This window comes from Gorilla gorilla, chromosome 23, assembly GCF_029281585.2.
Source record: "Gorilla gorilla gorilla isolate KB3781 chromosome 23, NHGRI_mGorGor1-v2.1_pri, whole genome shotgun sequence".
Taxonomy (NCBI): Eukaryota; Metazoa; Chordata; class Mammalia; order Primates; family Hominidae; genus Gorilla; species Gorilla gorilla.
In genome coordinates, this window is record NC_086018.1 from 33,101,852 (window position 1) to 33,246,030 (window position 144,179).

General features: G+C 45.5%; 1 long non-coding RNA gene and 1 pseudogene across 1 annotated transcript; one reads left to right on the forward strand and one right to left on the reverse strand.

Moving 5' to 3' along the window:
• Positions 1 to 22,917: 22,917 nt before the first annotated feature.
• Positions 22,918 to 98,710, reverse strand: LOC109024555 (uncharacterized). The gene is made up of 5 exons (XR_002004047.4): positions 98,548 to 98,710; positions 74,905 to 75,026; positions 73,998 to 74,168; positions 23,107 to 23,161; positions 22,918 to 22,998 (listed from the first exon to the last, which is right to left on the reverse strand). It is a non-coding gene; the product is annotated as an uncharacterized lncRNA (long non-coding RNA).
• Positions 66,724 to 67,855, forward strand: LOC101125352 (protein BEX3-like; annotated as a pseudogene).
• Positions 98,711 to 144,179: the final 45,469 nt, after the last annotated feature.

Consider the following 144,179-nt stretch of genomic DNA (forward strand, 5'->3'; position numbering starts at 1 on the left):
GTCTGAGGCTCAGTCATGTCTCTAGGCTCAGTCCCCATCTCTCCACTCTGCTTTTCCTTCCACCAGCCAGCCGCTCAGGCTCACATCTTCCCAGCCTCATGCCAAAGGAAAGAGACTGTTTCCAAGGGTCACCACAAAGGTCCTAGATTGTGTGCCACTGGCCATCCCCGAGGTACACGTCATCCCTCTATCTATCTGTCCCTAAGGCTGGGGAGGCAGGAGGGAGCTAAGTTCTGACTAAGGCCGGGTTGCAGATCCCTCCTGGGGTACAGCAAGAGGTAGAGTCAGCTCCACCAAAACCATGTGGATTGAGAGTGGAGAAATACAGATCCCTGGGAAAACTATGATGCTGATATCGAAGACAGGGAAATGGATGCTGGGTTGATGAACAACAGGCTTTTATTACAGAACTCAAAATGTTACCTATTTGTACAACTTAGGAGTGTTTTCAGCTGCAGGAAACAGAAGACCAAACCAACAGTGGCTTACACAAATATAGCTTTAAATTTCTCAAATAACAAGGAACTAGAAGTAGGGTCAGCCTATCTATGATTCTCTTGTCCTGTCCCTTATGGTCACATAGTAATTGCTTCATCTCCAGCCATCACATCTGCATTCAAGTTAGGAAGAAGCGAGAAAGGGAGTGTCAGCTACATCTGTCTCTTCTATCAGGAAGAACAAAGCTCTCCCAAAAATCCCCCAGTGGATTTCCACTTAGGACTCTTTATCCAGGACTTGGTCACAAAGCCACACCTAGATACAAGGGAAGCTGAGAAAGCAAGTACTTAGATTTTCCAAACCTCTATAGTAGATGCTGGCAATGGAGAAGGAGGTTGGGAATGGGTATCGGGTAAACCAAAACAACTGTGTCTGCCACACTCTCTGGGCCCTTTGATGACCTTACAGGTAGAGTGGCACAGTGGAAAAGTCACTGGACTGGGAGTCAGAATTGCTGAGTTCTAATCTGAGCCAAACCACAAGGTGTTTGACTTTGGACAGTTGCTTTACCTCTCTGGACCTTGGATATCTAATGGACTCTTGGAGAACACTAGAAACAGATATTGCGAACTATCGATATTCATTCAATTCTCATCTATTAAGCACCCTGAATATCACCAGACATGCTACCAAAGGCTGCAAGAGATAGAAAAGTAAGAGAAAGGGTATCCCTTCTTGCATGGATCCTATATGTCTTATGCTTTGAGCTGCAGATAACAAAAAACACAGCTTGAGTTGGTTTAAATAGCAAGGGAAACCATTATTTCACTGAAGTCCAGATTTAGAGTAGGCTGCAGGGTTGGTTGATTCGGAAGCTCCACAATATCACCAGGAATTCACTCCTTAGGGTTAGGCTGCTCTACCAGCCTCAGGGCTGGCCTCATCCTCAGCAGTTTTAGGTGTGTCCAGGCATGGCAATGTCCAGAGGAGGAGAGAGCAATAACTGATCTGGAAATGAAGAAACCTTCCCCAAAAGCCCCTCGGTAGACTTCCCCTCACATTATTGGTCAAAGCAGTGTCACAACCCAATCCTGCTCAATTATTAGCAAAGAGAAGAGGATGGCATGATTAACTTAGACACATTCTTACGGAGGGAATGAATGTTGGAAAATCAGCCATAATGTTCATTACATTAGCAATAATGACAATAACAACAATAATAACAGCAAATGTTTGTTTATTGATTGATTGATTGATTTTGAGACGGAGTTTTGTTCTTGTTGCCGAGGCTGGAGTGCAATGGCATGATCTCAGCTCACTGCAACTTCTGCCTCCTGGGTTCAAGCGATTCTCCTGCCTCAGCCTCCCTAGTAGCTGGGATTACAGGCATCCGCCACCACGCCTGGCAAATTTTTGTATTTTTGGTAGAGACGGGGTTTCATCATGTTGGCCAGGCTGGTCTCAAACCCCTGACCTCAGGTGATCCACCCGCCTCAGCCTCCCAAAGTGCTGGGATTACAGGCATGAGCCACCGTGCCCAGCTCAGCAAATGTTTATTGAGTACTTAATGCCAGGCACTTAACATGTATTATTTTGTTTATTGCTCCCAGCAACATTTTTTTTTTGGACAGGGTCTCACTCTGTTGCCCAAGCTGGAGTGCAGTGGTGCAATCATGGCTCACTGCAGCTCTGAACTCCTGGGTTCAAGCCATCTTCCCACCTCAGCCCCCCAAGTAGCTGGGACTACAGGAATGTGCCACCGCACCTGGCTAATTTCTTTTACTTTTTGTAGAGGTAGAGTCTCATTATGTTTCCCAGGGTCTAGCAACTTATCTCCATTTGAGATTCAAACTCAGATCCATGTGGCTCCAAAGCCTAGGGTCTGAGCCCTCAGGCCATACACATAGTACTTTACACCATGCCGTGTTGAAATACACCAGGGACCTCATCATCTGGCCCCCATGAGTGACCCTCCCACCCTCTAGTCTTTGTTTCTGCTGTTCACACCAAGTCCATCTTATCACCACCTACACAAATCAGAGCCCACCTCCAGTTCCAGCCCCATTTCCTGCTTCCCCCCTCCCAGGGCCCTAGTCAGACTTAACCTCTTCCACACGGGTCTTTAGGCACTCTTTGTTCAGACATTCATGATATAAAGTAAACTTCTGGCCTGGGATTCGGGAAGCCTGAGCTCTGGTCACATCCCCATCCTGCATGGCAGGCAGTGACCAATTCGCCACCTACTCTCAGCAACTCGGTTTCCTCATCTGTCCAATAAGACTGATCAGTATGACTTCTGAGGTATCTTCCAGTTCTGATATTCTGGAACTCTCTCCAGTTTGCAGAAAGCCAGATTCTGAGCCCAGACTCCTTGCCTGAGTTCCCAGGAGATGTCGAGTCACTTCCTTACTATGCCCCAGGATCCCAGTCAGAAACTGGCTCAAATAGCACTGACTCCTTTCTCCCCGAAAGGTGGAGGCCAGGACTAATGAGCATGGTTTGCCATGAGCCTCAGGGTCTGCAGAGAAAGGTTCCCAATGGAAGCTATTACTAATCTTTCTCTGGGGCCATGGCTAACAAAATAGTCCCCTGTGGGCTGAGTCACTCAAATTAATTGTTTGGTTTCTTTTTTTATGATTGACACATAATAATTATACATAATAATGGGATACAATATGATGTTTTGATACATGTATACATTGTGTACTGATCAAATCAGGGTAATTAACATATCCATCACCTCAAACATCTATCTGGAGCTAAACACAAAGGAAGAGCAGAAGGGGCTGGAGTCATGGGGGAGGTCAGGGAAAACTGTGAACAATGGGCAAAACAGATGATTGGGTGTCAGGACCAGCTGCAAGCTTCACAGGGCCCAGTGCAAATGAAATCAAGAACCCCACTTTAGAAGAGGATTAAGAATTACAAGACTGCAACAGCAGAGCATTAAACTAAGTGTGTGCTCCTCTTAAGAACAGAGTCCTGGGTAACAACACAAGTCACATATTGAGGCTGGCCCTGCTGGGTGTCCTTCCCATGGAGAGCTGGGCATTGCCTAGCAGACCCCAGAGGCAAGCAGACTCTGCAGGGTCGGCACCTAGGGCTGTCTTCGCTGGACTCTTCTGCAGCTCTGTATAGATAGAAGTTAACGTGCAGAGGGCTCCCAATGATCCAGATGTTTCCCATTCATAACACTGCATGGGGTTCCTGTCCATGGTAGCCCAAATGAATTTTGTCCAATAGAGAATATAGCTCTCCCTGAAGTCCAATTTTCATTGAAACATTTGTAACATCTTACTGGCTCCCTCATTAATTAATGAGTTAAATAAAATCTCTGCCAGGTGTTCGTTTTATATTTCTAAGAGAATTACAATTTCAATATTGAAAACTATCCTTTAACAGGAGAAACAAGTTCAGATAGTCATAACCAGGATGGCCAGATAATTTAGCATCCCAACCAGGACACCCTTGAGAACAAAAAGGAAAGCCTGTTAATAGTCACAGTAGGACAACTAGGTATAAACCAGGACTGCCCAAACAAACTGGGACCTTAGTCACACTGACTACAACAGACAAATGGGTGTTGTTGAAGCATTTGACGAAGACTTTTACTGTCATGGAGAAATACTGGCTTGATGCAAGTCCAAGTGGATAAGTTAAAGAGACTAAAGGACATATACAAAAGGCACACTCCTGCCTCAGGGTCTTGGCCCTGGTTGTTCCCACTGCTTAAAACACTCTTTCCCCACAATCCCACATGACCCCTCCTGCACCTTCCTTAAGCCTTTATTCCAACACCACCTTCCCAGGGAGGCCTTCCCTGACCAGAGGGCTTACCGTGAACCCTCGCACTCCCACCTCCCCGTAACCATAGCCCTTTGTCTGCTTTCTTGTCCTCCATAGTACCTGATATACCCTATGATTTACTTTTCTTTCAGTTTGCTCCTTATCTCCCCTATAGCATGCAAGCTTCAGATTCCTGACTGCTTTGTGCACTGACGGGTCCCAGGTGTCTAGAACAGTGCCTGGCACACAGTAAAGACTCAATAAATATTTGTGAAATGACTGCACTAATTACCAGATTGCTATCAGCCCTAAGAAATATTCAACACTTCCACTAACTGCTTGGATAATGATACAGACGGTACGATTAGAACACTGGAGGAGAACCAGAATCTTAGAGTAGATTCATTCATCCATACAACCAATAATATCAAGTCCCTATGTGCCAGGCCTTGTTCCAAGTGCTAGGATTCAGTGGTGAACAAGACAGACCAAAGCCCTACCCTGGTAGGGATTACCCACGTGTGTGTGTGTGTGTGTGTGTGTGTGTGTGTGTGTGTGTGTGTGTGTGTGTTCAGAAGCCTCATAAGGGGCTTACCCTTCAGCAGAGAAAGACAGAACCAAAATAAACACAATAAAGAAGTAAACTGTATAGGATACCAAAATATAATAAGTTTTTGACATCTTCGCTCTCTCTCCCAGGATGGAGTGCAGTGGCGCAATCTCGGCTCACTGCAACCTCCGCCTCCCGGGTTCAAGAGATTCTCCTGCCCCAGCCTGCTGAGTAGCTGGGATTACAGGCACACACCACCATGCCTGGCTAATTTTTGTATTTTTAGTAGAGATGGGGTTTCACCATGTTGGTCAGGCTGGTCTCGAACTCCTGACCTCGTGATCCACCTGCCTCAGCCTCCCAAAGTGCTGAGACTACAGGCAAAAATCATAATGTTTTAAGAAAGTGTACGAATTTTTGTTGGGTGGCATTCAAAGCCATCCTGGGCCGTATGTGGCCTGCGGGTCATGGATTTGACAAGCTTGCTTTAACCCATAATTTGATTTTTTAATGTTCCTCTGATGCACGTGAAAATCTTATAAGAAAAAAGACACAATGTTTTGGCCCTGCTTTAAAATACTCCAAAACACACACACACACACACACACACACACACACACACACACACACACACACAAGAGGGTTGGAGAGATTTTAAAAAACGACTGGCATAATGTTACTAGATGTTGCAACTTGCTGGTGGGCAAATGGGTGTTCATTAAGCTATCTTCTCTACCTTTGTATATGCTAGAAATTTTCCATAATAAAAAAGTTAACCCAGAAATTATTTATTTATTTTTTAATAAAAGAAGACCAGAACAGAAAAAAATTATCTGGAAGGCACAGGTTCTCCAAACCAGGTCTCCTGAGGGTCACATGAAGGAACCAGGGTGCTTGGGAGGCAGCTGGGGGCCTCCGAGATACACCCCAATGGTCAAATGTCTGAACAGCTTGTCTGGCATAAGAGGGGAGACTTGCTCTGCACCGCTCCACCAGGCAAAACCAGGACCAAAATGCAAAAATCTAGAAAGCCAAGTTCAAGTTTAATATGAAAACCAGAAGAGGAAGTTGCCTGAACTCCCCTTCTCCCTCCACCTCTGCAACCCCTCCTCCACCACAGCCCTGCAGGAACCCTGCCTCCCAACCACTCTGAATCATCTGAGGCTCCAGGAACATTCCTAGCTCTCAGGCACATTCCTAGCGCACACCCTTCCCCTGTGCTGTCCTTGGTCAGAAATATCCTCTCCTCTCTTCAGCTATTGTAACTCTACTCAAACTTCAAGGCCCTACTCAAACAGCTGCCCTCCTCCCACCCCTCACAGCCCTCACTCCCTCCTTTAAAATAAGAACACCCTTTGTATATAACACAAGTGCTTAGAATGAGCTGGGTGGCTATTACATGCATATGACTTTGCAGCTTAGAAAAAGTGTTATATTATCTTTATAGATAGATATCATAGATCAGTTATATATTATCTTTTATAGTGATTCTTCCTTTTCACTCCCACAATATTTTGTACCTTTATTGAGATTATAGAGGTCCCATATACTGAGGTCCTACCACGTGCCAAATGCTTTATTCTTATACCAATCCCATGACACAGGCATCATAAGTGTCAGAGAGGGGAGGCAACTTACTCAGTGTTACACGGCAGGGGTCTCATTTGAATTCAGGCTTGTGTAATGTCAAAGCCTCTATAAATGTGCACATGATGTGTGTGTGTACGTATGCCTAATCCGTGCGAGTATACACTGTGTATATACACACAGCCTCCCCTTCTGCACTGTGTTTGTTCTCTTTTCTAGCAGTGTCTAGCATATGGTAAATGCTCAATAAATGTTAGATGAATGAATAAATCCTGCATTATGACTACTTAGCTTTGTGCCTACAATAACCCCCACTACTATAAACTTGTGAACGCTGAAATAAATACATGGATTTAGGCTCCAGGATTCCAAGTGGGACAGAGAAGCAGTCCTCGAAGATGAGTGTCAAGACTCAGACAGAGAGTGACAGGGGCCTGCCAAGGTCACCAGGAGGTCGATAGAGGGCTGGAGGGAGGAGAGGGGCTGAGGGGGCCTCCATTGTGGTCACTTTCACCAGCCCGGGCTGCTCCCAGACATTCTCAGGGTTTGGGAAAAAGAAGGCCTCTCACCTCTTCCCCAGCAGCCTGGGCCCTGACCGCTGTGTGACCCCTGGGAATAGGGACCTGTACTCCCCAGGGAGGAAGGTTACAGCCAGGAGGCAATAAAGTCATTTCATGGTAATTAGAATCGTAACCAATTTAAGTCATTTACAACTCTCAAACAATTACAGGGTGGTTCTTATCGCCCCAAGAATCCCGAGATGTTATTTGAAGGGGGCCATAAACTGGGAACCTGGTTGGGGGTGGGGAGTAGACAGGGAAGACGAGAGAAGGAAAGATGGCTGCTCATGGCAATGAGAGAAGATGAGGCTTTTTAAAGTTCTATGGCGGGCTGCTCTCTACAGCAGATGTGGGTGGGACAGGCCCCTTGCTGTGGATTTAGTGGGAGAAACATGTCCCATCCCTAGAAGTTTCCTCTCCAGAATCACAAAATATCAGAGCTAGAAAGCCTGAAGAAACATCTAGTCCAGCATTTCCCAAATAGAAACCCTGGATATCTTGTGATTCCTGACATGTTTGTAGGTATTTGATGAAAAGCTTCCTAGGACGAATGGGTTTGGGAAATTTGTAAAGCGTGGCTCCCTCGTACAGAATCTCGGAGCTCACTGCATGTCCAAGGTTCTGGGAAGATCTACGGGGAAGAAACCAGGTTCCGCAGGAAAGTGTAACTGTGTGGAACCCAGTGCGTCTCAGACTTTGACCACGAGGCTTTTTAACCCCCATCGAAATCTATTAATAACACAACAAAGCTCAGGAAATCTGCACCTGCGTCTCTCGTTTCCTTCCCACTCTGGGGCTGAAGCTAGAATGAGTGGCTTTCTGTTCCACGACAACACACGCCCTTGGTTGGGGCAGGTATTTGCACCCAAAACAGTGGGCAGTCAGCCTTCTGGGGGTACTTTTGGAAGATAACGGGGGTGGTAGAAATAACATACAGAGATCCCAAATATCCTTTACCCAGTTTTCTCCAATAGTAAGATCTGGCAAAACACTATCACAACTAGGATATTGACATTGACACAGTCAAGATACATAAAATTTCCAAAAACACAAGATTCCTCATGTTGCCCTTTATAACCATACTCACACCCCTCCCACCTTCACTTTGTCTTTAATCCCTGGCAAACACTAATCCGTTCTGCATTTCTATCGTTTTATCCTTTCAATCGTTTATATAAGTGGAATCATGCAGTTTGTAACCTTTAGTGATTGGCTTTGTTTACTCAGCATAACTCTCCTGGGATCCATTCAAGTTGCTTCATGTGCCAATGGTCCATTGCTTTTTACCACTGAGAACTATGCCATGGTGTGGATGCACCACACAGTTTGTTTGATCATTATTCACCCCCTGAAAAACAGCTGAGTTCCTTCCAGAGTGTGGCTATTGTGAATAATGATGCCTTAAATATTTGAATACAGGTTTTCATGCGAACACATCTTCATTTCTCTGAGATAAATTATTGGGAATGTCATGGCCATATTGCATGTTTAGTTTTTAAAGAAACTGCCAAGCTGTTTGCCAGAGTGACTGTGCCATTTTACATTCCCACCAGCAACAATGAGTGATCTAGTTTCTCTGCATCCTCATCAACATTTAGTGTTAACAGGACTTTTAAGTTTAGCCTTAATGATAGATAGATAGTGATATCTCATTGTGGTTTTAATTTGCATTTCTCTAGTTGCTAATGACATTGAATATCATTTTATGTGCTTATTTGCCACCCATATATCTTCTTCAGTGAAATTTCTTCATATCTTTTGACTATGTTCTCACCGAATGGTTTGCTTTTTAGTACTGAGTTTTGAGAGTCATTTAAATATTATAAGTACTATCATTTTACAGACATGCAAATTGGAAATATTTTCTCCTACACAGTAGCTTGTCCTTTTACTCCCTTAACAGGATTTTCATAGAGCAATAGTTATTAATTTTGATAAAGCCCAATTTATTGTTATTCTCTTATGGATCTTGCTTTGAGTGGCAAGTCTAAGATTCTTTGCCTAGCCAGACAGCCCAAAGATTTTCTTCTATTTTCTTCCTAGAAGTTTCTTCATTTTGCATTTTAAGTCTATTATTCATTTGAAGTTAATTTTTATCTAAGGTGTGAGACATAGGTTGGGGTTTCCATTTTGCCTATGGGTGCCCAATTGTCCTAGCACCACTCATTAAAAAGGCTATCTTTCATCAACTCGATTGCTTTTGCACCTTCATCGAAAATGGTTGAACATATTTGTGTTCAGTTATTTCTGGGTTCTACATTCTGTTCCACCTATGTGTCCATTGCTTCAGCAACACTACTTGGTCTTCATTACCATAGCTGTATAGTAAGTCTTGAAAGTGGGTAGACTGACTCCTTCCTCATTATTCTTGTTTTACAAAATGATTTTACCTTACCTTCTAGTTCCTTTGTCTTTGCACATAAATTTTAGAATCTTGTCTGTATGTACAAAAACAATCTTGTTGGTATTTTGATAGGAATTGTGTTAAATATGTATATGAATTTGAGAAGAACTGACAGATGTACTATGTTGAGTCTTCTGGTTCGTAACACGGCATGTGTCTCCATTTATCCAGCTCTCCTTCTATTGCTTTCATCAACGTTGTGTAGTTTTTAGAATGCAAATCCTTTACAAGTTTTATTAGGTTTACACCTATGTGTTTCTCTTTTTTGTTAAGAAATGCACATGATATTGCACTTTTAACATTGGTGGCCATATGTTTCTTGCTGTACGTATAAATACAACTGATTTTGGTAAGTTCTTTTTGTGTCTTGTGAACTTACTAATTCACTTGTTAATTCTAGGAGTTTTTCATAGATTCCTTGGAATTTTTTATATAGATAATCATGTAATCCAAAAATAGGGACAATTTTATTTCTTCCTTTATGATTTGCATGCCTTTTCTTTTCTTGCCTTATTGCATTAGTCAGAATTTCCAGCACAAGGTTGAATAAAAGTGGTAGGAACTGTGAGTGCAGACATTCTCACCTTATTCTTGATCTTAGGGGAAAAGCATTCATTCTTTCACCATTAAGTGTAATGTTAGCTTTAGATTTTTTTTTTGAAGATGTTCTTTATCAAGATGAGGAAGTTCTCCCCATTTTTATTTTTCTGAGAATTTTTGCATGAATAGGTACTGAATTTTTAAAATGCTTTTCCTGAATTAAATGACATGATCACGTAATTTTTCTTTTTCAGGCTGTGAATATGGTAAATTATACTGGTTGATTTTTTGAATGTTAAACCAACTTTGCATCCCTGGAATAAACCTCATTTGATCATAGTGTATAATTATTTTTATATATTACTGCATTCTATTTGCTCATATTTTGTTAAGGACTTTTGCATCTGTATTCACAAGAAAAATTGGTTTGTAATTTACTTTTTTGTACTATCTTTTAAATCCACTCTACCAGTCTCTGTTTTTAATTGGTATGTTTTAATTAATATAATTATTAATATGTTAGGGCTTGAGTCTATCATCTAATTTTTTTGTTTGTTCTCTGTGTTTTGGCTTCTCTGTTGTATTTTTGTGGCATATTTGAACATATTTTCCATTTTTAATTATCTATAGTATTTCTGAGTGTATACCTTTTTATTGGTTGCTCTAGGTATTACATTATATATACCTATGACTTACCATAGTCCACTGGTGTCATCATTTTATCAGTTCAAGTAAAATATGGAAGCTTGCCTCCCTACATGTTCCTTTATTCTCTCCCATTTATAATGTCTTAAATGTTTCCTCTATCTACATTTAGAACCACATCAGGCAGTGTTATAATTTTTGCTTTAGCGATCAAGCAATTTATAAAGCTCACAAGGAGAAAGGAAGTGCCTTTTCAGTCCTATCTTTTTCCTCCTTTCCTTCTGGGACTCCGATGACACACATGTTTGAACTTTTGTTATAGTGTCCCAGGGCCCTGAGGCTCTGTTCATTTTTTTTCCAATCTATTTTCTGTCTGTTGTTCAGATATCTGTTATTCTATCTTCAGGTTCACTGAATCTTTGCTCTGTCTCCTCCATTCTGATGTTGAGCCTAACCACATAGGTTTTATTTTTTTCTATTATTGTATTTCCCCGTTCCAAAATTTTCATTTGGTTTTTATCTCTTCTATTTCTTTCCTGAGACTTTCTATGTTTTCATTTGTGTCAAGTGTGTTCTTTATTGCTTGTTGAAGCATTTTTATTGCAACTTCTTTAAAATATTTGAGATAATCCTGACATCTCTGTCCTCTTAGCTTTGGCACCTATTAACCATCTTTTTTCATTCACTTTGACAGCCTCTTAGTTCTTCTTATGATGGGTGATTTTCTAGTGAAACATGAACATTTTTATATTATATTTTGAGATTCAATCTTATTTGAACCTTCTGTTTTTGCCATATGTCTCTAACACCATTCCACTCTGGTCGGGGAAAGAAGGGTACCAGCTCATTACTGTTAAGTAGAGGTAGAAGTCCAGATTCCCCCCACACTGACACCCAAGGTAGGGGGAAGGGCTTCTCATTACCACTGGAGGGGGTGGGGTTAGCTCTCCATCTGATCGTCATTGGCACTGCAATGAGTAGGTGGCCTCATTAACTACGGGCAATAATGAAAGCCCTGACTCTCTATAAGGCCTCCTCTGATCACTCCAATAGGGAGAGAGAGAGGACTGCTGCCTGGCAGAGTGAAGTCCAGACTCTGCTCATGGTCTTCTCTGATGCCACAAGGTAGGGGCTAGTCCCTAACCAGTGGGGATAAAATCCTCAGATCCTTACTCACCCTTCTGAGACACCACCCCAGCAAGGGATTTGGAGAGCCTCGTTATAACCTCATTAGTGTGGAAGTAGAGGCCAGTCCCCACTCGGCCTCTGCTGGCCTGGGTGGGGATCGGGCTGTATTTTTTCCTACAGAGTTTGAGTGGAATAGAGCAGTTATTAATCAAAAGATTTCTGTCTTGCTAGGATGCCACTTTTCTGGCCCTTTGGCTAAAGAAAGCAGGCTTTAGGGGGACAAAATTGTCCATTTCCAGGTTGCCAGCTTCTTCAACCCCAATTCGGGAAATGTAAGGAAAAAAAAAAAACAGGGAACTCACCATGCCATTCCTTGGATCCCAAGTTCCCTAGCTAGTCTATGTCTTCTCTCCACCTCTTAGAGTCTTCCTGTGTTTATTTCCTAACCAATGTCCATGGTTTTTAGTTGCACTTAGTGGAGAACTCTGGGAAAGTACATCTACTCTATCTTCCCAGACGGAGACGTCTAGATTATGCTTTTCACATCTTTGCACCTTTGCGTATGCTGTTCCTTCTGTCAAGAATAATCCCTCTCCTCTACCAAGAAGCTGTCGCCAGCCCCACAGACTGGTTAGGTGACCCACAGCATCCGCTGTGCCTGGACCACAGTAGTGATCAGACAGGGGTATCTTCTTTTTGCCTGTCTCACACTCTAAACCATCAGCTTCTTGAAAGAAGGATGAAGTCCTGGCTGATTTTGCCTCCAGCTCACAGCACAGTGTCTGATGCATGGTAGATACTTGATGAATGTTTGCTGAATGAATGAATGATATTCACCGCAGGATTCCCTTCTGCCCTCGGGCAGTGCACAGCATATAAATGAGGAAAACTGCACTGTATGCCAACTCTTCCTAGACTTTCTTGGTGACCTTGGAAAAATAACCTGAACTGACATCAGTTTCTTCCATGTTGACTAATGAGCAAGAAAATGGGAAAAATGATTATTACCAAAACTAAATATTTTCAGCAATTAGTATGTGCCAGGCACTGTGCAAATTGCTTTATCTTCATTATCTTATTTAATTCTAAAAATACCCCCAATGCGATGAGTTCTGTTATCTCCATGGCACAAATAAACAGACCAAGGTTCCATGAGGTTGTATAAATTACTCATGGTTGCAGAGTCGATGTAAGGTAAATGTAGGGCAAAAGTCAAACCCAGATATCTCTGCCTCCATCACCCCATGTCAGGTGGAATTCCACAAGACATTCCTCCTGGGCCTAACTTGGATCAATTCACAAAAATTATGGGACGTCCACCATACTCTAGGAGTTGAAGATTTTTTTGAATCCCAAAATATATAAAGGTTACAATCAAAATCAGATAAAGATTTTAGAGGAACTTAAAGCATTAAAGGGGGGGGATGGGAAGGAGAATAACACGTATTAGACGTTCTTGGGCAGCCAGGGACTGTGGGCACCGCCTCACATATAACATCCCCCCTAGTCCTCTCAATGGTCCTAGAGGGTTGCTACTGTCAATTGCACTCAAGGTCAAAGGACAGTAAACATTGAAGCCATGCCTAGAACCAGGACCATCTGTCTCCAAGGTTCTCACTCTTTCCAATATATACATTCCCATATAAGGCCTTAGTCCAAGAAATGAAGAAACCAATGTTGGGAGGGGGGGCCTCATCTCACCAGTCCCTATAGGGTTTGAGCCCACTGAGTGTGATGAGTTGAATGTCCAGGCTCTGGAAGTCCTCGGCTTGTGTCCCAACTCTGCCAGCACTGCCCAGCTATGCAAGCTTGAGCTATAAACGCCAATGTCTCCATCTGTAAAACGGGATTGACAAGAGTACTGTATACCTACAGCCCAAGGAATGAGATGCTTTAGGCAACTTATCATAGCACTGGCACATGGCAAACGTTCAATTGCTGGTACTGAGAATCACTGTGCTAAGCTCCAGCATGTTCAATCCTATGCCACATGCTGAGATTAGAAGATGTGGCACATGGCCTTTAGGAAATGTGGCATCTGGCTGGGGAAATGGACAATTAAATGGTTAAACCTCAAGGGAAGAGCCCAAAGATGTGGCAAAAGTAATTGCTTTGAAGAGTCTGAAAAGGTGTCACGAAAATGTGGTAGATTTCTAACCACTGAAAAAGTCAGAAGAAAGAACAAGACAGGCCGGGTGCAGTGGCTCACACCTGTAATCCCAGCACTTTGGGAGGCCAAGGTGGGCAGATCACTTAAGGTCAGGAGTTTGAGCCCAGCCTGGCCAACATGCTGAAACCCTGTCTCTACTAAAAATACAAATAAATTAGCCAGGTGTGGTGGCACATGCCTGTAATCCCAGCTACTCAGGAGGCTGAGACAGGAGAATTGCTACTCAGGAGGCTGAGACAGGAGAATTGCTTGAACTTGGGAGGCAGAGGTTGCAGTGAGCCAAGATCACGCCACTGCACCCCAGTCCAACCTGGGTGACAGAGTGAGACTTCATCGAAGGGAAGGGAAGAGAAGGGGAGGGGAGAGGAGGGGAGGGGAAGGGAGGGAAGGAAGAGACAGAGAGAAGTGGAGGGCTGGCTTTTCAGGACAGGAACAGCACGAACAAAAACTCCAGAGACAGGAAGAGAAGGCTGGTGGGAAGGGAGCAGTGGGCCTCAACTGGAACATAGTCAGGGAGGATGGGGGTGTAAGAGCCCGAGAAACCTGATTCTCCATCCTGGGATCCTGCCTCGAGTTTTTCATAATGATGCAATCAAGCCCAGGACAAAGTTGTTTTCTTATCCAGCTTGTGATCTCTGAAATCGCATTAATGGCCCTAAAGCAAAGTTCAGTTTCTACTTTCAAATGACCCTCAGGACTGAGATGTTCATCCTTTTGGCAGCACTCATTGAGAACCTACTGTGTGCCAGGCACCGCCCTGGTGCTAAAAATTCACCAGCAAACACGACAGACACACCTGCTGTGATCTCCAAGCTTGCTTCCGTAGAGGGGAGTTGGAGAGTAAGCAACTTCTTGCAAGATTCTATTTATTCCTTAGCTGTCACTGTGCTGTGTTCACAAAGGTTAGTATGCAATGAGGTGGTTGATATGTCCTGGGGCTCAGGGAAATAGGATGGGGTGTGAAACCTCTGGCATAACCAGGGCAGAAATCACAGCCAGGAACCCACTTACAGCCCAAGTTGCCGAATGCCTGGCAGACCAACATTTTTAAGGGGCAAAGAGAGGCCTATAAGACAGTCTTCATATGTCCATGGGCCATCATCTGTCATAGAAACCAGTGACAAAAGGCAGGGACTGGGATGACTGTACAGTTTACAAATTCAGGCTCCCTCGGCAATGACAGGGTATTGGAGAGGAAAGCTCACTGCTCCAGAAGTCTCTGAGAGGGTCTGGGTTTCAGGGTGAGGTGGGCCATCACATTGAGCAAGTTCCAAGAGGTGGGATCTATCATAGACAGATGTTTCTAGAGTATGTTCTGTTGAACTTAGAACCGCCTTGTAATATCCGAATAGGGGCTCCATTTAAAAACAAAACAAAACAAACTTCTTCAGATTTTTTTTTTTTGCAGGACTTCTCTGAGCCTTAAATGTGCTGATATGCATTGTGGTTTCCTGAGATGGACCAACACTTTCCAATCTTGTTTGACCTAGAACATTTTTTTCTAGGGATTCATATTAATATTTTTCCCTATGCAGATAGAAAATCACCCCCTTAGGGTTAACCTCCCCGGCTGGACAAGCCAATGAGCCCTGACAAACAGGCCTATATATTTTTTTTTTGAGACAGAGTCTTGCTCTGTCACCTAGTCTAGAGTGCAGTGGCAAGATCTCAGCTCACTGCAACCTCCGCCTCCCAGGTTCAAGCGATTCTCCTGCCTCAGCCTCCCAAGCAGTTCAAATTACAGTCACCTGCCACCATGCCCAGATAATTTTTGTATTTTTAGTAGAGATGGGGTTTCACCATGTTGGCCAGGCTGGTCTCGAACTCCTGACCGCAGGTGATCCACCCAACTTGGCCTCCCAAAGTGCTAGGATTATAGGCATCCACCACCATGCCTGGCTAATTTTTGTATTTTTAGTAGAGACAGGGTTTCGCCATATTGGTCAGGCTGGTCTCGAACTCCTGACCTCAGGTGATCCACCTACCTCACCCTCCCAAAGTGCTAGGATTACAGGCGTGAGCCACGGCGCCCAGCCCCTATTTTCAAACTGGAAGGTATGCTGAGTGTGAATAATACAGCTTCGCATCAGTAATGGATTTCCTCCATTCCATCCCTGGGAAGCAATCCCTGGGCCCCTGCTTGAACACCTCCAGCCACAAGACATTCATGACCTGTTAAGGAAGCCCACTCCCACTGTTGAAGGTGAGATTCCATCTGGAGCCCTTCCTTGGGCTGAGCTGAAATTCACCTCCCTGATTCTTTCATCATCAATAACAGTAATGTTTATCCTACTATCATTTATTTAACATCTTTTATAGGCCAGGTTCTGTGCTGAGTATTTTTCATGTGTGATCTCAGTGAAACTCTTCAAGTACTCTATGAGTTCAGAGTGTGCCTCTCCTACAGCTGAGGAATCGAAGGTTTGGAGGAGTTTCATTACTCTCCTAGCTCACCCAGCTAACAAGAAGCAGATAGATGACTCAAGTCTGACCCAAAGGCCAAGAACTTGGATGTACCTAACCACTCCACTCTCCTGCCCTTCCTCACAAAGCTCCTCCCTCTTGAGCCCTCTAGAATGAAAACACCCACATCTGTGGCCCGCCTCACACGCCAGGCTTCATTCTCATGGACTAACATATCTGAGTCTTACAGCAGTCTGTGAGGTGGGGTCGGTGATTATTCCCAGTCTCCAGGGGAGACACTGACCAATGACTTGCCCTGAATCGCACAGGTCCCAGGTGGCAGATCCTTGGTGCCCAAGCCATCTGGCTCCAGAGCCCACCGTTTAGCCACTGTTATGAATGCATAATGCAGGAGGGAATCCCAGTTGTGTATTTTAGAGGAATTATTGAAAGTCCCATTGCTTCTCCATCAGGGTCAGAGCCTTCCCCCTGGTGCCACTGAGCACCAGCCATCCCTATGGTGCCGCTGAGCACACCTTGGGTGGAGACGTGCCCCCTCACTGTGTCTACAGCCTTGTCCATGTGCCCACCCATGTTCTGGCTGAAGGGACTGTGTCCCCTGTGAGCCTCATCTTTCCCAGCTCCATGGCCCCTGGTCCTTCTGTGCTTCCTCCCAAGCCAGGGTCTCTAGGCCCTCTCTATCCTTGCCTCTCTCCTGTGGGCCCATCCCAGGATTCTGTGCAAATAGTCAGGCCATTTTTATGGCCCCAGGGAGGAAAAAAGTCAGGAACCCAGGACTGAGGACAAGAACATGGATAGGAATCAAAGAAGCTGTCCAGTGGGGACTTGCTAAGCCTAGACTCTTTGGGGGAATTATTTCATTTAACTCATACGGCAGCTGCTGACATCTGGAAGAAGCCCCAGGACATATTCGTTGAATGAATCAGGCAGCCCTCACTTTCCTCATTTTACAGATAGGGAAAGAGATGTCCTGAGGATCTTAGAACAGGCTCAACATCACACAGCTATGACAAATTCAGGATTCAAAGCCAGCTCCTCCTGGCTCCCTCATTTTTGCTCTTTCTTCCGCCCCCATATTACAATGCTTGGTCCACATTTGGAGTCCAAAGAAATGGATCCTCACTCCAGCTGTGTCTTGGACTCCTTTGTTGACCTTGAGCCAGGCTCTCTGGAAAAGGCATCCAGAAGGTCTCCAAGGAACCTTTAGGAAGAGGAACTTCCTGGGTTTGGTGACCATGAAAGGAGGAAAGAGAGAATCCACCAGCTGAAGCTCCACGTGCACGCAGCCAGCTCTCGCTGTGCAACATCTTTGACAACAGGAAGACACATGCTCTCAAGTGGCTCACTCAAGTGTCTTTAAAGAGTTCCGTAAAACTCTGCATTTCAGTGCACGACCAGTAAGTGTATAAAGCAAATGTGGTGTGCTGGGCATACAGAACAAACGGAAGAATCTCAGGCAGAGAGCCCCACGTGAGTAATCAGAGACAGGCTGGGGTCCAGATCTCTGCCCGCCTCCACCCAAGATGTGCTCAGCGGAACCACAGGGATGGCTGGTGCTCAGTGGCACCACGGGGAAGGCTCTGAGCCTGATGGAGAAGCCATGGGACTTTCAACAATTCCTCTAAAATACACAACTGGGATTCCCTCCTGTGTTATCCATTCAGCACTTACTGACAAGTACGTGCCTAGGAGAGTTGCTATGAGAATTGAGGAAACACACAGGGGATTGGAAGATGCTTCAACTGCAGAGCATTTCATGCATGGGAGGGAGAGCTGTGGGGGCCCATGGTACATTCCCACCACCATTGCCTCTCCTCTCTGGTGTGACCCTGGGTGAGGACAGTGCAAATTAGCCATGCTGTAACCTGATGCTAGAAGCTATCTAGGTGTCCTGTGGCTTCAGGTCACTGTCTACCACACAATGAGGCAGTGAGCAGGTAGCTGCCCCTCGGCTTCTAGAAAAGGAAGGTGGTGGCTGGGCGTGGTGGCTCACGCCTGTGAGCCAGCACTTTGGGAGGCCGAGGCGGGCGGATCACAAGGTCAGGAGATCGAGACCATCCTGGCTAACACGGTGATACCCCGTCTCTATTAAACAAAATACAAAAAATTAGCCAGGCGAGGTGGCAGGCACCTGTAGTCCCAGTTACTTGAGAGGCTGAGGCAGGAGAATGGCATGAACCTGGGAGGCGGAGCTGGCAGTGAGCCCAGATCGCACTGCACTCCAGCCTGGGCGACAGAGCAAGACTCCGTCTCAGAAAAAGAAAAAAGAAAAGGAAGGTGGACAGTGGATTCGAGCATAGATCCCAGCCCCAGATCCCACAGCTGCTAGGGAAGCGCACAAATGTTTTCTATGAAGGGCCAGATAGTAAATACTTTAAGCTTTACGGGCCTTAGGATCCCTGTTGCAATTACTTAACTCTGCAGCTGTAGCTCAAAAGTAGCCAGAGACAACACATCGGAGAACGGCCATGGCTATGTTCTAATAAAACTTTATTCACAAAAATCAGTCAGTGGGTTGGATTTGTCCCGCAGGCCATCATTGGCCCTCAATAATCCCAAAATATTGCTGGCCTCCCATGGTGTTAAAGAGGATTTGAATACAAAGTTGCTGTGACTGGCCATTTTTCTCACCACCCCACAAAATCTGCCTTGCCATTGACACTCAATTCTATCCTTGAAAGCCTGAGAAATCCCAGTTAGAAGATGCAACAGCCCCTTCCTTCTTCAGACCAAGCTCCCAGCTGGGTGACATTGGGAAAGTCCTCCCACCTCTCTAGGCCTCATTCTCCCCTCAGTAAATGCACTTATTGAAAGCCTCCCCTAGGACAAGGCACAGTGACCAGGTGCAGCAGGGTGTCCAGAGAACAGCCCCAGAACATTGGCAACAAAATCTGCTTTCTATGGTGGTAGAAATTGGGACTCAGGGAGGTTAAGCAACTTGCCTGAGATCACAGAGCTAAGAAGTGTTCCTGCGGGAACTAGAACCTAATGCTTTGGGCTCCAGAGGCCAGAGCTCCTACCTCTGCCCCTCTCAGGCTAGGATGACTCCGAGGTCCCGTCGGGTCCACATCTCTGAGTGCTGGGAAGGTGCAAAGTCCAGCAGGAGAGAGCATGAGGATGACAGAGGAAGACCAGGGAGCCGCCTCTGTTATCCACCAACTGCGTGCCAGGATATAAGCTCAGTTATGGGAGGTGTTATCCTCCCCCAGGAACAGGTGTGGAAACAGGCCCAGAGAGGTAGAGGGCCTTGCCCAAGGCCACAGAGCCAGTGGTGAGTCAGGACATGAACCCAGGCCGAGGAACCCCACATGGCCAAGCTTAGCTGACTTCCCTGGCCACACTCTGCCCCTCCCTTTATGTTCCCAGAATGAGACAGGAGCCTGGGAAAACCTCCTCCCCAGGTGGCATAGAAGTGAGAGCCCAAAAAGGTGCACCCTACCCCCAGTGCCCTCACTTGGGGACACCACTCAAGCCTACAGGTGTTCATCAGTCCAAGCTGAGAACCATCAACAATGGCCCCCTTCACTCAGACCCTGAGAAGCCCCAGGACTGGGGCACAGCCGGGTTCAGCACCAGGAGGATTATCAGCCACCCAGGAAATGCCTGGAGGTCTTGAACTTCTGAACTCCTCGCTCACCTCCACCTGAACCCAGCAAAATGGCCTCTTTCCTGTTATTACTTTATAGCCTTGACTGTAAATTCTTCCCTGATCCCACTTTATGGCTGCAGGATAAAAACATGTGCCCCGGGCATAGCTTTCGAGGAGAGCGCCTGGTTTATAAAGTGGTGCTGTCATAGCACAGAGAAGGGGTGCAGCTCAGCCGGCCAAGGGAGTGCAGCCCGGGGCTCACTGCTGGCATCCGGGAAGGGCAGGCTGACCAGACCCTGCCAGGGCACCAAGCCAGGCACACTGCAGAGCCCTGGAAGCCAGGCAGCAGTTCCCACCCTTACCAGGGATGGCAGCGTGCCTTTCTTCACTGCATCCTCGGGGTAATCCTGAGAAACAGGCCAGGTTCTATGGCTACCTTCATATTACAAGTGAGGGGGCTGACGCTGGGAGAGGTGGCATGTACAGGGCCACACAGCCAGGACGAGAACTCAGACCCGGAGCTCCTTCACCACCTGCTCTCTCAGAATAAACCCTCAATTGTCTACAAGACAGCTCATCTCAACAGAATTGCTTCAGCCTCATTGAATCCTCAGCCGTCCTGGGAGCATGAGTATTACCCTCCCCACTTTGCAGACCCTCTTACTACACAGGTGTTTCTGAAGCATCCTCTGCCTGCCCTCAGCACCCTACTCCTGGCGCTGCTGCCCTCATACCTGTGGACTGACAAGGAGGAGAAGCGGGGCCCCTGTAACGCTGTCCTTTCTTCTTCCCTCTCTCTTAGGAGCCAGATGCTCAGATAGAGGACCTGAACCCTTGGCCCTCTATAGGGATCCCTGTCCATAGATTGATTCAGGGAAGGGCGGGGGGCTGTGCCCACCCAGCTGGTACCCCGGGTGGGCTGTCAGACCCTGGCCTCCAGATTTAAGCCCCATTCTCCATGCCAGTACCCCGGGTGGGCTGTCAGACCCTGGCCTCCAGATTTAAGCCCCATTCTCCATGCCAGTACCCCGGGTGGGCTGTCAGACCCTGGCCTCCAGATTTAAGCCCCATTCGCCATGCCAGGCACTATCGATAATGAAGGTGCTATTTGGGCTGCCTTTCTCCATCATCTTACTTCCAGATGCAGGCCAAAGCTGAAAGGTGGCAAGTGCTAGTGTGTCTGGGGGATGGTCAGATCCAACGGAAGTGAAGACCCTCTCTCTCACCACAACGACAGTCCCTCTCAGTACTCCTTCTGCTGTAACTTCCACAATTCCTTGGTCCTGAGGTGTTTGGAGGCCCCGACTTGTGATATAATCAAGGCTGGCCAGAAGAAAGTGGCCCATGGGAGGACAAGGCCATAAGAGTGGGGACCAGGGAGAAACCAGAGCTGCCCAGGAAAGGGATGGCAAGGCTCACATTCAAGGCCGTGGCTGCAGAGCTAAGTGGTACGAGAAAAAGCCCCACACCAGAGCCAGGAGATCCACTTCTAGGCCCCACCCATGCTCAACACGCCCTTCACATGCCACCTCAGCTTCCTGGGCCTCAGGTTCCTCACTCACCTGTGAAATGGGCAAAGCCAGGGCATGGAACCAGAAGATCTCAGGAGATTGTTCTAGAACGAGGATTCTGCACCTTTTCCTTCAGCCGTGACTCTCAGCCCAGGCCACACACTAGAACCTCATGGGGAAGCTTTTACAAACATCAATGCCCAGGTCTTCTGACTACTGTGCTATAAAGATACGCAACCTCAAACTGGGATACGTTGACTTTAAAGCCAAGAACAGAGGCTGGAAGGACTGTGAAGAGGTGATACTAGGAGATGTCCAAGCGTAAGAAACAAAGTTGAAATAAATATCAGCGTAGTAGGTGAGAGTTGGGTTTTGGAGTCAGACTTGAATACCACGTCTTGCTTCCTTACTCACCAAGAAAGCCCACTCAGGAAAGCTATGCCTTCATTACCAGTAGCACCTGGCATGGAGAATGGGTCTTAAATCTGGAGGCCAGGGTCTGACAGCCCACCCGGGATACTGGCTGGGTGGGCACAGCCCCTCGTCCTTCCCTGAATCCATCCATGGACAGGGATCCCTATGGAGGGCCAAGAGTCTTCAGTGTCAGATGGCCTAAGCTCAGTAGTGAATCTGCCCCATGAGTTGGCTTGGGTACTTGACTCATTTTTCAGTCCTGCCTGCTTTGCAGCATTGAGAAAAGGGATATGAAAGCACTTTGTAGACATGGAATACTTTGCTACGCACCTCCTGGTTTTGAATGTTTTATCTATAAAATGGGCACGATAACACCTTTTGCCTATGACTGTCCTAGGGATTACATAAAAGGGCCATGTGCATGGCATACAGCACCCATTCAGAAAATGAGCTTTATCATTAATAATGCACTGTGCATGCCCCATTTCCAGGGCAGGTGGGCATGCATCACTCTTAAGCAGGTGGGCTCTGGAGCTGTCATACCGGAATCAAGCTCTGCTTCACTCACCTGCTAGCTGTGTATCCTTGGGTCAGCCAGCTCTCTCCTCTGCACTATAGCAAAGATGATGATAATGTTAGCTTTGTGGCAGGGTTAAATTAAGGAGTAAGTGGAAATATCTAACACAATATGAAGCTATTGTAGGTTTTCAGTACGTGCTTCCTTTCCATCTCCTTTTCCTCCAGCCGTGGTCCCAGGATGCTAGCTATGTTGGTGACAAGGATCCTCCAGTCCAGGAAGCACCTGGGGTTCCCCCTAGCCCTGGCCTTCAGTGTCAGGTAGCCTAAGCTCAGTAGTGAATCTGCCCCATGACTGGGCCTGGGCACTTGACTCATTTTCCAGTCCTGCTTGCTGAGCAGCATTGAGAAAAGGGATACAAAAACACTTTGTAGACATGGAATACTTTGCAAAGGCACAGACCAAGACTGGAAAGAGACCAGAGTGGCTGGAGAATCTAATCTGGCTCTGATCCCCACCCCCAGTGTGCTGAGCAAAGGTCACAAACTCTCAGCACCAGGTTTGACATCAGAAACTTCCTCTTCAAGGTAGAGCCTGAAGAGCCCCTCTTTCCATCAGTCTCAGAATCCAGGAGGAGAAAGAGAAGTGATCTTGGAGTCAGACAGCCCTGGGCTTATGTGTCCTGGTCCCACCACTGATAAGGGATGTCCTTCTTGTGGGCCTCATTTTCCCCACCTGTAAAAAGAGAACACGTCCCTAGCCCCAGACGTTCATTTTAAAGATCAACTGAGAGCAAGTCTGTGCAAAACCTTCCAGAAATCCTGAGAAAAAGCTTGTTCTTACTAGCTATGGGACCTTAGGAAAATGACTTCATCTCCCACGACCTCAGTTTCTCAATCTGTAAGACAGGGATAATGGTATTCACCTCATAGGGCTGTTATTCAAATTAATATGATAACGGGAGTCAACACCTAGGTCACTGGCACATGGTAAGTGCTCAATTCACAGCAGCCAGCGTTACTGTCACTGTGGCACCTTCTTCCATCCCACGGCACCTTCTTCTCCCGGACCCAGCCCCTGGAGGGCAAGCATGGCTGTCTCCTCTCTGCAGTTGAAAAAAGCTTTTGGTCCAGAAGATCCAAGGCCTTCTGGGGGCTCCAGCCTCCCAGAAGCCCCCCGCAGGCATCACCCCTTGCACCTGGGAATGAAGCCACTCTCAGGTTGCAGGCTCACTCGTTGTTCAGCCTGACTGGACATAAGAAGCTCTACGTGGAGTTATTTTAATCTTTCCTCACAAATCAATAACTGCTTACCTTGAAGCAGTTTTAATTAGTTAAGGCCTGCTGAGTGCTCTGCTGATAAACTAGCCTGCTATTAATGCTAAGTATCTGCCGTGTAGTTGCGATTTTTATTATTGTTGTTCTTATGAAATCCTCATTTCCTGAGCCACACAGCTGGGACTATTATTTAAAAATCACCTTAGGCTTGAGCCTCCTTCCCTGAAACCTGGGGAAAGGGCCCTTTCCTCACAGCTCAGCTCACCCCTTCCCACGCCTACCACGTGCAATACCCTTAACACACCATTATATTAATAGAAAGATGCTTCCTTCAACAACAGAAAACAACCTCCACAACTTTTGATATCTGACTTCTGTAGTAACAGAGCCCCCTAAGCTCTATGAGCCCCAAGGTGAGGATCACCTCACCCGCTTAAATCAGCTACCAGTGAGGAAAGCAGAAGGAGGGAACATTTATTAAGTGCTTACTGTGTACCAGCAATGGTGCAATGTGCTTACTACTGGGACCTCATCTAGTCTTCGGAGTATCCAGAGGTGCTAACACAAGCCCTGTTTTGTCAGTGAAGTAACTGGGGCTCAGAGAGGTTAGTGCATTTGCTCAAGGTCATAGCATCAGCAAGTAGGGAAATGTGGAGCTAAACTTTTGTCTGTCATTCTGGTTCCCACTGGGGTAGGCCCCTGGGGGACCTCTCCTGGCCTTGGCTGATTTCTCCCACTCTTTTTTTATTATTATTTTTGAGACAGGGTCTCACTCTTGTCGCCCACGCTGGAGTGCAGTGGCACAATCTCGGCTCACTACAACCTCCGCCTCCCAGGTTCAAGTGATTCTCCCAACTCAGACTCCTGAGTAGCTGGGACTACAGGTGCACCCCCACCACACCCAGCTAATTTTAGCATTTTGGGGTAGAGATGGGGTTTCACCATGTTGGCCAGGCTGGTCTCAAACTCCTGACCTCAAGTGATCTGCCTGCCTCGGCCTCCCAAAGTGTTGGGATTACAGGCGCAAGCCACCAGCGCCTGGCCCTCTCCCACTCTTTATACCTCTTTATCGTAGGCTCTAGAACCCCAGCCTGCCTATTTGTGTTGCTCTCTTTCACGCTGCCTCCTCCTACTCCATCTCTTGGTTTTATGGCTGGTGGGGGAGGACGGGGCCATGGGGCATGGTCTCTCTAAGTCAAAGACCAGCTTCATAAACCTTTGTAATCATTGTTCCGGTAAAGAGACAAAGGAGACAAATAAAAACAACAACAACAAAAATCCATCTTGGAAGGAGAACCAATATCTGGGCAATGTGACAAAGTGGTTTTGAACCTGGGCAGGGGGAGAAGCCAGGGTTCAAATCCCACATGTGCCTCTTTTTTTTTTTTTTTTTTTTTTTTGAGATAGAGTCTTGCTCTGTCTCCCTGGCTGGAGTGCAGTGGCGCCATCTTGGCTCACTACAAGCTCCACCTCCCGGGTTCACACCATTCTCCTGTCTCAGCCTCGTGAGTAGCTGGGACTACAGGCACCCGCCACGACACCTGGCTAATTTTTTGTATTTTCAGTAGAGATAGGGTTTCACCATGTTAGCCAGTATGGTCTCGATCTCCTGACCTCGTGATCCACCTGCCTCGGCCTCCCAAAGTGCATGTGCCTCTTATTAGCTGTGTGACCTTGGAAAACTTGCTAAAGCTCCCATTTTCTCATCTGAAAATGGCCTTTCTGGTAGCATCTGCCTCCCAGGGCTATTATAAGGATTAAGTGAGAGAAGCTATGTTAAGGGTTTGATGTGCTACCCAATGCAAAGTAGCACTTTTTTTTTTTTTTCTGAGATTGAGTCTCGCTCTGTTGCCCAGGCTGGAGTGCAGTGTCGCGACCTCAGCTCACTGCAACCTCTGCCTCCCGGGTTCAAGCAATTCTCCTGCCTCAGCCTCCTGAGTAGCTGGGACTACATGCACATGCCATCACGCCCGGTTAATTTTTTGTATTTTTAGTAGAGACAGGGTTTCACTGCGTTAGCCAGGATGGTCTCAGTTTCCTGACCTCGTGATCCTCCTGCCTCGGCCTCCCAAAGTGCTGGGATTACAAGCATGGGCCACCGTACCTGGCCGCAAAGTAGTTCTTTTTATTGTTAGTAGTAATTATTGCTAACATATAACAAGTGGTTACCATGTGTCAGATGCTGTTCTGAGTAACTGTCTTGTTTCATTTTATTTATTTACAGCAACACTCTGTGGCATTCCCATTTTACATTTGGGAATCTTTGTATCATCTCCATTTCACAGATGGTAAAACCTAAGGCTGAAAGATGTGAGTAACTTGCCTGAAGTCATGCATTTTTTAACTAAATTTTTTATTTTGAGATAATCGGAGCTTTATATGCAGCTGTAAGAAAGAATACAGAGAAATCCCCCAGTGGTAACATCTTGCAGAACTACCACAACCAGGATATTGACTGATATAATCAACATACAGAACATTTCATTCACCACAAAGATCCCTCTTGTTGCATGTTGCCCTTTTATATCAATCCACTTCCCTCTAATCCCTACTGCACCTTAAACACTGTTTAGAGAATTTCTTCTGTCCATTCTTTTTTTTTTTTTTTTTTTTTTTGAGACAGAGCCTTGCTCTGTCACCCAGGCTGGAGTGCAATGGTGCAATCTTGGCTCACTGCAACCTCTGCCTCCCGGGTTCAAGCGATTCTCCTGCCCCAGCCTCCTGAGTAGCTGAGATTACAGCTGCCTGCCACCATGCATGGATAATTTTCATATTTTCAGTAGAGATGGGGTTTCACCATATTGGCTAGGCTGGTCTGGAACTCCTGACCTCAGGTGATCCACCCACCTCGGCCTCCCAAAGTGCTGGGATTACAGGTGTGAGCTGCCGTGCCCGGCCCTTCCGTCCATTCTTTTAGGACAGGTCCATTAGCGGCAAATTCTTATTTTCCTTTATCTGAGAATGGCTTGATTTCCCCTTCATTCCTGAAGGATATTTTCACTGGGTATAGGAATCTGGATTGACATTTCCTAGAAACTCATCACCCGATTTTTCCTCAGATCCCAAAGTCCCTAGCCAGTCTGCCGCCTTCTCCACATTTTAGAGTCTTACGTTTATTTTGTATTTCATGTCCAGGGTTGTTAGTGGCACACAGCAAGAGAAGTAAGGAAAAGTATGTCTGTCCTATCTTCCCAGAAGCAGACATTGCCCACACACATTTTAATAAGTGATTGAGTCTGGATTCAACCCTGAGCAGTCTCAGAGCCCATGATCATAACCACTAGGCTATACTTCCCCAGGCCACCTGAGTTTATTCAGGTGTGCTCCTCTGGAGACATAGGCCAAAATCTCTTCTCAAGAATATCAGTGGAAAGTCCTGTTGGTTCAGCACAGAGATCTTTGTAGAATGTGGACAGACACCCCTCAGACGTCCCACACTCACATTGCACTAGCATGTGAGCTAAGCCATTTAAATATACATGTGAGACTCTCTTACGAAAGGCCAGGGACTTACTCTTTTCTTTCCTTCATCCATTATTTATTGAAGGCATGTAACCAGGGATACAAAATCATAACTGCCTTTTAAATTGTTCTCTTATTTTGTACAAGAAACTTTGCAAAAGACTTCACATACTGGCCACTCCTTGGACATCACATCAAATCTCATCAGCTTCATCTCTTATTCCAGCCACTGTTGTGAAGAGCAGAACTGTGCAGGTTTAGACCAATTTCATGAGTGTTAAACCTGACTGTGCCTTATCTCAGGCCCCTACTATGCATTTCTCACCTCCTGACCCCAGGTACCTGGGAAAAATCCACTCAACACTCACTAACATGCAAACTGGAAGTGCAGGGCAGCTGACCCTCTTCAGACAATTCTTGACCAGTAGGGGACAGACACCCCCTTTCTTTCCTCCAGTAGGTGGTTCTGAAACCTAACCCAGAAGGCTTTTAGAAGGAACTCTGGGCTGGGTGCGGTGGCGCACACCTGTAATCCCACCACTTTGGGAGGGCGAGGTGGGCGGATCACCTGAGGTCAGGAGTTTGAGACCAGCCTGACGAACACAGTGAAACCCTGTCTCTACTTAAAATACAAAAATTAGCTGAGTGTGGTGGCTTGTGCCTGTAGTTCCAGTTACTTGGGAGGCTGAGGCAGGAGAATCGCTTGAACCTGGGAAGTGGAGGTTGCAGTGAGCCGAGATCTTGCCACCGCACTCCAGCCTAGGTGACAGAGTGAGACTCCGTCTCAAAAAAAAAAAAAAGGAACTCTGAAATTGAATAAGTAGTCCTCTTTAGAGGTGGCCAAACTCATCAAAAGGATAGCAGGTCTTTGTACTGGATTTACTTCTTTCCTGTTTTTATTCCCCACTATCCTCGCTCCTCCTTCCTGGGATCACATTTCCAAATAAACTATCTTCACATAAACTTTTGGGGAAACCCAGGCAAAGACATTGAGTACTGGGAGTGGCCCTGGAAAGCAATCCTGAAAGCTAACATTCTGCAGCTATTAATAACCCCTGAAATTCTGCAGCATCACAACCACTCAGGCCTCCATCTGTGGTTGAACAGAATAAGGTACAGCTGGATAGTGAAATTCTGAATTGTGTAGTGACTGTGGCACTTTACCAGCCTAAGGGTAAGAGTAATTATGAAGATTGTGCAGTGAGCCAGCTTTTCTTAACTGCTTGAGAAACATTAAAAACGACAAATGACAGGCTCAGATAAGCCAACCTGTCAATTCAAGGCAGAGTTGTGCTCCATCTATAGCACTATTTAAGGATACTCTCATCTCCTGAAGCTACCTGGCAAAACGTGCTGAGAATCCGGTCTGGATCTGACTATAAGAGTGGAAGAATTACAGAGGAACCTAAATGCACAGCCACAAGACTCCTGTGATCATCAGAGGTCTCAGAGGAAATGAATGGGACCCTAAAATTCAGAATGAGGACAGTTAGGTAAACTAGCCTGAGAATATTGGACCCCCACATGCTGTGAACATATCAGGCCGATAGAAACATCCTCTTCCAGCTGGGCATGGTGGTTCATGCCTGTAATCCCAGCACTTTGGGAGGCCGAGGCGGGTGGATCACCTGAGGTCAGGAGTTCAAGACCAGCCTGGCCAACATGGTGAAACCCCGTCTCTACTAAAAATACAAAAATTAGCTGAGAGTGGTGGCACATGCCTGTAATCCCAGCTACTCAGGAGGCTGAGGCAGGAGAACCACTTGAACTCGGGAGGCAGAGGTTGCAGTGAGCCGAGATTGCACCATTGCACTCCAGCCTGGGCGACAGAGCAAGACTCTGTCTCAAAAAAAAAAAAAAGAAAAGAAAAGAAAAAAGAAAGAAACATTCTCCTCCCCTGTACAGAGCAGTGCTATGTTTCCTTGCCTAGAGAGCCTGCAGAGACTGAGGCTGGTATCTCACAAACTGATGCTTGTCCTCCTCAAGATCTACCCCTACAGTCCCTCATTACTTTCAGGATGATAAACAGAATAAAGTCTAGGTACAGCCCAAGCAGTAACACACAAGTGCAGCTCTGGGTTGGGGTAGTTTTCACACTGAAGGAGTTGCAAGACCCAGCTAAAAAGACTCTCACGGGTTAGGGTAGAAGTACTGACACAAGGACACTCAATTGTGACCTGTTTTAACAAGGATACTGGGGGCCATCCTAACACTCTGTTGGGACAGCTCCTTGTAGCTGGAGCACAGTGATTTATTTGTTGAAGTTTTTTTGTTTGTTATGTTTTGTTTTGTTTTGGAGATAGAGTCTCACTCTGTCACCCAGGCTGGAGTGCAGTGTTGTGATCTCGGCTCACCGCAACCTCTGCCTCCCAGGCTCAAGCAATTCTGCCTCAGCCTCCCGAGTAGCTGGGATTACAGGTGCATGCCACTACCGCCCAGCTAATTTTTGTACTTTTAGTAGAGTCTGGGTTTCATCATGTTGGCCAGGTGGTCTTGAACTCCTGACCTCAAATGATCCACCTGCTTCAGCCTCCCAAAGTATAATTAGATGAAGTGAAGATGCTAGAACTGCTCTGGCACAATATTGAGAAAGAGACCAGAAGGCTTAGGGAGGCGGGACAGCTAGCTATATTTATTATGTGAGATGGGCAAACCCACCCTCCACTGAGGCAATAAGCCACATGCTGTTGGGAGGGAGGCAGGCCAGGGTGTAGGGAGAGTAAACCAGCATCTCTGAGAAGCCTGGGGCAGCCACCTCTGCAGGCGTCAGTTCCAAAATGTCATTTGGAGGATTGCTTTCAAGGGACACTTTCAGTTCCCTATGTTTATCCTGGATTCCCCCAAAAGTTTATGTGGATAGTTTATTTGGGAATGTGATCCCAGAATGAAGGCGTGAGGATCGGGGGAATAAAAATAGGAAAGAAGGGGAGCTAATACCATGACCTCTTATCCTTTTGATAAGAGTGGTAGATGTTGCCAGGGAACTGGTATGTCCAGTGTTGGTGGACATGGTGAATTCCAGTCAAATGGCAGCTGTTCATCTTCAGTGGCCAAGTGGATGAATTTACTGAGATAGCAAGGTTGAGTGGCAACGAGGGGGTTCCCTTATTATCCTTTGACCCAGGCTCTCCTTTGGGGGAAACCCAGATTTATCTGGCTGGGAACATTATCTAATTTTAGTATCACTGAATCCCACTAAGCTGAGATAGCCCCTGTCCTTTTTACAGGTGAGGAAACCGAAACTCTGAGAGGTTGCCTAAGCGGGGGATGAAAACCAGCGCTCTGACCACAACCTGGCCTTCGTCACCATGGGATTCCGAGGGACAAGCCCAGGGGAGTTGCAGCATCCTCTGTCTACCCTATGTACGTGACCCCACTTTGTGGTTTTTAAACCCCACTGCTTGCTGACAGATTTGTCACCTGTTATAAGGGCAGAATCCATTATTATTATCAATAGTAGTGATGGATACTTAAACAATAAATGCACTAATCTCATTAAGCCACTTATTTAATTAATCTATTTTAATTCATGTAATTAGTTAATATGATAATGCTTCCTTTCATCCAAAGACAGCCTGCAGGCTCTCCAAGCATGGTGTATTATGATTAATGGATTTTCACATGTTGAGAAGGAAGGAGTTTGGGGAAATGCTCAAAGTCAGAGTTGCCTGGTGGGGGTCGCTTAGCCCATGGAGAAGCCCACTGCTCTCTATCTGATGACTGCTCTCCCACCCACAGGCACTAAGCTCTCACTAGCTTTCTTGACTTTGCACTTACCTGGAAAGTCCTCTCCTTTTCTCCCTGTGTAGCAATACCACCCATCCTTCAAGACTCAGCTTAGGAGTCACCTCCAGCAGGAAGCCACCTGACCTTTCCCAGCTGGATTAGACAGCTCTCCTGAGATACTCTGTGTAGCGCATGTCAGAACTATGGAATGTCCCCTGCTTAAAAACAAATCCTTTGAGAGAAAGAGCTGGGCTATGACTACAGCATCAGCAACCACAAACACAGCAACCACCATCATTCATTGAGCATCTATTCTGCACCAAGCATCTTCCCAAGCACATTGCAAAGATAGTCTCTTTCCGTCTTCGCCCAACATCAAACTGGTAATTGTTTCCTCATTTCTTTTGGAATAAGGAAACAGAAACTTCAAGCAGTTAGATAACTTGCCCAGAGCCACCCACCAGAACCAGGATTCAAACTCAGGTTCAGATGGTCCCAAAGCCTGAATCCTTAACTACCATGCCAGATGTCTTACTTGTCTTTGCAGCCTCCACCCCTAGCACAGGGCCTGCTTACTCAATACTTGTATAATGAATGAATGCCCCAAATGCTTTCTTAACAAATTTGGATCTCATAGTGAAAGAAACAAGAAGACCTTGTGGCTGAAAGGGGAGTGATCATCAGCTTAGAGGAATTCCGTTATTATGTTGATCTTTCATGGTAATGTTTAAGGACATTAAAATTTTCAATACCGTTGATGGAATTACATTTTACTCTAAGGCCTAAAACCACAAACAAACAAAAATAGTAATTCCATTAGTGGTTGAAAATGGTAATAATCCTGGTGAGTATGAATTTTATTGCTATAGCAACTGGAAAGCCCAGAAATGATAAATAAAAAGTTCTTGCATGCTGTGAGGAGTACATTTTTGTTGCCAATACTCCATCAAACATTTTAATTCCATTAGTAGTTAAAAATTGTAATAATACCCTTGACAATAATTTTTATTGTTATACCTGTAAAACACAAAGATAAGAAATAATTTTGTCAACTGGAACATGGTGATCATAACTCAGTGGTATTAGTGAGAAGCCTGTGATTCAGTTTCAGTGTGACTAGCATCTCGATTTGGAGCCTTAACACCTGAAAATGTGACTCAAAAGCTATTTCAAACTTAAGCCATTTCCCTCTTTCATTTCTAGTGTTCTCATGGCAAAGAAAGAACACACTTAGAAGTAGGTTGACAGTGGCTCTGCCACTATCTTGTGACCTACCCTGGCTCTCAGTCTTCTAATCTGTTAAATGGGACCACATAGGCTCTATTTTAGTTTAGTCTAATACCTGGGGATACAGTCATGTATTATGTAGATGGTGACCCTGACCACAAGGAGCTTATGGTTTTGGGGGAAGATCGACATTATTTATTATCAGCAGCATTGAAGGGAGTGATTTTCAGGAGCTCACCCAGAGGCCACCAAGAAGCTCCTCCACCTGTGACCCTGATGTAGGTGACTCTCAAGAAGCTCCCCTGGAAGCTTCCAGGCTCAAGCCTGTACACCTCCCTGGCTGCTATGCCTCTGGCAAAACCTTCTTCCTCTTCCATGGCTTATACTTCCCATGAGCACTTCCACTGGCCGACTCTACCCCAGAACAATCTTAGGAATGGCATTCTAGGAAGGCTTCTCAGAGGAAGTAACATTTAACTTAAAAACCAAAGGATGAGGGGAGGCCGAGGCGGGCGGATCACAAGGTCAGGAGATCGAGACCATCCTCGCTAACATGATGAAATCCCATCTCTACTAAAAATACAAAACAAAATTAGCTGGACATGGTGGCAGGCACCTGTAGTCCCAGCTACTCAGGAGGCTGAAGCAGGAGAATGGCATGGACCCAGGAGGTGGAGCTTGCAGTGAGCTGAGATAGTGCCACTGCACTCCAGCCTGGGCAACAGAGTGAGACTCCATCTCAAAAAAAAAATAAAAAAACAAAGGATGAGTAACACTTGGTCAGGGGAAAAGAATAGAGAGGAGCTGGGAAGGGAGAGGAGAAGGAAAAATAATCCCAGGTAGTGGGAACAGCATGTGCAAAGTAGAGCTTTGCTGTCACTAGCCACCTCTGGGGATCTCCTGCAGCTCAGTGAAATTCCCCACTGGTGGACTGGGAGTAGGGTAGGGGATGTCACAGCGGTTTCTCAAATGTGGTGATGGAGTTTACTCCAACAGTTTCATCAAGTGCTATCATCAGTAGATTTCATCATGGTGCTTATAATTTTTTTTTTTTTTTTTGAGACAGAGTCTCTGTCGCCCAGGCTGGAGTGCAGTGGCGTAACCTCGGCTCACTGCAACATTTGCCTCCCAGGTTCAAGCGATTCTCGTGCCTCAGCCTCCCAAGTAGCTATGATTACAGACGTGAGCCACCACGCCCAGCTAATTTTTGTATTCTTAGTAGAGATGGGTTTTCGCCATGTTGGCCAGGCTGGTCTCGAACTCCCGACCTCAGGTGACCCACTTGCCTCAACCTCCCAAAGTGCTGGGATTACAAGCGTGAGCCACCGCACCCAGCCGCTTATAATTTTTTATGAAAAGTTCACCATGAGTATTGCATCTCTGAGTGAACAGAATGGTGACTCATGTTTTGCAACTTATGTTTCTCATCTAATTTATTTTTGACAGTCCTGTCATATTTTTGACAATTAAATAACTTTTTCCTCTCCTTGGGAGTTAAGGTCATGCAGCCTCCACGACTCCTCCCACCTATATTGCCTCAATATTCTCCCATATCAGCTAGCTCGTGATTATAAAAATATTTAGAAGAAAGAATAAACAGAACCAGGTCTTTAGGGGTGGTGTGGAGAAGGAGAACAAGGAGATCATGGGTTCAGTTTTGAATATGTGGATTTTGTGATACACTGGAGACATCCAAGTAGGGATGACAAGGGACAATTTATATATTGGTCTGGAACCCAGCAGAGAGAGCAGATATAAATTCTGAAGACAGGGGATGCAGGTGGCAACTGAAAGCATGGCGGCAGATGAGAAGGTAGTGAGGAAGAGCAGAGGAGGCAGGATGGAGCTTTGAGGAACATCAACATTCAGTGCCTGGTAAAGGATGCTCAACTATAATGGAGAAGACAGAGGACAAGAATCCAGAGAACTAGGAGCTGAGCCAGGATACTTTGTATCAAGTAAGCCAAGGGGGAGCTGATTCAAGGAGATAGGTCTGAAAGTGTCCAGGACTTTAGCAATGTGGAGAATGTCCATGATGCCCTCCCTGAGAGCTGTTTGTTGGAGACAATGGGGAAGAATCCAAATAGGGGTGGGTTGAGGAGGGAGAGGATGGAGAGAATGAACAGGGACCAAGAGTACAGGCAACCTTTGAAGAAGTGTGGCAGCCAAGGGGAGGGGGCAGGCAAAGGCAGCCACAAGGGAGCATGGGGCCGAGGTTGTTGTGATGGTGGTTGTGTTTCAAAACACAGGTGGAATTTAAGCATATTTTAAAGATCCAAGACTGCAAAATGCAGGGTGAGGGGAAAGGCAACTAAAGCAAGGCCAAGCTAAGGCAGGTCCATGGGGAGTAGGGGGAGGGGGCGGTGGCAAAACTTAAGGAGACGCTCATTCCTTAAACGGCAGGGCCAGCGTTTGCCCAATGCTGAGAGCACGTGCCTCCTTAATTTTACATCCTAGAAGCCTGACTGGCTTCACCCTGGCCAGAGCCCAGAACTGAGATCTTAGAGTCCTTGAGGTGACAGCTCCAGAGCACAAGGGTGACTCTCAGAGTGTTACCCTTTTCCAAAAAAAAAAAAAAAAAAAAAAAAAGCTTGACAAGGAAAGTTATAATAAAACTTGCAGGACTTGAAAGAACTCTAGAGGCCACCTCCTTCTGTGGCTTTTCAGGATGTCTTTAGCTGTGAACACTTCCTTTAATCTCATGTGGAGGCCCAATAAGTAAAACAGGAAACGCAGATGGCTCTAGTGGAAGCTGGGAGCCAGAAGCCTTGAGCTCTGGTCAGGTCCACAGAAAGCTTAAGCTGCACGGATCACAGTTTGCAAATCTCTGGGCTGGTTCAAGATTTCCATGTATTCATTTGTGAATTCATTCCAGCTTTCAGTGCAGCCTCTGAGGCTGTGGGGGAGGCTCAGCAAAGGGAAGCCCGATAACACCCTTGCATCTGCAGAATCATCTCAGTTTCATAGGTGGACTTTGCTTCTACTAACCTGACACATTTAAATTAAATTTTTTTATCTCTGCCCTGCCTTGTTCCCCAAAGGATTTAAGGTAGTGTACCAAGATATACGTGAGACACAAGATAAAGCACCTAATGACATAGACAAGGAGATAGCAAAATAAGCAAAGGGAAGTTAAAGGAAGAGAGGCTTAGATCTGGGATTTGCTCAGAGTCCCAGCCACTTGCTGCAAAGTGGTCACAGATTTGACTCTAAGCTTTCTAACAATTAAAGCAAACAATGCATCTAGCAGACGAAGGCCAGATAATTGAGGATTCATTTGCCTATTAAAAAACAACACCATCAAGAAGATTTGAGTTAGAGCCACAAAAATAGAATTTGATTTGCAAAATTTTAATTTACTCCTGACATTCTAAGAGTGTTCCCAAGGTGTAAAGAAAGGTATTCTGTCATAGACCAGATGTTGACAAGTCAAAGCTACCTTGTGTTAAAAGAGCTAGTTAGTCTCAAAAAAAAAAAAGCTAGTTAGTGCCTACTAACTCCTCTCTTCCAGAATGTTCTGGGTCCTTGAGATATGAGTGTGGAGGCCATGACAAGAACAGAAAGTGCAGTTCAAGACAGTTGTTCCTGGGGTGCTGAGAGACTGGGGGTCTGTGGGTGACAGGAGCACCTTGCCGACTCTAAAGTCTCAGCTAACCTTTTTCTGACTCCAGGAATTCACCCAGGAGGGCTGGCTCTTAATACAGTCTCCTATGTCCACTTTCTCCTATGAAGCAATATTTTCCGCTATATTTATTCATGAATTATTTTATTCATCAAACATTAATGTCTACCATATGTCATTTATTTTCACATCCGATATCTCACTCAATCCTCAGACAACCTTGTGGGGAAAGTATTCATGAGTCTTCCCATTTTATAGATGGGAAAGTTGAGGCTTAAAGAAGTTAAAGTAACTAATCCAGGGTTTCACAGCTAGTAAGTGGTAGAGCTTAGTTTTGAGCCAAATCTCCTGACCCCCAGCCTGGTGCCTTTTGCATTGTATCATGGAACCACCTGAACTGAACACATCAAGGCTGAGGATCAGAGATTGCTAGTGGCTCCCAACCCAGCTGATATCCGGGAACCAGGAAAACCAAACCAGGGGACCAAGAGGCTTGTTGGAATGAAAGGGAAGTCTGCTGTCTTGAGATGGTGGGATCAGAATTGGTATCCTTGTGTGCAAGATTCAAGCAATTATCCCTCCTTGGTAGGTTTGATATTGTTTAGAGCCACCATGTACATGTGTGCAGGTCGTGCACTGCACAGCTCTAGAGGGTATCATTCATAGCAGCAGCAGCATGGATTTGTATTTTACTATTACTGTCTTCAAGCAGGTAGCAAGAAAAAGTACCAATGAGTAGGCATCTTTTCCTAATTTGCACGTAGATGCCCAGTGTCAGCAGGAGCGCTGGTGTGTGCCTCACAGGTGTGTGTTTAGTGACTGGCACAGAGAAAGCCCTTGATAAAGGCTAGTTTCCCATATCTCCTTCTGTAATATGAGAACCATCAAACTTGCTCAGCCTGCCTTACAGTGCAGTTCTGAAGATCAGAATGAAATAATAGAATTGAAAGTGTTTTCACAGACACACTGGGCCACTGTTGAGTACAAGTACAGGGAATTAACGGTTTGGCTACGGAAGTCGAGGGGAGGCTCTGCCACCAAGGCACTGAGACACCAAGGCTAGGTCCCAGTCCATTCAGGGAACAGGTTATGTGCTTCCCATGGAGTCCGCTGCCAGCTTGGGCTTCTGCAGTCGAGTTGGGGGCAGGGCCCCTGTGCCAAGCAGAGGGAGCTCTGATGCTCACTGGCAGAGGAGAGAGGGAGAAGCAGAGGCTTCCTGGACCCTCATGTCAAAGCAGTTTGCAGGGAGAAAGGAAGAGAAGGGGAAGCATAATATCCACCGAGCAGGCAGCGGGAGATGCAAAAAGCAGACAGAGACTGAAAGAGAAATGAGAGGGAGACGGTGAGGAAAGAGAGCAAGGGAGAGGCTGAGAGGGATGGAGCAGGGCAGCCAGAAAACAGAGTGAGAGCAAGATGAGATGGAGACAAGGGAGGAGGAAGGAGAGAGAGGTGACCTGAGAAAGACCCAGGAAAGAGGTGAGCGAATGTGCGTGTGTGTGCATGCGTGTGTGTGCGCCTGTGCGCAGGTGGGGGGGGGGAGGAAAGGAGAGGAAAGAGGAGGGGAGAGGAGGGCCCTGAAGGAAAGGGGAGGGAAAAGGAGAGACTGGAGTTCAAATCCCAGCTCTTCTCTTCGCTGTCTCTGGAAGGTCCCTTAACATTCCTAGTCTCAGTTTCCTCAACCATGAAGTGTGGATAATAATCTTTACTTCTCCCTGCCCTCCCTCCACCCTTCCCAGTCCCACCCACTCCTTGGACTGCTGCAGGCACCAGGAGATGACAGATGTCAGTCTTTGGAGTTTGGCTGATGGAGGGAATGCCAGTATGTTCCTGAGAAACGTGAGTTTTTCTACTCAGCCTGGAGGGCTTTGTGCAGCCCCTTGCTTTGGCTGGGCTTGGGGAAGTCGCAGTGCCTGTTATAGGGCCTGGCAAGAGGACCATCAAGATGAGGGCTTTGTCTGGATCTAGGGGAGCTAGATTCCTTTCACCGCTTCCTTTCACCAAATGGAAAAGCCAGTTTTGGGATGTTTTCTCACAACTACCCTGAAACTCTCAGACAGCCCTCAGGTGCCTTCCCTATGTGGGCTCCCCCACACCAGGGTTTTGGGACTCAGGAGTGGTTGACAAGGAGGTAACTGTGGAATAGAAGCCTCAGAAATCAGATGGAGGTGGCTGGCATTTCTCCTCTTTTTTCTGAGTGTGAAGAGGCCATAAAACAATTAGAGCTCCATGTTGTTCTCCCAACAGAGCAGGGCGGGTGTCTCTGCCTTGTTAGTGTAATCAGCACCGTGATAAGGGTTCCCCTGCAACTGTAGGAGAAGATAGGCTGCCCCATAAACCTGGGTCACCAGCAGGGCACGGGGGTGAAAAGGTAAAGGGAGGAGCCGTGGCACCTCGTGCTGTCCCAGGGAAAGCCTCCAGCTGGAATTCTGACCTGATAGGGGAGGGCCGCAGGCCCCTCAGCCTGAGTACCTTCTTCCACCGTGGCACTTGTCCCAGACTTGGGGAAGGTGCCTGGTGGGTGGGCATCAGAGGTTAATCCACTTCTCACCAACAGCCAGGGTTGACTGTAAGTCTGGAGGCACAGGGACAGGCAGACCATTTGTCATTGAACCATTTCTGTTCTGAGCCTCTGCCACCCTGCCCCTCCCCCAGGGCCAACTAGACCACCATTACCTTCCCCCGCCCCCCTTCATTCAGCCTCAGGAGCCACAGGGGGGCTCTAGGACTCTGCTCTAGCTATCGCCTGCATCAGCCCTGCTTGGACAGTGCCCAGGTCCTGCTGGTGGTTAAATATTCTGAATGCCTCCCCTGCCAACAACCCTGATTTCCTGAGTGTGAAGATCTTAGAGAAGAATGGCTCCATCTGTATTTGAAAGCAGGAGGCCAGGGAGAGGACAGAAGAAGGAATAGCCCTTTTGCCTGCCCCTGGGGAGTGACTGTGCCTTTCATCAAATGCTTTCTTTCATTTAATCCTAACCACAGGGAAGTGGCACTGCTCTTTGAGAGTAACAAGAAAGAGAAAGTAATTTACCAAATTTCCTTCTGTGTGTCTTAAGAAGAGACTTTGGCAAACTGAGGGTGAAGGGTGAAAGCCCAAACTCTCAGCCACCCTGAGAAGGAAAGGAACTCCAGATTGAACATCAGGGCCTGGTCACAGCCTAGATGTTGTTACCATTTGGATAGGGTTCCAGAGACCGGCGGGCAAGCGCTGAGGCCAAAACCCTTTGAGGGTGAGATGCAAACAGGGTCGGGAGGCCAGTGAGTTGACAGTTTCTCTTCATGACTCAAGATGTGTCCCTGGCTGTAACTTCCACCTCCTGGTTGTCAATATCCTCATCTATAAAATGAGAGGCTTGGATTTAATAATACAAATTCTATCTCCTCCTTCTCTGATTCTATAATTCTCATCCAACCACTTATCCACTGGATGGAAGGAATGTCTGTGAAGGAGGCAAAAGAGGAGGTGATTCTATCTGGCTGCAAGAAGGCCCAGTGTGTCTTGAAGAGCACAGGATTAGGAGACAGACCTGGACAGGGCTGCCATGTATGTTTGTTGAAGTTCCACACTGCACAATGGTGCTCAGCTGAGGGGGCCACGGGGGTTGCAATACAGCCTGGGCTCTGCTCAGCAAGCTGTGCACACTGGTATGGGGTTTCATCCACCTGAGGAAATGCACTGTCTTCTAATGTGTGCAAATGTGCCACATAGGCTGGTGGCAACTCTGACCTTAGGAGAAGATGCAGAAACCAATAGGGAGAGGAAGCTCATTAAATCCAAGGTTTGAGACTTTTTAGCTCTGTGATCTCAGCTGGTTTAAAGAATCTGAACTTCGCTGGGCGAAGTGGCTCATGCCTGTAATCCCAGGACTTTGGGAGGCCGAGGTGGGTGGATCACCTGAAATCAGGAGTTTGAGACCAGCCTGACCAACATGGTGAAACCCCATCTCTACTAAAAATACAAAATTAGTCGGGCGTGGTGGTGGACACCTGTAATTTCAGCTACTTGGGAGACTGAGGCAGGAGAATCACTTGAACCCAGGAGGCAAAGGTTGCAGTCAGCCAAGATTGCACCATTGCACTCCAGCCTGGGCAAAAAGAGCGAAATTCTGTCTCAAAAAAAAAAAAAGAACCTGAACTTCAGTGTTGTGATAAAAACTGGGTTTGTTGTCACTTCCTGGCAGAAATGTTGTGAGGCTGAGCCCAGAAAATAAATCTCCAGCATGAAGCACGGAACCTGAACCATAACAGGTACTCAGTTGAAAGAGCTTTCTTCCAGCCTCCTCCCTACCTGGGTTTCTCTTGGGAAAATGTTCATCAGTGTTTTGGCATTGGAAATGGCTTCCTTTGCTTGGAAATTCGGCCCTGAGAGTCCATCTGCTGGTGGGAGCCTCCCGTTACGACCTGCCCTCACCTCTCAATGGCATTGCCCTAGCATTCCATTTCCATCTTAGAATGCTCACCAGGGTAAGACATGAAGCCTCCCTACAGCAAGAAAGTCGAGACCAGGAGGAAGTCTGGTGAAGGTGTCACACAATAATTGTGGGATTGGATTTTCATTTTTGCATGTGAACCCAAGCGCTTTCAACAGGTAACACCCTCTCTCTAGTGGTTTCTGCATCTTCTCTCCCCTCTCCCCACTTGAGAAACAAAGAAACTAAAAGGTGTGCATGGATCGTGAATGTTCAAGCTGGAAGGCCTCAGAGAGGTCATCTGGTTCCATCTATCCACCAAGGACACTTTAAAGCATCATCAGGCATTATCCAATTATCACACTCTCTTGAACTCACCCGCTGACTGTTTCCCACTGTGCTGAGCACAAGTTGCTAACAGCTTTCTCAGTGGGCATAATTACCCAATTTTAGGGCTGGAGCAGCACTGAAAGGTGCCAATGGGGATGCACTTAGCGGTACTGTCCCCAGCTACAATCTCCCGCTGTGTTCCAGGTTACTCATTCTTGATCAAGTCTTGCCTTCAAGACTTTACCACCACAGTACTTTTTGCCTCTTAGAATTTAAAGAATAGGAATAACTTCCAGAAAAATCTGAAACAGTGCTTTGTATACACTGGGCCCTGCTCCCAAGCCTTCAGTGGCTCTCTATTGCCCACAGGATTAATCTCAGTTCATTTAACTGGCCGTTTGTTCTATATTATGGAAAAACAGAAACAAATGGCACTCGGTTTATCCTCTTAAGGAGTCCAAGTTCTGCTGAGAGTGATGGGTACAAGTCAGTCAGGAGTGAATAAGACAGCAACCACAATAATTTCTGCCAGTGGACATGGAGGATGGAGGAATGGCATGTGTGTGGGGACTTGTGGGCCTTTGACGGTGGAAAGTATTTATTCATTTTACAGGCACAGCATGAGACCAGAGAGGAAAAATGAGTTATCTCAGGTTGCACAGTGAGACAGAGGCAGAGCCAGAACTAGAACCCAGGACTCCTGGGTTCTCTTTGTTCTGTTTCAGTGTTTCTTTTCTATGGTTCTTAATTGTTGAGTTCCCTCCTTTCTAGAGCACAGCTACAGCCTGGCACTGTGAAAAGAGTGCCAGGATACTGGGTGAGGGGTCTGGAGTCTCAAGTGTGAGTCCTGGCTGGCTCTCTGCCATGTGACACTTTGGGGAGACACTTAAGCTCTCTGAATCTTCTTTTTCTGATCTGTTGTTCATCTACCAGAATTCAGCTCCATTAGGGCAAGGAAAACATCTCATTCATCTTCCCCAGGATAGGTCTGGGGGACTTTGAGAAAGACAATAACAGATCACAAACAGGGATATTCAGCAGTCTGGGGCTTGGGAGACAAAACTGTGGGGAAAATAAAGGTTTGGAAGGGGCCAGCATATTGAAGACTTGGCAATGGATGAATGGAAGACAGGGAGAGGAGAATGTGAGGGGGGAAGAAGGGTCTCTCACACTGTTGACTCCCCCTCCAACACCGAGTAAATATTGAGAAAACACCTATTAAAAGGTGAAGGTTGGCCAAGGGTATAGGCAGCTCACTGCTCAGGCCTCTCCCAACTACAGAACCAGAGAGATGCTGGGACCTTTGCTCTCAGCACCTGAGAAGGAAAAGCTTGGCGGATTCCACTCAGTCTCTGCCTTTGCTGACAGCATCACCATGGACAAGCCACCACAATGCTACAAGCCTGTTTGCTCACCTGTGAAATGGGGGTGGTACTGACTCAGAGGCTATGGGAAGGGTTCCACGTATAGACAATCTGGGACAGAAAGGCATGGTTGGCATTGCTCCAGGCACATTGCAGTTATCAACGCATCCTAGTCCAGGCCCCCGAATCACATCTGATGAGCTGTGGTGATCACCAATGCCGGAGTTGCCTGCAATGAGTGCACTGCCACAGCAATTGGCCCTTGTAAGGCCATTTGTCTCGTTTTCTTCCCATCTCCCAACAGGTGGCGAGGTTGAATGCACCACATTCAGAATGCACAGAAAACCCAGAATGGGATTGCTTAGGAGTCAGGCTGTGCTGGCTAATTAAAACAGGAGCATTTGTAGACAGGAATGTGGCTCTCTTGAAAGTCCAGGAATTCTGGGTAATCAACACTCAACCATCAACAAACACTCTATATTCCAGGCACTGGGAGCACCCAAAAAAAATAAATACATAAGTCAAAATTTTGCCTCCAGAGGCCCCATGAGGCCCTCATCTACTGGGGAAGAAGACAGGCAAGTAAATTGGAACATCACAGCCCACAGCAATATGTGTCAGAAGACCAGGAATGCCAGGATCCACGAGAGTGCAGGGGAAGCATGCTAAGATGTAGAGGAGGTGACACCTGGGCTGAGTGTTGAAGGTTGAATAGGAGTGTGCCACCCAGGGAAATTGCATTCCAAGCAGAGGAGATGGCCCACATCAGGTCTGAGAGAGGGGGGCTAGGAGAGAGAAAATAAGTCCCCCTCAGTCCTGCCATGAGGAGGGCCAAGGGGGCTCACCATCAATGATGTCAAGCAACAACCAGGCCACCAAGCCAACTCAGGCCCCTTCCTGGAAGAGCAGCCCAGTGGCCAACTGGATCATCCAGTTGGCTCCAGATATTTTATACTAGACCTCGGGCACCTCCCAGCCCAACTCCCTCACACCCCAATCTGCCAAACACCTGCCCTTCCTTCAAGGCAAGTCCAAGGGACACCTCCTCTGCAAAGTTTTTCCTGATTCTGCCAGAAGACCTCTGTTATGGAACTCGGGTGTATTAGCGTCAACTGTCTGCTTCTGCACTCAGCTGTGAGCTCCTTGAGGGCAGGGGCTGTGCTTCATTATAATAGCACAGTGTGTAGAACCCAGAAAGTACATAATTAATATTAATAACAGCCACGATGACTGTAATGACTAACAGTCATTGAACACTAGTGCCAGACATCAGGCTTAGAGATAGGCTCTAAGTATCATCATCATCCTCATTAGCTCATTGAATCCTCGCAAAAGCCCTATGAGATAGCACTATTGCTATCCCCATTCTACAGATGAAAAAACTGAGGCTCAGAGAGAGGACGTGGCTTGCCCAAGGTCAGACAGCTAGTACATTTCCGGGCCAGAATTCAAACTGACCCCAAAGGCTGGGTCTTATCCACTGAGTATCATGCTTTGTTATGTGATAAATTTGATTGAACTGAATTGATGCCATAATAAAAGGGGGGAACCAGCCAAGCACAGTGACTCACACCTATAATCCCAGTGCTTTGGGAGGCCATCGCAGAAGGATGGCTTGAGGCCAGGAGTTCGAGAACAGCCTAAGCAACATAGCGAGATCTCATCTCTACTTAAAAAAAAAAAAAAAAAGTTTTTAATTGGGGAGCAAAGTTATTCAAACGAGAAGAAAAAACTGTAGGAAATGACGTTTGAACTGGGCGAGGAGCATTGCCAGGAAGGTTATTCCAAGAAGAGGAAATAACAGGAGCCCAAGGTTAGAAACTGCTGCTTGAGGAATGTGTTCGACATGTGCTCGGCAGTAGCTAACTGCTCATTATATGTGTTTTAAAATTCAAATTGAGGCTGGGCATGGTGGCTCACACGTGTAATCCCAGCACTTTGGGAGGCTGAGGTGGGCAGATCACCTAAGGTCAGGAGTTCGAAACCAGCCTGACCAACATGGTGAAATCCCATCTCTACTAAAAATACAAAAAATTAGGCAGGCGTCGTGGCACATGCCTGTAATCCCAGCTACTCAGGAAGCTGAGGCAGGAGAATCACTTGAACCCGGGAGGCGGAGGTTGCAGTGAGCCAAGATAGCACCATTGCACTCCAGCCTGGGCAATAAGAGCAAAACTCCGTCTCAAAAAAAAAAAAAATCAAATTGAATTGGAATTTGTGAATCATCATGGGTAATAGCGTGTAAATTGCTCGGAAGAGAGTAGCAGGAGGAAGGTCTGGAAAGACACATGGGGCCAGCTCAGGAAAGGCTGGGAATGCCAGGCTAAGGGCTTGGCTCTGACCTGAGGCTTTTAAGAAAAGATCTTCATTGGGAAAGGAGACTTTGGGTTTCAGGGCTGGCTCACAGGGAACGGAAATTTCACTCTTAATGAGAGAGATTATGGGGGAGAGAGCGCCCCCACATGGGAGAGCCGGCTGCTCCCCTGAGTAATTCAAGGCTGTGATGTCTTGGGCCACATGGCACAAGGGGGTGGATCAGCTCCATGTCTGACATTTGTGGGGCCTAGAGTGAGAGTTTAAATAGAGCCGATATGGCATCCCCAGTACTGCCCCTAGACCACTGCATGTTCCAGGGGCCCCTCGCTGTACCCTGCCTTCCTCAAACACTCTACATCCTCCGCCAGGGCCTATGACCACCCATGGCCAGCAGTGCCAACCTAGGGGTGCAATCCAGGCCCAAGCTGGGTCCCACGTGGGCTGCAGTCCCCATTTCTCCCCTGTGGGGCACTCTCTGACCCTCTCCCTTCCCCCAGCCTCCCTCCTCTGGCCCAAGGCCAGACTCCTGCTCCGGAAAGGAGCCAGCAAGCAGATGGCTCCCACTGGCCGGTTTTTCTTGCATGAGATGACCTGTGATTGTGCCAGTAGACTGGCACCAACACTTATTCGGGGTGACAAATTGTTTATATAAACAGGGACATTAAAATATTTGCCCCAGGCCAGGTGCGGTGACTCATGCCTGTAATCCCAGCACTTTGAGAGGCCAAGGTGGGCAGATCATTTGAGGTCAGGAGTTCAAGACCAGCCTGGCCAACATGACGAAACTGCATCTCTACTAAAAATACAAAAATTAGCCAGGAATAGTGGTGGGTGCCTATAATCCCAGCTACTCTGGAGGCTGAGGCAGGAGAATTGTTTGAACCTGGGAGGCAGAGGTTGCATTGAGCCAAGATCGCCCCACTGTACTCCAGCCTGGGCAACAGAGTGAGACTCTGTCTCAAAAAAAAAAAAAAAAAAATTGCCCCAGCTCCTACACACCCTATAAAAATTTGCCCTAGCTCCCACACCCAAGAAGCAGCCCTGACCGTACACTTAAATATTTAAAAGTTATCACCAGACAGAGCAACTGTGCCTTAAAGGCAGGTCCCAAGAACCAGCCTTCTGTCGTTACCTGGACCCATGCAAAAGAGGGTCTCCTCCTTCTCATGCTTTCTAGAAGAGTTCCCATCTCTCAACATCCCCACCACCAAAGCAGGCTCTAGGGCCTTCTACACATGGCTGATTGGGTGACAGGATGGAAGACTGCTCACTTAGCTGCAGAGGAAAGAAATGGGACCTGAACCTGTCCTCCCACATGGCTTACCAGAAAAGTCCTACATTTAGGATGGAAGTTGGGGGCTCATTTGTCAGGTATTTGCCTAGCCATTGAAATTTCTATACATTTCCCATCTGGCTATTATTTCACTACAGGGCCTACCACAGGTGGAAGACATTTAAATTAGTCAATTGCAGTACCAAAACTCCAGCCCTGACTATCCTATCTAAAACGTTTGTGCGAGACTGAAGTCCTGTTAGAAAGACATGGTAGAATTTGTTAGCACTCCTCTGTATTTTATGCGGGAATCTCCCTATATTTTCCAGTCTTCCTTGAAGCTGGCTGGCCATGTGATTGATTCAGGGCAATGCAATGGAGTGGGAAGTATGTAAGTCATCTCCAAGGCAAGGTGGTAAGGTACCTGGCGTGCCTTCGCCTCATGCACACAATTGGAAGAGAAGGACTCCAAGATGGTCTAGTGATGGGTGAAAGGGGCTTGGATCCCTGAGTCACCACTCGGAGGAGGGAAGCCTAAGAGAGCTGCCCAACCCTCACCAACTTGTTACATGAGCAAGAAATTAACTTTTACTTTGTTAAACCACTGAACTTGGTGATTGTTACCACAGCTAATGAGTGTTACTCTATGTAATATGGAAGCTGTCAGATTAGTCAGGGTGAGACTTGGCAATGTTAAGGCAATAGCAGGATGGGGTGGATATGAGAAATATGAGGGAGAGGTGCTCAGGAGTGAGGGAAAGGGCAAACCATGTTCCTGCATGAGTCTAACCCAAGGTGGACGATGACAAGAGCCAAACAGGAGGTCCACACGTGGGGCTGTGGGCTGTAAGGAGGACAAGCAGATGACACAGAGAGATCACAGAGGCGATCGGTGGAAGAGAAACAAGAAAATTAAGAACATTTCTCAGTCTGATAACTCCCCAGCTACAATGCGCTGGTCGCTTCTTCCAGAGTGGTGCGCCCTGCTGGGACATGGACAAGTGGCCATTCCTGCATCCCCCAGGAAAGGGCTCCTCTTTTCCATGGACACACACAGAGCCAGCCAGCCTGGTTCAATCAAGGAGCAGATGCCCTTGGGGTCTAGCCCCAGGTCTGTCCATCCTGGATATGAGTCATGGGCCGGTCAGCCCCCTTCTCTGGGCCTCAGTTTCTCCTATGTAAAATGAGGAGGTGGGTTTGATCTAATTACCTAATAATGACATTGACGGTGAAAGGAACTAAGCAGAAACAAAGGTGAGGGGATTTATGGCTCTTCTAACAGAACCATGATGATGAAGGCGGGGTGAAGGGACATCCCCTCAAGAGAGGCCAACTCAGGAGCTGAAACACATCTTTGTGTCTCCCCCATCACCTTCATCTTCTCCCACTGCAGATGAGCTTTCTCTGTGTGAAGAGCACGTGGGCCCAGGATGCTCCAGGTCCCCTAACACAACTGTCTGAGGAGGAAGGATTCAGACAGGTCCAGGCTAGATCTCATGCCCCCACTGTGGAGGGGGTGGTGGGGGTGTTACCAGGAGAAACAGTCACAGAACAGATGTGGGCTACTGCGGGATCTCTGTGGATCCCCAGATTCATGTCTGCTGTCCTCCCCACATGCCTCCTGCCCTGATCCTAGGTGATGCGACCTCCTCAGCCCAGCAGACTCTTCCGCCTGCACTCACCTGGTGGTTACTCCTGGACAGTGCCTGGCAAAAGTGCCAGGACACTTTGGGTTACTCCTGGACAGTGCCAGCTCCTCTGAGAGGTGATCTCCCCTTCCAAGGAGGCGGGGATGATTTTCTCACCAGTTTGCAGGCGGAGCCATCAGGCCTGAGGAGGTTAAATAGCTCAGCTGTGAGAGGTCACCATGAAAATTGGAGGAACCTGGGTACGCGCACGCCTTCTCTAATGGCAGTTTGTTCAGGGCTTGGCCCGCTGTGCTAGTTCAATGGGCTTGAGGAGGCCTTTTGCCTTCTTGGAACTTCCTGAGGAAAATGATGTCCAGTTGGCATGATGCTCAAACAGGCGGATGAGTGGTGGGAGCCACGAAGACCCTCACACCCATCTCAGCTCCATCTGCCCTTCCCAGGCACCCACCTGGCAGAAGGGAAGATGGAGGAGGAAGAACACACTGTCCTCAAGCTCCTGCTGGGTGCCACATTCCTACACCCTTCATCTCACACTTTAAATGTGTTTAAGGTGGCATTAAATTACACCAATAATACAACAGCCTTCTAATAAAAAAGGTAAAACATTATGGATAAGTCCGTAAGTCACTTAGATCACTGTAACCTCCCCTGAACTCTCCTCCAGGAACCACTGTGACCATTTAGCCAACATCATCCTGTCTTTTCTCATGCATTTACTTTCAAACATGTATGTTAAATTTTTCTGGGGTTCATAACATAAATAGTATCAATTGTACCAATTTTGCATGCAGACCATAATGCAAACATGTTTTTCCTTTTTTTTTTTTTTTTTTTTTTGAGATGCAGTCTTGCTCTGTCGCCCAGGCTGGAGTGTAGTGTCACGATCTCAGCTCACTGCAACCTCCGCCTCCCGGGTTCAAGCAATTCTCCCGCCTCAGCCTCCCGAGTAGCTGGGATTATAGGCACACACCACCAAACCCGGCTAATTTTTGTAGAGATGGGGTTTCACCACGTTGGCCAGGCTGCTCTTGAACTCCTGACCTCAGGTGATCTGCCTGCCTTGGCCTCCCAAAGTGCTGGGATTACAGGCATGAGCCACTGCGCCCACACTGGACATGTTTTATGTAAGTGGCAGCCGAAGCTTCAGCAGGCTACTTGACCTCTGTGTGTCTCAGTATCCTCTCCTAGAAAGTGGGGATAATAATAGCACCCTACTCCTGGGGTTGTTGTGAGACCCACACAATCAGGGGCATTGCCTGGCATGCACACACACACACACACACACACACACACACACACACACACACATATGCATGTACACATAGCAATAAAAGGGCTATGTAAGCATCAGCCATTCAGGTTGCTTTTCTGTCATTAGTGTTGTGCAAATATGTTTCTTCACTCACTTAGATGTCTTAGAAATCTTTCCAGGTTAGTACTATAGGTTTGCCTCAGTCTTTTTACCTGCTGTATACTGCTCCATAGCATTGATTTCTATCCTTTATTTAGCCATTCCCCTTTTGATAGACATTTAGGTTATTTCCAAATTTTAACTTGTGTGAATAATGCTGCATTAAACATCCTGGCATGGACATGCCATTATTTCATTAAATACTCACAACAACTTGTGACGCAGGTTATTATGTGCCAGCTTTTGAAGAAGGGAAATTGAAGTGGGCACAGTCAAGGGGCTGAGCCAGGATTCAGCCCAAGCTGGTGTGGAGCTCATGCTTTTTCCCCTACACCAGGCTGCTGCCCCTGCCCTACCAACAGCCCCCACCTCTGAGCACCCCTTAAGTCACAACAAATGCCCTTTCTTCCACGTCACTTAAGTATGAATAGATCCTTGTCCTAAAAACATTGTGGGGCTCCTTATCTACCCCCTGGCTACTGAGGTCCTCTTTTCAAAGAAAGAAAAGGGAGAGGCAGGTTTTGGAAAACGCAAAATCATTTGAAAACCACACTGAATTGTGTGTTTCCAACTCAGCATCCCCCACTCTCTCCCCAGTTAGGAACCTACAAATCACATTTTCCAGCATCTCTTTGTCCATGTGGTTCTGGGTTTGAGTCTGTCACTGAGGGGAACTGGCACAAGATTTGAAAGGCGGAAGTGAAGGAGAAGCCATCATTCTCAAAGAGTAGCTACTTGGGAACCGCTGGTTTTGCTGCTTCCAACCAAAGCACTTGGAAGGAGCTTCTAGAGATCCTTGAGCGTTGCAGCAACTTCCTGCAGGCTTGTGAGAACCACCAGCTTCAATACTTCAGGCCCAGGTTCCTGGCCGTGTCAATGTCCCTGGATTTTGGCAGCAGCTCCTCTAACCTCTGACACCCCGGATCTTCCAGCCATTCTGTCAGCCCCTGTTTCCGGCAGTCCCGTAAGCCCCTATAACTTTCATGCCTGGAATGCAGAGAGGTTCCTGTTTTTCTGACCAAACTCTGACCGATATAAAAGTTAATGCCAAAAAGAACACTGACTTTTGACTAGACTATTGATTTATGAAAAGTGTTGAAACTTTAGAAAGAGGTTTCTTTATGTTCTATTAATTCCCCAGAAGGGCCATGATCCAGAAATGAGCTGAATTCATAACGCGTGTCAAAAAGGGAGCTGAGCTTTGGGGACAAACTTGCAAGTGACCGTGACTGGCAGGCGAATGGTGACCCAGACTGGGCCCCCCCAACCAGAACTGTCTCTGGACCATTTTGTCTTTGGAATCCCATTGTAGGAAAATTGAGGGATGCACAACATAGCTCTTCTTCAGAGGGTGCAGGAGAAGCAGGGAGAGGGATGAAGGCAGGGAAGGAAGACAAGACCCACTCCGACCACACAGCTGACCTCCACCCAGACTGCCCCCAGCTCTCATGCTGGATTGGCCTAGGAAGCCCTAACGATAGGCTATGTCTCCCGCCAGCAGCTTGGCCTCCCAAGAATGACTCACTCCACCCCTATTAGGTGTGGCAGGCTGGAAAATGGCCCCCAGAAGATACCAAATCCCTGGAACTTGTAGATGCACCTTATTTGAAAATAGGGGTTGTGCAGATGTTATTAAGTAGAGGATCTTGAGAAGAGGAGATTATCCTGGATTATCCTGGTGGGCCCCAAATCTAAAGATTTCAGACAGACACACAGAAGAGAAGACAATACGAAGACGGAGGCAGAGATTGAAATGTTGCGGCCACTAGTCCAGAAGCATCAAAGTCTGCCAGCAGCCACCAGAAACTAGGAGAGAGGCACAGAATGCTGTCTCCCCAGAGCCTCCGGAGGGAGCACAACCCTGCCGGCACCTTGATTTCAGACTCTGGCCTCCAAAGCTATGAGAAAATAAATTTCTGTTGTTTTAAGCCACCAAGTTTTGAGTGGCATAGGAAGCTAATACAGGAGTATATACTGGAGGGACTTGAAGACCCTCTGGTCAATAATCTTTTGTTTGTTTGTTTGTTTGTTTTTGAGACAGAGTTTCGCTCTTTCACCCAGGCTGGAGTGAAGTGGCACAAACTCGGCTCACTGGCACAAACTCGGCTCACTGCAGCCTCCCCACCATGCCCCATGGGTTCAAGCGATTCTCCTGCCTCAGCCTGGAGAATTGCCTGGCTAATTTTTGTATTTTTAGTAGAGTCAGGTTTTACCATGTTGGCCAGGCTGGTCTCGAACTCCTGACCTCAGGTGATCCACCCGCCTTGGCCTCCCAAAGTGCTAGGATTACAGGCGTGAGCCACCGCACCCAGCCTGGTCAATAATCTTTAAACCCTGCTCCTCAGAGGGCCTTTGGGGGCATCTTCAGGCAGGAGTACATAGGACAAGTAGGTCAGACTCCAGGACAGCCATCCCTCATGGAGACGAGCAGCTCCCCTGCAATCTCCTCTACACATTGGGCAGTGAAGTAAGATTAAGTAAGAACAAGTGATGGGGAACTGCGGGGAAGCAATTGTGGAGGGGCTGCAGGTGAGTTTTCAAGCCAAATATCCAACTGGTCCCTTCAGTTTTCCGTTTTCTCAGACAGACGGAGTGACTTGCCACTGGTCATACAAGTTAGTAACAGAGCAGCAATCAGAACCTGGGTCTCCAGTCTTTACACTGCAGCACACAAGCCCACACTGAACAATTGCACAGCGCCAAGGACTGGGATTGGAAGGGACTGCAGGAGGATACGTTATCTGTCTCCTGCCCTCTGATTAGATGGTGGGAAGGTTTTAACTTAGGTAACTTTGCTGAAAAGGAGCTGCGGCATCTGCTGACCAGCTGTCGTGGCTTCTCCTAAGCAAGGTCTCTTCCCTTGGCTGCCTGTGCAGGCAGTTGATCAGCTTCTCTCAAAGGTCTGTGAACAGGAAGCCTGGAAACCCAGGTGACCCAGGTCATTGACATGCAGGAATCAGCTTGCTTCTTGGATTGGGCTCACTAGAAACTGACCCTGAGATGGAGATGTGAATGTAGGCAGAGCTGATAGCACCGGCCCCACTGCAGGAAGCCAGACCTGCTGGGGCAAGCCAGGGGCTTCCCACCCGGTCGCTGGTACAAACCCAGGACCCCAGTTCAGAAGCAGCAGAGTGGTACAAGCAGCCCTGTCCTGAATGTCTAGAGTCCTGGGTTGGAGGGGACTCGGTGGGTGCAGTGGGTGTCCTGGGGCTTGTCACTTGTCAGCTCTGGGCACCCCCCCATTTGTGGAACAGAGGGGCTCTGCCCCCTGCCCCCTAACCCCCTTCCAGCTGGCATTCTGCAAGGGGGCTGCCAAGCTACCACATCTGGCTGTAATCTCCAGCTGTCATAGAGGAATAAAAATAGCAGCATGACAGACGATGACAGCTTTGGATGTTTCCCCTGCCTTTTTTGTGCATGTCAATTTCTTTTCTCCCAAATTAGGGAAAGATTCCTTGATACAATCAGGATTACCTGATAATGTTTAATGAAGGGCCTCCTGGTGCCTCGGCCACAGATTACTTTAAGCTCTTGCTAACCCGCTGAAAGGATGATAGAAATCGGCACTGGTACAAACCACCCCCTCCTCGTGCAGGGCCGTCAGAGCAGGGCATGCGAGGACTTCAGTAGAGCCAGTAGGCCTACTGCTATGGCCTTGTGTGGTGAGGCAGATGTTCAAAAAGAGGATGGAGCTGAGTCTCTGCTGCTTACTCACGTATCCAGTGAGACAGGCATTGTCACAAAGAACACTGGGGGTCCCATCCCAGTTCGGTCTCATTCCAGAACTGACCGTGTGCTGGGGAATAAGCAACTCCTCTAAGCAGGGCCTCCTCTGGAAAATGAGGGAGTAAGTTTTCTCCTGCAGGTCAGTGTTGTTTGACTGGCTGCCTGAAGGTCATGCTGAGAAGGGTTTGGAGGCTACACGGGACTCTTCAGAGAATGGCTGTGCTCAACTGGGGATGTCTGCTATGGCCAAGACTTGGACGGTGGCCATATACATGCCACTAGACCTCTCTGGACTATATGAACTCTAAGGCTCATCCCAACTCTGATATCTTATTAAATCTTATAGATATTCATCCTATGATCAAAACAGCCATAATATTCTCCTTACTGTGGCTTCTTGCCAAGTGCTTCAAATCATCTTTTTCTATCAAAGGTGGCGAATGTATGTAGTGGACACTCTTGCATGCTACCCAGCTCTCTCCTTTAGGATTGGGGTTCTCTCTTCTTTCCCCCAGCTGCCAGGATTGGGGATGGCTCATGACCCCTTTCCTGGAATTGCACTGGGTTGAAGGGAGTGGCTTTGTCTTAGGGCATGCCTGCCCCCTTCCCCAAGGGGATATCTGTATCCAGTGACTGGTCTATTTAGGAATACAATGTGGGACAACTTTCTCCCAAGTTTTGACAGTTAAAGTCTGTCCCAACTCCATAGCAACTAGAAACTCCACACTGCACAATTTCACAGCACCAAGGACTAGGGCTGGAAGGGACTGCAGGAGGTTATGTCATCTGTCCCCTGCCCTCTGATTCGATGGTGGGAAGGTGGTAACTTACGTAACAGGCGAGAAGGAACAGTGGCATGTATTGACCAGCTGTCGTGGCTTCCCATAAGCAAAGTCTCTTCCCTTGGTAGAACTGAGCTTCTCTTTATTACATCATTAATTGCATCGCAGCTCATCTTTTCCCTTTCCCCAGTCCTGTATCTTTCACTCTCTTATAAATGCTCACAAGTGACAAGCCTCAGGACACCCGCTGCACCCACGGAGTCCCCTCCAACCCAGGACTCTAGACATTCAGGACAGGGCTGCTTGTACCACTCTGCTGCCTCTGAACTGGGGTCCTGGATTTGTGCCAGCGACCGGGTGGGAAGCCCCTGGCTTGCCCCAGCAGGTCTGGCTTCCTGCAGTGGGGCCAGTACTATGAGCTCTGGCTCCCCCTGGTGGCAAGATTAGAAACGAGCTCAGCGTGACTGTCCAGTGTCAAAGACTGTGGGAGGAAGTAGAGGAGAAACCAGAGGAGGAAGAAGACGCCACCATCACTGTCCCCAGCCACGCAGCCTAAAAGTCACTATCCCTTCCTCTCTTAGAGTCTTTTGGTCCAGTTTCCGCCCCCATCATAGTAACAGAAGGGGCCTTGGGCCCAGTTGCAGCTAAATTTTGTCCCCGTGAAAGTTCGTATGTTGAAGCCCTAAATCCCAGTACCTCGGAATGCGACTGTATTTGAAGATAGCGCCTTCAAAGGGGTAGTTAAGGTAGAGTGAGGTAATGACAGTGGGCACTAACCAACGTGCCTGGTATCCTTATTAGAAGAGGAGATTAGAACACAGACACGCACAGGAGGGAGACCACATGGGGACCCAGGGAGAAGACAGCCTTCTACAGCCAAGAGAGGTCTCAGAAGAAAGCTGCCCTGATGATCTTCCAGAACTGTGAGAAGTGAATTTCTATTCTTTAAGCCGCCTAGTGTGCGGTACTCTGTTTTGGTTGCCCCAGCTGATTCATCGACCCCTAGTCCTTTCCCTTCCTGGCCTCCTGGCCCGCTTCTCCCCTCCCTCTCCTCTGCCTCACTCCCTCTTTCTCTCCATATCTGAAGATACCTCCTTTGCTCATTTATTCTCCAGATATTTACTGAGCCCGACGATGGACTCGTTCTTAGAGACAGAGAAATGAATAAGAACTTTTATTCACCAGTAAATATTTACTGAGCATCTACTAAGTACCAGGCTCTGCTGTAGGCACTGGGTTATGATGACACAAGGCAGGCATGATCCTCAAGGTGCAGTCGGTATGGATGGGGTTGGGGGGACTGACATGCACGTGTCCAGCCTGTCTTCCACTGAGCACTGGGTGCAAACCCCATACGGAATAAGGCAGAACCCAACTCCCACAGAGTGGGGAAAAAAAGAACCCAGGAAGCCAGTAAATAGAGGTGAAGTTTGTGCTAAGCTTTGAAGTATGAGGAGGAGTTCTCTCTCTCCCTCTTGTTCTCCATAAAAGTCTATCACTAAGCAATGCTCAGTGAATGTATGCTGACCACACGAGCAGAGAAATAGGATTAGTGACATGGCTCTGATGAGTGGAGGAACACCAGGGCTCTTCGTCTCGAGTCAAATTAGATAAAACGACATGGACACACATGGAGTGGTTTGTTTTTTTTTTTCTTTTCTGAGATAGAGTCTCGCTGTGTTGCCCAGGCTGGAGTGCAGTGGCATGATCTCAGCTCACTGCAAGCTCCGCCTCCTGGGTTCATGCCATTCTCCCGCCTCAGCCTCCCGAGTAGCTGGGACTACAGGTGCCCACCACCACGCCTGGCTAATTTTTTTCTATTTTCAGTAGAGACGGGGTTTCACCATGTTAACCAGGGTGGTCTCGATCTCCTGACGTGATCCGCCTGCCTCGGCCTCCCAAAGTGCTGGGATTACAGGTGTGAGCCACCACGCCCGGCCTACACATGGAGTGGTTTCAAGGAGCAGAGAGTTTGATAGGCAAGAAAGAAAGGAGGAGCCAGAAGGAAGCAGCTCCCCTGTACAGAGATGGGGGGGCTCCAAAGCCGAGAAATGAGACCCCAAGTGCAGCAGAAATCAGCCAGGTATATGAAGAGGCTGGAGAAGATGGTGTCTGATTTGCATAGGCCTCAGTGGAGTGGTTTGACCAGGCGTGTCATTCATGTAGCCCTCGAAAAAACTGGCCCTCCCACCCTGCCCTTTTAATATGCAAATGCAGGGTGCCATGATGTTCTACACACATGGGGATATATGGGGGCGGCCATGTTGCCAGGCACATGTAGGGGCAAGGGCAAGAGGACAACAGTGGGAATCGCCATGTTGGGTGGACCCACTTTCTAATGGCCTTCATTTGCATATCAAAGGTTGCCGGTGGGCTCTAAGAGCTGGGGCTTTCCTGCTAGACAAGAAATGTTTCTGGAGCTGCTTTAAGAGAGGAAAACTTTCCAAGGACCCCTTTTCCTATCTGCCTAAAATAATTTCTTAATAACTCATACCACATTAGGATGCACGTCTAGTTGATGAAGGGAGGGGAGACACAGGTGAGGGACAGGCAGGCAGCTGCAGGAAGAAGAAAAAGAGACTTGCCCCAGAGGTGTGAGTCCTCCCCAAGCTGACATCTGTTCTGATCTGAAAGTTAATTATGATATTTGGACGTTTTATTTTCGATCCTACTTAATAATTACAACAGAACCCAAAGTGTGAGATAACACTGAATCATTTAATGGGATTTAATTATTCTCCCAACTCTCAGGAATTAAGGGACTTCAGAGGAAACGCATGTTTTCACATAACAAAGCATGTGTTCCCCTCCTAATTCCTCCAATCTCTCAAGGCAGAAGGCAAAGGGCCAAGATGGCAGCACATGTAGCACAGTGGCTACAGGTATCCTATCTGTGCAAAGGGTCTAGGTGTTCCACTGGGTTTGGAGTATTCCCAGCAGTCAGGGTGGTAGATGTGTTCATTCAGCCATTCATTCACTCAACAGAAATTCATGGAGTGCCTACTGCTATGTGCCAGGCATTGCTCGTTCTAGGCCTTAGGGAGACAAGGTGGGCAAGGCAGACAAAATCCCCCCTCAAATGCCGATTACACTCTAGTCATGGAGACTAGACTAACAAACAAGTGGAATATTGGACAATGAGAAGTGCTATGCAGAGGATTTCAATAAGGTGTTGTGTCGAGAGGGGCTGGCTAGATGGCCACTTCAGACCACATGGCCCAAGACAGGCTCCTTTGGGAGGTGACAGGTAAATGGAGGTCTGAATGAAAAGAAAGAGCCAGCGCTCCTAAAGCAAGCTAGGGGCAGCAAATGCAATGATCCTAAGGTGGGAATGAGGGACAGAGAGTAAGAGGGGGTGGGATGAGTGAGGGGTGAGCAGGACCCCCTGCATAGGAGCAGGCAGCTGAAGAGCCTTGCAGCTCAGATAAGGAATTGGGTTTAATTTTAAGGGAAAAGGGAAACTGCTGGAGAGTTTTAAGGGGTGGGTGGAGTCATACACTGATTTTTTACTTTAAAATATCACTCTGGGCCAGGCGCGGTGGCTCACACCTGTGATCTCAGCACTTTGGGAGGCCGAGGCGGGCAAATCACGAGGTCAAGAGATCGAGACCATCCTGGCCAACATGGTGAAACCCCGTCTCTACTAAAAATACAAAAATTAGCTGGGCATGGTGACACGTGCCTGTAGTCCCAGCTACACAGGAGGCTGAGGCAGGAGAATCGCTTGAACCCGGGAGGCAGAGGTTGCAGTGAGCCAAGATAGTGCCACTGCACTCCAGCCTGGCAACAGAATGAGACTCCACCTCAAAAAAAAAAAAAAAAAATCACTCTGGCTACAGCGTCAAGAGTGGGACAGAAGCTGGAGCTGGGAAAACAGAGGAGACCTCTGCAGCTGAGACGATGTTGGTGTCAACAGCTATCTACCCTGCTGCAAAAAAATTACCCTTTATCTCCTTGTAATGGCCAAATCCCCAGTCGCCCCTCATTTTTTACAGTACTCTGCAGCTTAGAAGGTGCTTTGGTTTATAACGACATTTGATTTTGATGCTTATAATAAACCGGAGAGACAGATACTATCATCCCCGTCTCAAGGGCTCAGAGAGATTGAGTGACCTGTCCCAAGAAATGCAGCCAGTGAGTGGCAGAGCCAGAGACTGGAAGAATATCAGTCCCTGATCTGAGAGACAGCTAAAAAATAGAAAAAGCTTTGGGAGACAGTGTGATGTCTAGACCTGCACTGCCCAGTAGCAAGTTTTCTGGACAAAAGGAGAGAACTTTTACAGCCTCAGATCTTTGTGCCTACACTTTTTAAAGAAGTCCCCAGTACAAACTAGACACTGAATCTAACAAGGTGCTCCATGCTCAAGACATTTCTGGAGCCAAGGTGCAGAGGCAGAATGGACACAGGCTTTGTAGTCAAAGATCCTCAAAGAGGATTCCAAGTCAGTCACCTCCCACCTGGACCCTCTGTCTCCTCAACGACAAGGTAAGTTAACCTGGCTTTGAGGATGTCTACAGGGCCTGAGGCACCTTCTTTGAATCTTCTCTGTTGGGGACATCTTTATCCTTAAGATTACTTTGAATTTTTTTAAAACATTCCAGAGCCGCTAGGAGTAAGGGAATACGTGGGTGAGGATAGAGGGGATGCTATTTGAAATCCAAAACATTTGTGCCATTTGCAACTCAAAGCCTGGCTGGCTGAGCCGCTCCTGGCTCCTCGCGCCTCTTCTTCGTGGGCATCCCACTGCTCCAGCCATTTTGTCCTCGGCCCAGGCAATACCCCCACCTAGTGGCTACTTTCTCCTCTCTCTCCAGGACTGGCGAAGAGTCAGGTTGACAATGAGACTTCTTATCGGGCAAACAAATCACCTGGGGGTCTTGTTAAAAAGCTGATGGGGATGGGGCCTGAGATTCTGCATTTCCAAGGAGCTCCCAGCAAATCCTGCTACTGTATATCCTCAGACCCCACTTTGAGGGGTGAGGAAAATGGAATTTCTGAGCTGTGCTGACCAGTTGCCAATTTGCAAGGGCTCATCTACGCTGCTTTTGTGTGGTCAGTGGTTCCAGTGTGCCCAGCTTCCCCTTGATCTAACCCAAAGAAAGAGTCAGAATGGGTAAAACATGAGGAAAAGCTTTCAGTATTACCAAAAAATTGCATATAGGAACAGTATCTGCACAAGCTACTAGACACAGGGCCAGGTACTCAGGATGCAAAGGACAAGGTGCTCCAGGTGGTTGGTGGTCGTGGAGAACCGTGAAAGTTGATTCCTGCAACGCTTAAGAACAGCGACTATTTCCAGAAAACCCAGTAGGAGGCAGTAGAGGGATGGTGGGGCAGAACAAGCTCTGGGGTCAGCATTCAAAGACAAAAATTCTCATCCTGGTTGTGCCATTACTGGGTTGCATGACCTCAGGTAAATGAATCCTCCTCTCTGGTCCTCAATTGTTAATAAATAAATAAATAAATAAACAGGGAGGAGGGGTTGGGGTGCTGGCTGACATTATCTCCAAGGCATTTTCCAGTAATAAGATTTCAAAATTCTCAAGAGGCAGGCTGCGGACATAGTGGTTAGGCACACAGACAGCTGGACTGCCTGGGTTTGCAGCTGGTCTCTACCACTCGCTAGCTCTGTGACCTTGGCCAAGTTACTTAACCTCTCTGTGCCTCAGTTTCCTGATCTGTTAAAAAGAAGAAGAGTCCCTACTTTATAAGGCTCTTAGAAAGACTACGTGAATTGATGTGTAAAATATGTAAAACACTACCTGGTCCTCCTAAGTATATAATGTGAGGTGCTCTTAAGTCCTCATCAGTCCTTTAAAAACCTCATTAAGCCATGCCGACTGAGAGGAATTCTAAAATGGTGACATGACGATTCTAGATTTTGGAATACTTTGAAAGCGAGGTAGTTTTAAAGTGCCCAGCATACATACTTTCCTTGTCCCATTTTTCTGGCAACAGAGCGGCTTTTCAGGAAAATCCCATCCATCCATGCCAGCCTCAACAATACCCTACACACACACACACACACACACACACACACACACACACACACACACACACACACACACACACACACACACACACACCACACTCTTCAAGGAATAGCCGTGTGACCAAGGTTTGGCCAATCAGAGCTCTCTGTACCCCAGGTTCGGTGATTGGTTCAGGAGTGGGCACATGACCCAGCCCAGGCCAATCAAAGCAATCTCTGGGGCTTTTGCTAAAAACACTAGAAAACGGAGATATTCTTTTCTCTTTTCTCTGGGATCAGTAACTATGCAAAACATATCATTGTGGAGCTACCTGGTCATCCTAGCTGCTACAGGAAGAGTGCCTGCCTGAGAATGGGATCAATACAGAAGAAAGATTAGCCAAAGGGTGGAAAGAGACGGAGTTCCGAGGGCATGATTTGACTTCCTGGATCCAGGCACACCAGACTCCAGACACCCAAACTTCTGAGTTATACAGCCCAGTCATTTCTTTTTTATTTATTGAGCTGGGTTTCTCTCACCTGAAACTTAACTAAAGAGTCCTAAGGTAGGTATTATGGAATGTCTGATCCAAACAAGGTTACACAGATGGCAGAACTTGATTGAACCTAGTGTATGCAGCTTTAAAGGCCATGCTTTCTACATTAATCCACATTGCCTTCTGTGAACCACCCACTCCCCTCCCTTAGGAGGAATTACTCACTTGAAAACAATGACGTTGGATGTTGATTGGTGGTCCACAAAGGGTGGTTCCTGGTTCTGCAACAGCAGCATTGCCTGGAAACTTGTTAGCAGTGCAAATACCAGGCCCCAGCCCAGATCTACGGGGTCAGAAGCACTGAGGGTGGGGTCCGTAAGTCTTTTTAACAAGCACTCCAGGGCATTCTGATGTACACTCAAGAATGAGCACCTCTGCCAGAAATGAACAAATCAACTTCATTTTGGTTTAATTATTTTCTGGGCACCGTTTGCCAGAGCTGGGGGAGTAGAGATAAGCCAGATGAGGCTCTTGACCTCAAGGACTCCGAGTCTGGTGATGATAGCCAGATCAGCACTCCACATCCAGCCAGCCATCTCTTAGTTGGGGGCATTTGCAACTAGCATCCATATTTTCCTGGCAATGCCAAACTTTCAAACCTTCAGCCCTTCATACTCATATCCTCTGCCTCCACTTTCTCATCTGAAAGGCTCCTCCTCATGCTTCAATACCCAGGCCCTCCCTGAGGCCTCCCAGCAGAATTAATTGCCCCTCACCTGAGAAGGGTCCTGCAGCAGGGCCTTCCATCCTTGCTCAGGACGTAATCACATTGCAATCACATTGCATTAGCAGTGCTTGTTGAAAAAGTAGTGTCTCCAACCCAGCTGTAAGTAATTTTAAGGTGAGAACTCTGTTCCCTTCATCTTCTATCCAGAGCCCAGCACAGGGCCTGGCACACAGTAGAAGCTAATAAATGCTTGATAAATGAATTAATACTTAAAGGCAGCTCTGAAGAATAGCAAAGGCTCATGTGCACAGCCTGAGAGAGTACAGAGTTGACCTGAGTGGGGACCCAGATCCAGCAGCATCAGCACCCACGCACCCAGGAGCCTGTCAGCAAGGCACAGTTCAGGACCCACCCCAGACTTACTGAATCAGAGGCCGCTTTCACACAAGATGGCCAAGGGACCTCTTTGCATTTTAAAGTTTGAGAAATTCTGCCAAGGGCAAACTTACCCTTCTGCATTCATAATTGAAGGGATTATAAACAAAGTTGATGTCATCCACACAGAACACCTATAGAGGCTCTGTCAGTTGAAGCCATTTTCTTCTCCCCTTGGGAGAACTCCCAACTTGACATGTTCTGGAAAACTGAGGGGCCCAGGGAGAGCCCTTTATTTTCTCTTACCCAGGACATAGCTGGTGGGTAGCATTCTGAGAAGACGGCAGACAGCACTTCCTCCCTCAGCCGAACCCTTGGCATTGCAAAGGCTTCCAAGAAAGATACAGAGAGTTTAGTTCTGGTCGAAAAGTCCCCACTTATCTAAGAATGCAATCAATAATGGCAAGGGGAAATCAATGGGGCCAGGAGATCTATCTCTCTGTGTATTTATGGAGCGTGGATCCCTGGTTGGCAGGAGGCTTCGGCAGACCGGATGGAGCCTGTGCCTGCTTCCCGGAGATCCTGATTCCCTTTCCAAGAATTATGGAGTGTCCTTTGTCTCTGCTCGATAACACCCTGGAGTTACAGAGCCATTTAGAAATGAATTGGCTCATTTTTCTCCCTTCCCCTTGCTTATAGTGACAGGTCACCCTGGCCAGAGTTATTAAAGGGACAGATAGGACACTGTGCACATTCCATCTGGCCCGCGTCTGGATCCACCAGCCTTCCTGTCAGCGGCAGGCCCCAAAGCTCTAACTCCTTGTCAAAGAAATAACATTCCAGGAAAAAAAAAAAAAAACAGGTAAAAAACTTGAGGCAAGGGTATTTTATTTTATTCCAAGTACTTTTTCCGTTTTTTTCCATAGAAGTTCCAATTATCCCTCACCTCTAAATATGCCATTGCTAAAAGTTTCATGAACAAACTGAATGCATGGTTTATTTTTCCCAAAGTTAGCAAAACCATCTCCTAAAATTAAATTTACCTCCAGAGGAGTATTTAGACAAGTCACTTAACCTCTCTGGTCTCAGTTTCCCCATCTATGAGGATGACAATCCCAGCTGCTAAAGTCACTTCAAGGAAAGTGCTTCATACGGTGCGTGAAGCCTAGGAGATACTCAATAGTTATTCATTCATATTTATCTACAAAGTATTATTATTAGAATATTAATTGCCATTTCCTGAGCTCTTACATATCTCAGGCTCTGTATGAAGTTGTCAGAACTTTTCACAGGCAGTGGCTTGAGCAGAGGTTGAAGCTTTGGCCCTGCCATTTACTAGCTGGGGATGGGGTGTTGGGCCATCATGGGAAAATCAACATCCCTCTAGGCTTGGACCCAGGGTGCCTGCAAGGTGGGGGTGGAGATCCTGCATGAAGCCGCACTGAGATGAGGGTGCCTAAAGTAGCCTCAGCTCCACTCTGTGCAGCAACAGTTCTATGAAGCCCTCCAGAGGGATCTGAGCTCCTCCTGGAAGCCTCTGCTAAGGATTCTGAGGTGATGTTGTGTATCTCAGCCCCTGGGGATGGAGCTTTTGGGGTAGTTGGTAATACTAATAAATTCAGAGCTATATTTAGTTCTGGTCTTTAATGTTCTCTACAGCTCTCTACAGCTCACATGACTGTCTCCCTGTCCATGGCTGTGTTACAGATCACTAGAAGGCAGCTTTTCCAAACTTATCAAATGGGTCATGTCCAGCTCATCTCTGTAAGAATGGAAAGCCTCCTAAGAATGTGCTCTATGACCTTCCACTCACCCCTAGATTAGGATATGTGGGATGCCCATAAGCCCCCAAATCCAAAATACTCTACTCTCGCAGAGTAAAAACCAAACAAACAAAAAAAAAACAAAAAACACCAGCCGGGCGCAGTGGCTCACACCTGTAATCCCAGCACTTTGGGAGGCTGAGGCAGGTGGATCACGAGGTCAGGAGTTCGAGACCAGCCTGGCCAATATGGTGAAACCCCGTCTCTACTAAGGATACAAAAATTAGCTGGGCGTGGTGGTGCACACCTGTAGTCCCAGCTACTCGGGAGGCTGAAGCAGGAGAATCACTTTCACCCGGGAGGTGGAGGTTGGAGTAAGCCGAGATTGCGTCATTGCACTCCAGCCTGGGCGACAGGGCGAGACTGTCTCAAAAAAAAAAAAAAAAAAAAAAAAAAAAAAAAAAAAAAACAAAAAAAACAACACCTATATTCTGTAGCAGACTGGCTAACCGATTCTGTAACAGAACAATTCTTCCTCCTTCCGAGTATCCATATCCTTTGCCAGGTAACTGCCCCACACCCTTGACTCTGGGCTCAGTGACGGGGCTGTGTCCAGAAGCATGAGAACGCACCTGCTCATTTTGTTCTCACGCTTCCATTTGCTGTCATGAGAAGGACATGCCTGAGACAGTCCGCCATTTATGACAGCATAGATTTTTCTATTTATTACAACCACTTCCTGGCAGATGGCAACAAAGTTTCTAATTTTCTCAAAGGTGGGCTAGCAGAGGTCCCAATACCAATACCATTCTTCCCCACACCCCAGTATTGACTTCACTTCCTGTGTACTTCTCAAAGCAGTCCCCCTTCTCTGCTTGCATGGTTTGTCTTTTTAATCCCTGTCTAGCAGCAAGGTTTGTGCTTTCGTTTTTTTCTTTTTCTTTTTTTGAGATGAATCTCACTCTATCACCCAGGCTGGAATGCAATGGCGCGATCTTGGCTCACTACAACCTCCGCTTCCCAGGTTCAAGCGATTCTCCTGCCTCAGCCTACTGAGTAGCTGGGATTATAGGCACGTGCCACCATGCTTGGCTGTTTTTCGTATTTTTAGTTGAGACAGGGTTTCACCAAGTTGGCCAGGCTGGTCTCAAACTCCTGACCTCAAGTGATCCGCCTGCCTCAGTCTCCCAAAGTGCTGGGATTACAGGTGTGAAAAACTGCACCCAGTGCTTTGTGCTTTATAAATATGTTCTGAATGAATGAAGGAAGCATCAGCAATAGAGACATTAGCAGAAAATAGTAAGATAAGAATATGAGAAAATATTAAATATGTTTTTGTTGTTGTTGTTTTAGAAAGTGTCTCACTCTGTCACCCAGGCTGGAGTGCGGTGGCACGATCTTGGTTCACTGAAACCTCCACCTCCCAGGTTCAAGCGATTCTCATGCCTCACCTTCCCAAATAGCCGGGATTACAAGCACGCGCCACCATACCAGGGTAATTTTTTGTTTTTGTTTTTGAGACGGAGTTTCGCTCTCTTGCCCAGGCTGGAGTGCAGTGGCGCAATCTCAGCTCACTGCAACCTCCACCTCCTGGGTTCAAGCGATTTTCCTGCCTCAGTCTCCCGAGTAGCTGGGACTACAGGCGCGTGCCACCACGCCCAGCTAATTTTGTATATTTTTAGTAGACATAGGGTTTCACCATGTTGGCCAGGCTGGTCTCAAATTCCTGACCTCAAGTGATCCGCCCACCTTGCCCTCCCAAAGTGCTAGGATTACAGGCATGAGCCACCGCACCTGGCCGAAATATGTTTTTAAATTTGGGACTGCCTGTCCATGAGAAAGGTAGGGAGAAGAGAATTCACATGGCATCCCAAGGCAGTAGCAAGGGGAGAGGAGAGAGAACTAGAAAGAAGACTTACACCTTTGGATAAGGAGCTGCAAGTGGGAGAGTTAAGGGGAGCCTCCAGGGGAAGTGCTGCAAAGAGAATTCTTGGCTGTGCAGGGGCCTGCAGGAGGGCCTTGGATCGGGGTCCTGTGGGGCGAGGGTGGGCTGGGTGGAAAGGCGGGTAAGCAGGCCTGACCCTGAGGCCAGGGCAGGTAAAGTACGGTTGCTGCTCCTCTGCCTGCATTGCCAGAGAGCTGCATGGTTAAGATGCAACATTCAGCACTGTCAGGAAGCTGGGCTCCAAAGACTCCAAGAGCCCTTTCCTTCCCCTACACCTTCTACTCCTGCAGGGTTAAAGAGCGGGCCATTCTCCCTCCTAAGCCTCCATGGATGGGGGACTAAGTGGAGTTGCCTAGGCCTTGCCTTTTCTGAAACAAGAGCATCATAAAGTTTCTACAGCCATCCCTGTCCCTGACTGCCCATAGCCCTCATCCTGGGCCATCTCCAGTCCCATTCTGTGCCCACGTTGTGCCCAGCTCCTGACTCTCCCAGGTCCAGGGAGGACAGTGCTGTCTCCATTTCTGCTTTGGTGGAGCTGTAACCACAACATGCCATGCTGCTAAGAACATGTTTCTATGGGGCTGTTTCCACGTGTGCCATCTCCTTAGTCTACTGCCTTCTCCAGGATAGAACTCTCTATTTCCCCAGTCCTCACTTAGTGAAGTATGGCTTCGTCACCAAGCATCTGTGAGATCCTACATGACTCCTATGCCTTCTCTGGCCTTTTTTCCCCCACATTGAAATTACCAGATCTGGACCGGGTGATGGACAATGTCCAGGATCTGTTTCCCTTCCAAGAGCTGTGAGTCCATTAGAAAGATTCCTACAGCCCAGAATTTTCAAAGGGGGTGGGAGAAGGAAGGAAAGATTCTCCTTTCTCTGCTGAACCACTAAAGGATCATTAAGCACTCAAAAGTCTAAGGCAACACAAAAAATGCTTAATAATTGCCAGGGATTATTTATGAGGAATGGAAGAGAGGAAAGAAATAGGGAGATTAATGATCTCAAGCTGGCAAAGTGGTTTTGCTCCCAGAGGACCAAGAAAGATGCTTAAAATTCAACTCCTTTTGAAGACAAAATGAAGGATTCAGCGAGCCAGGGGTTGCAGGTCGGGGGCTAACTCTACGGAGAAGGATGTGGGCCATTCCCAAAGGAAACTGGCAGGGTTGGGGGTTAACCTGAATGACACCAGCTCCCTGCCCCTATTTGAAAAGAAGCTTTGAACAAAGAGAACAGGTTTGCCACAAGTATTACAGAATGAGGATTAATATCATTATATTCAAATATATCATACAAATAGGGAAGAAGAAAAAACATTAACCCCAGTAGATAAATGAGCGAAGAACATAAACAGACTGTTCATAAAGGAAAAAATAAGTCACTTTTCTCTTAATAAACAAAATACTGCAAACCCTCACTAACAAAGACATGTACCTTAAAATGACAATTAGACACAAATTTTTACCCATAACATAAACAGAGTTGTTTTCTCTTAAGGAGTGTTCATTAGAACCTGTCAAAAGCTGAGATAATATTGTCTTAGTTTCCTTGGGCTGCAATAGCAAAATACCATCACCTGGGTGGTTGGTAAATAACAGAAATTTATTTGTTATGGTTCTAGAGGCTGGAAATCCAAGATCAAGGTACTAGAAGATTCAGTGATGCTGAGGACCCATTTCCCCATAGACGGTGACTTCTCACTGTGTCCTCACACAGTGGAAAAGGCAAGAGGTCTCCCTCGTGTTTCTTTTATAAGGGCACCGATCTTTTTACAAGAGTCCCACCTCCTAATACCATCACCTTGAGGGTTATGATTTCAACATATAAATTTCGGGAGGACACAAATATTCAGACCACAGCAGATTCACTTGCTGATAAGCGGGTAAATGTGTCCAATTTTCTTTGAAATATGTAACAATAGTCATAAAAAGTTCATATCCTTTGGCCCTGTAATTTCATCCCTAGAAATTTAACCCAAGAAAATAATTAAAGATATGAACACAGTACCTATACAGGAATAGTCATCATAGGATTAATTATAGTAGAGAAATATTGGAAGTAACCCGGTTGTCAAACAAGGAAATGGCTAAGTGAAGGTACGTTCACATAATGAAATACAGGCAGGCGTTAGAAGTCATGTTTTCAAAAAACACTTCAACAGCATGAAGAATTTCTTCTAATATAACGTTGACTGAAAATACAAGCCGGGAAAACTGAATATGTCATAATATCCATAGGTAAAAATGTGTACTTTTGGAATATATAAGCATGGGCATAGAAAAGAAGGTAGAAGGGGCTGGGCGCGGTGGCTCACGCCTGTAATCCCAGCACTTTGGGAGGCTGAGGAGGGCGGATCACAAGGTCAGGAAATCGAGACCATCCTGGCTGGTGGAAACCCCGTCTCCACTAAAAATACAAAAAATTAGCCAGGTGTGGTGGCAGGCACCTGTAGTCCCAGCTACTCAGGAGGCTGAGGGAGGAGAATCACTTGAACCCAGGAGGCGGAGGTTGCAGTGAGCCAAGATCGCGCCACTGCACTCAAGCCTGGTGACAGAGCGAGACTCCATATCAAAAAAAAAAAAAAAAAGTGGAAGGAAATACATCAAAATGCTAACAGTCATCAGGACTCGGGAAAACAGAGCAGAAAAACAACCAGAAAAAAGTCTCATGGTGGCCAACATCCACCAGGAAAACAAAGAAACAGGGACGCCTATTCAGAATAGAGAGGAAGACCACCCTTGGGAGGAGGAAAAGACCGTCTCCTACAGGAAAGACCTCCAGCCTACAGGAAAGAATAAACAGAAACAGGCTCGCCGACTTGCCCCTAATTTTCTTTGTTTCTTTTAAGTTCTGAGATACATGTGCAGAACGTGCAGCTTTGTTACATAGGTATACATGTGCCATGGTGGTTTGCTGCACCTTTCAACCCGTCATCTAGGTTTTGTTGTTGTTGTTGTTGTTGTTGTTTTGTTTGTTTGAGATGGAGTCTCGCTCTGTCGCCCAGGCTGGAGTACAGTGGCACGATCTCAGCTCACTGCAAGCTCTGCCTGCCGGGTTCACGCCATTCTCCTGCCTCAGCCTCCCCAGTAGCTGGGACTACCGGCACTCGCCACCACGCCCGGCTAATTTTGTTTTTGTATTTTTAGTAGAGACGGGGTTTCACCGTGTTAGCCAGAATGGTCTCGATCTCCTGACCTCGTCATCCACCCGCCTCAGACTCCCAAAGTGCTGGGATTACAGGCATAAGCCACCACGTCTGGCCCATCTAGGTTTTAAGCCACGCATGCATTAGATATTTCTCCTAATGATATCCCTCCCCTTTCCCTCCACATCTCTGACAGGCCCCAGTGTGTGATGTTCCCCTCCCTGTGTCCATGTGTTCTCATTGTTCGATTCCCACTTATGGGTGAGAACATGCAGTGGTTGGTTTTCTGTTCCCGTGTTGGTTTGCTGAGAATGATGGTGTCCAGCTTCATCCACGTCCCTGCAAAGGACATGAACTCATTCTTTTTTATTGGTCCCTAATTTTCAATGGGCCATACCCAATAGGCAGGTCAATGATGGGATGAATAGAGGTGGAGATGATATGGAAATGTTCATGGAGGAGATGAGAGGAATCAGGAGAGAATAAGGAGCTACAATTCAGGAATTGTCTGCATATCCTTATGGGAAGCTGTCTAATCCCCATGAACATCATGATGAATTTTGCCAATGCCTGGACTCCTGCCATTTTCCATGAGGTTAATATTGTGATTCCCATTGTTTTCTTTTTCCTTGCATTTTCCTAATACGTCTTTACTCATTTGCTGTGAACCTTATGTTATTTCCATGTGTCAGGTGAGTCTTGTGCTTCCAGCTTCTAGCTTGATGTTTGCAGATGATTGATAAATATCAATAAATAAAGCCTTTGTACCCAGTCTGTTTCTGTCATCAGTAGAACTTTGCTCATTTGCATGGAAAAAATGTAAAGTTAACAGAGCAATTAAAAAGCAGTCTATACATTTATTATTGTCTCATTTTTAAGAATGTATACTTATGGAGGGTGGTTCCAAGATGGCCAAATAGGAACAGCTCCAGTCTACAGCTCCCAGTGTGAGCAATGCAGAAGATGGGTGATTTCTGCATTTCCAACTGAGGCACTAGGTTCATCTCACTGGGGCTTGTCAGACAGCGAGTACAGGACAGTGGGTGCAGCCCACCAAGTGTGAGCCAAAGCAGGGCGAGGCATCACCTCACCTGGGAAGCACAAGGGGTCAGGGAATTCCCTTTCCTAGCCAAGGGAAGCTGTGACAGATGGCACCTGGAAAATCGGGTCACTCCCACCCTAATACTGCGCTTTTCCAATGGTCCTAGCAAACAGCACACCAGGAGATTATATCCCACGCCTGGCTCAGAGGGTCCCATGCCCACAGAGCCTCACTCATTGCTAGCACAGCAGCCTGATATCGAACTGCAAGGCGGCAGCAAGGCTGGGGAGGGGCGCCCGCCATTGCTGAGGCTTGAGTAGGTAAACAAAGTGCCCAGGAAGCTCGAACTGGGTGGAGCCCACCGCAGCTCAAGGAGGCCTGCCTGCCTCTGTAGACTCCACCTCTGGGGGCAGGGCATAGCAAAACAAAAGGCAGCAGAAACCTCTACAGTCTTAAATGTCCCTGTCTGACAACTTTGAAGAGAGTAGTGGTTCTCCCAGCACAGAGTCTGAGATCTGAGAACAGACAGACTGCCTCCCCAAGTGGGTCCGTGACCCTCGAGTAGCCTAACTAGGAGGCACCCCCCAGTAGGGGCAGACTGACACCTCACATGGCCGGGTACCCCTCTGAGACGAAGCTTCCAGAGGAACGATCAGGCAGCAACATTTGCTGTTCAGCAATATTCACTGTTCTGCGGCCTCCGCTGCTGATACCCAGGCAAACAGGGTCTGAAGTGGACCTCCAGCAAACTCCAACAGACCTGCAGCTGAGGGTCCTGACTGTTAGAAGGAAAACTAACAAACAGAAAGGACATCCACACCAAAACCCCATTTGTACGTCACCATCATCAAAGACCAAAGGTAGATAAAACCACAAAGATGGGGAAAAAAACAGAGCAGAATAGCTGAAAATTCTAAAAATCAGAGCGCCTCTCCCCCTCCAAAGGAACGCAGCTCCTCACTAGCAATGGAACAAAGCTGGACGGAGAATGACTTTGTTGAGCTGAGAGAAGAAGGCTTCAGACAATCAAACTTCTCCGAGCTAAAGGAGGAAGTTCGAACCCGTCGCAAAGAAGCTAAAAACCTTGAAAAAAGATTAGATGAATGGCTAACTAGAATAACCAGTGTAGAGAACTCCTTAAATGACCTGATGGAACTGAAAACCATGGCAGGAGAACTATAAGACAAATGCACTACCTTCAGTAGCCAATTCAATCAACTGGAAGAAAGGGTATCAGCGGTGGAAGATCAAATGAATGAAATGAAGTGAGAAGAGAAGTTTAGAGAAAAAAGAGTAAAAAGAAACGAACAAAGCCTCCAAGAAATATGGGACTATGTGAAAAGGCCAAATCTACGTCTGATTGGTGCACCTGAAAGTGACGGGGAGAATGGAACCAAGTTGGAAAACACTCTGCAGGATATTATCCAGGAGAACTTCCCCAACCTAGCAAGGCAGGCCAACATTAAAATTCAGGAAATACAGAGAATGCCACAAAGATACTCCTCGAGAAGAGCAACTCCAAGACACATAATTGTCAGATTCACCAAAGTTGAAATGAAGGAAAAAATGTTAAGGGCAGCCAGAGAGAAAGGTCAGGTTACCCACAAAGGGAAGCCCATCAGACTAACAGCAGATCTCTCAGCAGAAACTCTACAAGCCAGAAGAGAGTGGGGGCCAACATTTGACATTCTTAAAGAAAATAATTTTCAACCCAGAATTTCATATCCAGCCAAATTAAGCTTCATAAGTGAAGGAGAAATAAAATCCTTTAAAGACAAGCAAATGCTGAGAGATTTTGTCACTACCAGGCCTGCCTACAAGAGCTCCTGGAGGAAGCACTAAACATGGAAAGGAACAACTGGTACCAACCACTGAAAATACATGCCAAATTGTAAAGACCATCGAGGCTAGGAAGAAACTGCATCAACTAACGAGCAAAATAACCAACTAACATCACAATGACAGGATCAAATTCACACATAACAATATTAACCTTAAATGTAAATGGGCTAAATGCTCCAATTAAAAGACACAGACTGGCAAACTGGATAAAGTGTCAAGGCCCATCAGTATGCTGTATTCAGGAGACCCATCTCAAGTGCAGAGACACACATAGGTTCAAAATAAAGGGATGGAGGAAGATCTACCAAGCAAATGGAAAACAAAAAAATGTAGGGGTTGCAATCCTAGTCTCTGATAAAACAGACTTTAAACCATCAAAGATCAGAAGAGACAAAGAAGGCCATTACATAATGGTAAAGGGATCAATTTAACAAGAAGAACTAACTATCCTAAATATATATGCACCCAATACAGGAGCACCCAGATTCATAAAGCAAGTCCTTAGAGACCTACAAAGAGACTTAGACTCCCACACAATAATAATGGGAGACTTTAACACCCCACTGTCAACATTAGACAGATCAATGAGACAGAAAGTTAACAAGGATATCCAGGAATTGAACTCAGCTCTGCACCAAGCGAACCTAATAGACATCTACAGAACTCTCCACCCCAAATTAACAGAACATACATTCTTCTCAGCACCACATCGCACTTATTCCAATATTGACCACATAGTTGGAAGTAAAGCACTTCTCAGCAAATGTAAAAGAACAGAAATTATAACAAACTGTCTCTCAGACCACAGTGCAATCAAACTAGAACTCAGGATTAAGAAACTCACTCAAAACCGCTCAACTCATGGAAACTGAACAACCTGCTCCTAAATGACTACTGGGTACATAACGAAATGAAGGCAGAAATAAAGATGTTCTTTGAAACCAATGAGAACAAAGACACAACATACCAGAATCTCTGGGACACATTTAAAGCAGTGTGTAGAGGGAAATTTATAGCACTAAATGCCCACAAGAGAAAGCAGGAAAGATCTAAAATTGACACCATAACATCACAATTAAAAGAACTAGAGAAGCAAGAGCAAACACAGTCAAAAGCTAGCAGAAGGCAAGAAATAACTAAGATCAAAGCAGAACTGAAGGAGATAGAGACACAAAAAAACCCTTCAAAAAATCAATGAATCCAGGAGCTGGTTTTTTGAAAAGATCAACAAAATTGATAGACCGCTAGCAAGACTAATAAAGAAGAAAAGAGAGAAGAATCAAATAGACACAATAAAAAATGATAAAGGGGATATCACCACTGATCCCACAGAAGTCCAAACTACCATCAGAGAATACTATAAACACCTCTACGCAAATAAACTAGAAAATCTAGAAGAAATGGATAAATTCCTGGACACATACACCCTCCCAAGACTAAACCAGAAAGAAGTTGAATCTCTGAATAGACCAATAACAGGCTTTGAAATTGAGGCAATAATTAAGAACCTACCAACCAAAGAAAGTCCAGGACCAGATGGATTCACAGCCGAATTCTACCAGAGGTACAAGCAGGAACTGGTACCATTCCTTCTGAAACTATTCCAATCAATAGAAAAAGAGGGAATCCTCCCTAACTCATTTTATGAGGCCAGCATCATCCTGATACCAAAGCCTGGCAGAGACACAACAAAAAAAGAGAATTTTAGACCAATATCCGTGATGAACATCGATGCAAAAATCCTTAATAAAATATGCAAACTGAATCCAGCAGCACATCAAAAAGCTTATCCACCATGATCAAGTGGGCTTCATCCCTGGGACGCAAGGCTGGTTCAACATATGCAAATCAATAAATGTAATCCAGCATATAAACAGAACCAAAGACAAAAACCACATGATTATCTCAGTAGATGCAGAAAAGGCCTTTGACAAAATTCAACAGCCCTTCATGCTAAAAACTCTCAATAAATTAGGTATTGATGGGATGTATCTCAAAATAATAAGAGCTATTTATGACAGACCCACAGCCAATATCATACTGAATGGGCAAAAACTGGAAGCATTCCCTTTGAAAACTGGCACAAGACAGGGATGCCCTCTCTCACCACTCCTATTCAACATAGCGTTGGAAGTTCTGGCCAGGGCAAACAGGCAGGAGAAAGAAATAAAGGGTATTCAATTGGGAAAAGAGGAAGTCAAATTTTCCCTGTTTGCAGATGACATGATTTTATATTTAGAAAACCCCATCATCTCAGCCCAAAATCTCCTTAAGCTGATAAGCAACTTCAGCAAAGTCTCAGGATACAAAATCAATGTGCAAAAATCACAAGCATTCTTATACACCAATAACAGACAAACAGAGGGAAATTTGAGACCAGCCTGGCCAACATGGCAAAACCGTGTCTCTACTAAAAATACAAAAACTACCGGGGCATGGTGGCACACACCTGTAATTCCAGCTACTTGGGAAGCTGAGGCAGGAGAATCACTTGAACCCAGGAGGCGGAGGTTGCAGTGAGCCAAGATCATGCCACTGCACTCCAGCCTAAGCAACAGAGCGAGACTCCATGTCAAAAAAAAAAAAAAAAAAGCCTTCAGATGAAAGTTGAGATCCTACAGGAACAATTAGGCTGAGATGATATTTCCTTTTAAATTATAATATATAAGCCTTCTGCCCTTTCTGAATAGAACACTGTAAAATATATATATATGTGTGTATATATATGTATATATATGTGTATATATATGTGTATATATATGTATATATGTGTGTGTGTATATATATATATATGTATATATTAGCCATTTATTCCACAAACACAGGGCACACTTGTGTCCAACATTATGGTAGATTTTAAAGATATGGAGATAACTAAGTCAGAGACCCTGACCCCAAAGACTTTGCGATGGGGATTGGGGGAAGTACACTAGTAATTACAGTAGGATACAAATGGCACAACAGAAACATGCTGAAGGCGAGACTAACTCCTCAATGCGTGATGGGAAAGTTTCTTGGTGGGAAGTGGGGAAAGTTATTTGAATGGGTCTTCAAAGATGCATAGAGGTTAGCCAGATAGACAAAGAGAAGGCAGGACATTTCAGGTAGAAGGAATTGCATGTGTGTGGTAGGTAGATTGCCCCCCCCAGCCCACCAAAGACATTCATGTCTTAATCCCCAGAACCTGCGAATATGTCACTTTAAGGTAATGGACTTCTCAGATGTGATTAAGGTTAAGGCAATTAGCCTGGATTTCCCAGGCGGGCCCAATCTAATCACATGAGTCCTTAAACTCAGAGACTCCCCTGGCTGTGGTCAGCGGGAGATGAGACTACATGAGAATGCCAGAGAGCTGGGATATTGCTGGCCTTGTAGATGGAGGGAGGGCTGAGGCATATGGCAGCCCCCTGGAGCTGGGGATGATAAGGAAACTGATTCTTCCCTAGAGCCTCCAAGAAGAAAAGCAGCCCCACCAACACTTTGATTTTCAGCTCAGTGAGACATGCTTCAGACTTCTAACTTACAGAAAGGTAACACCATTTGTGTTTTTTCAAGCCACTAGCCTTGTGGTGATTTGTTACAGCAGCAACGTACACTAATGCACCTGCAAAGGCATGGAGATGCAGACTGAAATCACATTCCTTGGCCCTCTTGGCCCTTATCTCTGGCTTTTTCTGCAGACCAGGTTCAGCAGCACGTCCTCCAGGAAGCCTTCCAAAACTTGCCCGGACTAAGCAAACTCTTCTCTCCCATGTGCCTCCGCACACCTCTCCTACTGAATGACTCACGTATGGAACACAGAGGACAATGGGGGTCTGCATCACAGACTGGTCACATGCTCATGAAACTCACCTCTTCCTCAGCCCACAGCCCATTGGTGTCTCGGTGGGTCCCTGTGCCTCGTTCTCACTGATGGAATCTGAGCAGAAGTGAGGGGTCACTTCCAGGACAGGGCAGTCAAGGGCAAAAGGGGCTCCTGCAGGCTCTTCTTCTTCCCTCTCCTCCTCAGATGCTCTGTGTGAGCTACAGATGGAAGGAATCAAAGCCCTGAGTCAGTACTGGGAAGAGACCTGCCTAATAGGAGCCTCCACAGAGGTCTGCACATAAACAAGGAATCGGCGTTTATTGTCTTAATTCCTTGGATCTGGGCAATTTTATAGCAAGAGAAAGCTAAGCAACTTGGGCCAGGCACGGTGGCTCACATCTGTAATCCTAGCACTTTGGGAGGCTGAGGCGGGCGGATCACTTGAGGTCAGGAGTTCGAGACCAGCCTGGGCAACATGGTGAAACCTCATCTCTACTAAAAATACAAAACACTAGCAGGGCGTGGTGGTGGGCACCTGTAATTCCAGCTACTCGGAAGGCTGAGACAGGAGAATTGCTTGAACCCGGGAGGCAGAGGTTGCAGTGAGCCAAGATCGTGCCACTGCACTCCAGCCTGGGCAACAAGAGTGAAACTCTGTCTCAAAACAAAGACCCTCACCCAAGATGTCTGCTGTTCCCGAGCTGATGCTTTCTGACCTCTGACGCCTGTGGGCTCCCTGCTTCTTTGTAGGTGCCTTGCTCTGCCTGCCACCAACCAGAATGTGAGATTTTGCCCCCTCTTCAGTTTACACACACTTACATAAAATGCTGCTCACAGAAACACATTGTGAAGATTGGCAGGGGATCAGAGGGGTTCCCACTGCAGCAAGGCAAACAACCACAGGGAAGCAGCAGGGCCCCCTCCCACGGGAAATCCCCTGGCCCTTGTCCTCACCTGGTTCCAGCTTTCTTCCATGTTTCTGGTTCCTTTCTCTCCACCCTCCATTCTGTCTCAACTCCTATTCAGCAGGAAAATCAGTATCTCATCCAGGTGGCTACTCGTCTGAAATCCTGCACCTGCAAGATATCAGAGCCACCTTAAGCAGACATTAAGCAGACCAGACTCCTGAACCTACTAAATGACACTTACCTGTGGGATGTGGTGCACACCTGGCATCTGTCTCAGAGACTGGCCAGGCAAAGCCATGTGCTTCTCAACTGACTGCTCATTCCAATCCCCTGGGGAGCTTTCAAACGGCAGATGTCCCTGAAATTCTGATTTAATTGGTGAGAGGCGGGGCCCATCTCATGAGATGACTAGGATGTGAAGTCCAGCACGAGAGCCCCGGCAGAACCTCCACTTTGGGATGTGGGGGCTCAACACTGTGATCTCAGTACTGAAGCTTGAGCCCTACCAAGGCACTTTCCCAAATGAAAACCCTCTGTCCCTTAGGGGAGCCCCCATGCTGGCTGCTAAGTTTCTTTGTTTATCTCTTTACATCTGATTCTGTGCCATTCTCCCTCCCTGGGCTGTGCGCTGTCTGCTCCTGGCTGGGGGCTGGGTCTTATCCTTCTGGATGAAGCAGGTGCTCAGCGAATGTTTGGAGAGGGATGGAGTGGGTGGGAGTGAGGTAGTGGGAGAGGGATGGAACTGCAGGAAGGAAGCCCAGCCCAGAGGATGGAACCAAGGCGTCACTGGCCTGCTTTCAGAGACATTTCCCATTGCAGAAAGGGTCTGGGTCATAACCCAGTTAGACTAGCATTCTGCACCACAGCTGAGTTGGAAATTATGATCCCCTGGCTTTACTGCCAGCCTGCTTCTCCTAGAGCACCATTTCTCAAATGCAGCTCTACTGACATTTTAGGTCAAATAATTCTTCATCAGCCTGGGAGAGATGTCCTGCACATTGCAGGAGGTTTGCAGCATCTCTGGCCCCTACCCACTAGATAACCCAGTTGAAACAACTAAAAATTACTTCAGACATTGCCAAATGCCCCATAGGCAGCAGAATCACCCCAACTGAGAACCACTGTCCTGGAGGTTTAGGTCTTCTCAACTACAGCCCCCACCTCAGCCACGTCGAGCCTCCCATGAGCCCCTCACAGCAGTTTTGAGAACAGAATGAGCTTTATAGGGTAATGTACTTAGCACAGCACTGGCTAAGTACCGTGAAAGAGTTAATACATGTCAGTTACTAGTAGTACAAACTCTGAGAGACAGACTACTTGCATGCATGGGGAAGGAAAACGAGGTTCAGAGTCACAAAGTGACATGCCCAAGGTCACACAGCTGGCATCCAAATTTAGACCTGTTTGACTTCAAAACTTTTGTCCTATTCATCTGAGACACTGTCTCTCTTCATCAGGCAATGGAAAGAGCGCATGTGCTCCCACACCTGTGAGCTGAACCCATAATGCAATCCTCTGGAAAGTCTGCAGACAAGAAGCCCCAGCCAAGGGCTGAAATCCATAAATCCAGCAAGACCCCAGCCCTGAGGTCAGAGTGGGAGTGACAAGGAAGGACTCCCATGACCAGGAGGAGAACTAGGTCTCTTGCCATCTCTGGACCTTTCTGTCTCTGCATTTCCACACATGGGGTGTGTACCTCCCCTTCAATGGTGAGCCCCAAAGGGCAAGGACTATGTCTGTTGGTTTCTCAGAGCCAGGTAGGAATGCAGTCTGAGAAAGAAGAAAGAAGCCTATCATGAAGACACAAAATCAGAGTAACTCTAGCAGCAAAAACGAAATGAAAATGCAGTTTTGTTATTATAAACTCAAGCTACATCAATCCCTCTAATCTGAGGGAAAGATTGGACCAGAAGCCTGGGGCAGGCCTGAACCTTCAGGTCAAGGAGCTGCAGCTGTGTGAGCCAGGAGCAGGTGGAGGCCAGGAAGCAGGGCAGGTCATGGCCCCCCAAAAGTCTTGTTACTGCCCAAGGCCAGGCTCCCAGGTCTCTGATGTCTTCAGAATTCAGGCAGAGTCAGTGGCTGTAGCCACCGCCTGGACACCCCCTGTAGTGCCCCTGAGTACTGTGGTGAAAGGTGACTTCTTTTTCCTTCCTTTTAAGCCCAGGAGGCTAATAATAAAATACTCTCTGAGTCTATAGGAGAAAATGCCTTCTAAATCCATTAAGTTGCTAATGCGTGCATTTGCAGACCAGAAAGAAAGGTGCAGGATTGATGGATGTACTTGTCATATTTATGGTTTGTAGCCATGTGATTAATGGGCTCTGTGGTTTATAATGCAATGCTCATTTCACTCTCCTCTTTAAGCTCTGGGTGATTTATAGAACATTTATAGGGCATTGCTGTTGCATTTCAATGGAATGACAGTGATAACATTTTATCACCCTGGATTATCAATTAGTCTCCTTTGAGAAAAGGATGTCCCGGACTTAGTAGGGGAACAGGGTGAGGAGAGGGGATGCTTCTCGGGAACATTTGCATGGTCACCTGGAGTTCATGGCCTTTCTCCCTGAGAGCTGCCTCCTCGTTCCTCTCTAGGATGAATAGGCTGCACGTGTTCAAAGACAGCACAGGAGCTGGGAGCCTTCTACCCCCAAAGCCCTCCTCTCATCCCTCACCATGCTGTGCAGCAGCTACTCATGGGTCTCTACCCACCCTGAGCCAGATTCCACATGCAGCCTCCAGAGAAATCCCCTTCTCACATCACACCCTTTCCTGGCCCTCCATAACCCTCACTGCGTTCTCGATGTGTGACCTTGGCTACCCTAGATGGCCCCTCTGAATCTCAGTCTCCTCATCTGTAAAATGGAAAATGGGGAAAGTTTTTGGAAAAAATAAAATGAAAAAAAAAATTGCAGAGTGGTCGAGAGCATCAAATTGTTTAGCACAGTACCTGAGATGCACACCTTATGCTGCAGCCACACACACACACACACACACACACACACAAACACACACACACACTGCTTGCTGTTCATCCATCCAGCTGCTGTTACCTCAGACCAGAATTCCTTCCACTTCTTCATCCAGTGAAATCATATTCCTCCTTCAAGGCTTAACCAGAATGCCCCCTCCTCTCTGAAACCTGCCTGATTCTCCAATATGACATTATTCCCCTGCCCTTTCTCTGCACTCATCCCATTGAATTTGCCCCTGTTTCTCTTTGCTCTACAAGCCTTGTTTCCTCTGTGAGTCTGTGATCTCCTTGAGGGTGAGACTGGGCCCAAGACACGTCTGTCACCCACACCTAGTGCAGGGCCTGGTACCTAGTAGGTGATTAATACAAGGACTCAGAAGGGGCAAGGGCAGGTTGAGCAGGAACCTAGGGCATAGGCATGAGCCCAGGTATATTCTGGTAGCTCTTGAGAACCAGAACGCACACAGCACAGCCAATGAGGACACCCAAACATGGGTCTGACCTATCCACATGCAGCCACCTGTCCCCTCCAGTTTATTTTCATCCTCTCTTTATCCCCATCCTCTGTTCTGATTCTGCCCTCAGTCATTCATCCAACAGCTATGAATAGATTCCCACAATGTGCCAGATGCTAGATATGCACAGTGAAACAAACAGAGACAGCCCCTGCCTTCGTGGGTTTACAATCTGGTGGGGACCGTAATAAACAAAGAAGCACAGAAATGAGTAATTACAAATTTGACAAGAGCTAAGAAGGCCAAAGAGGGAAATGAGAACTGGAACAGCAGGGAAGACCTACTCCAGAGAGGGTATTAGGGAGACCTCTCCAAGTGTCTTAGTCTGTTTGCTGTTGCTTTAACAGAATACCTGAAACTGGGTGATTTACTTGAAAAGAGATTTATTTAGCTCAGGATTCTGGAGGCTGGGAAGTCCAAGGAGCATAGTGCTGGCATCTGCTCACCTTCTGCTGAGGGTCTCGTGCTGCATCACAACATTGCAGAGAAAGAAGTTGAAGGGAAAGCCAGCGTGTCAAAGGGCAAACACAAGAGGCAGCCATTCTCAAAGGTAACTATTCCAGACCCTCGAGAACAAACGCAGTCTTAAGAGGACTGTATTAATTCATTCATGAGAGCAGAGCCCACATGACCCAAAGGCCTCTTAAAGTCCTCACCACCTCTCAATACTGTAACATCGGCAATTAAATTTGAACATGAGTTTTGGTCTGGACAAACCACAGCATCCAGGAACTAGCATTCTAGCTGAATGGTGAAAGGAAGCAAGGATTATTCATAGTCAGGATACCAGCCGGTCTATGTGGCTTTGTGTGAATCAGGAAAAAAGGCTCCCCTCTCCAGGCAGACACAGCCCTGAGCAAGCACTCATCATGGGAAGAACGCAGGCTGATTTCAGTCCCCACTTGCCCCCAGTGGTAGGAGTGCCCTTGTACAGTGCATAACCTACACAACTGAACACAGTGTATGAGTGTCCCATTTCTGGACTCACTCCATTTCTGGATTTGATGACCTCATTGGATTTCTGGATTTTAACCTTTTGTGTTTCTGAGGGTCTAAGTTCTCATTTGCCATTTGTCCCCTCCCATTCCTGGCTGCCCTGGATTACACCCCACCCCACAGATCCAGCTCTTAACTCTGGAAAGCAGATCTTGATTTGAACACCTGACTGGTGTTTCTAGGAACTAATATCAGTCAGCAAATAAGAGGATATAGATACCAAAGCAGAAAATTAATCATCAAGTTATAAGTTAGCACACAGAGAAAGCAAAGAGCACTGACTAGAAGCCCCCTAAGGGCAGGGATCACAGTAGATCCCCAGCAGCCACACAGTGCCTGGCACAGAAAGGGCACACCATTGCATGAGTAGAAATAGACATCTGTCAAATAGACAGCTGTGTAAACACATCTGTAGTTCAAATTTGTACAGGCAGAGGATATAAACTGGAAAGGAGTCAATGTGAAGAAGTCCAGGGACAGGGCAGCCTTTGGAAACTGGAGAAGAGGAAGAGCCAGACAAGGAGAGTGGGTGGAAACGATCAATGGGAAGAAAACCAGGAAAATATGGTTTCCTGAAGCCAAAAGAAGGGAGTGCTTCTAGAATGATAGATAGCTACCAAGAGGTCAGTTAAGACAATAACACAAATATCCACTAGATGTGACCATCTGGGAGTAATGTTTGTGGGAGAGTAGAAAAATGCCTGATTAGGGTGTATTCAAGAGCAAATGGGAGACAAGGAATTGGTGACAGTGAGCATAGTAAACTCTTTCAAAGAGTTTAGCTGTAAAAGGGAGTAAAGAAAAGTGGGAGCAACGGGAAGGGATGCGGGGTCAAGAAGGGTTTGGTTGAAGTTGGAAGACATTACAGCCTGTTTGCATTGTGTGCTCGTGGGAAGGATCCAGAGCTTAGAAGAAAACCTGATGAAGCAGGAGAGAAGAGAGTGGCGACAGCGACGTCCTTAAGAAGGAAGAGGTATCTAGTGCACAGGTGGAGAAGGTGGCCTTGGATAGGAGCAGGGATAGCCCATCCATTCTGTTACCAGGAAGGAAACAGAATAAATGGATAGAGACGAAAGCTTCACACATGTGAGATGCTCAGTATATGTGAAAATTACACTATCCCACCCACCTGATCCCAGGTGGCTCAGCTGCTTCCCACCTGTCTCCTTGGCCCAGACCCACAGACCTGTGCCTCCCAGGCCTGCTTTTCTGCACTGCCCCCTCCTGGCTTTTCAAGAGCTGGCCTCCATTTTTAGCATGCCAGCAAGCAGCCTCCTGGACAGGCACTGACAGGCAGGAGAACGTGGCCAGGCCCTTGGCAGTCACCATGGAGCTCCAAGAAGCTGGCAGCCTGGGCACTGGGCTGCCTGCACAGCCACACAGAGTCAGGGACCTTTTGCCAAATGTTGGTGAAATGTCTCAATGGCAAATTTAAATGTGCCCAAGTCTCCATTCTCGGCTTCCTCTCCTCTCTGCAACAAGCCCCTCTACTGCCGTGTCCCCAGAAATTAGAGGAGTGAGGCTGGGCAGGCATGTCTGCCAATGCCAGGAGCAGCTTTGATTGAAAAGGGAAATTGCAGGGCACTGAACATCGCAGGAATACTAGGAAGATGAGGCCAACGTCTTCTGTGGAGTCTCAGGGTTGGGGCATCCACACGGGCACATCAAAGTGTACCACGCTGCACAATGGCAGAATGGCTGGCAGAGTGGTTCGGCACTTTCGGGGAAGCTCCAGGTGATTCCAGATGACAGGAGGTGACTCCCTGTCTTCCTCATAGGGAGCTGCCATAAACAACACACAGCTGGCAGGAGAGCCCAGATGGAGCAAGAGTTACAGGCCAAGCACCGCATCTCCCCACCCACCCAGGGCACTGCTGACTCTGGGGCCAGCTCCGGCAGGACCATTCCCCAGCCCGGCGCAAGGCTCTGCTGAGGTCAACCTTACAGCAGTGAGCAAGAGCCGTGGTTAATTTGTCTGTAGATATTTCAAAATAGGGAATGATGGTGCTGAAGTCCCTGTTTTTAGTGAGTCTGGAAGAGCATGGTTCCTGACTTATTTCTCATCAAAGTTCAAATGTATCTGTTTGTCTCCCTTTCTCTTTCTCTCCTCTTCTGCTCTCTCCCTAGGTGTCTTTCATTCTCATTCTCTCTTTAAACTTACCTCTCTTGTGCCTCATCAACCTTCCTCCTTTTACTATTTCTTTCTTCACTATCATGGTTGTGCTCCTAAAATAATCAAGATAGGACAGTATATTCCTTAATATTTACTAATGAGCCTCTATTCCATGGCATGACCATAAGGATCAATCATTGAACTAAAATCATTAGATAATACTACATATAGAAAATAATACTATAGGCTGGGCGCAGTGGCTTACACCTGTAATCCCAGCGCTTTGGGAGGCCAAGGCGGGCAGATCACGAGGTCAGGAGATCGAGACCATCCTGGCTAACACGGTGAAACCCCATCTCTACTAAAAATACAAAAAATTAGCCGGGCATGGTGGCGGGCACCTGCAGTCCCAGCTATATGGGAGGCTGAGGCAGGAGAATGGCATGAACCCGGGAGGCAGAGCTTGCAGTGAGCTGAGATCGCGCCACTGCACTCCAGCCTGGGTGACAGAGCAAGACTCCATCTCAAAAAAAAAAAAAAAAAAAAAAAGAAAAGAATACTATATACATTTATATACACAGTCACACATTGCTTAATGACTGGGATATGTTCAAGAAATGCATCGTTAGGCTATTTCCTTGTGCAAACATCATAGACTGCACTTACACAAACCTAGATGTTATAGCCTACTACACACCTAGGCTATATGGCATGGCCTATTGCTCCTAGGCTACAAACCTGTACAGCATGTTACTGTACTTTACTAGTCCATTCTCGCATTGCTATGAAGAAATAACTGAGACTACATAATTTATAAAGAAAAGAGGTTGAATTGGCTCATGGTTCCACAGGCCATACAGGAAGCATGGCAGCATCTGCTTCTGGGGAGGCCTCAGGGAACATACAGTCATGGAGGAAGGCAAAGTGGGAACAGACACATCTCACATGGTAGGAGCAGGAGAAAGGGTTGGGGGAGGTGACACCCACTTTTAAACAATCAGATCTCATGAGAACTCTATTATGAGAACAGCACCAAGAGATGATGCTAAACCATTCATAAGGGATCCACCCCCACGATCCAATCGCCTCCCACCAGGCCCCACCTCCAACACTAGGGATTACAATTGAAGATGAGATTTGGGTGGGGACACAGATTCAAACTGTATGATGTACTGAATACTGGAGGCAACTATAACATAATGGTGTTTGTGTATCTAAATATATCTAAACATAGAAAAAGTATAGTAAAAATACAATATTACAATCTTATGCGACCACTGTCATATATGCAGTCTGTCATCAACCAAAATGTCATTATGGGGTTCATGACTGCATATAAAATCTACATCATAACCCCACAAGGCAAAATAACAATATTTATCATTATAATAATAACCTACTTATTTACTGTGTTTCAGACACTTTTCAAAGCCCTTTCACGAGTATTAATATGTTTAATCCTCTCAATAACTCTAAATCCAGGTACTATTACTACCCCTATTTCACAAAAGCAAAATATCGAGGCACAAGTAATTTGCCCAAAGTCACACCATTATGTATTTTGCAGAGTCAGAATTCAAATTCAAGTAGTCTAGATTCAAAGTCTGTGCCATTGAAACTCAAATTGAGTGACCTGTGTAAAGTCACACAGCCAAAAATGTGTAGGAACAGGATGCAAGCTCAGGAATGTCTGATCCCAAATCCCAATTCTTCTCTCCCATCAGAACATATCGTCCCCACCTCTAACTTGGAATACAAAAGAGATGGACATTTTACACATTATTCTCTAATTCCTTGTCAAACTTTCAATGTTTCTTTTATAATTGATGCTCGATGAATTATTTTCTCCCTGTGGATCCCAGATTGCCACTACAATTAAAAATTCCCGACTCTATAGCCTACTTGAATTACCTCTCTTCAAAGGACCCATACAATGAAGTACACTTCCAACTAAAATCACCATGAACTGGCACTAATCTTTTTTTCCCCTCTGAAGATTTATAAGTCCCAGTGGTTCACATGAATTAGATCACTTAACCAACATGTTTTGAGTATTCACTATGTGTCAGAAGATGAAGTGTTTCCTAGCCCTCAAAAAGCTCATGGTCTGGTAGGACAGAGAAGGCAAGTCCATTAACTCAAAGTCAAGGTAAGAAAGTGATATGAGCCCAAAAGTGGAACAGATAAATATTACAATGAGAGCTTGAAGAGCTAAAAGGGTCTTGGAAGACTTTCTAGGGGAGGAGGCAAGATAGCTGGGGAATCTATAAGAATACACTGACTGGATTTGGAAGGTAACAGTCTTGCAGGGTCTCAACACCACCACTGGAAGCCCTGCAGATACAAGGACACAGAAGGTTGTAAACATTGGACATATTTTACATCATGCTCTGAGAGTTGGATTTTTATTACTGTTAGCCCCTCTATCACCATCTTACCCACATCACTTTATATAAGCTAATTTGTCTCTTTTTTTCGGAAAAGAGAAGCAAAAAAAAAAAAATCTACATTTTGTTGTTGCTCTTCTTTGTGTGTTTGGGTTTTTTTTTTTTTAAGCTTCCTGGTTGTCTCAATATCAGAAAAACAAAACTAGTCTTCTTCAAACACCATTTTTATCAAGCCTCTTCTAGGCTTAAAACTCTCAGCACCTCCTCACCCCACTTGCCTGCAGGATCTTGTCCAAACACATCAGCTTGGCATTGAGGTCTTCCATGATCCATGTTCCATGGATCTAGTTCCAAATGACTGCTCTGGCCTTATCTCCTGCTATTTCTGCACATGCATTTCCTCTAGGTATACTGTGGAAGTAACCTACTCGCTGAAAAAGAATACAGAATGTGCTGAAGTTTGATTAAGAAGGAGAGTTTAAAAGTGTTGCTGGATCTAGAACCAGAAATACCATTTGACCCAGCAATCCCATTACTGGGTATATACCCAAAAGGATTATATATCATTCTACTATAAAGACACATGCACACGTATGTTTATTGTGGCACTATTCACAATAGCAAAGACTTGGAACCAACCCAAATCCCCATCAATGATAGAGTGGATAAAGAAAATGTGGCACATATATACCACGGAATACTATGCAGCCATAAAAAAGGATGAGTTCATGTCTTTTGCAGAGACATGGATGGAGCTGGAAACCATCATTCTCAGCAAACTAGCACAGGAACAGAAAACCAAACACTGCATGTTCTCACCCATAAGTGGAAGCTGAACAATGAGAACACATGGACACAGGGAGGGGAACATCACACACTGGGGCCTGTCAGGGAGTGGGGGGCTAGGGGAGGGATAACATTAGGAGAAATACCTAATGTAGATGACAGGTTGATGAGTGCAGCAAAGCACCATGGCACGTGTATACCTGTGTAACAAACCTGCACGTTCTGTACATGTATCCCAGAACTTAAAGTATAATTTTTAAAAAGTGTTCCTGGTAGTAAGGGGCAACACTAGATAAATACCTAGAATATTCCCCACTGAGCTTCCCCTTCCCCATTGAATTTTCCCAACTGGCTCCTCCCTAAATTACAATTAGTGGCCTAAAAACATCAAGCAAGCACTGAAACAGAACATGAATGAGGCATCCCAAGACACAAACCAGTGCAACTTTTGTTGGCCCAATAGGTCAAAAATGTCAACCATGTGTTTCCACCATTATGAAACATCTAATAAATCACAGGAACAACATAATACAATAGATAAAGAGACTTATGAGACTTGCTTAAAAATTGGACAGACAAGGAGGGCTGGAAGGTACAAGGTAAAGGGCATGATATCCTAATAATAATAATAATAATACATAAAAATCCTAGAAGAAAACCTAGGCAATACCATTCAGGACATAGGCGTGGGCAAAGACTTCATGTCTAAAACACCAAAAGCAATGGCAACAAAAGCCAAAATTGACAAATGGGATCTAATTAAATTAAAGAGCCTCTGCACAGCAAAAGAAACTACCATCAGAGAGAACAGGCAACCTACAGAATGGGAGAAAATTTTTGCAATCTATCCATCTGACAAAGGGCTAATATCCAGAATCTACAAAGAACTTAAACAAATTTACAAGAAAAAAACATCAAAAAGTGGGCAAAGGATATGAACAGACACTTCTCAAAAGAAGACATTTATGCAGCCAACAGACACATGAAAAAATGCTCATCATCACTGGTCATCAGAGAAATGCAAATCAAAACCACAATAAGATACTGTCTCATGCCAGTTAGAATGGCAATCATTAAGTCAGAAAACAACAGATGCTAGAGAGGATGTGGAGAAACAGGAATGGTTTTACACTGTTGGGAGTGTAAATTAGTTCAACCATTGTGGAAAACAGTGTGGCAATTCCTCAAGGATCTAGAACTAGAAATACCATTTGACCCAGCAATCCCATTACTGGGTGTATACCCAAAGGATTATAAATCATTCTACTGTAAAGACACATGCACACATGTTTACTGTGGCACTATTCACAATAGCAAAGACTTGGAACCAGCCCAAATGCCCATCAATGACAGACTGGATTAAGAAAATGTGGCACATCTACACCATGGAATACTATGCAGCCACAAAAAAGGATGAGTTCATGTCCTTTGCAGGGACATGGATGAAGCTGGAAACCATCATTCTCAGTAAACTATCACAAGAACAGAAAACCAAACTCCACATGTTCTCACTCATAAGTGTGAGTTGAACAATGAGAACACATGGACGCATGGAGGGGAATATCACATACCGGGGCCTGTCAGAGGGTAGGGTGCTAGGGGAGGGATAGCATTAGGAAAAATACCTAATGTAGATGACAGGTTGATGGGTGCAGCAAGCCACCATGGCACGTGTATACCTAGGTAACAAAACTGCATGCTCTGCACATGTATCCCAAAACTTAAAGTATAATAAAAAAAAAAATTTAATAATAATAACAATAATAATAGTCATAATTACAGATGAAATCACAACCCAAAAACTCAGGGATATAATAGACAAAACTTTCATTTTGCCATCACTGAATTTATTTACTTATTTTTATTTTATTTATTTATTTATTTATTGAGATAGAGTCTCACTCTGTTGCCCAGGCTGGAGTGCAGTGGCGCAATCTTGGCTCACTGCAACCTCTGCCTCCCAGGTTCAAGCGATTCTCCTGCCTCAGCCTCCTGAGTAGCTGGGATTACAGGCGTGTGCCACCACACCCAGCTAATTTTTGTATTTTTAATAGAGACGGGGTTTCACCATATTGGCCAGGCTGATCTCAAACTCCTGACCTCGTGATCGGCCTGCCTTGGCCTCCTAAAGTGCCAGGATTACAGGCATGAGCCACCGTGCCCAGCCCGCCATCACTGAATTTAACTACTTTCTTAAACTTCATTTTGCTTGGGGGCAAAAACAACCTCACTCAGTTTCTGATCTACTTCCCTACTAAGGATTATCTAAATTCTCTAAAATTTAGTAATGTCAAAGTACAGAGTATAGAGAGCAGAATCTGATCCTCAGTCATTACCTTCTGGCCACTTGACATCTTCAAAGAGTCTGTACTACTGTGTGTCTTTGTCCCAACAGCAAAGCCTCCAAGCTTTGTCATGGCTAACTTCCACTCAGGTCCTCCATCAAGCTCTCTGAGGATGACTAAGGCTTTTCTTGACATCGGTGCTACAATTTGGTTCCCAAAAAAAAAAAGTCATTCCTCCGCTTTCCAGGAATTTTATGAGGCTCACACAATAATCTCTGTTTGGACACCTGAAATCAGTTCTATTCAATTCCTCAGACCAACATAGGGCAGAGGAGAATCATGGATCTTGCCATGTTCCAAAGCCTTATGCAGGAAAAGGGGCACATGTTTCCTCTACTATAAGGCACCGCTAATTGGGAAATTCTATTGTCACCACTATTTCCCTTTTATTCTTCCCTAGAAAGAAAGTACAGGTAGAGGTCTTTCTAGGGACTAGACATCTAAACCCCAATCTTCACTGACTAGTCTCTCTTTCTTAATTCCAGAAGATTTGTATCTCTGCCATAGTTGGAAAAGTTTTAAATCATAATGCATTTTTTTCAATATATTGAGAAAAGTGGAAACTTTATGTGATGATTGGTGAGATAATCAAAGTTTAAATTTTTTAAATTTTGTTTTAAACTTCATCTCCATATGAAATTCAAAAGTTTATTATAGGCCCACAGATCCAAGAAGAACAGTGAATTCTAATCAAAATAAATACAAACAAATCCTCAGTGGAGCACATTATGGTCAAACTGCTGAAAGGATAAAGACAATATCTTTAAAATTTGATAGAGTATAAAAATATGAGTATCTTAAAGACAGAAAAATGTCACATCATGTATAGACAATTCGTAAGAATGACAGCTAATGTCGCAGTGGAAACCAAGGTGGCCAGAAAACAGTGGAACTGCATTTTTGTAGTGCTGGAAGAAAAAAAACAAACTGTCAACCAAGTCAATCAAGATGTCTATATCTAATGAAAATACGCTTCAAAAACAAAAGTGAAATGAAAACATTTTTAGACAAGCAAAAAACTAAGAGAATTTGTCTCCAGCAGACTTGCACTATAAGTAATGCTGAAACAAGTTCTTCAAGCTGAAAGGCAAATGAAATCAGATGTGGAAAGGAATAGAGACATAAGAATAATAAACATCGAGGTAAATATTTATATGTTATTTTAATTATATTTGTTTCATATATTATATATTTTAAATTATTTTAAAAGACTGTTTAAGGCACAAATAACTATTTATTTGTGGGATTTAGAATATACAGAGAGGAAAAATATATAACAACAAAAGCACAAAAGGCAAGAAGGGGATAAAAAGAATTATATTGTTTTAAGGGTCTTACATTGTTTGTCAAACAGTATAATATCCTTTGAAGGTACAGTGATGAGTTAAAGATACATATTACAATCTCTAGAACAACCCCCCCCCAACAAAAAACTATTATAGCTAAAAAGTTAATAAAGGAAATTAAACTGAATAACAAAAATTACTCATTTCATCCAATAAAACTCAAGAAGGAAGAAGCAGAGAAATAAAGAATAGATAACTCACCAGGCAGATCCTCCAGGCCTCAGCCTCCAGCCACCCCCACCCCCCCCCACCGCCCCCCCGCCACCACCTGCAGAGCTATCAAACCAGTAGCAACTCAACAACTTCCTGGACAGAGCCTCCAGGGGCAAGTGAAAGCCTCTCCACCACTGCCTCTGCGGTGGAACTGCCCTTGCCACCCTTGGACTAATGAAGGAGCAAACACCCTAAGTGCTTTATTCACACCTCCAACCAGCTGCAATTGACCCAAGGAGAGGAGGCCAGTCCATTTCCCATGAGTACCACACATCCCCAACTGCTCATCACCACACAGGGAACCCCTGGCTTGGGTCCACAGCACAGACCCTCCATCCAGGGTTGACTGCACTGAGTGATTACTGACCAGCATCACTCTAAGGAGGAGCCCCCAGGAGACAAGCAAATGACCCTTGGCCACAAGCACTACTAAGATCCCTTCCTCTGCTGCCTCCAAGTTGGGGAAGAAACATAAACCCTGAGATCACCCCAGAGCTGCAGCAGGCAGCCCAGGAGTACCAAGTCACAACCTACAGCCAGCACTCAAGGGAGAGAGAAACCCACATCTTCAGAGCATTGAGAGGGAAAATGGCTGCAACTGTGAGGAAACACAGGGGAGCCACATAATTGAGCAAGAGTTTACCAACTGACCAATAAGCTTAAGTGTCACCTGCTGACCCACACCCCAAAGCTTCCACACAAAAATACCTCACTAACAGACCCCCCTGAAACCAGAGGCAAGAAGACAGCTTCAAATAAAGATCCTGCACAAAACCTCAGCCCAGTGAAAACATCCAGAAAAGAAGTCTATTGACTGTACTCAATCTACGCTGCAGTTAAAGGAACACCCACACGCAGAGGTGAAAATGAACCAATGCAAGAACTCCAGTAATTCAAATGACCAGAGTGCTGTATGTCCTCCGAATGGCTGCACCAGTTCTCCAATAAGAGTTCTTAACCAGACCGAACTGACTAGAATTACAGAAGAATTCAGAATATGGATAGGAACAAAGATCATCAAGATTCAGGATGGCAAAACCCAATCCAAGATAAGAATCACAATAAAGTGAAACAGGAGCTGAAGGATGAAATAGTCAATATAAAAAAGAACCTAACAGGTCTGACAGAGCTCAATAACATAATACAAGAATTTCACAATGCAATCACAAGTATTAACAGCAGAATAAACCAAGCTGAGGAAAGAATCTCAGAACTTGAAGGCTGGTTCTCTGAAATAAGACAGTCAGACAAAAATAAAGTATACGGAATAAAAAGAAATGAACAAAATCTCTGAGAAGTATGGGATTATGTAAAGAGGCCAAATCTATGAATCGTAAGCAACGCTGAAAGGGTGGAGGAGAAAGCAAACAACTTGGAAAACATATTTCAGGATATCTTCCATGAAAACTTTCCCAACCTTGCTAGAGGGGCTAACAGTCAAATTCAGGAAATATAGAGAGCTACTGCAAGATTCTACACAAGAAAATCATCCCCAAGACACGTAATTGTCAGATTTGTCAAGGCCAGAATGAAAGAAAGAATGTTAAAGGCAGCTAGAGAGAAAGGGGGCAGGTCACCTGCAAAGGGAATGCCATCAGGCTAACAGCAAGACCTCTCAGCTGAAACCTTATAAGCCAGAAGAGATTGAGGGCCTATATTCAACATTCTTAAAGAAAAAAATCTTCAACCAAGAATTTCATATTTAGCCAAACTAAGCTTCCTAAGTGAAGGACAGATAAGATCCTTTTCAGATAAGCAAATGTTGAGAGAATTCATTAACACAAGACCTGCCTTACAGGAGATCTTGAAAGGAGCATGAAATACAGAGGAAAGACTGCTACCAACTAACACAACACTCTTAAACACACAGACTAGTGTCACTTTAAAGCAACCATACAAACAAGCCAACATAATAACCAGCTAACAGCACAATGACAGGATCAAATCCACAAATATCAATATTAACCTTGAATATAAACAAGCTAAATGCCCCACTTAAAAGGCACAGAGTGTCAAGCTGTATAAAACAGCAAGACCCAATGGTATGCTGTCTTCAAAAGACCCATCTCCCATGTAATGACACTCATGAGCTCAAAATAAAGGGATGGAGGAAAATCTACCAAACAAATGAAAACAGAAAAAAGCAGGGGTTACAATCCTAATTTCAGGCAAAACAGATTTTAACCAACAAAGATCAAAAAAGACCAAGGAGGGCATTACATAATGCCAAAGGGTTCAATTCAACAAGGAGATCCAACTATTCTAAATATATATGCATCCAACACAGGACCACCCAGATTCATAAAGCAAGTTCTTAGAGACCTATGAAGAGACATAGATTCTCACACAATAATAGTGGGAGACTTCAGCACTCCACTGACAGTATTAGACAGATCATCAATCAAGGCAGAAAATTAACAAAGATATTAAGGACCTAACAACAATGTATACATTCTTCTCATCACTACATGCCACATACTCTAAAATTTACCAAATAATTAGACATAAAACAATCTTCACCAACCATAAAAGAACAAAAATCATACCAAACAAACTCTTGGAACACAGCACAATAAAAATAGAAGTCAAAACTATGAAAATCGCTCAAAACCATGTGATTACATGGAAATTAAACAGCATACTTCTGAATGACTTTTGGATAAATATTGAAATTAAGGCAAAATCAAAAAGCTCTTTGAAAATAATGAGAACAAAGATACAACATACTAGAATCTCTGGGACACAGCTAAGGCAATATTAAGAGGGAAATTCACAGCACTAAATGCCCACATCAAAAAGTTAGAAAGATCTCAAAATTACAACCTAAATTCACAACCGAAAGAATTAGAGAAGCAAGAATAAATCAACCCCAAAGCTTGCAGAAGACAAGAAATAACAATTCAGAAATGAACAAATGGGGAGAATCATGAAGAAGCTATATTTAAAGAAATAAAAACAAAATGATTAAGATTATACCAGCACTGATAAAAGACATAAAACTAAAGATTCAAAGAAACAAAGAAAGCCTTAACCAGGATAAATTTAAAGAAATCAATATCTTCATACATCACAGGCAAATTTCAAAATGCCAAAGACCCTAGAATGTAGGTTCCATGATGTGAGGGGGTACCTAGCGCATGATAACCATCAACAAATACTTGTGCAATTAGTGAATTAAGTAGGAAATCTTAATTCAGAGAAAAGGGATATATGATATTACCTACAAAGGAGCAATTAAACTGACAACTGACTTTGTAGCAACTATGAAAGTCACAAGAAAATAGATTAATATTTTCAAAGTGTTGAAAGTAACTACCAGATTAGAATTCTGTATCAAGAAAAAAACTATATTTCAATCAACAAAGGTGAAATAAAGGCATTTGTAGAGAGAAAAAAGACAGAATAGTCTATTAACAAACAAGGACATGTTTCACAAGGAAGGAAAATGATCTCAGAAGGTTTCAGATACAAAAAGGAATAGAAACAAATAAATGGTAAATATATGGGGAAATCTAAACAAACATTGATTTTATAAGACGCAACGACATGCAATATGTGACGTTAAGAAATCAAGAAAGAAAAAAATACAAAACAATAACAAACAAGTCAGGAGGCAAGTAATCATAAAGTATTCTAAGGCTCTTGCTTTGTTCAGGAGAAAAATAAAATTGTTAATTAACTTTAGAATGTTGATATATATAATATATAAACTTACATACATATTATATACTTATATGTGTACAATTATATGACAGTATATACTATTACATATATTTATACAATTATGTGTTGTAATATAATAATGCACATATATTTCTAGAGAAACCAGAAAAATAGAAAATAAGTTTAGTATAAATTCTAAACAAGTGGAGAAAAAAGTGAAATAAGGAGAAAAATATCTTAAGGCAAAAGAAAATAGAAAATAAAAGAAAAAGCCTAGAAAATGTGGGTCACAGAAAAGTTAAAATCAGCAGAAATGAATCTAAATAAATTAAAAACCAGGCTGGGCATGGTGATTCACACCTATAATCCTAGCATTTTGGGAGGCCAAGGCAGGCAGATCACCTGAGGTGGGGAGTTCGAGACCAGTCTGGCCAACATGGAGAAATCCGTCTCTACTAAAAATACAAAATTAGCTAGGCATGGTGGCACAAGCCTGTAATCCCAGCTACTTGGGAGGCTGAGGCACAAGAATCACTTGAAACCAGGAGGCGGAGGTTGCAGTGAGCCAAGACTGTGCCACTGCACTCCAGCCTGGGTGACAGAGAGAGACTTCATCTCAAAAATAAATAAATAAATAAAAATAAAAATCAATGTAAATGGGCTAAACTCTCCAATTAAAAGACAGAGACTATAACACTGTATTAAGAACTCAATCATGGCTGGATATGGTGGCTCACACCTGTAATCACAGCACTTTGGGAGGCCAAAGCAGATGGATCACCTGAGGTCAGAAGTTTAAGACCAGCCTGGCCAACTGCCAACAATGGCAAAATCCTGTCTTACTAAAAATATAAAAATTAGCTAGGCATAGTGGTGCGCACCTGTAGTCCCAGCTACTTGGGAGGCTAAGGCATGAGAATCACTTGAACCCAGGAGGTACAGGTTGTGGTGAGCCAAAATTGCACCACTGCACTGCACTCCACTCCAGCCTAGGCAACAGAGTGAGAATCTGTCTCAGAAAAAAAACAAAAAACAAAAAACAAAAAAACAAAAACAAACCTCAATTATATGCTATTTATAAGAGGTTAAAAAAAGGTTGAAAATAAAACAATGAAAACACTAGACAAATCCCAACAGACAGCTGTCAGACTGAGAAATATTAAGGCAAAAAAAATGCTATCAGGAAGATACAATTCTAAACTTGTATGCAACTAATAACATGCATTCAAATACATAAAGCAAAATTTAACTATTAACCTAATATTCCCCAAAACACATCAGTTAATACGCCAAACATGAAAGAATACAGTACCACTTATTGAGCACTTATTGTGGGTGCTCATTTCCAAAAATAATTTTGCTTAATCCTTATATCAAGCAGGTACCATATTTCCATTTTATACATAAAGAAATCAAGGATTAGAGAACTTAAAGAATGTTCTCAATATCACATAGCTAGTAATGGTAGAACTGGTATTCTAACTTTAATCTATCTAGCCTTATAACTCAGAACCGTAAAGTGGGTAGAACACAGAAATATAAGGTTAGCACAATACTGCTAAATAAAACTTGCAGATGGCATTGGGGAATTTGTTATAAATAGGCGATTTTCAGCCAACAGAATGAAATTCTGGAAAAATGTCTTCTCCATCTACAGGAGACTGTCCAGAACAAAGAAGAGATGAGGCAGGAACAGGGTCCAAGGCAGAAGAATTGGTGCCATAATAGGGTACAGAGTAGGTTCACAGGGACTCATAAGAACCAGAACTGGACATCTCAGTGGAGCTAAATCAGCAGCCAGAGTACGTTGGTATCAAGCTCAAGGTTATGGGGTTATAGCTGGACCAAAGTCCTGTTTCTCCAGTATAAGATGGGCCTGCTGAGTGGAAGATAAGATGGGATCAAATGGTTCCAACTGTGAGAAAGAAACATTAAACAGGGGCTTGTACTGAGACTGATCTCAACAATGCATAGAATAGTACTTTATAAATGTTTGCAGAAGTGAGTTAAATGCAAGAGAAACCCTGTGATTCTACCAATGTCAAAATCTTTACAGATTTTTTCCCCAGGATGTGTGTGCCTCTTGTGTCCCCCTTGCTAAAGGTACAACTTGGGTCATAAAGTAAATAGCTTCCATCATAGAAAAGTCTCCCTGAAATGATGCCATGATGGTGTTACATGGTTGGGCTCATTAATGAAAAGTAGCAATTTCACACAGAGCCAGCATGGGTGATTTCCAGTCGTGGAACAACTTGGCCTTAGCAGAGTCATCAAAACTCTCCGGGGTCATTGAACTCAAGTAGGCACTGAGACACGGTTTAGCTCAGAAAGCCACTTAACATGCTTGGAAGACTGTGGGTCTAAGTCCCTGCATAAAAATAATACTTACAAGGGGTGTCTGAAATTATGTTCTAAAACCAATTTACCACATAATAAATAGGTCTCATAAACAAACATATGACCTGGCACCTACAACTTCTCTGATCCCATCTTCTACCACCCTTTCATCTTCTCATTCCCTCCAACTCATTGCACTCCTTTCAGTTCACTGACCCTGCCAAAAACTCATGCACCTCGGGTTCTTTTCATGTGCTATTTCCTCTCCTTGGGATGTTCTTCCAGATGGCCTCATGGCTCACTCCATTCCTTCAAGCCTTTGTCCAGTGTCTCCTCATCAGCAAGGCCTTCCCTGACAGCCCTGAATAAAATAGCAACCCCATCCATGCCATCTGCATCCTGACCTTTTCCATTCCTTTCTCCTGCTGTATGTTTCTTTACAACACCTACCACCATCTACAGGGCTGCTAAATAGGGGAGTGTGGATTGGGTCTTGGGTAAGGGACGAGTGACAGGACAAAGTTTTCTTTTACACTCACCAAGTGCCCACAAACTGTGAACCAGCCATGTTTGCCATCAGGGAGGCCAAGTCTCTAATTTACACAAAAACAACAAATGGGCTGTCAGATACCCTGACCATCTACTACATTATATGTATCCTTGTCTGTTTGTTTTTATCTGTCTCCCTGTACAGAAAAAAAAAAAAAAAAAGTTAACCTAGCACTCCTAACTGCTGTCCTTCAAAAGGCCTGTTTACGAGGTTGGCCCTTGGCTGGCATCAGAGAATTTGGAATTCCAGAGGGTTCCCATTTCCTGTTAAAAGTGACTCACTGTTCCAAACTGTTTGTACAATGTGGTTTATGCTGAACACTTGCTTTCCTACTGAGAGGCTAGAGTTTTCGTGCTAAGAAGAGGGTACCTATGTGACCAGCCCCCCAGTGCCCTGGGCACTGATCTCTGATGAGCTTCCCTGGTACAGAACATTTCACATGTATTTTTTGTTTTGTTTCTAGAGACAGTCTCACTCTGTCACCCAGGCTGTAGTGCAATGGCACGATCTCAGCTCACTGCAACCTCCACCTCCTGGGTTCAAGTGATTCTCATGCCTCAGCCTCCCGAGTAGCTGGGATTACAGGCACCCACCATCATGCCTGGCTAATTTTTGTATTTTTAGTAGAGACGGGGTTTCACCATGTTGGCCAGGCTGGTCTTGAACTCCTGACCTCAGGTGATCCACCCACCTCGGCCTCTCAAAGTGCTGGGATTACAAGTGTGAGCCACAGCACCTGGCCACATTTCACATGTTTTGTCACAATCCATTGCTGGAGGAATTAAGCCTATCCTGTGGGACCGCTGGGAGAGGACTCATGGATGCTCACACTTGGTTTCCTCTGGACTTCGCTCCATATGCCTTTTCCTTTTGCTGATCTAGTTTGGCATCCTTTCACCATAACAAATCATAGTGATGAGCACCACTGCCATACTGAGTCCTGTGAGTCCTCCTAATGAATCACTGAACCTGGGAGTGGTCTTGGAAACTCCCAGCACACACCCCCAACTAGGGTGTCTGCTTCGTGAGGTCAGAGGCACACTCTGCTTTGCTCACTGCTGTGTCTCCATCTATTAGACACCTCTTCTGCAGCCGGACACTTGGTCTGCTCCACTTGCTGTAGCAACCAGCTGTGTATGGCTTCTGCCTGGCTCCATGTGGCACAATCCAGCAGTGCTCCTCTGACAGCCACACCTGTATGACAGCAGACTCTGTGAGACCCTCTTGGTGCCCACACTGCCCAGAAGTACAGGAAAGTTGCACTTGGTGCAAGCCTTTGACCAACAGGAGATGGGAACCAGCCATGACGGCTTCCTCTGTTCTCTCCCAAGTGGACTTTTTTCAGTCACATCTTTCCTACTTCTCCAGCGACAGCCTCATGAGACTGAGCAATCCATTGCACTTGACAACAAGCAGCGGCCATGCCAGTGACCCTAGGTGACACTCCCTAATAAAGTCATAGCACATGCGCTTTTGCCTCACACTCCGCTTTCTAGGGATAGCATACTGAACCCAGAACAATGCCTGTCCCATCAGTGGGGCTGAAGGAGTAGCTGTTGAAAGAATGAATACCTTTATTTAATGAATTCCTCGATCAGGATAAGGGTTCTTTCTGGTAGCCTCTAGGTATTTCCTGTTCTGATGCAGTCTCCAGGTTGGGATGGGGTGGGACCAACAGAGGAACAGATATTTGTTTGCTATATCCTACTTCATACCGAATAAAGGAACCAAGGTGGCTTACAGAGATGAATATAGTAAAACAGATTTTTAAATAAGGAAGTCAAAGCAAAAGGAAATAAGGTGAAAATACAAGATGAATTCACTTAAGCACATGAAAAGCATCCATAAAGCCTTGTAGGAGGTAGGTTGGAGAGCTGACTTAGAGATTCCCAGCACCAAAAGCAGAGGAAAATCTCGGCATTATTATAATGTCCCTCATTGTTCAAAGCATTAAATACAAACTAATCAGCAGAATAAAAGCTTTCGACTGGGTGTGGTGGCTCATGCCTGTAATCCTAGCACCTTGGGAGGCTGAGGCAGGAGGATCACTTGAGGCCACGAATTAGAGACCAGCCTGGGCAAGATAAGGAGAACCTGTCTCATAAAAAAGAAGGAAGGAGGGAAGGAGGGAAGGAAGAAAGGAGGGAAGGAAGGGAGGGAGGGGAAGGAAGGAAGGAAAGAAGGAAGAAGGAAGGAAGAAGGGATGGAGGGAGGAAAGGAGGGAGGGAGGGAGGAAAGGAGGGAGGGAGGGAGGAAGGAAGGAAAGAAGGAGGGAGGGAGGGAAGGGAAGAAGGAAGGAAGGAAGGAGGGAGGGAGGGAGGGAGGGAGGGAAGGGAAGAAGGAAGGAAGGAAGGAAGGAAATAATAGTTTTCCTTGGTGCAGGAACCTGAGATAAATTACTCCCCAATAAAGGGGAAAGCATGGATGGTAATGGACAACACTTTCAATATATCCTACAACAAATACAAAGACCTATTTTTTGTCCCAGTTTCTTAGAATGTCCTTCAATTATGGCCAATATGAAAACAATTCTACAAGGAGTCAGTAAAGTCTAAATGCATACCCTCTCTGATGTCTGGCTTGATCCAGGGACAATATTGATAAGAAATAGGTAATGATTCTTTACTACTTAGGAGTTGTGGGCCACTCTGAAAATCCAATTATAGAGGCATGTGAAAAACATGTCCTGAAAGAGATAACACATTTTCTGAGTCCCAGTTCCAGTTCCCGGAAGTCCTGCTGTATTGATACATATCCTGGCATTCCATTAGAGCGGAATAACAACAATAACAACAGTGACATTCATAATAAATGATAATAATAAGAGCAGCAACAACAAACACTTATATAGTGCTACATAACAGGTTTGTTTTTAAGCACCTGGATGAATTTTGGAAACTCCTCCCCCAGGCACACACTAATTTTTCTTGAGAAAGTTGTGCAGATTTTCTTTCCTTAGGCAATGAGTAGGCATTAAAAAGCTATGATAGGTTCTTTTTTGTTTTTTTGAAGGTTTCAAATGTACTTTATTTCTTCAATAATGCCATATCTTTTTTTTTTTTTTTTTTTTTTTGAGACAGAGTCTCCCTCTGTCGCCCAGGCTGGAGTGCAGGGGCGCGATCTCGGCTCACTGCAAGCTCTGCCTCCTGGGTTCACGCCATTCTCCTGCCTCAGCCTCCCGAGAAGCTGGGACCACAGGCGCCCACCACCATGCCCGGCTAATTCTTAGTGGGCACACAGTGCTTTCACTTGGCATCAATCGTGAGCTATTTTTTAAACAATTCAGTATTACACCAGCTGGAATGATTACTGATCTATCCATCCTTTTGGGGTGACTCTGCTAACAGGGGATAGGTTCCATTCCATTTTGATTTGTGTTGCTACACTTGTCCATACAGCAATACAGAAAGTGGCTCCACTAGCTAATACAGCATTACCGTATTTATCATGAAAATCAGGTGTACATTTCTGGTGGCTCTGCCTTGCCATTGTTTGCTGAATGCTTCGAACTTGGAGACGACTTGAGTGCGTTTTTGACCAAGAGAAACATCGTGAAGGTGAAGATAGAACTGCAGCAACGCAGCTGCTGCTTTGGTGCAAATTCGCTTCAGGTACCATTGAAGAGCGCTGGAAAAAAAAACCCATGGTAGGCTCCTTTAAGAAGTGGAATGAGACAAAGAAACCCTTTTTCAGGAGACTCTGTCTCCTGCAAAGCTAAGCAAGCTGATATGGAAGAGACGAGAGGCAGGAAGACCTGTGGAGCAGGGGTTACAGCAACCTTGGCACCAAGTTATGCAGACAGGAGATTAAAATACACATATATAGTGTGTATGTATATATACATATATGCATATATGTATATATACACACCATATATACGTGTATATATACATATGTATGATACACATATATACATATATATGATTATACACATATATATGTATATATGATTATACACATATATATGTATATATGATTATACACATATATATGTATATATGATTATACACATATATACGTATATGATTATACACATATATATGTATATATATGATTATACACATATACGTATATATACGTGTATATGATACGTATACACGTATATATACGTATATATACACGTGTATGTATATATACACATATATACGTGTAATGTATATATACACATACATATACGTATACGTGTATATATATACACGTATACGGATATATATACATACATGTGTGTATACATACATATATGCATGCATGTATGTATACATAGATATATACATACATGTGTATACATAAATATATACATGTATGTATATATACGTGTATGTATATGTACGTGTATGTATATATACGTGTATGTATATGTACGTGTATGTATGTATACGTGTATGTATATGTACGTGTATGTATGTATACGTGTATGTATATGTACGTGTATGTATATACACACACATATGTATGTATATATACACACATATATACACACACATATGTATGTATATATACATATATACATACATATGTATATATACACATATGTATGTGTGTGTATATGTATATATACGTACATATATGTGTGTATATATACGTATATATGTACATGTATATATGTGTATATATACACATATATGTATGTATATATGTGGTGTGTATATATACACATGTATGTATGTATATATGTGGTGTATATATATACACATATATATACACACACACACATACAGAAGCATTAAGAACATCTGATAATTTGATGAAAGGAGCTGTGGAGAGGGAAGTTAAATATAGATGTCCTTGCATACATTGCTTTCTTCTGGGCTTCGGTCTCCCCATTTGTAATACAAAGGACTCAGTCTCTGATTCTCTAATAATATGAGCTAGCACTTGGGAGCAGAGGCAGTGTCATAGTGAGTGATGTTATTATGTGTTGATTGATTTAAATTGCTGGCCTTGAGGTGCTACAAGAGCCTTCTGAACACAAGGGAAAGATTAAATTACAGTCACTCCAGCTTTGTGGCTGAGTGTCTTTTCTTTATTCATCAAGACGTTCTAGGGGCCAGGCGTGGTGGCTCATGCCTGTAATCCCAGCACTTTGGGAGGCCGAGGTGGGTGGATCATGAGGTCAGGAGATCGAGACCATCCTGGCTAACACGGTGAAACCCGTCTCTACTAAAAATACAAAAAAAAAAAAAAAAAAAAAATTAGCCAGGCGAGGTGGTGGGCGCCTGTAGTGCCAGCTATTCAGGAGGCTGAGGCAGGAGAATGGCATGAACCCAGGGGGTGGAGCCTGCAGTGAGCGGAGATCGTGCCACTGCACTCCAGCCTGGGCGACAGAGCAAGACTCCGTCTCAAAAAAAAAAAAAAGAAGAAGAAGAAGTTCTAGAAAGGCTATCATGTGCAGTACCCTGAGCTGGGTACTCTGAAATAAAGATGCAGCCCCTGGCCTGGAAGAGCATCCAGGCCGCAGCCCCTACCATGGGGGAAGAGCAACGCCTTCCAGGTGCTCAGAGCCTAGCCTAGGAGACAAATACACAAAGAACCAGTGGATACCCGATATGGGTGAGCTGCCTGAGCTTGTACCTGGGCTCTGCGGGCTCAGAAGAGGGTCTGATGGATTCTAATGCTGCTGCTTAGAAACAGGTTGTTGTTCATTGGAAAACAGGAAAAGCCGTAAAGATGATTTCGTTCTCTTGAAAACAAGTTAAATCTTGAAACCTTATTACATGGGGAGAAATGTCACAGGGATTTGAACGCCATTAAAAAATAATCAGGGCTCTTACGCACATTTGGCTTTTTTATTGCCTATGTTCCAGCAACCACAAACTTCTGTCAAAAAATAAATAAATAGCCAAATGCCAATGTCAACTTTGAGAGATGGCCTGGTGGGGCAGGAAGAAAAAAGGACAGGGACTTCGTCTAGTCTGTGCTAGGCAAGTTATAACAGCTCCTTGGATTTTAATTTCCTTGTGCATAAAATATCTGTAACTATTTCTGCCCCACTTCTCTCATAAGCTTCACAACTACCATTTATTGAACACCTATGATGAGGCAGATACTGTACTAGGAAGTATGCATGTATTTATCATCTCGATTCATCTCTGCAGTGTCAGAGCAAGGGCAGGTGGTCATTATTCCGCTGTGGCCAAGGCCACAGAGGGTTGATGTAACTTTCTTAAGTTCAAAAGCTGCATGGGGTGGAGCTATGTTCTGAAGCACAGCTGTCTTGCTTCAAAATCTGTGCAACTGGAGCCATCTTTGGGAGTCTGGAACTCCAAGAAAATAAAGCTGGTGAATCCACCCTAATTGTGAAGCACCTTGACCACAGGGCTGAGGAACATGCTTGAAGCATGTCCTCTCCTGACCTCGGCAACTCTGCAGATGATACTAAGGATGCAAGTGTCCAAAGAAAGACATAGGTTCTGGCCAGGTGCAGTGGTTCACACCTGTAATCCCAGCACTTTGGGAGGCTGAAGCAGGATAGTTTGAAACCAGGAGTCAAGACCAGCCTGGATTCCACCTCTACAAAAAGTGAAAGAAAAAAAAAATTAGCCAGGCATGGTGGCACATGCCTGTAGTCCCAGCTATTTGGGAGGCTGAGGCAAGAGGATCCCTTGAGCCTAGGAGGTGAAGGCTGAAGTGAGCTATGATCATGCCACTGCACTCAAGCCTAAGTGACAGAACAAGACCCTGTCTCAAAGGGGAAAAAAAAGACATAGGTTCTTAGCACTTGCAACCAAGTCAGCAGGTGCCTGTGAAGTCACAAGTGGATGGAGCTGGATGTTACTTCCCACCTCCACCGCCTTCCCTCCTGCCTCAACCCCCTCTAATGGGAAGGGGCTGCGCTTTCCAGTCCAACCCCCACCTCCACAGAACCAAGCATGCAGGCAGACCCACAAAGGAATCCTGAATTAGCTCGACCTGCCTCCCAGCTGCTGGATGAGCCTAATTAGGCCAAATTAATAATTTATTCAAGCAAAATGAGACATGCCAAGACTCTCCAGGGAGGCTGTAAAATGATAATGCCTTCTTATTAGGGAAATGTGTCAACACCCCATGCAAACTCTGGGTCTGGGATAGAAGCAGGAGGCTTGACTTGATTCACCTTGTGAGGACAGCTCCTGGGTCCTTCCACCTGCATCTCCCCATGTGTGGTATCTCCTGTCTCATTATGCACTCCTCCTCCTTCTTCATACCCCCTCCTTCTCCTCTTCTTCCTTCCCCGGTAATTCTCCCCCTCCTTCTGCTCCTCTGCCTCTCTTCCTCCTCCTTCTCCTCCCTCTCCCCGTTCTTCACCCTGACACCTCATTAACCTAAACTTTCAAATCATTCTCCCCACCAGAAAGGAAAGCCGGATGACAAGCTAATATTTCCATGTCACACACTGAGTGATTCTTACATAAAAATTAACAGGCACTTGACAAAGTCATAATTACTAACTAATGATGCATTATGCAATTTCCATAATTAGTCATGTTATTGATATTTCCTCCCAACCACAGAGATGGGGGGGGCACCTTTATTTATAGCTAGAGAAATGGCTAATCTGTGTGCAGGTTGTTGAGAGAGAATCTATAGAAAACAGTTCCCTTCTCACACACACCCAGACCCAGCACCTGCCCTCCAGTCCCCTCTGGAGCTGGTTTCTGTCTTCAGAGCAACAGGAACAAACTGATTAATCATGAGCAAGGATTAATCGAAGACATTGAACCATAGCACTGGGGCAAAGTTTTCAAGTATCCCAGCCATGTGAGGCATACCACAAAAGCAGATGTGGAAACTGAAAACTTTCATAGAACTTTGCAAACAGCCTCCTTCACCCCTCATCTCACAGCAATCCTCCTGAAGCCTGCATCTATTAATCCATTTTTCAGGTGAGAAAACTAAGGCTTGCAGAGGTGAAACAATGTGCCCAAGTGCACAGTGGGCATGCGCAAAGCTGGGATACAAATGCATATCTTCCAGTTAAAAGCCTGGGAGGCAGTGCTGTACGGTGGATTCAGATAGCAAGTTCAAACACTCCCTCCCAGCAGCTCTGCTGTCTTAGGCAAATTACCAACTTCTCTCAGCCCTGGTTTCCTCCTCTTTAAAATGAAAAATAGAAAAAGCAAAAACAAAAACCATATTACAGAGTGTTGTTATGATTAAATAAATCCCTCGCTATCACATAATTGGTATTACATGTGACATTATATGACCCTATATTACATTATATCACATGATGTTATGTTATATATCTTTTTGTTTCATTGTTCATTGCTTGTATTCCTCCCTAGACTATAATCCTGTGGGCAAGTACTTGGGTTGTTTGCTGTTATATTTCCCTATCTGGAACAGTGTCTGGCACATATTAAGTGCTCTGAGAATGAAAGAATAAATGAAATGCTTAGTATGTTGCCTGGGCCATCATTGACACTCAGTAAAACAAGTCCCTTTCTCTCCCTGTTGCCACAGCCAGAAGCTTTGCCTGGCTGTGGTCAGGCTCGACAGGCTTTGATCTCTCCAACATAAACTGGCCTAATTTGAGATGGGGAATCTCACAGGGACAAGACCAACCCTCCAATCCAATCAGCCACTGTTTGTCTGATGACCATCAGCACGGAGATTGCTCTCTGGATGATCACACAAGCGGATGCTGCAGGTCCCTTGTCTTTGCTGCTTACCCACAAGCAGAGAGACTGCAGGTGAAGATCAAAAATAGCAACCACCGGGCAGGGTGCAGTGGTTCACACCTGTAATCTCAGCACTTTGGGAGGCCGAGGCAGGTGGATGGCCTTGAGCTCAGGAATTTGAGACCAGCCTGGGCAACATGGCAAAACCCTATCTCTACAGAAAAAAAATATAAAAATTAGCCGGGAACGATTGCACATGCCTGTGGTCCCAGCTACTCGAGAGGCTGAGGCTGGAGAATTGCTGGAACCTGGGAGATGGAGGTTGCAGTGAGCTGAAATCGCACAACTGCACTCCAGCCTGGGTGACAGAGTGAGACTCCGTCTCAGAAAAAAAAAAAATAGCAATCACCACAACAGGTGTGCAAAGGGCTATGTGAATAGTAGAGATAGTGAGTGACCTGAGATGCTGGGGAGGGAGAGACAGGGACAGTTTGGTTTGATCTAGAAAGGTTTTATGCCACGCAGAGACAGTGAATTGGAGTTCCCAGAATGCGCCATATTTCTGCATCTCCACACGCTTGCACATGTTGCTCCTTCTACCTGGGATGCCCTTGTCCTCTTGTCCACCTGCTGAACAACTACTCAACCTTCAAGACTCAGCTCTGATGGAGCCTCCTTTAGAAAGAGTTCCTTGAGCCCTCTAAACACAGATAAGCACCTCCTGTCGATTTAACCTCTGATCACTCTATAGGAAGATGAATTATCCAAATATACACATGCAGGCACCTACTGTATGCAGAGCAGTCTGCTAAGCTTGGTGAAGAATATGATGACTGCCCTCAAAGAACTTACCAGAGTACTCTAGTTATGGGGTGGGGCAGGGGACACAAAACCTACTTTTCGGTGGAAAAACATTAGATTAAATCATATGAAATTGCCATTTTAGTAAGTGATATTGTTTGGCTGTGTCCCCACCCAAATCTCATCTTGAATTGTACTCCCATAATTCCCACATGTTGTGGGAGGGACCCAGTGGGAGATAACTGAATCATGGGGCAGTTTCCCCCATACTCTTCTCTTGGTAGTGAGTAAGTCTCAGGAGATCTGATGGTTTTATCAGGGGTCTCCACTTTTGCGTCTTCTTCATTCTCTCTTTGCCTGCTGCCATCCATGTAAGATGGGACTTGCTCCTCCTTGCCCTCCACCATGATTGTGAGGCTTCCCCAGTCACGTGGAACTGTAAGTCCAATTAAACCTCTTTCTTTGTAAATTGCTCCATTTCCGGTATGTCTTTATCATCAGCATGAAAACAGACTAACACAGTAAGTCAAAATGGCTGAATATTGGTAATTCCATATGGTACAACCTAATAATTAACAACGCAAGCTTACCTATAAGCAACCTCATTTCCTAATATCTGCATAGCATTTTCACTTTGCAGGATGCTTTCATGCCCATGATCTCATGTGAGCCTCACACTCTCTCTGTGCCTTAGGCACTTTCATTTACTTATTTATTTATTTATTTATTTAGAGATGGGGTCTTGCTCTTGCCCAGGCTGGAATGCAGTGGCACAGTCATAACTCACTGCAGCCTCAACTTCCTGGGCTCAAGCGATCCTCCTGCCTCAGCTTCTTGAGTAGCTGGGACTACAGGCGTGCATCACCACACCTGGCTAAGCTTTAGACACATTTGTTGTCCCCATTTTACAGAAGAGAAAACTGACGCACAGGGTCAGTGTCTTCCCCAAGGTTCCTGCAGTTAGTAAAAGGCCAAGACAGAACTTGATCCCATATCATCTGAATCCTAATATGATGCTCATGTATATTGCTCAAGGTTAAACAGACTACTCATGCTGAAGGGGTTGGAGAAGGTATAGAAGGAGGAAATCAGAAAAATACAGGAAATTTCATAAAATTGAGAGTTGTGCAGGGATGGGGACTCATCAATCATTCATTTGGCCAATACTTATTATGCAACTACTAGGTGGTAGGCCCTAAGCTAGACACCAGAGAAACAGAGTTGATCTAGGAAAATAAGGTCCCTACCCCCACGGGGGGCAGGGAAGACAACTGTAAGCAGGTAAATAAATGATAAGGTACTCTCAGAAAATCATTAAGTGCTATGAAGAAAATAAAACAGAATATGTAACGAAGAGTAGGGGATGGGTGAGTGAAGGAGGCCTGAGAGAGGTGAGCAGGGAAGGCCTCCTAGGCACGTTCCCTGTGTGCCGAAAAGAATGGGACCAAGCAGAGTTCTAAGGGAAGAGCATTTCAGGAGGGTAATTGATATGGTTTGGCTGTGTCCCCACCCAAATCTCCTCTTGAATTGTAGCTCTCACAATTCCCATACTTCATGGGAGGAATCTGGTGGGAGGTCATTGAATCATGGGAGCGGGTCTTTCCCATGCTGTTCTCATGATAGTGAATAAATCTCACAAGATCTGATGGTTTTTTAAAGGGGAGTTCCCCTGCACAAGCTCTCTCTTGTCTGCCACCATATAAAACATCCCTTCCTATTCTGCCATGAATGTGAGGCCTCCCTAGCCATGTGGAATTTTGAGACAATTAAACCTCTTTCCTTTATAAATTACCCAGTCTCTGGTATGTTTTATCAGCAGCGTGAGAACAGACTAATACAGTAGTCAATGCAAAAACCTTGAGGTTAGAATGAGTTTGGTGTCCAAGGTCAGAGACAAGGGCAGTGTGACTGAAGCAAGGGACAAAGAGGGAGTGGTATGAGATGAGGTCTCAGCTTGCATGAATCAAGTCAGAGAATACTTCCTGGGGAAAGCAAGCTGTAACCCAGACTGCAAAGGCAGAGTAGGATTTGGAGAGGGAGCAAGCAAAGAGGGAGAGAGCTCCACCATGAGCATCATCTCTGATCTCTGGCTGCTCCACTGACTCAGCAGGGGCAGTGATCATCACCACCCACAGTTTCTTGATGAAGAAATTTCATCAGGATGAAGTGGTTGGATTTAGACTGCAGAACACACATTTCCAGGAGTTTCAATCATTGTCTTCATCTTCAATTAACTCACTGTTCATAGAAGAAGAATAAAGTTTGTGGCACTCCAAAGTGTTGAATCTGGAGCCTTGACCAATGGGTGGAAGCTTCAGAATAGCAAATTGGATGCAACAGATGGAGAAGCAGGCAGAGCTGAACTCCAAGACAACGGGCTTATGCAGAAAGCAATGAGAGTCTCGGCCTTGGAGGCATGCCAGCCAAGGCCCGAGCAGCACCTAACAGGGATCTGAGAGAGAGCTGAGTGTCAGAGGAGGTTCAAGAAGGATGACTTTAACTACAGTGATCCTACATTGCAGTTCACCCAACAGTCCCTGTTATGCTTGTTGTCCCCATGTAGTTGTCATTACTGCTATTTCCTTCCTAGAAGGTCCCAGAATGGGAAATAAATGATACGGACGCCTAACTCTAAGGCCCCTCTCAACTCTGACACTCTGTGATTCTCCTTCCTATCGTGTCGCCTCTCTCCAGCCTCTTCAGCTGTCATCCTACAGGATTTGCTTAAATATCCCTTCCACCAGGGGCCCTGTCCTCGGTCCTCTGAAACTGCTGGTTCCAACTGCCCAGCAGTCCTTCTGCTGTAATGCCAGCCTGAGTTTTCTTTGGGAAACCTACTCTTCATTCTCTGGGAGTGGGCACGGGACTCCACCTGGCCAATCAGAGCATGCTGACCATCCTTCTGACCAGGTCATCAGTGTGGGGTTGATGATGCCACCTTGAGAGTCTGCTGAGAACAAAGCTCACACAGGGGCAAACTGAGCAGAGGCATCGTGCTAAAGCCAATTTGAACAACAGGATGCAGCCATGCCTGAAGCCAACCCCAACCCCAGCTTGTCACTTACTTGAGCCGGTAACACCCCGTTTTGGTTAACCCAGTTGAGTGAGGTTTCTGTCATTTGCAGAGGAAAGACAATCTGGCCCCCACCCAGTCTAGGCCCCCTGCTGTGTGTCCTCAGAGCACCCTGCACTTTTCCTCTGAATAGTTATGTCATCCTTCATTCTAAATCCAGGCTGCACATCTGACTCCTACAAAAGCAGAAGTGCCATGAGAGCAGGAACATCTGCCTAAATCCTCCCAGTCCAGATGGGAGCATGGGCCACTTCTTCCCATCATGGGGGCCTCCACTCAAAAGTGACCTCCTTGGGGAAGCTGCCTCTGACCACCCTGTCTAAAACAGCTCCTCCAGTGATGCTCTTCTTCCCAGGCCACCGGCTTCTCTTCAGAGCACCTTTCCTGTCATTTTGCAACATGTCACTCTAGATTACCTCTCTGTTAACCTATTATCTTTCTCCCCACAATAATGTAACTGAAGTCACTGGCTCGTAGCAGGGACCTTGTTGTTTGATTTTCCACTGTCTGCACAATGCCTGGCATAGCCAGGGCTTCTGATAACCACGGTGAATGAATGAGCAGGAGTGAATGAAGGAATGAAGTGTCAGCATGGGAATTAGTTGAAATCATGAGTGGAACAAGCATAACAAAGTGCCTTGGTAAAACTGAAGGTTCAATAAGTGTGAGCTGCTCTTTCTATGGCTTCTACTGTAGTCATTCTTCCTGGGTGTTAACCACACTCCATCTCTGTGCCAGGCATGGTGAGTGACACAGTTAACCCATTCAGTGCTATAGCTAAGACCTTTACACGTATTATTTCTTTTTTTTTTTTTTTTTTGAGACGGAGTCTCGCTCTGTCACCCAGGCTGGAGTGCAGTGGCGCAATCTCGGCTCACTGCAAGCTCTGCCTCCCGGGTTCACGCCGTTCTCCTGCCTCAGCCTCCCAAGTAGCTGGGACTACAGGTGCCCACTACCACGCTCGGCTAATTTTTTTGTATTTTTAGTAGAGACGGGGCTTCACTGTGCTAGCCAGGATGGTCTCGATCTCCTGAACTCATGATCCGCCCACATCAGCCTCCCAAAGTGCTAGGATTACAGGCGTGAGCTACCGCACCCGGCCACATGTATTATTTCACTTAAGCTTCCTAACAACCTTAGGAGGTAAGTATTATTATAATTCCTGGCTTACAGATGAGGAAACTAAGGCACAGAGAGGCAAACTAACTTGCCCTGAGTCACACAGCTAAATGGCAGAGCCAGGGCTGGGATACAGGACACCTGGTACACCATCTGTCACTTAATCGCTAAATAGCCTTTGCATCATGCAGGTAAAAAAAAAAAAAAAAAAAAAGGCAGAGTCACTGCTCTCAGAGTAGACCAGATACATGAAATAGTGTGAGTGCCCTGCACATAAGTGCTTAATAAATTAATGCATCATTCATTGAATTGAGGGGAGGAAGATAGAGCCACTCTGGCCACAGAATTCAAACCTGCTTTGTTCCCTCACTGGTCAGCATAAATTTACCCTCATTCAAGCTAAGAGGTAATTTACGCCATAATTTCAGCTTCCTGCAACTTCAGAGGAATCGATGGAAAGGCAGCCTTACCTAAGATCTTTTCCTCTGAAAAGAGATGTGGGAAGAGGTGGGTGTGCAGGGAGGAGGCAGAAAGGAACTGTTGATTATATTCAAGATTATATTTGAAATAATTTATAAAGTGTCACATGGTAAATGGGCCTTTAAATGGAGCCTGATACTCCTTCAAACTGCCACTTCTCTCCTTTCCATTCATGAGAAGTGTTCTCGCCGCGCTCTCTCCTCCCCCGACGTCTGAGCAGTGTACAGGCACATTTCAGAGGAGCCAAGAATTAAATCAAAATTACATTTCTCTCGCTGTCTCTTGGATGAGTGAAACGGTTCATTCTTATTGGCTCCTGGAGGCTCAGGGGGCCAGGGGAGGGTTGATAATATTGCTGTGTATTCATAGCCCACTGTTCAGCAAGGAGGGCCTGCAAGCATTATCTTGCAGCAGGCTGTGTTATTAACTGGTAACGAGCTTTCAGCCCTAAGTCACAGGCTGGAATGAGGCCCCTGAGGTGAGTGAGAACTGAAAGCTGCTTCTAAAAATGGCTAGATCAGGCCAGGCACAGTGGCTTATGCTTGTAATTCCAGCACTTTAGGAGTCCGAGGTGGGAAGATTCCTTCAGTCCAGGAGTTTGAGACCAGCCTAGGCAACAAAGCAAGACCCGATCTCAATTTTTTTTAAAAAAAAGAGAAATTAGCTGGGCATCGTGGTGCATGCCTGTAGTCCCAGCTACACAGGAGGATGGCTTGAGCTCACGAGTGTGAGGCTGCAGTGAGCTATGATCTTGCCACTGCACTCCAGCCTGGGCAACAGAGCAAGAGCTTGACTCTAAAAAGAATAAGAAAACAAAAGGGCAGGCTCCCTCTCCTGTCTGAAGTTTCTCCTGTAAGATGGAGCTCACAAAGGGAAAGGCAGAGAGGCTCTATCAGTTAGGAATGCTTTCTGCTGCCAGTAACAGCACGTCTGACTAATATAAACAAGGAGCTCACAGGTCGATTCAGTAGCTCAGTGATGTCAGGGCAGCGTCCCGCCAATCCTTTTGGCCTTTCCCTCATGATTATTAGATGGCTGCTATAGCTCCAGACACCACACCCAAGTAGGATGAAAGGGAGGGAAGAGTAAAGACAAATCCACCCATCCCTTTTGCCAGTAAATCAAAAGCTGTCTCAGAAGCCCTATCCTCACCTCCCAGCAGACTTCCACTCACATCCCACTGGCCAAAATGGGGTCACATTAACATACCTAGCTGCACTCTAAATTAGTTATCAAATGAGAAAAGTGGGGAGAGGCTGCCGCATTAGCCAGCTAACAGTGCAGGGGAGTGAAAAGAGCACTGACCCAGGAGGCAGACAGTTGGGCTCTTCTACCATCTAGGTCTACGATCCTAGTCTGAGTCTCAGTTTCCTCACCTGTAAAATGGGAAGCATTGAACCAGATGAACTATCTCTCTGACACTGAGTCAGTTTATGACTTCTACAGAAATACCCCGTGCTGACCTCATGGGGGCCTCCACTCAAGGGTGACCTCCTTGGAGAAGCTGCCTCTGACCACCCTGTCTAAAATAGCTCCTCCCCTGCTCCTTGCTCTGGAATTGGCAGCCCAGTTCATTGGTACCAAGTGGTAGGCTGGAGACTCTAGAGCCTAGTTTGAAAGGAAGGGAGTTAAGACCATAAGAGAGACTGGGGGATCAAGATTTCTGGGTTCTCTTTCATTGTCCTAAGATTTTGGACATGTCCAGGATAGAGTCTTCCGATTGAAAGTTATGTAACCTGAAATAATCGTAATAACGATGCAAACTTTGAATGAAACTTCACTATGCACCAGACACTATGCAAGAGCTTCACAAGCATAATCTTCTCAGATTCTAACAATCCCACAATGTAGGTGTTATCAATACACCCATTCCATAGATGGGTAAACTGATGCTCCACATCATGCCCTCGCCTGACTTCACACAGCTAGGAAGTGGAGGAGCTGTGGTTCAGCTCAGGTTCTTACCAACAGCCCAGGTTCTTAACAGAACATTCTATCCTCTACCCATTCCAGAAACTCTACCATTATCCTGCTTACCCTTATTCCCATCACAACCCTTGAAGGTTGTCTTAGTCCTTTCAGGGTACTCTAATAAATACCTTAAACTGGGTAATTTATAAACAACAGAAATGTATTGCTCATAGTTCTGCAGGCTGGGAAGTCCAAGATCAAGGGACCAGCATATTCCATGTCTGGTGAGGGCCCATTCTTAGATGGCAACTCCTACATCCTCAAATGACAGAACGGCAAAGAGGGGCAAACAAGCTTTCTTGAGCCTCTTTTTTAAGGACACTAATCCCATTCACAAGGACCCTACCCTCATGATTCATTCACATCCGAAAGGCCCCACCTCTTAATACCACCATATTGGGGTTCAGGTTTCCATATATGAATTTTGGGGAGACGCAAACATCAGGCCATTGTATTCCACCCCTGGCCCCCAAAATTATGTCCTTCTCACGTGCTAAATATATTTCATCTCAATAGCCCCAAAAGTCTTACTTCTTTCCAGCATCAACTTTGAAGTCCAAAGTGTCATCTAATTATCTAAATCAGATCTGTGTGAGACTCAGGGTATAATTCATCCTGAGGCAAATATCTCTCCAGCTATGAGCCCACTAAATCAAACAAGTTGTGTGCTTCCAAAACACAACGGTGGGACAAGCAAAGGACAGACATTCCCGTTCCAAATAGGAGAAATAGGAAGGCCAAAAGGGATGATTTGTCCCATGTAAGTCCAAACCCCAACAGGACAAACAACATTAAGCCTTAGGGCTGCAGGAGGATCTTTGACTCCGTATCTTTGGAACATATTGGGGCAGGGGTTGAGCTCCCAAGGTTCCAAGTGGTCCTACCCCCCATGACTTTGCTGGGTACAGCTCATGCAGGAGCTCTTACAGATTGGAGTTGCAAGCCTATGGCTCTCCCAGACTGGAATCACTGGCCGGTGGCTCTACTGGTCTGGAGTCTCAGGGTCAGCCCCACCCCCAGGGTTCTGCTGGGCTTTGCCCTAGTGGCAATTCTCACAGGCATTGTTCTGCAGCGGTCTCTGCTTTGACCCTGAGCCTCTCTAGGGCATCCCTTGACATCTAGGAGGAGGTAGCCATGCTGCCACAGCTTGTGCACTCTGTGTGGCAGCAGAGACGGCACTATGTGGACACTTACAAGGTTTACCACCTGAGCCCTTTGTAGAGAGGGACCAAGGCACACCTAAGGCTTCCAAGGAGTACTGCACCAGAATGCAGGGAGCAGAGTCCTGAAATCATTCTGCCCCTAGGGCCCTAGCATTCTGGGCCTGAGATAGGTAGTGCAGCCCCAGAGATCTCCAAAATGTCTTCAGGGTCATTTTTTCCAGTCTTGATGAACAGCGCCTGGCTTCTTCTGAGCCATACTAATCTCCTATCAAATGACAGCCTTCGCCACACACTCCATGTTCTCTCCTGAACATGGCTTTTCATTCTTTACAATATGGTAAGGATAAGAATTTTCCAAATCTTTAAGTTCAGCTTCCCTTTTGATTATAAATTCCAACTTTAATATGTGTCTCTCTTCTTGCATTTTACTGTTGGCAGTCAAGAGAAGCCATGCCACATCCTCGACACTTTGCTTAAAGATTAATTCTACCAAATATCCTATTTCATCACTGTATTAGTCCATTTTCACACTGCTGTAAAAAAATACCTAGGCCGGGAGCAGTGGCTCATGCCTGTAATCCCAGCACTTTGGGGACTGAGGCGGGCAGATCACGAGGTCAAGAGATGGAAACCATCCTGGCCAACATGGTGAAATCTCATCTCTATTAAAAATACAAAGATTAGCTGGGCATGATGGTGTGTGCCTGTAGTCCCAGCTACTTGGGAGGCTGAAGCAGGAAAATGGCTTGAACCCGGGAGGCGGAGGTTGCAGTGAGCCGAGATCGCACCACTGCACTCCAGCCTAGAGGCAGAGCAAGACTCCATCTCAAAAAAAAAAAAAGAAAGAAAGAAAGAAATACCTGAGACTGGGTAATTTATAAAGGAAAGAGGTTTAATTGACTCCCAGTTCAGCATGGCTAGGGAGGCCTCAGGAAACTTACAATCATAGCGGAAGGCAAAGGAAAAGCAAGGTGCATCTTACATGACAGCAGGCAAGAGAGAGAGAGAGTGTGTGCAGGGAAAAGCACCAGACACTTATCAAACAACCAGATGTCATGAGAACTCCCTCACTATCACGAGAACAGCATGGGGAAAACCACTCCCATGATCCAATCACCTCCCGCCGGGTCCCTCCCTCCACATGTGCGGATTACAATTCAAGATGCGATTTGGGTGGAGACACAGAGCCAAACCATATCACTCACTCAGATATTCTACCTGCCACAAAGCACTAGGACACATGCACAATTCAGTCTCATTCTTTGCCAGTGTATAACAAGGATGGCCTTTCCTCCATTTCCGATAGTATATTCCTCATTTCCATCTGAGACCCCATCATAATGCCCTTTACCATTCATGTTTTACCAGCACTCTGTTCACAACCTCTTCAGTAATCTCTAAAAAGAAGGCTTTCCCCACAGCTCTCCTTTTCTGAGCCCTCCCGAGAATCGCCCTTAATGTTGCATTCACAGTAATCTAGGCTTTTTCTAGCTTGCACCTCCACCTTCTTCTATCCTCTTCCCATTACCCAGTAGCAAAGCCACTTGCACATTTTTAGGTATTTGTTAAAGCAACGCTCCACTTCTCAATACCAATTTTGGTCTTAGTCTGTTCCTGCTGCTATAACAAACTACCATAGGCTGGGTGGTTTATAAACAACAGAAAGTTATTGCTCATAGTTCTGGATGCCAAGAAGTTCAGGATTAAGGCACCAGCAGATTCAGTGTCCGGTGAGGACCTGTTCCTCATAGATGGTGCCTTTTGTGTCAGCACATAACGGAAGGGCAAAAAGGGACAAACAAGATCACTTGAGCCTCTTTTATAAAGGCACTAATCCCATTCACGAGAGCTCCGCCCTCATGACCTAGTCACCTCTGAAAGGCCTCAGCTCTTCATATCACCACATTGGGGTTTAGGTTTCAACCTCTGAATTTTGTAAGAAACACATTCAGGCCATAACAGGGATATGTATCATCCTCATCTTTTACAGAAAAGCAAGACTCAGAGACATTATGTGATTGATCTGAAGTAACTGCTACTAAGTGCTAGAGGCACTCAGCTAGAGGCCAAATTTGAATGGAGCACTCACTCAGAACCATGCTCTTCCACAATACCATGCCCATGCAGGAGTCTACCAGGGCAAGCGCCTCTGGGAGGCTCCTCATCTTTGGAGCTACCCTATATAAACCCTTGCCAGCATGGCAGGTTCCAGAAAGCCAATCAATGCTGACCCTGCTTGTCCTTTCCTGCTAACTCTGGAATTTGTCAAGAAGAGCCTGGGAGGGACATACTGAGTGGGCTTTGCTCCTGTGGGGACTCCCAGGGGTGGGAGGATGGTCTTTGAAGAGCTGCATCATGACCAGAGGTTGACTAACACCATGATTCAACCTCTGTGGCAACCAGCTGTTCCAGGGCTCAAGACAACTGGTAATGGGGTATAAGAAGGGAGACTCTGAGCCCCACAGGTCCCCTCTGTGATTCTCAATTTCTACAGAAGCAGAAGGAAAATGGGATGATGGCCATAGCTTCCCAGATGACAAAACCCCAAAACACTGACTTGAGGACTTCTGGAAGCCTAACCCTTTGGGGTCATACCCAGTTCCAAGGTGGAAGGGACAGGGGCATTCCTTATGAGGATGTAGTATCACTCAGATGCCATCGAGAGTCAAGAGGAAGCTTCGGAGATCTGCCATGCTCCGTTGCCCCTCCAGGCTACACATTCCCATGAAGCAAAGAGGGGGCCCTGCAACAACGCAGGCTCCTGGCAAGACCCCTACTTTTTTCTCCCTTGGCCCAACACCACCTCAGACTACCAACTGTCTGGGGACCCCTGGGAACAGTCTTGGGAGGACTGTTCCCATCATGCCCTCAATCCCTGTTTGTGTCAGCCCCAGTGAGCAGCCTAGGACCCCCAGGGTAGCTTCATCCTCTGGACTCATCTTCATTCAGTTTTACGGAGGGGAGAGGCCACCCCCAGGATCCCCTTCTTGACATTATTTTTCTCCACAGCACCCATCACCATCTGAAATTCTCTGTGTCTTACTGATTTGTCCCTTTCTGCCTCCCATGTCATGAAAGTAGACTCCAGGAGGGAGAGACATCACTGCCTTATCCCAAACCCTTGGATGGTCCTGATACATAGTGGGACTTTGACAAGTATTTGCCACATAAATGAACTACTCAATGAATGATGAATGGCAAACTAATGGAAACCAAACTAAAAGTGGCTTTCTAGGTTGGATCAACCAGCAGCTCCACGCTGTGAGGTTTCTCTGTGGTTCTCCCGGCTTTCCCATCATGCTTGCGAGATGGCTGCCCCAACCCAAAGCACCGTGCCTTCATGTGACGATGCCCTAGGACAGGAAGGACAAGTCTCTGTCCTCTGCCCCTTTAGAGGGATGAAGAAAACCTGCCCAGTAGCCCACAGCAGCCTCGCTGGGCAGTTTGTTTCACCTGCCTGTGCCTCGACCCATCATTGGCCAAGAGAATGGAATTCTGTGCTCTGTTTATACCAATCAGCATTTCCTGCCCTTCCTCCAGTAAAGGAAGGGACCTGAAGCACCTGGGCACCCATCCCTTGAGCAAAGCCTGGATGCTCTAAGAAGAAAGGAGGTGGGAAGACACTGACTGTGGGGAGGCAGTGCTCCAAGTGTGCCATGAATGCCTTAATTTTAAGTGCAATCTTTTCCTTAAGAGGATGTTTGTGTCCCTCCAAAATCTCTTCCTTAAGAGCTTTATTTTTCTGCGCTTCTTTCTCTTCCCAGCATAAACCAGTCCAGCCAGCCTCAGCAGCTTTCTTTCCTTCCCCCAACTCATTATCGCAGCCCTGCACAAGGGCCAAGGAATCCACCTAACAAAGATAAAATGCCCTCAGCAGCTGGAAGGCAGCAAGGCTATGCAGTTTCACATGGTCAGCCATGAGTCAGAAGTTCCCAGAGCATCTCCTGCCAAAGCTGCCTCTAGGAACACCTGGTGAGCAACTGCTGGCTCTGAGGAGAAGGGTCTGGAGGGCGTGGTGAATGAGAAAACATATATAATCTTCCCCCACATTTCTGGTAGCTTCTTATAGTCTAAAAAGCAGTTTGCCTTAGATTTCATGTAATCCTTATAAGAAGCCCAAGAGGTGACCATTAGGTTCACCCCCATTTAACAGATGAGGAAATGAAGAATCAGAAAAATAAGAATGGGTTGTCCAAGGCTAGAGCCAGAGACCTAGAAGGACCCTGCCACTTCACCACTGCACACATGAATGCCTGCTTGAGTGCGCATGTGCACACCTGCATACATGAACAAATGCCTCCAACTCACACACGTTTCAACATTTCACACTGCCCCCAAGGCAAATACTACTTCTGAAACCATCCACAGAGGACCCTTCCCTGAATTTCCTTCTCAATTCCCCCAGCTGAGATGGCTGAACTGGATTGGAGGTGATTCCCTGACCAGGAATTCCAGAAACCATTTTCAATGGTGGCATGAGATTAGTCCAGGGGCTCCACCAAAATACCAGGTCTTGGTTTCTTGCTGGGGTCCCAATCCATAGGGCTCTCCTCTTTCCACAATTCTGCCCCTGCTGTGAGTTCAGCCCGTATCAAAACACACATGGAGCAAGAACAGAGCCTCAGCAGGGAGGACGTAAGTGCTTGAAACTCAGGGTGGTCCCTAGACTGGCAGCATCAGAATCACCTGGGAGCTTGTTAGAAATACAGAATCCCCGATCTTCTGAACCAGAATTTGCACTCTTATGAGATGCCCAGGGAATGCCCAAGAGACAGCAGCCTCCAGCCTTATTTTAGGATGCAACCTCCAGTTGCCCACACACCTTGCCTGAACCTTCCCCGCTGCTGACTTGTGTAACTAGAGTATTGCCTACTTTCCAAGATAAATTCCTACCTGCATTCCACTTATGATAAATAGATACCTGTATTGTTCCCTGTGACTAAATGCTTTTGCAGGGGTTGGGAGGGCTGCCTACCAGCCTAGGCTGTCTGTGACCAGGAGCCTCAGTCTAAAATCCCACAATCTCATCAGAAAAGAAAGGATGCCGCTGTGGTGTGTAGATCATGGAGAGACTTTAACATTAAAAAGACTTGAGTTTGAGTTTGCCTGGAGTAAAATGCAAACTTTCTATGTCCTACTTATGAAATGGAAACAATAAGCCTCCGTTGCAGGACTTTATGAGATCACAGAAGAAAAAGGTGTTGGCCCAAGGTAGGTGTTCAATATATCTTAGTTCTTCTTCACTGACCCACCCATAGATGGCTGTGGCAAAGCTTCAGACAAACCTCTATAATCCTGACATCACAAATCAGTGATTATTCCCCAAATCTGTTAGGATGCTCTGGGCTACAGGTAACAGAAGACCCAACTAAAAGTGGCTTAGATGATGATATGGTCTGGTTCTGTGTCCCCACCCAAATCTCATCTTGAATTGTAATTCCCACATGTTGGGGGAGGGGCCTCATGGGAGGTGATTGAATCATGGGGGTGGTTCCCCCATGCTGTTCTCATGATAGTGAGTGAGTTCTCACAAGATCTGATGATTTGGGGAGGGGCTTTTTCCCCCACTTCGCTCTACACTTCTCTCATTCTTCTCCTTCCTGCCGCCATGTGAAAAAGGACGTGTTTGCTTCCCCTTCCACCATGATTGTAAGTTTCCTGAGGCCTCCCCAGCCATGCAGAACTGTGAATCAATTAACTCTCTTTTCTTTATAAATTACCCAGTCTCAAATATTTCTTCATAGCAGTGTGAGAACAAACTAATACAGATGATAAGAAATTTATCATCTCACGTAACAAGCTGCCCAAGGAAGTCCAAGGTTGGTTAACTCAGCAGTTCGACACCAGCTTCAAGGACTCAGGTCCTTGCTTTCTTTCTGCTCTGTGAGTTTCAGCATGCCTTATGGGCATGAAAAGACTGCAGCACTTCCAGGCATCACATATTGCATCCAGCAAAAACAAGGGAGTTCCTTATAGCGGACTTCCTCTCAGTTCCATGGGCCAAGATTGGCCCTTACAACCTTGCCTAAACCATTCACTAGCCTGGCCAATCTTGATCTCCTCCCTGAGGCTGAGAAAGGACCCAGCATCTACTAAAGCACACAGTTTCTCTGAAAAGGAAAATAAGGTAGGAGAAGCTGTTGGCTCCTCAGCCAACAGTGTCTGTCACAGGCCTGCTACCCAGGGTGTGCCTTTCTCACTTTGCCTGCTGCACTAAAGCTGCTTCTGGGGCTGAGGGACCACACTCTCGATAAACCCATTCTTCCTATAGCACTGGTTCTCAAATTCACCTGCACCTTGGAATTGCTTGGATATTTTTTTTTAATACTGATGCCTAGGTCTGTATCACAGAGATTCTGATAACTGGTCCAAAGTGAGGCCTAAGCCTGGGGATTAAATCTCCTCAGATGAGTTAATGTTTGAGAAGCACTTGTCTAGATCAGTGGTTCTCAACATTTAAGGCACCTCAGAGTCATCCAGAGTTCCTGACTCAGCAGGTCTGATGTAGAACCTGAGGGTTGCATTTCTAACAAGTTCCCAGGTAATCTGATGGTACTGACTTAGGGACCACACTTTGAGAACTGCTGGTCTGGATTAGTGCTTTATAAACTTCAATGTGCATATAAACCAATTTGGAGTATCTCATTAAAATGAACATGCTGGTCCCATAGGTCTGAATGGGGTCCAAGACTCTGCATTTCCAACAAGCTCCCAGGTGACGCTTGTAACCCAAACTGTGTAGCAGGGTCTAGAACAGACAGGGGTCAACAAACTAGATCCCGTAGGCTAAACCCAGCCTATCACTTATTTTGTAAATAAAGTTTTAATAGAACACAACCTCAGTCGCACATGGCAGCTCATGCCTGTAATCCTAGCACTCTGGGAGGCCGAGATGGGAGAATCCCTTGAGCCTAGAAGTTTGAGATCAGCCTGAGCAACATAATGAAACCCTGTCTCTACAGAAAATTAAAAAATTAGCCAGGCATGGTGGCACTTACCTGTGGTCCCAGCTACTTGGGGGGCTGAGGTGGGAGGATTGCTTGAGCCTGGGAAGTCAAGGTTGCAATGAGCCACTGTACTCCAGCCTGGGCAACAGAGCAAGATCCTTGTCTCAAAAAAAACAAACAAACAAACACAACCTCACTCATTTATTTACACATTGTGGCTGTGTTCACAACAACAGCAGAGTTAAGTGATCATAACAGATTTCATTGCCTAAGATGAAAATATCTCCTATCTGGCCCCTCACCAAGAAGATATTTGCTGACCTCTGTCTACAATGATCACAGGTTCTCAAATGTGGCTGTACATAGGAATCACCTACGGAGTTTTAATGTCTAGTTCCCACTCCTAGAGATGCCTGGTATCTGATGTCCGATGTCTGGTGTCTGGACCTTATTCCTAGAGACTCTGATGTAGCTGGTGTGGGATTCAGCTGGGGCATTGGAATTTTTATAAACTTCCCAAATAATCATGATGTGCATTTGAGACTTGCTGGTCTAGTAGACATCGCCCTAGCCCCTGCACCCGCACCCGTCCTTACATCCAGTGAAGACTTCACTTTAGCAGAGGCTCTGCTTCCAGATGTCTGCCTTTATCAGCTGCTCTAGGAAAACAAGACAGGCCCAGCCAGGACCTAAGACATGTCCCTCTCCAAAGGGGCATTTTGGAGATGTATCTTAGTCTATTCAGGCTGCTATAACAAACAGCCATAGACCAGGTTGTTTATAAACAACAGAAACGTATTTCTCACAGTTCTGGAGGCTGGAAAGTCCTACATCAAACTGTGGGCAGATTTGGTGTTTGGTGAGGACCCACTTCCTGGTTCCTAGATGGCTGTCTTCTTGCTGTTATCTTCATATGGCAGAAGAGACAAGAGAGTTCTCTGGCATCTCTTTGATAAGAACACTAATTCCAGTTGGCGTGGGTCGTGTGGGGGTGTGGGACACAAACACTCAGTTGATAGCAGTAAGTTCACGTGGATGTGTAAAGTTCAGCATGCCCATTTACAATAGCTCAGTGTACATTCTTGTCCCTTCCCAGCTAAACCTCACCAGGTCTGACCTTCCTAACAAGTCCATCTGGCTCCCAACCCTACTGAGAGAGTCTGAACCATTCTCTGGACTGAACCATAGCATGAAGCCACACACGAGATATCATCTAGAAAGAAAATGTGAATTGTCCTTTCTGGAAAAAAGAAAAAGAGAGAGAGAATTGCTAGCAGTAGAAAGTGGGTTTTCAGGCCTCAGTTTCCAAGAGCAGTGTATAGGTCCTTGGCAGCAAGTCCCAACTGAAGTGCCCAGGAGTCCCCTGGTTAAAACACTTGCATAGTTCTGGCCGGGCATGGTGGCTCATGCCTGTAATCCCAGCTCTTTGGGAGGCCGAGGTGGGCAGATCACCTGAGGTCAGGAGTTTGAGACCAGCCTGACCAAAATGGAGAAACCCTGTCTCTACTAAAAAAAAAATACAAAATTAGTTGGGCATGGTGGTGCATGCCTGTAATCCCAACTACTCAGGAAGCAGCTGAGGCAGGAGAATTGCTTGAACCTAGGAGGCAGAGGTTGTGGTGAGCTGAGATTGTGCCATTGCACTCCAGTCTGGGCAACAAGAGTGAAAACTCTGTCAAAAAAAAAAAAAACAACAAACAAACAAAAAAAACACTTGCATAGTCCTTTAGAAAACCTCAAACATTAGCTTTAGAAGAAGAAACATTTTTTAAAAAAAATCAAATGGGTGCTGCTGACAAGTCAAAGATAAAAATGGTCCTCCCACTTCTCAATGCACTCTTAAGCTTGAGGGCTTCAGGAGATAGTGGGTAGGGGCACATTACTTTGTCTGAAATCACAGCTACATCCTAGAGGATGTTTCCATACCACCCAACCATGGGAGCTGCCATTTGCTCAGCCTCTCTGCCCCTACCCTAACTCAAGGTGGGCCAGACGTAGGAGCCCACCGCCCTGGCCTCAGTCAGGGACTGGCCCAGAGTTGGCCTTTGACTCACACCAAGCCAATCAGAACCCTTCCCTCGGATACTGGGCGGGGAAAACAAATCTCAGCCCCTTTCTGGTGGTGAAATTAAGCAATGACAGTCCCTACCATGGGGATGAAGCCAGCCTGAGAGAATGAAGCTGATAAACAAATACAGCAAAGATAGGATGGGGAGAGAGTCCTTGCAGCATTCAAAACCCCCATTCCCATTGTTCCTGAAGTACAACTGAGCCCCTATGCTCCTTATGGTCATCTGAGCCAAAATATTCCTCTTTTGCCCAAACTAGTTTGAAGTGAATTTCTGTCTCATGTGACTGGCTACTGTAAAAAATGCGGAGTGGTGATGTGTGTCTAAGAGGGCCAGCTGTGAACCAGGGATCCCTCCACTGGAGTCAAGTGTCACACTGTTGAGTGGGGCTTAGGGGAAAGAAAATAAGTAGTACACATTTTTCTGCTTTGATGCTATAGGAAGGAGGGAAAAGCATGTATTAGTCATGTTTCTGCAGCAATAAAGCTGCACAATTAACTCCAAAACTCAGAGCCTTAAAATAAGCATTTATTTATTGCACACAAGGGATAATAGTGTTATTCCACTGAGATGGATTAGATTATTGTTTACAATTCTTCATGCTCTCCCTGTAATAAAAGTGCATGCCCTTTATTGTGTGATTCCTCAGGGCCTCCCTGTAGAGTATATTTCCCCACCCCATTGATGTTCAATCTCATTGTGTGACTTGCCTTGGCCAGTGGAATGTGAGCAGACATGAAATGGACAGAGACTTTCAATATACTTGCATGGTTTGGCTTGGATTCTTGGGTTCCATTAGTGCCTTGAGAAGAGCATGTCCTTGGTGCTGCTAGTCCCAGAAAAGACATGTGCAACAGGCCCGAACCTGGAGCCAGGCCCAGCCAACCCCAGAAGAGCCCAGCACAACCACAGCTGACCCACAGGACCATGCAAGAAAAGTAAATGCTTGTGGCTGTATGCCAGCAAGTTTGGGGAATGTTTGTTACTCAGCATTATTTCAGCAGATGCCTGACTACTGTAGGAAGTACTCACTACACAGTAGGCACTGTGCTAGACGCTTAGCATGTGGCTTCTTATTCAGTCTTCACAATAACCATATGAGGTAGATGTTATTATACCCACTTTACAGATAAGGCGATTGAAGCTCACAGAGTTCAGTTCTTTTCCCAATGTAACACTGCAGATAATGACAGGCCAGATTTTGACATCGACTGACTCATTATATTGAGGTCCACCATCCTTTTATAACACATGTGCATTCTTTTCATTTGAATTAGGGGGAAAAGACATGTTCAAAGGGGTCCCAGCCCTGAGAATCGGATGTCTGTTATCATCAGATGCACTGCACTGCATTCCACAATGCAGTGGGAATCAGTGGTGACAACAGCTGTCAGCCAGAGGGAGAAAAAGTTGCTTCTAGCTCCTGCCAGGCTGAAGTAAGAGGCCTGATGTGCAGGCTTAATGTGTGGAAAAGGTCATATATAACCCCCTGTCGACATGCAGTATTGACCTGGCAGATATTGATGGTGGCCACTCTAGTTGTCATTTCTCCCTTCTTTCTTGTTAATAAAACATCAGTTTTATTCCAGTAGCAAAACACCCAGCCTCAGGACATGAATTGTGATATAATCCAAAATAGTCATGCAATCTTCTCTCTCTTTCCTAGATACTAGGAATGGTATGGGCGTTTGACCCAGTTCTGGAAAATGAGATGCGCAGGGAAGTCTACTTGGTGCTTCTGGGAAAGCTATTTCTCCCTAGTAAAAGAGAGACACCCTCTTCCTTACTGCTGGATCATTGTGGTGAGGATCTGATGACTCACTTAGAAGACATCACCTAGCGTGCTGAGAATGATGGAGCAGACAGATCAAGATCTCGGTCTAGGACAACATCACTGAGTGGTTGAAACAGATCTGGAAGTATCTGCTTTCCTGTTCACTAACAATCAACCTCCTTACTCTTTAAGCCACTGCTAGCAGGTTCTCTGTTACTTGCAGCCAAGCATATCTGTATTAGTTATCTACTGCTGCATAAAATGACCACAAATATTTCAGCCAAGAAGAGGAAAAAAATGAATAGAATAAACATGGTAATTATTTAATATGAGTGATGGATATATAAATGCATTGTACTATCTCAACTGTTAATTATATTCACATTTTTTATGATTTTTTAAAAAATCTGGCTACACTTTTCTGATCTGCATAGAGCCAATAACTCCACATTAAACATAGAGAGTTAAGGGAAAGCATGTTGAGAACATCAAGAGTGGCTCTGAGCTGGGGAGGGGTTGCCCTCTGAGGTCTGCCGTTGCCTCCCGTCCACACTGCGGCTCTGCAACACATAAGCTCCAACCCCGCCATCCAAATACACACCTAGTTTCCCAAACAGACCAGGCTCCTTCACGCCCTACCCACATGCTTTCGCATTTTCTCTACCCTCACCTGGGAATGTCTTCCAACAACTTCTTTCATGCCATCTACCAGTTCCACCTCGAAAATTCAGTTCAGCAAGTGCCAGTTCTTCAGTAAGGACTTCCCCGATGCCATCTGCTAATCAGAACGGACCCTGCCCCCACCCTCACCCAGAACACCCATTGTTCCTTATGAAGATGATTATTATAGTATGTATCATATTATGTTGCAACTATTCATCTTCTTGTCTGTTTCCCCCACTATGCTAAGAGCTTCTTGAGAAAGGGGTTCCCCATTCATCTCAGTATCACATTGTTAACATAGGATTTGGCACGCGGTAAATGCTAGTTAAATGTTTGTTGAATAAATCAGTGGTTGAATTAATAATTAAATAAATAAATAAATAAATGAAAAAATCTAGCAGCTAGCAACAACATTTATACATCCAATTTAAATCTGTAGATTGGACAGTGATGAGCCCTGAGAGTCAGCTTACCATGTGATTTCTGCAGCCCCACTATGCCCTCCCTAGACCTCTGAGTTTCCCTTGGTCTAAATACGAGATCACTACAAATCCCAACACAGAAAAGTCTCCAAGACACTAAAATTAAGAAAAAACACCAGGCTAGATTCCTTTGTGTGACTCAGAAATAAACACCAAAAGCAATTCCTAAAAGGAGCTACAATTGTCTTAGAATCCGACCTGGAGAGGACAGCTTTGTTGGCAGCTGCCATTCTGTGCCAGCGGGGCTCAGAATGATGGAGCTATGTTATAGGAAGGCAGATTTGGGCTCAATGTCATGGATTTTCTTTAAAAGTTACAGTTGTCCAATCATGGCACAGGCTGCCTCCTAGAATCAAGAGTTCCTCATTCATCCAAAAGTCAACATTTGTTAACTGAGCACCTCCTGGTCCAGATGTGGGGGTTACTACAGTGAACAGCGTAGGAAAGGCCACTGTCCCCTGCAGATGACAGGTTGGATAAGCCGAGGCAAAGCCTGGGTGATTCCAGGAAGACTGCAGAGGGGGTTCTCTCAGTCTAGACCCCTGGACACTGGACCAGGTGACCTCCAAAGCTCCTTTCAAATATAAGATCAGGCTGGGTGCAGTGGCTCACACCTGTAATCCCAGCACTTCGGGAGGCTGAGGATGGCAGATCACCTGAGGTCAGGAGTTCAAGACCAGTCTGGCCAAAATGGGGAAACCCCATCTCTACTGAAAATACAAAAATTAGCTGGGCGTGGTGGCAGGTGCCTGTAATCCCAGCCACTCAGGAGGCTGAGGCAGGAGAATTGCTTAAACCCAGGAGGTGGAAGTTGCAGTGAGCCGAGATGGCACCATTGCACTCCAGCCTGGGTGACAGGAACAAAACTCCATCTCAAATAAAATAAAATACATAAAATAAAATATTAACAAATATAAGATCTGTTTTTCTTATCCTGATGATCCTGTCTAAGTTACCAATTTCATGTAAGACAAGTAGCTCTTAGGAATCTTCCAGGGGAGGGTGGAAAAGATACTAGATACCCACAACTTCAAAGGATATAAACTTGAGAAAGCAAGAACCATAACTCTGTTCTGTCATCATGTTCATCACAGATCTTGGCACGTAGGAGAGACACAGTACAAATTTAAATGAATAAATAAGTAATTTAACTACACGGAAAGTGGGAAGAGTAATGTCAGCTGGGAGGATGGAGCGAACAAGGCTTTGTATGGGGGAGATATTAAAACTATGAGAAAGAAGGATAAAGGAGTTTAAAGTTTTTCTTTGCCTTTTTATGTAAATTCCCTGCATCTTTTTTTTTTTTTTCTGAGACAGAGTCTCACTCTGTTGCCCAGGCTGGAGTGCAATGGCACAATCTTAGCTCACTACAACCTCCGCCTACCGGGTTCAAGCGATTCTCCTGCCTCAGCCTCCCGAGTAGCTGGGATTACAGGTATGCGCCACCATACCTGGCTAATTTTTGTATTTTTAGTAGAGACGGGGTTTTGCCATGTTGGTCAGGCTGGTCTCGAACTCCTGACCTCATGATCCACCCACCTCGGCCTCCCAAAGTGCTGGAATTATAGGTGTGAGCCAGCGCGCCCGGCCTCCTGCACCATTCTTAAAAGGACTATACTAAAAAATTAAATTGTCTTTTCAGTTGCTTTCAAATTCTAGACTGAGGTTTTTTTGCAGCATGAGATTTGTGTTGAGCCTGGACACAAGGTGACCCACAATTCATATGAATTATAATTTTTTTAACATTGTCAATAGTCAATTGGAAGTGATAGCTTTGAGATGCCAGTCTTGTGCAAGATGGGACTGTTCCATACACGACTACTGCCATGCTGTAAACCCGAGCCACTAAAGACCATTCCTGAGGTTCATGGATCTACAGTCGGCTTGTTGTCCGGCCTTGTTGGCTCATTCAATTTTCCTTTTCATGTTGCATTCATACTCTTGCTAAGGAAGGAGTCAGAATGTACTGAACTGAGAAAGGACTGATGAGATTTGTCGTGTCTCATTTCGATTGGCTGGTGGCATACAAAACATCTTTTGATACAAAAGGCCCCCATAGCTCTTGCAGCATAGGTTGTCCACAGGAACAGAAGTGGAAGTCTTGGACAGGTTCAGTTAAAATTTCTGCATACACCTGAGTACTGACTGCTCCAGAGACTCTCTGGGTCACTGGGACAGGCAACCTCTTCACTCGTGAGTGCCAAAAATGCTCCTGCACCCCCACTGCTCTCCTCCTACTGCTGTGAGCTGTGTCCTCCTCCACCATTTTCCTAAACAACCCCAGGCTTCAACATTTCCTGTCACTCCAACACAACATATTCCCTGGATTAATCCATACAAAAGTCCCAAGAGTCAGTCACTATTGACCTAATTTTATAGATCCTAAGGTCACACAGCTAATAAGTAGGGAAACATGCCATAGATCGAATATTCCAATGACTCTGTCATAAACTGAATGTTTGTGTCCCCCCCCCAAAAAAAAATTCATATGTTGATGCCCTGACCCCTAATGTGACTGTATTTGGAGATGGGATCTTTAGGGAGGTGATTAGAGTCATAAGGGCAGGGCCTAATCTGATAGGATTGGTTTCCTTATAAGAAGAGAGGCTGGGCACCATCGTGCATGCCTGTAATCCCAGCACTCTGGGAGGCTGAAGCAGGAGGATCACTTGAGGCCAGGAGTTCAAGACCAGCCTGGGAAACAGTGAGACATCGTCTCTACACAAAATTTAAAAATTAGCCAGGCGTGGCAGCATTCACCTGTAGTCCTAGCTACACAGGAGGTTGAAGTGGAGGATTGTTTGAGCCCAGAAGTTTGAGGCTGCAGTGAGCTGTGGTTGCACCACTCCACTCCGGCCTGGGAGACAGAGTGAAACCTTGTCTTTAAAAAAAGATAAAGAAGGGGCCAGGTGCAGTGGCTCACGCCTGCAATCCCAGCACTTTGGGAGGCCAAGGTGGGTGAATCACTTGAGGTCAGGAGTTCAAGACCAGCCTGACCAACATGGTGAAAACCCATCTCTACTAAAAATACAAAAATTAGCCAGGTGTGGTGGTGCATGCCTGTAATCCCAGCTACTCAGGAGGCTGAGGCAGGAGAATCGCTTGAACCCGGGAGGCAGAGGTTGCAGGGAGGCAGAGGTTGCAGTGAGCCAAGACGGCACCAGTGCACTCCAGCCTGGGTGACAGAGTGAGACTCTGTCTCAAAAAAAAAAAAAGAAAGAAAATAAAAGAAGAGGAAGAGACTCAGAGATCTCAATTTCTGTTTGCATATGCACAGAAGCAAGGCAATGCAAGAATACAGCAAGAGGAAGCTGTCTGCAAGCCAGGAAGAGAGTCCTTACCAAAAATGGAATTGGCTTGAACCCTGATCATGGACTTCCAACCCTGAGAACCATGAGAAAATAAATGTCTGTTGTTGAAGCTTCTGCCCACTCTGAGCCTTTGTTCATCCTTCCTCCTCTGCACTTCAGTCCCTTTCCTGACTCAGGTGCACCAACACTGCTCAAATCTCTAAATAGGCATCACCTCCTCCATCAAAATGTAACCCAGGGTCCCCGGATTTGGGGATACTCATTGTCAAAAAGTACCCAGTTGTAACTGTTGCATTTTGAATTTTTGTTGTTTCAAAAGTTTCAAAAAGAAGCCTAACCCTGGCAAACCAAAACTGGTTAGCTCCAGAGATGCCTGAATTCGAGTGAAATTTGGGGAATTATCCTCATCACCACACTAAAAATCCCCATCCAGGGAGGAGCTTATTGGCTGTTTTCTATGGATGCGACGTCCATAGAAGCATGCTCAGCAACTGCACCTGTACATATAATGGCTCAGCTAATCAGCCTAATAAATGCCCTGTTTTCACCTTTGTTTGGGGAGGCACTGTTTTGGGCACTGTCCCCAATGTCCTCCTTCCTTGTTGCAAGCAATGAAATCCCTGTGTTAAATCTTCCTTGGTTGTGGTCACTGGACTGCCACCCACCTGATGTGTGTACAACAGAAACATTCCTGACTCCTTACATTGAGCTCTGTATGGGTATCAGTAACAGTGGTAGCAACAACTAATATTTATTGAGCACTTACTATAATCAGGCTCTCGGCTATGCTCTTTTATTTTTTATTTTTTTAAGACAGGGTCTCTCTCTGTCACCCAGGCTGGAGTGCAGTGATGAGATCTTGGCTCACTGCAACCTCTGCCTCTCAGTTCAAGCAATTCTCCTGCCTCAGCCTCCCAAGCAGCTGGGACTACAGGCACGTGCCACCACGCCCAGATAACTTTTGTAGTTTTACTAGGGACTGGGTTTTGCCATGTTGGCCATGACAGTCTCGAGCTCCTGACCTGAAGTGATCTGCCTGCCTCAGCCTCCCAAAGTGCTGAGATTACAGGCATGAGCCACCATGCCTGGCCTCTGCTATGCATTTTATCCCCACTATGTCACCTCATCTTCACATCCACCCTTAGGCAGACAGTATTTCTAGCCCCATTTCATAGATGAGGAAACTGAGGTGAAGCATCTTCCCCAACCGAGTAAGTGGCAGGGCCCAGATTCCAACGCTGCTGGTCTGACTGTAGAGCCTGCAACCTTGCCTGCTTTTGCAGCATGCTAACATTCACTGCCTGAACTGTCTGCTGCTCTGTCCCCACCATCAGACTTTGAGTCCACAGGACAGGGACCTTGTCTGATTCACCCCTGTATCTCTGCACCTTCAATGCCCCACACAATGTTTGGCACATCTGGGGCCTCACAAAGGCTTGAAGAATGAATGAATTAATAAAGGAATGAATGAATGCCTCCCTTCACACTTGTAGCCACCTGTCACAGTGATCAGGAAATATCCAGTTCCTTTGACTGTGGCTACTCACAAAGAATCTCAGGGTGGGATAATGGAAGTTACAGCATGTGCCGTCTGTCCACACAGCCTCCAGTCTCCCTGCGTGCATGTCTGAGTGAACAGATAACTCACGCTGAGATTTACTTAGAAGGCATTTAACTCAGCTCACACGTCTGCCGACCAAGCCTATTACTTGCAGAAATCTATTCCATGCATTACCATTCTGATTTCCAGTGCTGAGACAGTGGTGGTTTGGTAGGATCCTTTTTTTATTTTTTCTCCTCTCACCAGTTGAGTTACTGTCTGCGTTTGTGGAATAAATTGCTATAAATTGAGTTACCAGCACTCTAGAATGGGGAAATATATTCTCGATGCTCTATGGGCAGCTGACAACATTACAGAAATACACAAAGTGTGTGTCAAAGTTTATGTGAAATGGTGATGAGTTGTGATGAATGTTGGAAGAATGGGGGGTAGGATGGGGGGTGAATAGCGGTGGCCTCAGAAAAAGTGACACTCTCCATATACCCTTTTCTTCCCACTGCAGCTGGCCTCAGCCTCTCAGACAGGAGTTTTAAAGGTGGAAAGCTAGGGTCAGACAAACAGGAGGAGCAGGTCGCTGGAAAAACAAGTTTGGACAATAAGATAAACAGCCCCCAGAGTCCAGTAAGCATGATGTTGGGGACACTGTAGGTGCTCTACTTGTATTTTTTTATTATTCTTTTTTTTTTCTTTTTGAGGTGGGGGTCTATGGAGTCTCACTCTGTCACCCAGGCTGGAGTGCACTGGTGCGAACTTGGCTTACTGCAGCCTCCACCTCTCAGGTTCAAGCAATTCTCCTGCCTCAGCCTCCCGAGTAGCTGGGATTACAGGCGTATGCCACCATGCCCAGCTAATTTTTGTATTTTGAGTAGAGATGGGGTTTTACCATGGCGGCCAGGCTGGTCTCAAACTCCTGACCTCAAGTGATCCGCCTACCTCATCCTCCCAAAGTGCTGGGATTACAGGCGTGAGCCACCGTGCCTGGCCTTTTTATGATTCTTACTGGGTCCTGTGTGCCTTTGGTTCTAAAGGCTGCACCTGCTGAGTGTCTCTGGAAGCTGGCCCTTGGGCACCTTCACAGGCCCCTGGGTGCAGTCCTGAGCCAACAACCATGTAGTGTGGGAACATGAAAGGCTGGCAACCTTGCTGAGTCGGAACAAACTCCGAGGTCTAATATATACTGCAGAGCTGCCCACAGAATCAGACTGAAGCTGGGGCTTCACCTGAAGTCACTGCCTTGCTTGGCTTCTCTCCCTTCCCTTTCCTTCTGGCCCAATTTGCTCACAGCTTTCTCCTAGGAGCACCTCCTGAATACACAATTTGTACATGAAATGTTCATCTCAGGGGCAGCCCCTGAGTGTGTAGTCAGGGGATCTCAACCAACTGAGAAGGTCTCTGCGTCTGTGTGAGTGGGTTCTGGAAAATCCAGCAGTTGGTGGGGCAGCAGTGCCCAGGGGCACAGGATGGGAGTTAAGGGCAGCAAGGGAATCTCCAGAAAACCCAAGTGCCTGGCGGACAGTCAGCTCCCATCTCATACCAAGCCAAAGATCATGAAGCCATAGGATGCTGTTAACAGGCACATAAGAACTGTGCTGACCCACTTTCCTTCTTTCCACAGTTCTCTACCCAATACTCCACAGCAAAAGGAATCAGAAACAGCAGATCTTCGTGAAAAAGAGAAAAGGGCTATCCCCCTTCCCAAAGCCAGTGTCCTGTCTGCAGCTAGTCCCAGCTGGATGGGGGAGGGAGGAGTGTTACCTTGGGAAGAGACTCAGGTTCTGTTTTGCACCTCCCAGTGACCATAGGGCTTCCTCTTGCCTCCAGTGACAGACAGAGTCATGGAGATGAGCAGAGTTTTCATCCAAGCACAGGGAAAGGACAGCCATCCTCCAGCCAGCATTAGAGGGACAGAGTGAAATAATAACAAAGTGGCTTTCATGAGTATCCCTTTAAGCACTGAATGTTCCACATGCAAGTTACACATCTAATAAGTACTTCCCATTGGTATTATGGTTACCATTTGTCTTATCATTGATTTGCTAGGTATAATGGTTTCTTATTGCCCCTAGAGGGACATGCTGTCAACAAGAATGTGCTGGTGAGAATGGAGGCAGAAAGATCAGTTAGGAGGCAGCTATGGTAAGATATGATGTAGCAAATCCCGGGAACTGGCTACTCTAAGCCATCTGCACACCCCCTGCCCCTGCACACCCACTCGAGCCCCTCCCCAGTAAAAAAGACAAAGGCTCTCAATTAGGAGTTATGGCCTGGAATGAGGAAGTGACGCTTGGAGAAGCAGCAACTACCCTGTGACCACGAGAACCAATGCCAACACTGAGGATACTGGAGTAGAAACAGGAGGAGGCACCAGGGTGCCTGATGACATTTTTGGGCATTTGTTCCAGTTCTGGACTGCCTGCCCCAGACTTCCTTTTGCATGTAATAATACACCCTTCACCTTTGTAAGCAATGGAGCTGTTTTCTGTTACTCAATGTCAGGCCTCTGGGCCCAAGACTGCACATATATATCCAGACGGCCTGAAGTAACTGAAGAATGACAAAAGAAGTGAAAATGGCCTATACCTGCCTTAACTGATGACACTACCTTGTGAAATTCCTTCTCCTGGCTCATCCTGGCTCAAAAGCTCCCCCACTGAGCACCTTGTGACCCCCACCCCTGCCAGACAGAGAACAACCCCCTTTGACTGTAATTTTCCACTACCTACTCCAATCCTATAAAACGGCCCCACCCCTGTCTCCCTTTGCTGACTCTCTTTTTGGACTCAGCCCGCCTGCACCCAGGTGATTAAAAAGCTTTATTGCTCGCACAAAGCCTGTTTGGTGGTCTCTTCACAGGGACACACGTGAAACTCAATCCTGACCAATATGAGGCATGACAGCCTGGCCTAGAAAAGTTGTGGAGGACAGCGGAGAGGAAGTACTTAATACTTAATACTTAATACTTAGGAGGTGGTAGAATTGACAAGACATTATGCGTAACCGGACATGAGGGGAGGAGGAAGTCAGAGAGGAAAGAATGTCTTCCCCAACATAAGGAATACAGCAGGAGAAACAGGTTTCAGTGGTAAAATCAGAGGTGTGTCATCATCATGTCAATTAGCTGCTTCAGACCTTATTGTTTTCCCCCAAATTCTTATACTGAAGCCTTAACTCCCCATGAGATGGTATTTGGGGCTGGAGCCTTTGGGAGATAATTAGGCTTAATGAGGTCATGAGGGTGGGGTCCTCATGATGGGATTAGTGCCCTTATAAGAAGAGAAAGAGACATCAGCGCTCTCCCTCTGCCTTGTGAGGACACAGTGAGAAGGCAGCTTTCTGCAAGCCTGGAAAAGGGTCCTCACCAGACCCTACCACACTGCACCCTGATCTCAGACTTCCAGCCTCCAGAACTGTGAGAAATCAATGTCTGTTATTTAAGCCACACCGTCTATATTTCATTAGGGCAGCCTGAGCAGACTAATACGTAAATGCTGTGCATTGTGCTAAGAAAACAGGTTTTCCCTGTTGTCCCAAAATTCTGCATAAACCCCCAAACTAGGGACAATGGGCACGAAATCCTCTCACATTCTAAAAAGCACAGTGACATAGCCATGCAAGATGAGCCAAGAAAGGACAGAAGCACCTCTGCCCCACGGCCATCACCCCTTCCCAAGCCCCTCCAACCTTTATCAGCAAAAGACCTGGAGGAATTCCAGAGGATTCACTAGACAAGGGAGTATTTGAAATATGGGGAGAGTGCTGTGTCTTTTCGTTTCCTGCTGTACAGCCCTCGCTCCCACCCAAGCCAACTTCAAGAAAGTCATTTGCAAAGATTAGGGCTATGGCATCATTTGGGTTCCCCAGAAGGAGACCTTGAGGCAAGAATCCAAGGACACGTGACTAACTTGAGAGATTATCCAAGGAAACTCCAGGAGGGGAATAAGAAAGAGCTGGAGAAAGAACGGCAGTGAAAAGGGTGTGGTTATTGAGAAGTGACCACTGTGGATGACAGGGAATTCATCCTGCTGTGAAACGCTGGGAGCTAGTGAGGAACACGACTCTCAGAGTCATCCCACCAGGGGGCAAGGGACCTGGGCATTTATTAATACACGCCAACACTCACCAGTCATCATGGAGGGCTGCTGCTGTGGTATTAATTTCCTGGTACTTAGGCCCACTACTCTGGCCGGGGGCCTGGCCACTGTAGAACGCCCTCAGGCAAAGAGATACAGGGGCTGCCCTGGAGGTTAGCCAGTGAGCACTTTAGCAGAGACAAGGAATGTAGGTGGGAGACATTGCCCACGTCCCAGCATCTGCTAGGGGCTGCCTGAAAGAAAAGGACCCTAGATCTGTGTTTCTGCAGCAGACTCTCTGATCTGCCCCTTAAGTCTAACAGAACAGGGGAGAAAAGACCTGGAGCGAGGCACAGGGTAGGGGGTGGAGGTGCAGCAGCAGGCACTCCCACTATAGCATGGCAAAGATGCGTGAGTCTCCCACAGGCAGAGAGAACACCACTGAAGGACCAAGACTTGAGCAATTTCCACGTCCAAAGATCCTAATCATCACCCAAGGCGACTTGAGCGGCAAGAAGCTGTGGGCTCCCCCTGGCAATGATGGGGGCTAATGGGGTGGTCAGGGCTCCCACAAGAGCTCTTCACGAGGACCTCTGAAGAACCCACACAGGCACCCTGAGAAACAGCTAGCATCCTGCCCATTGCTCCCAACCTTTCCCATCCCTCTTCCGGCGCAGGTCCCTGGGAATGAGTCAAGCCTGAGCGGGAGGGTGGGAAAGAGGAGCATTAAATGAAAAACAGGATTGAAGTACTTAGCTGCAAATGCCCAAAAATCTCAAGGATCTGCCTACGATATTGTAAGAAAGATAAGATTAGAGCAGAATATGCCCCCACCTGGTTCAGACAGTTCAATACATCCTTGATAACAACCAGCTATTGAGTACCAGACACACAGCGAGGTGTTCCTCAGGGCTGAGCTCATCTAATCCTCTCAGCAACCTTAGGGGAAGGTGTTACTGTCCCTACTGTACAGCTGAGAAGTGTGAGGCTTAGAGAAGCTACACAGTTTGCTCAGGATCATACAGGCAATGCATAGCAGAGTCTAAATACAAACTCGGACCATTTTCATTCTGGTGCCTTGTTCATCAACTGGTAGGTAAATTATGGTATACCCATACAATAGAATACTAGTCAGTAACAAGAAGAAATGAATGACAGATGCATGACGGAACCTGGATGAATCACAAAAACGTTATGCTGAATGAAAGCAGGCAGACACAGAAGACTACTTTCTGTAGGATTCCATGTATATGAAATTCTAGAAAAGGCAAAGCACAGTGCCAGGGAACAGATCAGTAGTTGCCAGAAGCCAGAGACTGGAGAAGAAATGGGGCATGGGAAGCTTTCTGGGGTGGTAAAAATGTTCTATACCATGGCCAGATTCTGTGGCTCATGCATGTAATCCCAGCACCTGAAGGTGTTAGCAGAGCCAAGGAGGCTCTAGCCATGTGAGGGCATGGGCTGGAGAAGAGGACAGAACTAGAGAAATAAAATGAAATGACAGGTGGTAGAGTTGAGAAAGGGATGGACAGGGAGCAAATCCTAGAGTAAACATCTGACTGGAAAGAGACTTAGAGATGAACTCTAATCCAATGCCTGCCCCCACCTTTAAAGTTGGGGAAATGAGACCCAAAGAGAAGATTAAAGCAGCGGCAGTGGTGCTGGGGGCTGTTTACCTCTGTATTGGTCCATTTCACACGACTCTAAATAACTGCCTGAGACTGGGTAATTTATAAAGAAAAGAGATTTAATTGACTCACAGTTCCACGTGGCTGGGGAGGCCTCAGTAAACTTACCATCATGGCAGAACGGGAAGCAGGTATGTCCCACAGGGCAGCAGGAATGTCCCACAAGGCAGCAGGAGAGGACGCTTGTGAAGGAAGTGAAGGGGGAGGAGCCTCTTATAAAACCATCAGATCTCGTGAGAACTCACTCACTATCACGAGAACAGCATAGGGGGAACCGCCCTCATGATCCAATCACCTCCCACCTGGTTCCTCCCTCAACACCTGGGGAGTACAGGTCAAGATGAGGGTTGGGTAGGGACACAGAGCCTAACCATCTCAACCTCCTTTATTTCATTCTTTCAACAAACATTTACAAACAGCTTGTTCCACATAGCAGACAGTCCAAGTCAAACAGGGCAGAGCCCCTGCTCTCCGGGAGTCCACAGCCGGAAGACGGACAGCCAGATGCCCTGGAAATCTACACTTCATGATGCTCAAGACGCTCAATGTCCCAGTCCCCCAGGCTGAGTTACCAAAGTATTGACATAAGAAAGGGGACTACACATTTGAGGAGCCCGCAACTTATTCAGGAAGCCCTCTTATGGGAAAATGATACGAAATTATAAATGCAAAGTTAGGTACAAAAGCAGAAGGGGTCTGTACAGGTGAGAAGTCCTGAAGCTTAAGCTTCTTTAGCTTTTACAGCAATTCCTTCCCTGACCACACCTGAATTCAAGGGCAAAAACGTACTTCTGAACTGGGCCAACAGCGCCCTCTAGTGGACCCACAGAGGAAGGCCTCAAGGAGCTCGGAGCTTTGGACACACCCACGCAGGCAGCGTAAAGCCAAACAGGTAAATTTGGCCATCGGCTTCCTAGACACTTTCTCATCAGCCCATAGACCTGCCCTTCCTAACCCTAGAGGTGTGCAATTATTATTAGAAGCTCAGAGCTCAGCGTCCAGATGGACAGTTCCTTGTAGTTCCTTGATTTGGGGCAGGTAACTTTACCCTTCCACGCTTGTTTCCTTTACTGCAAATAAGTTGTGTCATAATGAGATTAAGTAAGTACCTACTTCAGAGGATGGTTGTAAAAATTAAATGAGATGACTCACTTTTATGATGTCTCTAAAATTAATTTTAAATAGACTCACTTCTAAGTGCTTTATACAAAGAGCACTTTGATGTGTAATTTTTTTTATTTTTATTATTATTATTATTATTGAGACGGAGTCTCTCTCTGTTGCCCAGCCTGAGTGCAGTGGCGCGATCTCGGCTTACTGCAACCTCCATCTCCCGGGTTCAAGCGATTCTCCTGCCTCAGCCTCCCGAGTAGCTGGGACTACAGGCGCCTGCCACCACGCCTGGCTAATTTTTGTATTTTTAGTAGAGACGGGGTTTCACCATGTAAGTTATTTTTTAAGGAAAATGTATTCACCTGGCCATATTTTCTGCTTCTTCATGAACTCTTCTGAAGAAATTACCCTTACTACACACTCACAAAGGACCACACAAGGCCCAGTTACACGGTGCAGGGTAGAGACAAGGTGTGTCTGTCTCATCCACCATTCCACAGACCCCTAAAGAGTGAGGTGAGAGTTTATTCATCTCCCCATTCCCCCCAGCACATCCCTGGCTCATGGCCCATCACAGGAAAAGTCACTTCATAGATCAATGTCTGGAGAGGGTACAATGTCGGTGTGAGATGAATGAATACTAAGTGAGTTCATGTTTTCTTCTAACTTTATATTTTGACATAATTTCAGATTTAGAGAAAAGTTGCAAGAATAATGAAGGATGAATTATCAGGGGCTCTTCTTCAAATTCCCCAAAACATGCACATTAAACTCAGAGCCTTCTGTGTCCTCTGCCCCTTTCTCTCTTGATATGCTTGAGTGTGTATGCATCATCTTCTGAACCATCTCCAGTTAGTTGCAGATGTGGTCCTCTTTTGCCCCCAAATCTTCAGTACATAGTTCCTAAAAAGAAGGACATTCCCTTATATAACTGCAATTCACTTATCAAAATCAGGAATTTGGCATAAATTCAATACTATTATCTACCCTGCAAACCTTATTTAGATTTTACCAACTTGTCCCAATAATGTCATCTACCCAAAAGAAAATCCGAGATCGTGCATGGCATTCCACTGTTACCTCCTTTCAATCCGACCAGATTCCTCCCTCAACACCTGGGGGGTACAGGTCAAGATGAGATTTGGGTGGGGACACAGAGCCTAATCATCTTAACCTCCTCTATTTTATTCATTCAACAAACATTTACAAACAGCTGACCCTAAGCAAGCAAATGGAATTGAAAGACCAGCAGGAAAGTAATGGGATATCAACCCTCCCTCATCACACCATTTGCTTTTTACTTATTTATTTGCAACCATAGTTTTACATATGATAAGTTCCTCCAAAGAGAAGAGGGAAGAGAACTCTGATCCCTCCCCTCTGAAGTTTAAATTATTAAAATACACCTTATGGACTGGGGTAGCCTCAACTGGAGCCCAATTGCTGAAAGGACAGGACAGACCCTGGGAGGAAGTTTGCCCTGGGATGGATAGCTGGGAATTAAGGGGCATGATGATAGGAGCCTGGACAAGTAACCAGGAATCAACCCTGAGAATTCTGTCCTCAGAGAATTCTGATCCATCATAACCTATTCATGGTCCAGCCACCTGGCACTGTGGTCATGCCTTGGAGACAAGATATGGTGTCCATCCTCAAGGAGCTCATCACTGAAGAGCTCCTGGGACACTTGGGGACCATGTTTGTCATGTGATCATGTGCTTGCCAGGTGACTCCCCTGACTAAGCATAAGCAAAGAGCTGAGGAAGGTGAAGCTGTGCTCACAGGAGGTGGGCAGCTCTGTTGGAGCCATATCACTGCAGATATTCTGAAAATCACAAGGTCATCAGGGAAGGGTTCTTCAGGCAAGGAGAGGCAGAATGAAAGCCAAATCCTGAGACTGCACAAGAACCTCTGGGCACCTGGGAAAATTTGGGGAGCTAGAGAAAGCTGGACCCCTTCTGAGTAAATTAAGTGAGGGCTCAGAGCTGTTGCCATTTGAACATGCTTCTATAGGAGAGACTGTGCTTGGGTCCAGGGAATGGAGAACTTCAGAATTAACATTCCCTGAATCCTTGGTCATTGCAATAGAGTTATCAGCCTTCAGACAGAAGGAAAGAGGGAAACAAAACTTGTCTTTTGGAATCCAAGTTCCCAGACACCAGCCAAGGACCAAACCCACAAGTAGCCTTTTCTAAGGACGGCAGTCTTCACTCTTTTCTACACATAGATCTTTTTACTCTGGCTGCTTTTTGAGATTTTCTCTTCATCATTGGTTTTAAGCAATTAGATTATGATATACCTTGATGCAGTTTTTACATTTGAGGGTTTGGAAATTTTTGACCCGTTATTTCTGCAAAATTTTTTTAGTATTCATTCTCTATTTTTCCTTCCAACTTTTATTTTAGGTTTGGGGTACATGTGCATGATTGTTACATGGGTAAATTGTGTGTCACAGGGGTTTGGTGTACAGATTACTTCATCACCCAGGTAATAAGCATAGTACACAATAGGCAGTTATTTGATCCTCACCCTCCTCCTACCCTACACCTTCAAATAGGCCCCAGTGTCTACTGTTCCCTTCTTTGAGTCCATGTGCACTCATTGTTTAGCTCCCACTTGTAAGTGAGAACATGGGGCATTTGGTTTTCTGTTCCTGTGTTGATTTTCTCCGGATAATGACCTCTTGCTCCATCCATGCTGCTGCTGCAAAAAAAACATGATTTTGTTATTTTTGTGGCTGTGTAGTATTCCATGGTATAAATGTACTACATTTTCTTTATCCAATTTACCATTGATGGGCACCTAAGTTGATTCCACGTCTTTGCTATTGTGAATAATGCTGTAATGAACATATACGTACATGTACCTTTACAGTAGAATGATTTATACTCCTACGGGTATATACCCAGTAATGAGATTGCTGCGTCAAATGGTAGTTCTGTTTTAAGTTCTTTGAGAAATCTCCAAATTGCTTTCCACAGTGGCTGAACTAATTTACGTTCCCACCAGCAGTGTATAAGCATTCCCTTTTCTCTGCAACCTTGCCAGCATCTGTTATTTTTTGACTTTTTAATTAGTCATTCTGACTGGTGTGAGACAGTATCTCACTGTGGTTTTGATTTGCATTTCTCTAATGATTAATGATATTGAGCATTTTTTCATACGCTTGTTGGCTGTGTGTTACATCTTCTTTTGAAAACTGTCTGTTCATGTCCTTTGCCCATTTTTTAATGGGGTTGTTTGTTTTTTGCTTGTTAATTTGTTTAAGTTCCTTATAGATTCTGGTTATTAGACCTTTGTTGGATGCATAGTTTGCAAATATTTTCTCCTATTCTGTAGGTTATGCAGAAGCTCTTTAGTTTAATTAGGTTCCATTTGTCCATTTTTGGTTTTATTGCAATTGTTTTAGGTGTCTTTGTCATGGAATCTTTGCCAGGGTGTATGTCTAGAATGGTATTTCCTAGGTTACCATCAGACCTGCCTTACAAGAGATCCTTAAGAGAGGGCTAAATATGGAAACGAAAAACTATTACTAGCCACCACAAAAGCACACTTAAGTACACCATTGACACCATGAAGCAACTACACACTCAAGTCTTTCTCCTTGTTTAGGTACTCAAATTACATTTATGTTAAACTTAAAATTGTCCCACAGCTCACTAAAATTCTTCATTTAGGGGTCTTCTATGTTTCATTTTGGATGGTTTCTATTGCTATATCTAAAAAAAAAAAAACTTTTCTTCTTCAGTGTCTAAATGGCTATTAATTCCATTTAGTGCATTTTTCATGTCAGGCATTGTAGCTTTCATCTCTAGAAATGTAATCTGAGTCCCTTTTCTGACATTTTGACAGCTTTATTGAAGTATCTTCTAGAATTTTTATAGTTTCAGGTCTTAGGTTTAAGTCCTTAATCCATCTTGAGTTGATTTTTGTATAAGGTGAGAGATGAGTATCCAGTTTCATTCTCCTACATGTGGCTTGCCAATGATCCCAGCACAATTTGTTGAAAAGTCTGTTCTTTTCCCACTTTATGTTCTTGTTTGCTTTATCGAAGATCAGTTAGCTGTAAGTATTTGGGTTTATTTCTGGGTTCTCTATTCTGTTCCATTGGTCTATGTGCCTATTTTTGCACAAGTACCACACTGTTTTGGTGACTATGGCCTTACAGTATAGTTTGAAATCAGGTAGTGTGATGCCTCCAGATTTGTTCTTTTTGCTTAGTCTTGCTTTAGCTCTGTGGGCTCTTTTTGGTTCCATATGAATTTTAGAATTTTTTTCTAACTGTGAAGAATGATGGTGGTATTTTGATGGGGATTGTGTTGAATTTGTAGATTGCTTTTGGCAGTATGATCACTTTCACAATATTGATTCTACCCATCCATGAGCATGGGATGTTTTTCCATTTGTTTGTGTTATCTATGATTTATTTCAGCATTGTTGTGTAGTTTTCCTTGTAGAGGTCTTTCATTCCTAAGTATTTTATTCTTTCTTTTCAGCTATCATAAAAGGGGTTGAGTTCTTGATTTGATTCTCTGCTTGGTCGCCGTTGGTGTATAGAAGAGCTACTGATTTGTGTACATTAATCTTGTATTGGAAACTTTGCTGAATTCTTTCATCGGTTCTAGGAGCTTTCTGAAAGAGCCCTTAGGGTTTTCAAGGTAGATGATGATATCGTTAGCAAACAGCAACAGTTTGACTTCCTCTTTACCAATTTGGATGCCCTTTATTTCTTTCTCTTGTCTGATTGCTCTGGCTAGGACTACCAGTACTATGTTGAAGAGGAGTGGTGAAGGTGAGCATCCTTGTCTTGTTCCCGTTCTCAGAGGGAATGCTTTCAACTTTTCCCTATTCAGTATTATGTTGGCTGTGGGTTTGTCATAGATGGCTTTTATTACATTAAGCCTTTGCATGCTGATTTTGCTGAGGGTTTTAATCATAAAGGGATGCTGGATTTTGTCGAATGCTTTTTCTGCATCTATTGAGATGATCATGTGATTTTTGTTTTTAATTCTATTTATGTGGTGTATCACATTTATTGACTTGCATATGTTAAACCATCCCTTCATCCCTGGCATGAAACCCACTTGATCACAGTGGATTATCTTTTTGATATGTTGTTAGATTCAGTTAGCTAGTATTTTAAGGATTTTAGCATCTATGTCAATCAAGGATATCAGTCTGTAGTTTTCTTTTTTGGTTATGTCTTTTCTTGATTTTGGTACTAGGGTGATGCTGGCTTCATAGAATGAATTAGGGAAGGTTCCTTCTTTCTCTGTCCTGTGAAACGGTATCAAAAGCGTTGGTATCAATTCTTCTTTGAATGTCTGGTAGAATTCTGCTGTGAATCCACCTGGTCCTGGACTTCTTTTTGTTGGTAATTTTTTAATTACCATTTCAATCTTGCTGCTTGTTACTGGTCTGTTCAGGGTATCTAATTTTTCCTGATTTAAGCTAAGAGGGTTGTATTTTTCCAGGAATTTATCAATCCCTTCTAGATTTTCTAGTTTATGCATGTAAAGGTGTTCATAGTAGCCTTGAATGATCTTTTGTATTTCTGTGGTGTCAGTTGTAATATCTCCTGTTTCATTTCTCAGTGAGGTTATTTGGATTTTCTCTCTTCTTTTCTTAGGTAATCTTGCTAATGGTCTATCAATTTTATTTATCTTTTCAAAGAATCAGCTTTTTGTTTCATTTATCTTTTGTATTTTTTGTTTGTTTCAATTTCATTTAGTTCTGCTCTGATCTTGGTTATTTCCTTTCTTCTGCTGGGTTTGGGTTTGGTTTTTTCTTGTTTCTCTAGTTCCTTGAGGTGTGACCTTAGATTGTCTCTTTGTGCTCTTTTAGACTTTTTGATGTAGGCATTTAGGGCTGTGAACTTTCCTCTTAGCACTGCCTTAGCTGTATCCCAGAGGTTTTGATAGGTTGTGTCTCATTGTCATACAGTTCAAAGAAGTTTTTAATTTCCATCTTTATTTTGTTTTTGACCCAGTGCTCATTCAGGAGCAGGTTATTTAATTTCCACGTATTTGTGTGGTTTTGAAGGTTTCTTTTGGAGTTGATTTACAGTTTTATTCCACTGTGGTCTGAGAGAGTGCTTGATATAATTTCAATTTTCTTAAATTTATTGAGGCTCATTTTATGGCCTATCATATGGCCTATCTTTGAGAAAGTTCTATGAGCTGTTGAACAGAATGTGTATTCTGCAGTTGTTGGATGAAATGTTCTGTATATATCTGTTACATCCATCTGTTCCAAGGTATAGTTTAAATCCATTGTTTCTTTGTTGACTTTCTATCTTGATGACCTATCTAGTGCTGTCAGTGGAGTACTGAAGTTCCCCACTTTTATTGTGTTGTTGTCTATCTCATTTCTTAGGTCTATTAGTAATTGTTTTATAAATTTGGGAGCTCTAGTGTTAGGTGCATATACATATAGCATTGTGATATTTTCCTGTTGGACAAGGCCTTTTACCATTATATAATGTCCTCTTTGTCTCTTTTAACCACTATTGCTTTAAAGTTTGTTTTGTCTGATATAAGAATAGCCACTCCTGCTTGCTTTTGGTGTCCATTCGCATGAAATGCCTTTTTCCACCCCTTTACTTTAAGTTTACGTGAGTCCTTATGAGTTATGTGAGTCTCCTGAAGGCAGCAGATAGTTAATTGGTGAGTTCTTATCCATTCTGTGGTTCTGTATCTTTTAAGTGGAGTATTTAGGCCATTTACATTCAATGTTAGTATTGAAATATGAGGTACCATTGCATGCATCATGCTCTTTGTTGCCTGCATACTTTGGGTTTGTTTTTTGGTTTTGCTTTTTAAACTTCTATTTTTGTTTTATAGGTCCTGTGTGATTTATGCTTTAAAGAGGTTCTGTTTTGATGTGTTTCCAGGATTTGTTTCAAGATTTAGAGCTCCTTTTAGCAGTTCTTGTAGTGGTGGTTTGGTTATGATGAATTCTCTCAGCATTTGTTTGTCTGAAAATGACTGTATCTGTCCTTCATATATGATACTTAGTTTCACTGGATACAAAATTCTTGGCTGATAATTTGTTTAAGAAGGCTGAAGATAGGGCCCCAATCCCTTCTACCTTGTAGAGTTTCTGCTGAAAAATCTGCTGTTTATCTGACAGGTTTTCCTTTATAAGTTACCCGGTGCTTCTGTCTCACAGCTCTTAAGATTCTTTCCTTTGTCTTAACTTGGGATAATCTGATGACAATGTGCCTAGGCGAAGATCTTTTTGTGATGAATTTCCCAGGTGTTCTTTGTGCTTCTTGTATTTGCATGTCTAGGTCTCTAGCAAGGCCAGGGAAGTTTTCCTTGATTATTCCCCCAAATATGTTTTCCAAGCTTTTAGAATTGTCTTCATCCTCAGGAACACTGATTATTCTTAGGTTTGGTCCTTTAACACAATCCCAGACTTCTTGGAGGCTTTGTTCATATTTTCTTATTATTTTTTCTTTGTCTTTGTTGGATTGGGTTAATTTGAAGACCTTGTCTTCAAGCTCTGAATTTCTTTCTTCTACTTGTTCACTTATATTGCTGAGACTTTCTAGAGCATTTCGCATTTCTAAAAGTATGTCCAAAGTTTCCTGATTTTTTTACTGTTTTTTTCTTTAGGCTATCTATTTCCTTGAATATTTCTCCCTTCACTTCTTGTATCATTTTTTAGATTTCCTTGCATTGCGCTTTGCCTTTCTCTGGTCCCTCCCTGATTAGCTTAATAGCTAACTTCCTGAATTGTTTTTCAGATAAATCAGGGATTTCCTCTTGGTTTGGATCCACTGCTGGTGAACTAGTGTGATTTTAGTGGGGGGTGTCGATGAGCCTTGTTTTGTCATATTACCAGGGTTGGTTTTCTGGTTCCTTCTCATTTGGGTAGGCTCTGTCAGAGGGAAGGTCTAGGGCTGAAGGCTGTTGCTCAGACTTTTCTGTCCCATGGGGTGTTCCCTTGATGTAGTACTCTCCCACTTTTCCTGTGCATGTGGCTTCCTGTAAGCTGAACTGCAGTGATTGCTGTCTCTCTTCTGGGTCTAGCCACCTAGCAAGTCTACCCAGCTCTGGGCTGCTACTGAGGGCTGTGTGCACAGAGTCCTGTGATGTGAACCATCTATGGGTCTCTCAGCCGTGGATACTAGCACCTGTTCCAGTGGAGGTGGCAGAGGGTGCAATGGACTCTGTGGGGGTCCTTAGCTTTGATGGTTTAATGCTC